Source organism: Numenius arquata, chromosome 5 (genome assembly GCF_964106895.1).
Source record: "Numenius arquata chromosome 5, bNumArq3.hap1.1, whole genome shotgun sequence".
NCBI classification, from domain to species: domain Eukaryota; kingdom Metazoa; phylum Chordata; class Aves; order Charadriiformes; family Scolopacidae; genus Numenius; species Numenius arquata.
Window position 1 is genome coordinate 59,428,970 of NC_133580.1, and position 144,179 is coordinate 59,573,148.

At 39.9% G+C, this 144,179-nt stretch overlaps 1 protein-coding gene across 3 annotated transcripts; it reads right to left on the reverse strand.

Moving 5' to 3' along the window:
- Positions 1-1,791: 1,791 nt before the first annotated feature.
- SLC2A9 (solute carrier family 2 member 9) lies at positions 1,792-107,860 on the reverse strand. Of its 3 annotated transcripts, none has more exons than XM_074147207.1 (12): positions 107,813-107,860; positions 102,047-102,145; positions 94,766-94,926; positions 88,927-89,051; positions 87,433-87,578; positions 68,189-68,321; positions 59,013-59,200; positions 53,342-53,452; positions 41,180-41,281; positions 39,346-39,421; positions 20,565-20,692; positions 1,792-2,049 (listed from the first exon to the last, which is right to left on the reverse strand). In XM_074147207.1, exons 1-12 carry the CDS (start codon positions 107,858-107,860, stop codon positions 1,792-1,794), a joined length of 1,575 nt encoding a protein of 524 aa, XP_074003308.1. The 3 variants fall into 3 exon arrangements, with proteins under 3 accessions (XP_074003308.1, XP_074003307.1, XP_074003306.1); XM_074147206.1 differs by having other exon boundaries at positions 107,798-107,860; XM_074147205.1 differs by lacking the exon at positions 107,813-107,860 and adding an exon at positions 105,815-105,889.
- Positions 107,861-144,179: the final 36,319 nt, after the last annotated feature.

Consider the following 144,179-nt stretch of genomic DNA (forward strand, 5'->3'; position numbering starts at 1 on the left):
TTCCATTAGCCAGTAGTAAAATTGCCCTATTAGGTCAGCTTACAATGTGTGCAGTAAATATGCCACATATAAATAAATCACAGTATAAAACCATATATGTCATTTAGTAGTAATAGCTGAACATAAGGATCTCTGATTTTAATTTACAGTGTAATTTACAGTGTAGAATAAAACAAGAAACAGCTTATCACTCAGGGACATCTAAAAAACCCCACATATTGGAAAGCAATTCTCCATTGTATATATATGAAAATACATATTCATATATATTTCTATATTTGGAATATATATGAGTACATATATTGTTTTTCCCCCCTCAAATACCCCTAAATTTATTAACTCCTCAATTATTAAATATAACTTGTGCAAGCACCTGGCTCTACCTAAATGCTTCACTTGCCTCCTGTGCCTTTCTCCTAACTGAGAGCAGCTCTAAGACTTACTGAGTTTTCATATAAAATAGCTAACTATTTAATTTAAAAGTGCTTATTACCCCCTCAGCATCCAGGTACCTAGAAGGGTCAAGAAGAACTATTACCAAAATTACAAACTAGAAAGATGATGTTCATTAAAAAAAAATCCCATATGGAAGGGAATGGATCACCTAACCCCCAACAGCCTGCTCAAAATTAAGCAGACTCTGAGGATAGTTTTACAAAGCATTAAATAGCTTAGAAACTTATTAATGTGAACTAGGCCTGGAGCTTCAGAATCTAATGCCCAAATGAAAATTAGTGTTTAAGTAAGAAAAAGGCACCCAAATTCCTTTGGAGAGATCTGAGTGTTAAGAAATGACACTTCTTGGGTCTCAAGGAAATTTTGGCTCCTAAGACTTGTTTTAAAAGGAACTTGAAAAGAAAAGCCAAAACCCAATAAAAAAATCTCAACCCTTGGAAAACTTGGTGTTTGATTATTTTTTTCAGTGCTACACCCTACATTTACCATCAGAGTCCTCTCACTTCGCCATGAGGTTTAGTTTTCTTTTCATATTAAAGCTTCTATAGCTATTCTTGAAAAATAGAATTAAAAAAAAAAAATATATATATCTCCACAGAAATGCAGTATCAGCAAACCCAGAAACTAGAGGCAAGTCTATTACTAGTCGATCAGGATTTGCAAGAGAGACAAGAAAACTCATCAGGACCCAGAGCTCCCCATTTATGAGAAGCTGGAGATGCTGAGACAAAGCAACTGAAAGTCAAAACAGCTGGAAAAGGAATGAGAGGTCAGGGGCGTGTCACGAGCCTTCTTTGAAGTCCTCAGTTCTCACCTGCAACTTTAATGACGTATTGGGAAACGTGGAGAAATGCAAGCTGGTACCATTTCAGGTGTGCTTGCATCAATTCTTAGCAGACCCCTGCTGGGATCTCTTCTCTTTTCCCTGCTGCCACCACCTCCTCCTCCTCCTCCTCCTCCTCCTCCTCCCCGCCAGTGACCACACGCACACCTCCCCGTGAGCACACCGGAGTGCTCAGCCAGCTGCTCCTCACAACCCCAGCTCTCCACCACCACTTTACTTCTCCAAGTCTATATTCCCCACCACAGCACCTATTTCACAGGTGCCCAAGAAAACTCTGGCTCTTATTTATATAATCAGGTGCCACCACTCCTGCCTCTCATTTCCTCAACCATCACCTGAGCTGCTAACAAATTCACCTGTACTCACTTAAAACATATTCAAGGGGGAAGCAGTTCATGCTGTCACTGAAAAATACAAGTTGTGCATTGCTATAAACGTACTGAATGAAAAAATGCATGTTTTCCCCCATCCCCTGAAAGAGCATCCTGGGTTTACACGATCCCTTTTTTGGTTTCCCCATTGTCCACCGAAGACGTGAAGTTTGATTCTTGTTCTGCACTCGATTTCCTTTCCCCCGAGTAGTGGTTCATTTCTTGCATTTCTAAAGACACTTTATTCCTTTTGGCAAATGCCTGGCTGATCTCGTGAAAAGTCTTATTTTTTGTTTCAGGCAGGACAAAAAACAGGTAGGTAGCTCCCGCAAAGCAGATGGCAGCAAACACTAGGAAGCAGTAGGTCTGTAAACCACTCTGCGAATAGAAAACAAAGGAGATGGTCATTACAAAAGGGACAAAATTTGGAAGAAAAGCAACATCAGGAATGGTTTGGAAGAGAAAAACAGCTGGTATGGAGCAATTTTTAACCAAGTACAGTAAGTGCTGGCAGTCACTGCAAATCACAGTGCTTAGAAGTTCATAAAAATGCATGAATCTCTAGTTCTTCCAACACTGCCTGTGGCCCATGGATGGAAAAGCAGGTTCCTGGCAGCGGCGCGCAGATCTGCAATCTGGGTGATGCCGGGAGACAAGCATCTGAGTGAGTTCAGGCACGGCGGGTGCGAGGAGAGCAGGTGGCAGCAGGGCTCCTGCTACGTGCACAGCTCCGCCGAGCCCACCGCCGGCAGATTTCTGGCAACCAGGCAGATGTTTCACCAGGTTGCTCTGCATGCTGCCTCTCCGTTTCTAGGCTGGAAAAGTGAGGTGTGCTTTTGCAATGCCGTGCACCTGTAACACAACACGCGAGGAACCTGCCATAGCCAGGGGCATCTGCAGCACAGTAGTTACAAGCTTTGAGATTTGCAAAATAAACAAGGGAAAAAAAACACAATGGCAGACATTTGCATAATTTCTAAGGTTATGAGAGCTTACAGCCAGGAAATACATCTGTAAAACGCACTTCTTTCATGCTAGAAACTAGTGTAAGTATTAACTGAAAACAAAGCACAGACCATATTTGAATGTTTTGGATTTTACTTCACTGCAAAAAAGGAGTATAGACACAAAGATGTTAATCTATAAACTGATTATAAAGGCTCCAGCCAACTAGTAGGAGTTGCACTTCACTGAAATATTAAGTATTTCTTGCCTGGTCATTATTAGATCATTTAATAGCTTTCAGTTACATTTCAATAGTACAGTTTTGAAAAACATTTGATAATTACAATATTGGGGGCTCAGGGTGCACGCAATTCCTAGGACTATTTTTATGTTTAACTTGCTCAGTATATGTCACATACGGTGTGGAAGAAGAATATGAATTTGTGTGTGGAACAAGAAAGAAAAAAAAAGAAAAAAAAAACCTTTTCTGTAGCTGCTTTTTAATACCATGGCTTATTGCCAGCCTGCCTAGTCACAGTGTTTTCCGTGGATAATTCATTACCGAGTTCATCCCTTCCACTCCTGTCCATAATAGGAAAAGCTAGAAAGTGCATCCTCTGATATTGACTATGGACTCTTGAGATCATAAATTCTTTTTTTTGTTAAATCCTAGAAGCACGAACTCCTGAGCAACCTGACAATCACAAGTCAATGAGAGCACGGGTGATGGGGGGTGGAAATATTCCAGCATGGAAACAGAAATGACTTTTGAGCTTATACAGAGCCAGAAGCAAATGGATTTAGTAGACAGGAAAAAATAATTTCACAGTGCCTCATAAATCATTCTGTCATTTTAAGAATTCAAATTTTGCATCTGCATCTTCTGCATTTGAAATTGTTGTTCAGCTGAATGGTACAGCTCCAATATGGAATCATGTTTTTCCCTTTTTGAAATCTTCATTGAACCAAATCTTCTCTGTGATGAAAATGAACCATTAATTCCTAGTACGAATACGCCTGTTAATCAGATGCCACAAGTTACCTGTGTCTCTCAGTGGCGCAGTCACAGCTTTATCCCACCTTTCTTATTCCTGTTTGTTTCTTTGCTGCCCATTATCTAAATTAGCATTTATTATCTTCTTTGATTCATGTCTCCTTAAACCTTTTCTGATTGAACTGAACACTATCATGAGCGCATACTATATTTGCAATTATTTTACATAATGTACTTACATTTATTGGTAATAAACTTGCTCTCCTTAATTTCTGCAGATCCCTTTAGAAGTAGCCCCCAAGGACTACTTCCAACTGAAGTTCCACAGAGAATAAGCTAAAAATTAAATTTTGTTATACATCCTTCAAATGGGATTGTGGGACTTTGCACTCCTTGTGTTCAGCAGGATTAGCCCAATGGAGCCCTAATTCCCGGACAGAAAGACTGCAGGGCAATAACAAAATGCCCTTTTATCACCAGCTAGTCTTCAGTCATTATTTCCTTAAAGCTGGTTATTGATTTACACACACAGGAGAGACACTCATATTCATAAGCCTTTCATAACTCATTCAGACGGCCTGCACATACTGCTCAGGTTCAGAAGAACCTGCCACCTTCACTGAGGAGCTCCTCCTCCAACACCAGATGGGCTTGTGTCACAGTGTGCTCCCCTCTGGCCCCCAACCTGACCTTTATCTCCTGTAATCCTGCCCAGTGATAACCACCTGTGGTGGTCACAGTGGGTGCGTCTAGTCGTGATGGTGGCATCTGGCTCAGAGTGGTTTTGGGGAGACAGATAACAACACAAGAGGAGAGGGCGAACAAGCAATGCACCCACCCAAGCACAATGCTTGACTAGGGAGGCCCCTCAAGGTTACTTCTCGAGGTTCAGAGATTTGTTGCTGCAACAGATCCTCGGTAAGCGACTAATAGCATGCTAAACTTTGAAATCTTAGCTAAGTGATAAAAAGGATTGATTGCGCATATATAATCCCTTAGACATAAGACAAGTTGACCAAGTTTAGGACTAGGATTGGATCTAGCTGCACCTCGACTCCTCTCTGAGAAGGAGTTTAGAAAGCAAAGGGGTCCTTTCTGAGCCTCATGACTCAATGGGAGGGTCTCCCTGGCAGCTTGTCTGACCCTGTCCTCTGTGCAGTAAATAACCAAATGTGCCCTGTCATAAAATCTTGTTAAAACATTGTCGCATTTACCACCAAACTTCATTAAATCTCTGCTTGATATCAGTAAATGTACTGCTGCTTCTCTCTACAAGTGAAGTGCATCACTCCATCCACGACAGCTTGCCAGAGCTAGGAAAACATTTCTTTAGCAACACCTGAAGCCAGGCTTTACATACAAGGTTAGAAACCAAAAGGTTAGAAGGAAGACAGAATGAAGCGCTACAGCAGTCCGTGCTTTGTAGCTGTTTTCCCCTAACGTTTCTTCAGTAGGGCCTCCTGCAGGAACATCCAAGGTTCAAAGTTGCCCAAAGTTTCAGGTGGTTTCCTGAATAATAACGGCTCTCTCTTGATAGGCTCATAGATATTCATTTGGAGTCAAGGTCAGGTATGCAGGAGAAGGTCCTCAAAAGGCCAGGCTTTCCACAGGTTACGGAAGGTCACCTGCCTTCCCAGCTGCACAGGGGAGAGCAAGGGAACAGCAGACACACATTAATTTTCCTGAGGAAAGCACCTTGGCTACGTAAAGCCTGTTCCTAGCCAGTCAGCAGGCTAATAAAGCCTCTCCAAAGCAGGATTTACACTGGATTTTTCAAGGCTGGTGAGGGTTATTGCTACAGGGGATATTTAGAAGTTAAGCATAAACTTCTAAACTCATCACCTTCTATTTTCATACCAGCTTTCGAAGGAGGCTATTTAAAACACAGCGCTTCCGGAAATCTCCTGCCAGCTGAATCTTGAATTACTCATTTTTATCTTCTCTTTTCTGCAGCTGATCAAGGCTCTGTATTTGTCATAAAAAGGAAAACCAGGAAACTATTCACCTGAGACACACATGTGATTGCCACAAAAAATAATCAGAGTTGAAGGACTCGGGCAATTCCCCCAAATCAGATCCCAGGCGCGGCAAGCAATCAAACCTGACTTTGAAGATGAGATGTAGCTGCATAAGTGAGTTGTATGAATAAGTACGTGCAGCCCAGCCACATTTTCTTAAGCAAAGAGGTTAACAAACATATTCCCAGCCTGTGTAGGGCTGCTATACACATTAGGCAGAATGTACAGGCATTTCCTCCATCTCCCTTTCAATAATATGGTAAAGAATACTTAATTTTTACCATTATGAACTTACTTAAAGTGCCCAGAATCAATAAACAAAAGAATTAATTTTTTTTCAGGCTAAAAAGTAAACTGAAACAAATAAAAGACCTGTCATTGGAATGATCAGATTTCTGGTTTTGACTTAAAAAAATTAACAATTTGCCACTTTGAAAGTCTGCTAGCTGAGAACAGTCTTCCTGCTTATAGCTTACATGCTGTGAACACTGTAGCCTGGAAAAATATAAAAGTAGTAAAGTAGAATATCATCATGTGCTATTTAACGATGGCTGCTTACTGACTTAACTCACTCTGTAGCAAAGGTCAAATTCTAAGCAGGACTCTGATACTGAAACCAGGAAAATAGCTATTCTAGGGCAGATACAGAAAAATAAATGAGCAAATAATGAACAAATTCTGAATCAGATTTGGCAAGCTTAAGAAATTAATATTTTTAAAACAGAACTTTTGGCTTTTCCCAGCAAATGCCAAAATTTGATTCCGTATTCTCAACTTGCAATGTCCCAGCCCCTTTGGCACTGGTAAAAGATGCTTGCATTCGGAAGTTGCCATGAAGATTAGAGTCATGAGATGGGGGACAAACCAGATTTTGAAGGGATGAGGTCAAATTATAATGGTTAGATGTCTTACCAGAATGATCATCAGCAAAACAGTTATTCATGTAGACATTTGACTTTACTTACTTTGCTTCAAATTAATATAACCCACTGAAACAACTGGATGAGTTTGTGTCCTTTACCCCGTGTCCTTCTTCAGTTTCAGACATAATTTAAGGTTCTGCTGAAGGTGCAGGACAATGAAGAAGGATAGAGCACTAAAATATGAGGTATGAAAACTATTTCCTAAGTAAAAAATAGAGACATTTTCAGACATGAACCACAATTTCAAGCCCAACCCTCACACATTCACTACCTCCTCATAAAAAAGTTAAGAGATCCTTGGATTTTATACTTAAAGGAAGTTGCTTCTAATTAAATGCATTTTTTTCTCATATCTAACCTTCTGAGAGCCTACATTCCATTTTCTCGTCTTTGAGGGGAACTTTAGCCACTTCCCTTAATACAAGTGCACTATAGTTACTTTAAACATCAGATGTATTTGCAAAAGCTTAAAATAGCCTGACTGAGGGAATCCATGTATGGGCTTTTGTGCACATCTTTGTTATTGAAATTCTTGTACTGCATAACAGAAAAAGTCAATGGGTTTTATTACACTGAAAGGAAATAATAAGGAAAAACAAAAGACAATCTTGCTGGGTAAATGATTCTCGATGCACAATAAGGAAAATCTCAAGTGTAAAAATAAGGAAGAAACAGAGCAGAAGTGCAGGAGAGCTTCCAGTAACAAGTATAATGACTCAGAAGTAATACTTCACAGGCAGAAATAAATTAGTTTCTGAGAAGGGGAAAATAAACACACGTATAGGGTCTTTGCATCATACTAGTAAGCAATCTGAACTAAGGCTACAAGCCTTTTAGCACTTGTATCCCATGTGATACTGAGCTCCATGCGGGCCACAGACCCAAGCAGGTTATTTTTCAAGATATTTTAATGAGTCTAAAAATGAAAGAAAATCAAAGTTTACTCAATTTGTAGCTAGTAACAATTTGTACTTTACTTCTTTCAGACGCCTTTTACCCTAATGTAAGTAAAAAGCTAATATGAAGAAGACACATGAAGATTCAAAGTCTTTGAGTTCCCCACTTCAGAAGCCAGCTAGTAAAAGCACTCACTGTTTGGGGGATGTGATGTCCACCCACCTACTTGACCTCTTTTCCTGTCATCTCAGCATCAGCCTCTGCCCCTCAGCATCAACATCTGCCAACGGAAGCACTGACGCTGCCCTCCCACACCAGGCCACAAGAATTAGACCTCTACCCACCAGCTCAGAAACTGCCCACAATCTGACTATGAAGGGCTGCAACGAGCTGCACACCTACAGCCATGTCCTCATTTTACTGCCCTTGTGCAAAAAGGTTAGGCAAACATCAGCACCCGATGCCAAGGGTTTCTTCATTGTAAAGGTCCTTCCCAGCCACAACTACAGAGGACATAGGCAGCTCTTCATAATAAATATTTAAAATTGATCTTTTGTCACACACTCTCTATTTACTATATAATCCCCTTCATATCCTTCTTTGCTCATGCTATTAACTGTTCATTTTCTGAGAACAAACATATTAATATGATTTTTATTTATTTTAAAGGTTTTCCTAATGTTTGCTATGGCTCAGAATAAGCTACCACCTTTTGGCTGAACCTTCCTGTGAAAACGTACACCTTATAGGAGGGGCACTGATGGGGTGTGACAGGTCAGCCCCAAAACTTTCCACCAATTTCTCAGATATTATTGAAACCTGCCCCAAATCCAGTGACTTGTTCATCCATCATTAAAAGCACATCATTTTCCATTACCGGTGAAGTGGACAGGAATTACAGAGATAATTTTTGTCAGTTGTTTGGTTCCCCAGCCTGAAGAGCCAAGCACCTATCTACAACTTAAGCTTTTTATGTAAGTCTTCACTAAGGTCTGAGTGTTCATCTCTGTAACCCATAGCACAATATATATCTGCTTTATCAACGTGCCCCAATTTCCAATTTCATGGAAACAAAGCAAAAAAATAGATGATGGAGGATAGATACAACTATTACGACTTTGTAAAATAAAGCTGTTTTTTTATAACTGGACAAAACATTCAAACTGCACAGTGACATTTATTAGTCTCTGCAAAAATGAGATACTCTATACTATTGCTCTGCCAGAGAGCTGCAAAACATCTCACAGTTTATTACTATTGTTGCCTCAGTCTTGCTGCAAAAAGGCTGCAAGAGAATGATGCCTTTGTATCCCATTTTGGGGTAACACAATTTTCTCCTGTGGCAGAAATAAAAGAGGGGAAAAATCCCTGCAGTGCTCAGGGGCTGCATGTAGGCCTAGCAAGATGAAAAAGAGATTCCATACATTTCTAAATGAACCTCATTTAAGTCCCTTCTTTTTCCTAGGAAACCACAGCAGCAATTCAGTTCTTTGTCATTTCGATAGCGAGCTACATAATTTTCTAGGTACAACCATGCAGGGAGATTCCATCGATCACTTCCCCAACACTTCTAATGATTTCAAAACTCTCTCTTTCCTTGCCAAAAGTAAAAGTCAAACCCCAGCTGGGAGTAAAATCAGCTTTCCACTTAGTGGACCTGTAATCGTAACTGGATATTCCTCTGCGATCCCTTGTTATTGGAAACATTTCAATTAGGAGGAAAGCCTGAAGATGAGATGTTCTGGAAAATTACTGATGGGATAGGGAGGGAACCAGAGGAGCAGCAAAGATGCAGCCGGTCTCTGCAGGGCAGAAAGGTAGAAAAGGAAGGCTCTGGGCAGTCAGGTTGGTTGCTGAGATGGAGCAGCCAGGCAGAGGCATCCCCTTGCTAAAGCACAGTCACCAGCCTGAAGGCCAGCGGAATGAGGATGACACAGGGGCTAGCAAAGAAGGGTACAAACCAGAGGCACACATAACCTCAACCAGCTGCCATCACCATAACGCAGGGAGAAGGGGGATGCATGTGGGGCAACAGGGTGAGCAACACGAGAGATGTTTACAGAACCAAGTATGAAATCCCAAGAATATCCACGGCAGATAAAAATGTCTAATTTCCTTATTTCCTCTCTGGCTTACACCTGTTTCCAGTGCGTGAATGGGAAAGGAAAGCACGTTATGCCACAATGTAGTTTAGTATATCCATGCTAAGATTCCAATTCCAATAAAATACATAGCAATAATACACAGCATGACTTTGATACCAAAAAAAGACACTGCACAGTCTGCTAGAAAGAGAAATTATTACAACACAAATCTGCTATGCTATCCTGCAGCATAATACTCATTTACCATGTAGTCTTTAAGTGCCTCATAATAACCTACTAGAGCAAACTGAACTATGAAATAAAAATGCATCAACATGTAATGAAAATAACATGTCATGAAATTAACTTCTAATTATTAATGCTTAGTAATTCTTGGCATTTACATGATGCATTACAAAAGATAAACAGCACCTTTTTCTAGATAACATGTAATTTATGGTCCTGCTACACCATCGGGTTACAGAAGTCTGTCCCTGCAAACTTATTGAATAACAACAGCTTAACACAAGCCTATTCTATTGCACCAAAGGTTTTCAAGCCTTTTAGATTGGGCTTTCCTGCCGCTGTAGTTTGTTGTCCCCTCTGCCTGCTTCAGCTCATTGCACCTATTTCCACATACACATACCAAGTGTCCCTGTTCTCCACCCTCCAGCACCTCCTCAGCATCCCAATTTCTACCAGCCATCACTCACTCTTTAAAACAGATTTCTGAACCACAAGCTCCAGCAAAGTCAGGAGTCAGATTTTGCTTCCAGCAACAGAAAATGAAACAGAAAATCTAAGAAGGTGATGCCAAACAATATCCACAAAAAAAATCTGGCTAAATTAATAAGGGTGTGCCTGTATCCGTTTGTCTATGCACACATTTACAAGATTTGGGTTTTGTTCATCTTGAGTGCTTTGGAAATATATGTGCTTGTGAGAAAGAGAAAGCAGAAGGCTTATGGACAAGCAAGCATATTTGTTTTATATGTTATTAAGACATTTATCATTCTTCTGTTTAAGAAGTTCTTCATTAAATTAAAGACTGGAATAAATATCCTATGGAATGATGAACTCCTTATGGTTGCGAGTGACTTACAGAAACTCCACTACTTGAAATACATTCACATGAACTCTTCAGCCAGCAATTAAAAATATATTAAAACCTCCAGTCTGTTCTGTTCAACAGAAGATTAAATAAACAAAAATTTGCAAGAAATAAAGTACCTGATGGCTGAAGGGTGAAGTCAGTTAAATTTAAAACAGAAATAGATGTGAGTTAGAATTCATCATTGAATACCCTATTGAGAAGCATGAAATCCACTGGAAGCCTTCAGTGGTAACTGAGTACTGTACATGTGAGAGACACTCTAGTACAATTAGAAAATACTAATGTGGAAGTAAGTAAGTGATATTTGATGGCTTGTACCTTAAACCAGCCAAGAATCTATAGGTTCCTCTGGTTATATTTGGGGTTTGTTTTGGTAATGAGTCACTATTGCCAAAGGGAAAATAATCTGTTTCCTCTCATCATCCATAAAAGAAGGAATATATGAAATAGTAATAAGCTTACAGAAGGATGACTAATATAACCTTGAAGGCCTTCAGGTTAGAGATTCCTCAAATTTCTGTGGATGCTTGATTCTTGCTCAAGTTGTTCTGAAATTCACAAGGTTCCTTCTGATGTGTCAGAGTTTAACACTTTCTGATCCTTTTGAACTGAAGAAAATAAGTGATCTTTTCTCCCTCCTCAGTTGTTCTCAGTTAGCCTTTCCTTTCTCCAACAGAATATTTTTAGGTTTGCTTTCTTTTACTCTGAGTTCATTGCAATTTTTGCTGTTTCTTCCTCTTAAGTTTTTGTCATTTTTCAAGATTATTTAGTCCAAAGCATCATTACAGCATTTGTACTATGCTGTCACCATTTTCAAGGAGATGAGTAATTGCAGTTGTCTTTTACTTTTTCCTGGAGTTTGGATTCTCCTGCAAGCACAACCTGCAGCAGCCCTTACTGCAGTGACACTGGCATATCACAGTAACACAAAAAAGAAAAGCTTAAAGGAGAGTTAAGGGAGTCCCATTCTGTTTGTACACTTAAAGAAATCCTCCTCTGAAGGATTCAAAGTGTCAATAAACTCACAGAAAACCAAGAACACAGATGCCAGCCAGTTCATTCCCATTACTAAGGCAGCCTCAGTTCTTGACAAAGATCTGCCTGCCTGTCTTTTATAGATCTCCAGTAATGGACAAGCTACAGTTTCTCCACACATCATTACACAGCTACACTATTCTCATGATTAAAAGGTTTCCTAATATCCTTCTTGATGCAGCTATCTGAAAATATAACATGCATTCTCTCTGCTTCATCACCTTCCTTGCTGGTGAAACCAGTGAACAGAAACAGGCCTGCACCCAAGATAAATAGAGAATGGGGAAGCAACTGCAAGTGGGCCTGGCATGCCCGGGAACTTTTGAAACTAAGCTGAGTATCAAAGCACCTCCCTGCTGGAGGTATTATCTGAACTAACTCTTTGCGATGCTCAGTAACTGCAGAGGACCCTGTGCTGGACCTCCTTAAATGCAAACTTCACATTCATTGCAGCAATCAATAAAAGAATCAATTAATTCCAACGGAATTTGATAAAAAGGTTTCATTATGCTTCATAGGCGTTGCAGAAGCCTGAAAAGCAAGGCTCTGCTCATATCTGATAGGCAGCAAAAGCCATCTTGGGATGGGGACACGTGCAGCTGAGAAGCTGGAGGTTCTGATTGCCATCATTATTCAGCTCTGACCAAACGGGCCGGCTGCTTGACCTGATGCAGACAGAAATACAATAGCATCCTCTTTTTAAAAACACATATTAGGGTCTCTTAAATGCTTTATTCTTTCTGTATAACCACAACTGAAAGGAGTATCCCACCACCACTACCATCATCTGGCTTTTTGAGTGTGTGGTCTCATCCACCATTGAGTACTTTGTGCTTGGTCTTGCAGATTAAGGCACAATATCAGCATCTGCCAGCTCTGCCCTTGGTTACATTACCAGCATTCCTAAGGACATACTACTGGACCAGCAAACACTTCTACCTGTGAAGCTGGGTCCAAGTGCCCTGTTGAAAGTGAAACCCACTGTTTCCAGATGGGCAGGGACGCAAATCCAAGTTTCTCAGATTTCAAGACCCTCTTTCTGAGAAGAGGTTTAGGTGCAAATGCAACCCCAGTCTGGTTTGGGGTGTGGATACATAGGTAGAGGTAAAGCCACGATAGTGGAGAGTGTACAGTGCTAATATAAAAAGGCATTAAAACTAAACTACAGGCATTAATATTGTTCCTAATATACCCATATTTAGTAACCAAACAGCCCTGTGCAGGAAAAAAACTGCATATTTCCCAGACAATCACCCTTCCCACTGACAGCAATGAGGATGCTCTTAACTGACTTTGACCTTAAAGAATGTTTACTGTCATGTCTACTACACAAACATTCACACTTTCATGCTGTGGAGTCACTTTCCAGGAAAGAAAGTTAAGATTTGATATCTGACAGGCTCTACATGTCGGAACAACAGTCAGCAAACTTAAGCCACGTAATCTACTAAATTGGGAAAAACAGATGCCACATAACCACTGCTGTAATTAGTCTAATTTTAAAAAGCTTGCAAGTGCAAGTCTAGATTAAAAACACACATTGCTAGGAAGAAAGCACACAGAACACAAAGAAGAGACCTTCAAAATTCTCCTTTATGCTGCCTACAAACAGGTATGCTGCCTTTGCTTCCCATGTAAAAGGCTCACTTCTTTTTTTAAATTACTTTGTGAATTCTAGTCAAAGACTAATTGATGTCATGTATTAAGCTGCTTAGCAACCTGGAGGGTTATAAAATACCTACAATGTAATTATTGAAATGAATGCTTCAGTCTAACCACGCAGATGAACCTATTAGACATACTGAAATAACTGGAATTACTAAAACTTACCATATGTACCAAAACAACAACAAAAAAATTAAAAATATGTATGTTCTTCATCCCTCTAAAGTTCCATTGGCTATAATAAATTATGGAATGAAGTACTAATTATTCTGCTAGTGCTATCCATTCTAGTCTGTGAATTTAACCTGAAAATCTGACATATTCAGGTTTGTTATCCCGAGCTGTGATTTAGTTATATATCACTGTTATTGAGATTAGAACAGAGACATAACAGAGGCATTTAACGAGGAAGCCCCCAGTCATGAGGAAGACCTCCATGTCTTGATGAAGGTGGGCTTCCTGCTCCCCTTGTTGGGGACAGTGCAAGTTTTGTCCCCAGCATGAAAAGATCTTCACAATGGCTTACTCCTACAGGAAACCACAGTAGCATCATCAACACTTGTTCTCTCATCAAAACAGCATCAGTATTTTTTCTCAAGAAGAAACTAAAGAAACTGGTTGCCTTATATTGGCTTCTGCAGACCATTAATATCACTGATCCAAATGCATAAGGTGAGAAGCGTCCCAGCTACACCTGCAGATCTGTGTGTCAGGAAGAACCACGTGGCTGCTGCTTGTTTATTCTGAAACACTAGAGAGCCTGAATACAAACATCTCTACTCCACTGATACAAGTACCTTGCATTCTATCTCACACGTGCACAGAGTTCACAAAATCCACATTATATGGGAACTTAAAATGGTCCTAATTTGATTTTGTTTTTCTCCTATACATCTAACTGTACTATCTCCCTTTTCTCTCAAGATGATCATCGGTATCTGATCATTCTGAGAGAAAAGGTAGACTGTACAGTCAGATGTGTATATATCCCATAGACTCTCATAAACTCATCTGTCCCATAGACTCTTCCTGGTTAATTTTCTAAATATAGTTTCACAGACAGAGAGTAGAACAGATGCACCTGATAACATCCAGAGAGCATCCATTTATTAAGACAAGGTGAAACGTTTGTCATAATTTATCCTACAAAATACAGTGATGAGCAGCAGGAAGTCTCAATGTCTTTTCCAGAATTTTCAGTAAGTTTTATTTCAACTCAAGGTTAATACTGAATAATATTCAATTTTTAAAACTGAGATTAAAACTATTCTTAGAAATGGCCAAACTCTGGTTGCATTTTGGATACAGTCAGTTTTGATCACTGAATCCTCTGAATTTAAAAGCTAACTAACACAGAAGTGCCAAATCTTGGTGGTTTTTAAGACACAACTGGACAACAGGCCAGACCAGAGCCACCCTTGGGTCCCTTCCAGCCAGAATAATTCTGTAATTACATCCACAACTGCCCAACACTTTTGCTCCAAAAACTTTGTTGGTTTGTTGTGTTTGCTCACTTGAGACAAAATATTATCCCCTTTCCCAAGGGATGATATGAATAAATGATGGAATGATTTGCTGTGGATGACTAGAGAAGCTCATTCTCAGTAGGCTTTCTGCACACACTGAAAAATAAAGCTAAGTACTCACAGGTCGGCATACTGAGCATAAGCTCTTTTCAAGTACGAGGAAATACTTGGAGTCTGTTTTATGATACTCAACTTGCTCCAGGTGTTACAGCCAGCTTAGCATTTACTTGGAAGGAAACCATAAAGAGGATCTGTGCCTCATAGCCCCAGAAGCTAAATCATTAGGAAAGCACACGAAGAAGATGACTAATCCTCTCAGCTTGCCATGCCACATTCATGTGTCGAGATACTCTGTTGATACCATAAAGCAACGAAAAGACATTTCCAACAACACATGATATTTTAAAATGAGTACGTGAATTTTATCAGTAGGGGCAACATCTAGCACTTTTTCTCAGGAAGAAATTAAGAAATTCTTCTGAAGAACAATTCTCAAAATTCATGCTACCACTGCAAGCTCAACGATGAGACAGCTTACGTGCCACATGAGGATTACTTGCCTGTGTGATCTGCACACAAGATGTCTGTGATGGAATTGCTTATTTTAGACCTCAAGAAACTATATTATTTGGAGGTCTCAGGAGAATTGCTAGCCTTTGGAAGACTTGATTTAATCTCCTTTTCATTTTCTAAAATAATTTCATATATTAAAGAGTCATATTTTCAAAGACTGATTTGTTACGAACACATCAAAAAGAACAGTTGTGCTTTTATAGGCCTTCTGAGCAAGGAAGTGCTTTAAAACATTTTTCAGAGGATAGTAGTCACAAAAGGAATAATGGATGATCTGTAACACTGTGCATCAAAACTGCAATCTAGGGCTGAAGCAAGAAGCAATATTATCTGTCATGACTGTGAGACAAGCCCTGCTGCTGACCTGAATTATCTACAGCAACTGAATCGTCACAAAAGGCAAACAAGGGAGAAAGATTTGGTGTTTGAGGGTGTTTAGGTGAGTTGGGTCTTCACCCAGAGCTAGTTATTGAATGCTTTCTGTGAGATGCTGACCCCAGAGCATTTCTGCTGCAATTTCAGCAACACAGCTGGAAATCAAATAAATTGTAATTTGGATTAAGAATTTACAGGAATCTATCTTTAAAAATTTTGGGCAGATAGTGTGGTGTCTAGTATAACAATTTCATTTATTCATTTAACTTTTTTTTTTTTGAGTCATTTATGAAAACTTTTTTTTAAAAAAAGTTTATAAATCTTCCAGGAAAGTGAAAAAATTAGATGTGCACAAGGAAAAATGCTATTAATCTCACCTCTACATCTACATATTGAAACAAAGAAAAACATAACAAACAACAGTAAACAGACATGAATTGAATAACCAATACCGGGTATTTTAGGTTCAGATCTTTCAAAGGCATACAAATGCGCATCGATAGCTTTATGAATGCAAGCCACCTTTAAATCAAATGCTGGAATTAAGTGTTTGCATAACTCTCTAAGAACAAGGACACAACATACCTATTTAGATATGACAATATATTCAATAAGGTTTTCATAAGCTCACACAGATCTTGAACCTTTCTAAATGCTCACAAAAATTTGAGATTCAAATCCAATCACAGTGGATTAAAAGTATAAATTATAGTATATACTGTAAAGGCAAAATGAAAAGTGTTCAAGTTGTAATTATTTCAGATACAGCATTTTAATTTATTCAGGCCTACACAAGTATTATTATAACTTCAGGCATTCTTTCCCAAGTGGCCAAATTACTTTTTTACTATTAGATGGTTGATTCAGTGAACATTATCACATCGTGGAGCTCTGTTCTGAAGAGAAGCTCCCTACACCACTGCTCACATGGACTGCTGTGATCTTCTGACACGCAAGTGCCACACAAAAAACATGAGATATGCAATCAGAGGAGAGGGCAGAGGGCTGAAGTGCTTCCTTCCTTACTCCAAATACTCACTGATGGATATTTTGCAGGAATGGAACTTTGGAGATTTGGCATCCAAATAACAGAGCATGATGACCCAGATCTAGCACCTGTAAGAGCACTGAAATGCTTTGAAAGGAGGGGTCACCATGTCTTTATGAACCATTTCATGCATGTCTGGTCTACTGGCTTATCAAAGCTGTCTTTGTCTCTTCACAGCTCGTGGTTCAGAAAAGCATCATGTCTTCACTCTCAAGTGACGGCAAGGGGAAAGGGATACTGCTGAGCGTCACTCAAGGTGACGTGTGACATTTCACAAGGTCAAGCTCTACATTAAACACAAGTCTGAAATGCCTTCAAACCATAAACCACATCTTTTATAATTTCTTGTATGTTCCAAGCTCCCATGCAATAATGCTTCTTAAATTATTATATTTTGCACTAAAAAAAGATTTTTAAAAAATGCACATTTTTTGACACCTACTATCAGACACCTCCTAGTAATCACACAATATCAAATATACTTGTGAATTCATATAGTATTGGTTGTCATTTTAACTTCAGTTCTGATCCTTCACAAAACCAAATTTCTCAAATAAGCAGTGATGAGGGTTGGAACAGTAGCCACATTTTATTTTTATTTTTTTTATTGATCTGTACACTAGCTTTTCAATTTCATCCATACATTTTAATGTATGAGCCAAGCCACTGTTTTATTCTATTATATGTATCTACAGATGGCTGAGGGGAGAAAATCTAGGCATTCAAACTAGTTAATTGGTGACATTTGGAGAACTAACTACTGGTTGATTTTTTAAGTAACTCTAAAGTTAACATAGTTGTTTCCCAAACATTTGGGATAATTTTGTAGAAGTACACAAATGATCAAAAAAGTGGCTGCTGTTTCTCAAGCAATCAGGTTAGTATTTAAATACACAGAAGGGATTATGCATTCATTCTGTGAAGGCATTTTAAAGATTTTTTCCTGTTTTAGACTTACAAAGATGAGCTAAGAAGAGGCTATTGCCTTTCTGCAAAGAAACAAGTGACTCACAAGCTGAATTTTGAGAATAAAGTTGACTGAAATAGGCAATAAGTGAAAGTTAGGGAATGAGGAGACGTTATAGTTTGATCTTGTGAAAAAGCTTTAAAAATCAAAGTCTGAGTAACACTGCTTTCATCTTTAGGTGCAAACTCTAAGCTTTTACTCTTTATTACTTTTTAAAGAAGAGAAAACCAAAAGCCCTGCAAGGTGGAAATATAATTTACCTTCATTAAAACTAAACTAGTAATTTTGCAATCACACAATGGGAAATTTTTATGACACAAAATAATAAATTCCCCAAGGCTACAGAAAACTTCATATGGATGCATACTAAATCACTCAAAAAGCTTTAATATACAAATGAAAAATTAGACAATATAGTTTACCTTTTTATTTGAATTTACTGAGGGCCTTTTTAAACAGTTCCCACCAGGTGATCTGCCAGGTGGGATTAGCAGGAGAAGATGGGAGAGCCCTGAGTTGCAGGAATTCAGATCTGACTGACAGCCAGAGCTCAGGTAATTCCTTGGTTTTGTGCAGGAGGCAAAACCAGGTATTTTTGAGAAATGTGATTATTCCTTAAATGTTTGTGGACAATTTAAAAACCTAACAAATAAAAGTATTCTGATTATACGCCCCTAGATTTGAGACCTTGTTTCTGGCCACCTCCCTGGCTGCCACGGAGGCAGATGGTGGGACTGCTAGCGCCTGGCGAGCCAGGGTGGAAGGCAATCCCCAACGCTGCTTAAATAGTCCCTGTCTTCTTGGAGAAACAGCTGTGAAACCACACAGAAGCATCCACTTGCTGGATGAGCTCGTGGCTGCCTCCTGGACCATGCTGATGCTGATGACTAAAGTTAGGTTTTCAAAAACACACGGGAACTGTCTTCATTCTTTCTCCACTGCATTTGGTAGATGTTCTGATGACCTCAGTGGGAAAACAATTATGTCTCTGCCTGCTTTTGAAAATCTCACTTTAAATATCTGCACTGGCAAGTCCTTACTCCACACCGTGAAACTGGTGAAAAACACTCACGGATTTCAGTAAGCGTTGAAACAAGCTCGTAAGACTTTTAGCTCTGAGCCGTCTAGTTGAAGTCAATGTTAGTAGGAGCACAGCATTTGGAAGGATGACAGCCTTTATACTCATGTTGACTTTTGAAGGTGACCCAAGTAATCGAAATGACTAGAGACTTCTTCCTTTTACAAGAAATTTTAAATTAAGTGTCAAACTTAGATCAAGGGTCAGGCTTTATAAGACTTTCAAGTTCTCCCATAAACTATCTCATGCAGATAACTTTAAACAGTATTACTTAGCAAAAGCAGCCTTACTTGTCAAATGGAAATGAATACATTGTCTTACAGCATGATACAACTTTACAGCATCTGCAAACACTGTCATACAGCATTGCATGCAATAAAGTATCATAAAATTTTCAGTTGTAAGAAGGCACAAATGGCAGCAACACCTTCTTGCCTGTTATTCGAATCTCCTTCTCAGAGATGATTTGAAGAGTAATCCAAAATCTCCCTCCCGGTTGTGAGGACCTGCAAGTAGCCTGGAGGGTTGCCCCCATCTGTGCCCTTCCCTTGCCCCTAGTACTTTTTCTCTGTGACTTTAAAATAAACAATTAGGACTTCTTTATTTTGTGCTGTAATTGTGAGCTTCACTCTTAAACTGTTACCAGTGGAGCAGGATGGCTCTTTAAAGAGTTTGGACATGGTTGGTCAGGGGACTGATCAGCTGTCCTTCAGCTCCTGAGGCAGAGAATCAGCTCCTGTGTGAGCTCCAGAGACTGCAGATGCTCCTTGGGAGAAGTTCATGGTCAGGAAAAGGCCCTCAGTGTGGTTTTGAATGAGAAGCTGCTTCAAGCCTCCTTTGCTACACAATGACACATTAACAATGATGAAGCATTCTTAGGAATCAGAGGGGAAAAATGGTGTTCTGTGTTGAACTTTGACTTTTATTTTTTAATACTTTTTAAATTTAAATTATTTTTTTTTTTAGAAAATAAACTTATCCTGTTAGAATACAAATATCAGTTGACAGATAGCTCTTGATGAAACTGGCTTCTGTCCTCCAGGCAACTAGTTCAGCCAAGGAAATAAAGCAATCCACTAAAAGTGAAGCTTATGGGAGCCTGGGGAAGCTGGAATGGGAACAAATTCATCCAGGCAGCAACAAGGCTGCAGCAAGAAGGAACCAGCTACTGAAGATAAAAGCCTGACAGAAGAGACTGAAAAAGAGAGAGACATGAAGTCAAGCTTAGACGGAGGAGAGTGGAGAGGATCTATTCCCTGGCGAGACTGTTAAGGATTCCCAAAGCCTAGGGTAAACCAGAAGATGGGTGGCCTAAAGGCTGAAGAAAAAGGCCGTGATCATCACCATCAGTCATTGTGAACTCTTGACACAGCCATCACATTGCACTGCTAAAGCACTCCTGTGGGGAATTCACCATATAGGGTTGTCCATGGTTACCATAATTTTCATTTTGCAGGACAATTTTCTCCAAGACATTGAAACAAGGAGATATGTGGGTAGTGCAATTGAACTGTATCAAAAACATGGTGGGATTTTCATCCAACTTTGATAAAAAGACATTTATTATTACCTGAAAATTACCACTCAAACATCATATGCAACACTTTACCAGCTATATCATAGTATATCAAATATCAAGGCTGCTGAGTACCTGAATGAAAGGGAAGAGCAGTCCGACTGCGAAGTTGGAGAGCCAGTTGACTGTCCCAGCTATCATGAATGCGGCCGGCCTCTGCGACTGCTGGAAAAACTCTCCGGTGAGGACAAACGGAATCCCACCTGAAACACAGTCCAACAAATCAGTCGTTTTAGTAAACTTCCTCTGCCAACAGCTGTTTCACTTACAGAGACAAACATGCTTTAGTGATGAACACGGTTTAGTGATGGTTTTTGTCAGTGTTAGGTTGATGGTCGGACCAGATGATCTGAAAGGTCCCTTCAAACCTAGGCAGGTCCATGATTCTATGCTCTGTGTTACACATATCAGTGACTAGCACTGCTCTACAACTCTCTGCTCAGGATGCAGACTACAGGGGCTTCTGAGCCAGTAAAATGTGATTTGTCAAAACCATATTTAGAAAAGGGACATTTCTGTCTTTCACACCACCACATCTCCTGGTTTACATCCTTTCAGTGATGACAAGCAGGTAACAGAGCAGTGACTCCACACAACAGCTTCTAGAGTACCATGTGATGAGCTGTTTATTAACAGAATAATTGTTTCTACTAAAATGCTTGAAAATTCAGAAATACTCCAAACTATATTTCTACCTTAACAGGTGGAGAGATGGCTCCAAAGAGATTAAACAGTTTGTTTTGTTTTTTTTATAATTATTACCAACTTTGTTTTAGAAATAAAAAAGGCAAAACATTTGCTTCTTTCTAAACATACTTTTCATTGATGCTTATTTAATACATTCCCTTACTAGATATGCTGTTGGCACTTCTGGCAAGGTCTACTTCTCCCATCAGTCAAGGACTCTGACCCCTTTAATAACAAGCTCAGTTGAATATCACATTTGTCACTTGTGTTTCCTTCCACTTAGACAGTGGACTATTTTATACAGCACTGGCATATTGCTGGCCTGAAAATACCCTCAGGGAATAGCTGTCTAGTAGCTGAAAGTCTCAATTTATGATCTTTAGCTTCCTTCATTCCAATAGGATTTTTCAATAGAAATATTTCTATTTTTATAGATTAAGACATGGATTGCATTTGCTGGTTGGACACAGGTTTCAGTTAATGTTGCACATTAGACATGCATCTACTCGCAGAATTATTTCACCACAGTTTGGAAAATTGTAAACCTAGTTATATCAGACAGGTTTTCAGTATTCTAGTGCTACCAATCTCTTCTTCTATGTCCTCATGTCTGCTGATATCATCAGCATCGCTTTGCTTTGTGGGCAAGATCCATGTGCACAGGTACTGTGCAAGTCCTTTCTCTGCTTTAGCGAGCAATCAAAAAGCCTATTAATGGGGACACTTCCTCTCAAAAAACTCTATAACAATCCTGACTTCCAAAATACATAAAAATTAAGCTAAAAACACCACTAAGGACTTATCCATCCCCTGGATCTTCTCCTTGCATGTCTTTGCTTGATCTATGTGTTTATCTTTTGCACTACCCTTACTCTTGGACAGCTGGGAATACATCTGTAAGTGCTTTACAGTGATGCATTGTCATGTAGCCCCCTGTGCTCAACAGCACGACCATTAAACACATGCATCAGAAGCTGTCCTATCAGCAGTATGAGATAGAAACTTCTAAACATGTGACAGGACATGCGGATGACACACGGTATCAGATATTCCTCCATTCCATACCTTTCAGATGCAGACACCATGAATATGTACATAAAATAAAGGCAACATGATGCACCAAACGGCTATATATGTTAGTAGGCATCACTCTCCATCACCAGCTAATGTGACTTTTTGTGACAACACATCTACAATGGCAGCAAGAGCTTCAACTGAACTTTCTGTCCCAAAGATTGCCAGTATAAATTACACCAAAAAAAAAGCACAGAGCAAGTAAACTTATTTACTTCTACTTTATACACAGGAAACTGACATATGGAGGTTTTGGGCCATCCAAGCCTTAGTTTAGTGTCCTTCCACAAGCCACATGTAGGATCTGAATTCTGTGACTAAAAAAAGTGACATCTCCCAATAGCACTTTGAACATGTAGAATAAGCAGCTGAACAGGCATAACTTATCAAAATTCAAGCAACATGTGGTCTATCAGTCCTTGGTGGCTTCTGCTGCCTATTTTATCAAACACTTGGGATTTGGGTTCAAACCCTAGGATATAGCAGGCAAAACAACAATCATATCTGTTCTGTCAGCGTCTGGTTTAGGTCTCAAATGCCATGTGAGGCAGTGGTTTGCCAGGGCACTTGACCCTTGGAGAGAGGAACTGAAAGACTGGAAACACAGAAATCATGTAAGATGATTTATTTATGATCATTTATTCTGTCATGCCTTTGCTGTAGGACAATCTACAGAGGTGTTGCTGTTCTTGTCAGTATAATAAAAAATGCTGTTCGAGACCCATTTGGGAAAACACACATTGTACAAGAGAGGAAAAAAGCCAGAGGCAAAAAAAAGACAAAAAACAGTACAAAAGGACAGAAACATATCAGAAAGCATAAATGTTATGGAAATAAAAATGCACGGGCACTATCTTGGAAAAAGGTTCCTTGAAATTCAAATGTAATTTCTAGATACAAATTAATCATCACTAAAATTTATTATTAGTCACAGTTGCCACAAAAGCTCTTCAATCTAATTTGAAAAATCATCAATTAATCTAGTGATGGCAAAAATAGTATTTTGCAAAGTCTAAAAAAAAAAATAAAAAAATAAATTGACAGCTGCTCTGAGTTCTTTCAAATATCCTGGAGAGGAATACGAAACATAGCACAGAGAGACCTCCAGACTGTCTCGTAGCATAAACAAGCATCTCCATCGCATCACAAAACAGAGAAAGTCAGTTTCTGTAAAGGGGTGACTTAAGACAAATTATATTGAAGAACCAAGGGGCCTGAAAAGAGAAGCTGAATGAAGCCAGGTCATTGCTGGATATTGCTATAAGCCTGGAAGAGCAGAGACTTGATCTTATTAGGATGCAGGCAAATACCTCCCGTGAGCCACAACACTGTGAAGAACACACTCCACAACTGAGTGAAGTAAGAAAGAAATTAGGGCAACCTGAAGGAAAAACGTAAAGCCTTAAGACACAAACAGTGAAGACACCTGAGATCAGCTGAACTGATAGCTCCGGGAGTCCACCCCCAGCCATTTCAAAGTGTCAGAGGTGTGTTCAAGGACCCCTTTTCTCCTGGAACTCAGTTTATTTGATAAAGAAATCTGGGTGCATGGGATTGAAAGAAGCGGTAGCGTGCTTTGACTAGGTCAATTTGGACTCAGGTTGCAGTGTACCACTACTCAGTCTGTGCCTCCCTCACACTCTCTTTATAAAATCCCAGGATTTTCCACCTTACTTTTTGAGTAGTTGAGTCATAACAACAATATGGCATCTCACCAACCATTCCTTACAGAGTCAGCCTCATTGCAAGGTTCTCTACATAATCACTAGGCTGGATGGGTCCATACTGGCCTGTGTTCAAATACAGATACTTGGAAACCACAGCCAGAAGGAATCCAACCAAACCACTGTATTTTTTGAAACAGTCTTTTTGTCATGGGTTTTGCAACTTTAATATGTGTTTGAACGTGGGTGAAATTGTTTCACAAAAAAGCTAACTGATGTTCTTTCTCATGGGGGATGAACCTGGCATTAGCATTTCCCCTGGAAGGCTTTCCACACAATTTTCAGTGAAACAGCTTTATTTTAGATCTGATCATAAAAACAAAAATGTATATTAGGATTTCCTGTAGGAGTTCTTCAGCAAAGTAGCTTCTGAACATGAATTTAAAAAGGTAATGCATTGACCACAATAATTATAGTGATTCATTCCCAATACATCGTTCTTTTCAGCATTGCAGTGAACATAATGGAAGAAGCTCTTAACATACTGCAGTGCCATTAAAGAAAGATTGTTATACCTGCTAGCATGCCACATCTACTACAAATTACAAATTTCCTATGGCAGGATCTGTATATCAATGGGCTGTTTAATGAAACTAGAATAAGCCCACATGACACAATTAAACATGCAACAATACTTCTATATCTGTGTATTTTATTCATTATGCGCCGTAATTAGTCCAGTTACACTTAGAATCAATGTCATTTGCTGGTAAACATCCAGAATCTCAATCCAATAGTCCTTTATGCATGAACAGAAATAATAATCTTGGTATACATGCTACAGATTTTCAAATATATATTTAAATTTGCACAAGTATCAACATGCTTTCTTATGAAAAATTAAGTACGCATATACATTGTTCAGTAAGCATTTACAAATAAACACTGCTTAGCAGATGTTGCTCAGTTCAGTGCAAAAATCTGAATACAGAAAACAGGAAGAAAGAAAGAAAATACTGAGATCCTCCTTCTGTTTTTATCCAGTACCTAACTGGGAGTTGAAGTCATGGCAATATACATGATTTATGAAATGAAATTGTTACAATAATAAACGCCTAATACAAATCAGGGAGATTTATTACACTGGTAAATCGCCTCTCAAGGTGGTGGAAACTGTGCGCCCTAAGAACCAGTAAAGAGAAAGGAACTCACTCCCTGAGCTCATCTCTCATCAGCTCATCTCTCAATACACGCTCAAGACAGACCTCTGCGTGTCCAGGCAGTGGCTCCATGGCCAGCTGTGGGGTTTCCACCAGTGGCCACGCAGCCTAGTGGCCTCCTGCACAACTCAGCACTCCAAATTCTGCCCATAAAGGAGCGAGCCTGGAAATCCTGAGAGCCCTGATTAGGGCAAGAGCTCCTCGACTTCCTAACTCTGTGCTTTGAGAGAAGGAGTCTTCGAAGTGAGATGTTTTGAGAAAATAGGCAAGTGCTTTGCATCAATGTTCTGTTTTGGAAAAAAAAAGTCTGTGCAGCTCTAGACAAAATCAAGCAAACCAGCTTTTAAATACAAGGCAAGGCATGTAGATAAAACTGATATATCCTAATAGGGTTGGGAGATAAAGTACTATCTCAATGAAAGGCTTCAGTATTTGCAATTCAAGGGCCAAAAGACAGCTCTATAAGGAAGCTGTGGGAGAGAAGTAATGGAAGTGAGACAAATATTCTGAAAAAAACCTAGAAAACTGCTGGAAAAACAAGTCAATATTCTTCAGTGAGAGAGCAAAAGGCTTCCAGTTTCTACCCAGGGCTTAGCTAATAAAAAACAAACAAACAAACAAAACCAAAAAAAAAAACCCAAAACCCTAAAACTCAAACAAAAAACCCCAAATAACACCCAAAAAAATCCACACCAAACCTCATGGGAAAATATATTGTAGGATTACTGCCAGTGAGGGATCCATTGCCAACTACTGAGTTTCTTCCATCTCTGTGGGTCTACAGATAGAATAAGAATTTTGCAAAATACGTATCTCGGTCTTCAAGGAGGTGTTCTGTAACCTGTCAGGTTATTTTAACTTGTACATCGTATTTGATAGAATAATACCCCACCAAATAACAACATTACCTAGTCAGCTGTGACAGCGGTATTGCCCGGCTAATCCTGTTGAGAGAATTGGGAGCAGAATGTGTGACGGGGTACACTGAGTCACAGCTTCATGCTACAGACTCTGCTATCTGTCTCCAGCTCTTCTCCATGGGAGAACTGCTGATCTCATCTGCCGCAGAATTAAGCAAAACAGGCACTTCGCTTGTATAAAACAGGATAGTTGATTAACCACATTAATTTGTGCCATTTGAAGAGCGTGGTCTTTTCTGCCTTCGGTTAAAGGCCACTTGAATAAAGCACATTTAAAGCTATGTCAGTCTATGGCAAAGTAAAAGTGCAAACCTTAACACCAAATTAGAAAAAATAAATAACACAAAACCTGCCAAAAACTCAGTAACATAATACTTAGTACCTATAGTTATTAATGGTCTAGCTTTTAATACGGTATTTTGTGGAAAGTGTTTTTGCATTGATTAACTGCCCTTTGGTTTAGCATCTATAAAACCTGTCACTCAAACAGCATATATAGAGCCAGTTCTGGAGTTATTCTGAACTTTGTTGGTGCAAGGTAACCCACAGCACACAGGGTAAATAAATAAACTAAGCAATGGTGTAGAACAAAAATATTGATATACTCTGTTGTAACATTGTTAGTTAAAATGTTCATTCTTAGTTCTCAGGTAATTTACACTAAAATGGTTGACATACAACAACAAGGCTATTAGTTAATGAGGAAACCACACGATATTCTTTCTACATCCATTTAGGTAACCATATCTAAAGCAGATATTCCATGTAATTTTGTAATGCAAAAGATATAAGAATACCCTTATCTGAACCATCTGATAATTTGTCAGTGAAGTTCTCCTCCTCTTGAATAATTAGTGCATTTTCTTATAATTTTTAGTTCCATCAGACAGCGTTCTCAAGCAGAATTTTATGAGCATTTACTGACTGAATCATTTTTCTCTGAAAATTTGTTTAACGAAGGCAAAATACTTACTACATAACTGAAGAATCCCAATAATATCAGTACTTTTAAGATATCATTCTTTACACACGTTGTAATACACAGCTGTTTCCTGGAAGCCTGAGTATTATATTCATTTTTTAATAGCTTTTCCTTTTTTGCTTTTTTATTGTAATAGAAACCAGAACTCCAGACATTGGCCATTCTGCCAACTGCTGTCCAAATCCAATACATCTTTTTTTGGTGTTTTGGTAAGACTTTCAATCTGGTGGGGTATTTTGTGATTATTATTTTTTATTAGATTTTTTTTTGTGTTGGCTTTTTTTTTTTTTTTCTTTTGTAAAAACTGAACATCAACATTAAATTTCTACTATGGTACTTTGCAATATTTCTTTTTGCTTCACCATTATATTTCTCTGTAACTACAGAAGAATAAAATACAATTAAACAATACACTCAACTTTTAACTACATGTAAATAGTCTTTTAAACATTTCGGCTATATTTTCAAACTCACTTTATCATATCAGAACTCTAATTACAGCCTGACTTTCTGTTCTTCTATTTGAATGTGAAGAAAAAAATTCTTTACTGAGCTATGACTAAATGTCTTTATGATATAATTAATTTATAATTATTCTTTGTAACGATGATCAGACACTAACATGATTAACATAACTTCTGTTAATATTACATTATTAAAAACAACGATCTCAATGATGAGATCAATGATGAGAGAGTTTTTACTTTAATTAAAGCACAGGAAGTGTCCCTTACATTTTCATCCACCATACAGATGGCAGTATTGTGGAAATACCTGAATTAGAGACTCAGAAGTGTGATCAGTCCTAGCTAAATGAAATATTCCTACAGTCAAATCACTATGACAGGACTGAAAACAGAAAAAAAAATACAACCCCTATCTAGTCTATGCTTATTACTTCTACAATAATCTCCTGAAAAAAAAATAAAGACATCAGACATGATTTCCTTGTCAGGAATTCAGGTTGACAGCCCATTAGCACAAAACGCTGCTGGTTGTGAACCTATGCAAGCTAAACAGTCTTGAAAACTGAGCGTGGCATGTCAGGCTTCCCTCATGAAATATTTTAACAAAGCAATTAATCATAGTAGCAGCGCACAAGTATGTCATTGCATAACTGCAACGGTTCTGAAGGACCCCAAGAGTAAAAATAGTGGACGACATTTTCAGAGAAGCTGGGGCAGCAGAGTCTCTCTCTGTCCTCCGTCTCCTGTTTAGGATGGGTAACAGACCGTGTCTTCACTGTTTATGATTTCTGGAAACTGCTGAAGTCTTTAGGACACAGGGCCTCAAATGCCAGTGATTAAAGAATTTGGCTGCTGCTCCAGGATGGTAGACAGGGTATGGAGAGCAGTAGATGTAGAACTAATTAATGTAGGACAATAAAAATATTTCATTTTCCTTACTGTGGCCGAAAACCAAAAGAGATATAGCAAATAGCAGTATCTCGTTGCTACCAAGTAGAAAGGAAAATGAAAGGGCACTTTGACTAGAAGTACCAGCTTGAAGAAAGGCAGTAACAGTCTTGCTGGGATGAAAGATATAAGCCTTCTTTCTGATGAATTTCAGAAAGAATTTGCCAAAGTCATAACTGAGAGTTCCCAAAAAAGTGACATTTCCAGAGTAGGACAGATAACATCTGGAGATTCAAAGGAAACAACTGCTTACTCGGTCAAACTGACACCATCAGACTTCCCTTGTTCACGTAATTGTTCTTCTGACCCACTTTTCCCCCAGTAAGTCTCTTGCTGCTGTTTATTTAGCTTTGTACATAGAAGGCTGGCTATCAAGAAACACTGTGTAAACCCTAGAGCAACTTTCATTGCAACATAAAACACACAAACATTTGCATTTAAATGCTAGCCATGGAGCTTAGCCAAAAACAGATGAGATGAACTTAGAACTTTTCTTTGCCGGGTATTGTGCCTTACATTCATTAGTCCTACATCTACTGTTCTATATATTTATTATTTTGCACTTTTGTAAGTATAAATATTTTATACTAATTCACAGAAGAAACAGTATATTTTTTTACTAGGCTTTCTATATTCAGTCCCCATTAATCTGAATAATGTACCTAAATTACTTACACAGCTTTTGAATAAATCAATTTTTCATGGTTACATGAAGCTCTAAAACACACAGATGCATTTTTCCAGCAGTAAATTTCTTAAGTGTTGGAGTTGTGAACCCTCAGCAAGTAATTAACAATAATTCAGGAAAACATGCTAGTTCAGGTAAGAGGAGTGCTCACAAGTGTCAAAGCATTCACATTTTGAAAGCTTCAATTAAGATAATTTGTAAAATCTATTGTTAAATAGATAAAGTTCCTAAGTTTTCCTGCTGCTAAGAACTCCATGTGTCATCTCCATCAATTCCATTATCCGACAAATATGGTTACCTTTCAAGTACTATGGTTTTGCTTTTCTTTAGAACTTCCAGTAATTATAAATAATTTAAATCAGTTCTGTAACAGAAGTGTTAAAAAAGACACATTTACTCAATGCTTTTCTTTAAAGAGTGAAATATTCAAATAAAACATAAACCAGGTATGAATCCCAAAAATGTATGCTGAATGATACCTGTATTTAATATATTCAAAAGGCACTCCCCCCAAAAAATTCAGTGAAGGTGTGGCTAGATTGAAAGCAAGTCTAGTATGTTTCTTAAGGGCCAAAAAAAAAAAAAATAAAAAATCAGTCTGTTCACTGAAAGGCAATCAGAAGACAAATTCTCAGGTGAAGCCCTTAAATTTCCCATCCTTTCATCTCTTTGACTTAGTAGAAGCAGCTGACAATACTCCTGCCCCCAAGCGTAGGAAGGAGGTTTTTCCATTGCTAGAGAAAACCAGAAAAGGAAAGGTAAATCCAGTCTCCTGTTGCTGTGCTTCACAGACCACGTCAATTAAAGCAATGGCATTAATATGGCAAGCTGTGATGGTTGGCAGCTGGGAGGCTAAAATGCCAACCCCAAGGCTACTTGCGTTGGATGGATGGATGGTAGTCAGCAGCAATGGAGTGGCACAACGGGGCAGGGAATGGGGCTAGACCCCTCAAGCAAATCTTCAACTGAGACTGGTACGCATCTCATAATAATTATGTCTCCAGGTTATTAGAAGTTCCTGAACTCAATTGTAACTCAAGTTTGGAATATTTAACTGCTTTTAGTGCAGCATGTTTTAAATCTACTGCTGTGCCCACAAAAGCCTTACAACCATCAACAAACCAAACCTTTTCTTAAATTGCCAGGAAAACGAAAGGCCATTTCTGCACAAGTGCCTATCTTATCTGATGCAGGAACTATTTGGCATTATCAAAGGATGCCCACCTCCTGGAAATACTGTAAAGGCTTCTAGTTTACAGAATAAAAGACATTTTGAAAATTAACCTAAACTTTCAAATCTACTGCTTTTTAATTAAATATATATAGCAACACGGGTTTATTTGTTTCTTTTGAACATGATACACTTTTCTAGTATAAAGAGAAGGGTTTTTTTCCATGCAAGCAAGCTCCAAACTCTTTCTCAGTGTACTAAAAGAAAGTGTACTAAAAGAATGCCTCTGTGGGAGGGCATGAGCATTAGAAATTCTTACATCCCACTTGGAGAAGCCAACACAACATCACACAAAGCTTCTGTAAATGCCTATTTCAGGCAATAATACTGATGCTGCCTTTCATTTCAGTACTTTTATGTCTATGTGTGTGCAATCACACCTTTGTGTTTCACATCCAAGAGAAGATTTTTCTTCCTCCCTGATGGCATTTCAGATTGAACGAACCTCATGACTTTCAAAGTGACCCTTTTATCACAACTGCTCCGCTGTCAATACAGCTGCACGTTGGCATTCAGAGTAAGAGCACAGGCTGATTTAAACTTTAAATATCAAAATATCTTTGATACACCTCAGGGCACAGCAATGATTTCCTCTGAGTCTTCTTTTGTTTACTTCATAATGTCAATTTAACACATGCTGAATATACCATTATCATGTTTCTATTGTGTCTATATTCCTCTGTGCTAGGAAAGGCTTCACTTACTCTCCATAAACCTTGACAACTATTATAAAACTAAATTATAAGACACAACTCTCAAAAAAGAGACAAAAAGTAAGTGAAACATTTTTCTGAACTGGTCTGGTTTGTTAATGTTTCTTAGCTGTGTCTGAAAATGCAACCATTATAAAAAGCAACAGTCAAAAAAAGAAGATCTAACTATCATGAAATTACTACCTTTTCAAATTCCACTAGGGAGTAGATTTTATCAATTTCCCTTTCCTGTGACGACAGTGTGACTGGAAACATGCCTGCCACTGATCTGATTTTGTCATCCTTACGCATACTGAGTAGGAACTGTTTTTAAAAGTAGGAATTAAAGCAAAATCATACTGATTCACGTTTGATCCTATTCACACTAAATTCAGGCTTACACAAACTCTACTGCAGCCAGCAGGACGTCTTCTGAGGGGAAGCGCCACTAACCCACAGAAATATCTACAGGATTTGGGATCAGAATAACTACTTCTAAGACGTTACACAGCATAAGTCAGTAAAGGCAGATGCCCTGAAGCCACTGTGTAAGGATTAACAAGAGACTCCTGCTTTCTTCTCACTATAGCACCACTGATTTAAAAATAGCAGCTATTGATGTAAATAAAATCATGGGCTACATGCTCTATGCAATGACCAGCTAGAAAATCCTCTCTGAGAACACGCTCATCTTTGCAGACACAGGAGCTTTTTCACAAATGGAAAAAAAGAAAGACTTTATACAGAGGATCAAATATCTCACTTAAGAGATAAAGGAAGATCATAGAACTTGGAGATAAAGGAACCCAGGATCAGACTGGATCATCTGGTTCAAATCCAATCTTCAGCTCTTTCAGGCAGTATTTCATACAGTCCTTTTAGAAATTTATAATACTCGTGTCTCTAGTTCCTCCTTTTGCTGTTGCCATTGAGAAGCTGATACTGAACTCAGCTCCTCTAGTGGCTAGCAGTTTTCTTCCAATTTCTATTCTAAATTTATTAATGGCTAGCTAGCACCTACATTTGGAGTTTTGCTGTGATTTTCTTCAGCAACATTTACCTTCAGCTTTTCTGTCTTCTCAGTGTTACTCTGTCTTCTGCCCACATTTTTAGAAACAGAAATCCTATTCTCAGTCTTTTTTGTAAGACTCTATAAAAGTTATCATCCTGTATCTTTTAATAAAATCTATCTTATTCACCTTCACAGTAGCCCCTCTTTGCAGCCTTCCTGGCAAACTGCTGCATGAGCAGTTTTATGCTGTAACATTCAACCCTAAGTCTTCGTCTCAAAAATGATGACATGACACATGACAACACAATGAGCATTTTTCACATTACAATGCAGAGAGACAACGCATGATAATATGATGCATTAGCTCTCTAAGAAAATATGTAAAAGAATGTGCTAATAAAAAGAGTATTAATATAAAACAATCTTTCAAATAACTTAAAAAATAGAGAGCTATGGAGAAGTTTTCCATGTGACACTTAAACAGATACCATTCTTGCATTCTCCCTTAGCTAACTGATACTTTCAGACACCCTTAAACCCTGACCCTGTTCCTGAGTTTCTAAGCCTCTTTTTCTCTCCAACTGCCTGCAGTTATACATGTCCTATTACTAGAAATGGGTTAACTGTGAAAGATGAAGTGAGATTTCAAACAAATCGCTAATCTCAAACTTGAAAGTGCTACGAAAATAATACAAATTTCCTGCACAAAAATGGCTTGATTTATTAACCATCAAGCAATGGATACAAATGCAACTCCTCAGATTTCTGGAACTGCCCCTAGTATTACTGCTTGTTGTAATCAAAGCTGATTTCTGTCATTCCAGAGGACCCCAAGGAACTCTGCACGCCTGGCTGGGCACACATGTGACTGACCTCCCTCCCAGCCACAGTGGTCGAAGGAAGGACAACACACTTGTAGTACACAAACACCTTTTACAGGTCTTACTGCAACAATAGGGTCTTGGGTTATTTCTACTTATTCCTAATGGTCAAATAAGTCCAGTGTTCCAGTTAACTGCATTTCCAGAGCCACCAAATATGCAAAGGTTCAATTAAAAAGAGATGATACTTTTCAATTTGTGAAAGAAGTTGATAAAGGAAGGATTGCTTCAAAGCCATGTATATTATTAAAACAGTCCACCTCCTCCCACCCTTTCATTTAGTTAAAGACAGGCATCATACCTAACCTCCCCCACCATGGTTTCCTTTCCTGTCTCTGCAGCACTGCCTCCTCCATTTATCAAAACTGGATAGAAGGATGTTGCACTTAAAATATTCTTCTAAGGAAAAGACATTAATAAATCTCTTCATATGAAAATAGTGCATGGAAATGCTTTATGCCAAGTTTCTGAAGTTCTCAGGGTCTCACTGTGTCTTTGTCATGCTTATTTCCATCGGGAAGGTTATCCATGCCAACATTACTGTACTCCCCAATTACTCAGTTGATTGGGTTTTTTCCCCACGTGTTCCACCATCTGGGGTAAATCTCTTGACACATGGCAGAAGAGCCATTCTCTGGTTCAGCAACTGAATGTTTAATTGTTTTATACAAATTGGAACAGCATCAAAACCAAAGACTGAAAGATGCTCATCCCAGAATACATGATGGCCTCCCTGGCAGGTGGGGTCACATCCCCGAAGGCAAATAAGGAAACTGTCCCTGGATTGGACACATTCCGGGTCAGCTGACCCAGAAACAACTGCTGTTGTTTTTTGTTTTGGTTTGGTTTTTTAACTATTTGGCTGGTAGATAAAAGGGGCCAGTCTCCAACAACTTTATAAAACTATCTCCAATCACCCAATGCATACACATGCTTATAGATATTTTTCAATTAACCCAGCAAAATCAAAAATCATTTGTTCGCACAGCAACTGTTGCAAAGGCACAATAGACGACTTGGGAATTCAAGTAAATAGATAAAAATAAGCAGAACCTACACTTTTTGTGCATAAGTCAGATTTTAGTGTGGGTTTCCTGAAAGAGACATAGATTCTGCAAGCGCAGTTCAACATGATTCAGTGTACATAAAGAGGCAGCCACATGGGTTTAATTAGGAGAGCAGCTTTTAGATTTTCCTTTTTCCCTTAAGTATTAAGCCAAGATTAAAGAAGGAAGACATTGCACATGTACCTAAGCCCACCTATCACTACCCAAATTTCCAAGGAGCTGCACGTTACTTACCCACTCAGTAAAGGCATTCCAAATCAATGTATTTGCTCGTGATGCCTAACCCAAACAGCACAAATGCTTTGAGGAGATACTGAAAATGTTCTCTTACTATTTTTCTTAAATTTTTAATTATTTTTTTTTTGCTTGCTGTCTCCTCAGGAGCCAGAACCAATCACCTCAGTCCTTTCTATTTACTCTTTGCTGGATGACAATTCTTCAGTTGAAATGTATCACGTACTTATTTCAGGTTAAACATGAGGCCAAGAAAAACATCTCCTTGAAGCTTCTGTTTTTTGCTTGAAGTGAAAACTGTAAAATTATTTACTAATGTGTTCCCGTAATCAAAACTAATATTGGAAAACAGTATGTTTCTCTGCAACCAAATATCTTCACTTGTGCATAATTAACCAAATGGGCACAACGAAGCAACTGTTTGGAACAGCACAGCTCCTTAATCTATAAAACAATAAGCAATTTTTGAATTGCTTTGAATGTCTTCAGATTATAGATTGACTATCTTGAACATAAGGGTCCCTTTAATTTTTAGTAAATGCATGAAAGCTTTCTGCTGTTTGTCTTTTGATAAAAATGATGAAGTACCAAATCACACACATGCCTGGAAGTACCTGTTGTTAGCATTACTGTTTCAGTCCCCAGCGATATGCCTGAAAAAAACATCTGCAAGCCGAAAAGCCTAGTTCAGAAAAATGAAACAAAGAAAAAAACCCCACAGTTTATAGTAACAGCTGATCCTAGCTGTAGAGGAGCAGATGGGACTCATCCATATGCTGTCACAAAGTGGGAGACCACATCTAAGCTATCAGGAAAGTATCAGATGTTCTAACAAGACATAAAATATTGTATTTTTAAAGGCAATTTTATGCTCTAGAAAGTTATAGCAATATTCCTGATGTTATTTACTATTTTTAGATGGGATAATTCTTCCAAGTACCAATAGCTCAATGAATGTAAACCGAATTCATCCTAGATGAAGATCTGTACTGCAGAATCATAACAAACCATGTGGGATTTACTCTGAGGAATGCTGAAATGCTCTAAATAGCTACAGAAGGAATTAAATAGGATACTAAGGGTTAGTAATACCATGAAAATAGTACATAAAAACATTAAAAATCTACAGCTTAATAATAATGAGTATGCAATCAATCTTCTTGGGGAAAAACCCTTTTACTGATCAGAAAAGCGGGGAAGTTATTCCTGAACTTCAGCCTTGTCTTGTTAAACTACCAGACTGTTGCAAAAGAACATGAGATATTGAAGTGTGAAATTTCTCTGCTAAACTGGTGTCATAAAATATCACTGAGAAGAAAGCAATAAGAAATAGACATTCAGTCTGCAAAAATCTGAGGCGATAAGGTAAAAGTCTTCAAGATCACAAGAAACTTGAAGAGGGAGGAAGGGAATCGATTGTTCTACTTCTTCCAGTGCAAGACCTAAAGGGACCAAAGCAAAACAAAGGATGTCTTCATGTACATGAGAGGTGGTCAACATGTAGATTTCTTTGCTACAGGATGCTAAAATTTTGCAGTTTCAGACAGAGAATGAATATGTTCATGGAAGACCACGAAAATCTTGGAAACTATGTCTCAGGAAGACCCTAAGCTGAAATTAAGTTTACTGGTTCCAGAAAAGTGTCTCACCTGCTTGCCCTGTTCATACTTTTTTCTAGATACTCTCTAACAGTGACTGCATTGGAGATGTGCTAAAAAATTTATTCTTTGCTATTTACTTCCTCTTGCTAAAACTCTAACATTAGTAGGAAACGAAAGATAAGGTTAATTTTCATCAGTCACTTTCCTATTTAAAGAAATTATGTTTCTGTGTACCATGACACTCCACTGGCATTGCACATCTCCTTGAGAAAAAACTTAGTTCCTTAGTATATGTATGATATAGATATATGTATATGCTGTATCTGCCACATATAGGGTATCTTAGTATAACCGTGACACTATAGTTTTGAACAAAACAAAGCCAATTTTAAATCAGCCTGTAATTGCTAGTGAGTAGCACTTGCCCTATCTAGGAAGATCCAGAAATACAGATTTCCCACTGGACCGCAGAGTTCCGAAGTAAAAAAGCAGAAGTGCAGACTACGAATTTTTTTTCTTTGCGTAGCAATTAAGGACTCAAAATCCTTGGCACCCTCACTCAACTATCTGTAAGCAAAAAGTTTTTCCTTGTAGTCACTCTGCATCTTTCTACATATGCCTTTTGTCTCTGAAGCATTCCCACCATACAACACCAACAGGAGCCTGGTTCTGTCATCGCAACACACTCCTCATAGGTACTGGGGCTGCTTTTAGGTGTCCCCAAAGCTGTCTCTTCTCCAGGCTGAACAAGTCCAGCTCACTCACTGCCTTCTCACAGGGCTCCTGTCCCTGACTTGGTGACTCTCCAGTGGACTCGCCTCAGCTTCTTGATGTCTTTTGTGTACTGGGGGGCTGGGGGTAAAACTTGCAACAGTAATTGCACTCAAATATTGAAGTTGTGTCTTGTGATACAAAAAGCAGTGGATCTCTCACTTTTTGGTAATTCTTTGTTCAGAAAAAAATATGTATGTTCTCATCTCATTCATTCATCTTAAAACATGGCTAATAATGGAAGTTGCTTTCATATTCTGAAATATGAAGAGATAGCCAGGTAGTTTAGATCTCCTAGGCCCCACTAAACAGAACAGAAAAGTTTCACTGAAGATAAATCTGACTGCACTGAAGTCAGCTAAAATATTGCTATTTATTTACAGAGGAACCAGAATACGATTCTTCTCAACTTCTTCTCAACAGCTTTAGTGTCAATTAACAAAATTTTCATAAAAAATTTTCATGACATTTTTCATTGTCAGGTATTACAAAAGTTTGAACATACACAAGAAAGGTGGAAGGGTCAACTAGGTAGCTACCAGTACAGAATTAATGTTCTTCTGTTTTAAAAGCAGTAAGCACAAGAAACACAAAAGAAGATTAAACTGAAAAGAATTGCTGTAGAAAGCAAGTAAATAATATCAAACCAAAGCTGTTTGTCTGGCATATATTTGGAGACACTGCTCCAAAGAGAGTGCAAAGTACAATAGAAAATCCTGAGTAGCATCAGTAAAAAGAAAGAAGCTAAGAGAAGAAAACCAGAATCCATTCTGAAAAACGGTGAAGTGAAGGTGAAATGCAGAGGGTTAATCTTAATATACTGAAAATAATAATCTCAGTCTAAGAAAAAAAAAACAATCTCAGTCTAAGAAACATATGTCTGCAATACTAGGGACTTCAATGAACCTGAGATTTGTCCTTACACAAGGACAAAGGGATTGCAAGACTGCACTATTTGCCTTGCAAGAACAGCTGGAAGTGAGGAAGAAGAACAGTCTTCATAGGCCACCTATGTTAGGTGCATTAATGACCCAAGTCAAGCCAGTTTGACTCCTTCCTTCTTCCAGTCAGCGAAGGAATAAGCACAGAGGTTAGTGACAAACTGTTTTCCCAGAAGCAAGAGGAAAAGGAATATTTTGATCTCCCCATTTTCCTCTAAAGCAGCATAATTTTTCCTCAGCTTTTCCAAAAGAGGATTCACAGCATTACAGCAACGTTTCATTAGAGTCACATGAGACATCAGCAACTCTTTCTTTCCCCAAGTAAACCACAATCAACTAATTAGATCACTTCAGTGGTGAAGATGTGTAAACAGTTGATTAATGTTTAATGTCAAACTCTTTATAAAGAAAAAGAGGCAATAAATGGTGCATGAAAAAACCTGAGAACTCAAGGGATCAGAAGTCTTACTTTCAGGTTTAGAGCAGAATACCTGTGAAAAATCTAAAAAGCAGCCGATTTTTGTAGAGAACAGTTTGTGAGAAAATCTTTGAAAATTTAAGCACTGTTTTGACATCTTATTCTGTACATGAATTGAATTTGGATTAAATTCCTCTTAATCTATCTGCAAATAATTTAGGTTAACATTTCATTATTTGATAACTGCAGGATCCGATTCTGATCAAGCATCAGAAGGCTGGAGCAACACTGTTTAGAGAAATACTACACTCAGGCAAGTATATGCATATTATGCATATCTACTAAAATGTGTTTTTCAAAGATATAATGCAATTAGAATCACAGGATAAACTAGGTTAGAAGGGACTTCTGGAGTTCAGCCTTGGGTCAAAGCAGGGCAAGTTGTTCATGAACTTGTCCAGCTGAGTTTTGAGTAGCTTCAAGGATGGACATTTCATGGCCTCTTTGAGCAATGTCTTCCAGTGCTCAACCACTTTCAGTGTAATCTTTTTTCTTTTCTATCCAGTCAGAACTGCCCTTGCTGAGGCTGTTGCTCTGGCCCTTTCATTCTACACTTCTGAGAAAGGTCTGGCTTTATTATTTTTTCATACCTTAAACATTCTTTGTTAAAGAAAATGAAATACAAAAATTACAACCAGTGAATACTGGATTGTGTAGAAAGTGGTATCCATCTCCATGTAATCAAAACTGGGCTGGGAATATAGGTCTGATAAACTCATTACAACCTACAAAAACATTGGTTTTGAAATGCATGCAATCAGTAGAGAACCGCCAGACGTGAAGCAGCTCCACCATTGGGACATCCATCTTTTCCATTATCTTCCTAAAAAGACTATGTGTAAAGCCTCTTGCAAAACGCGTCTCTATCTTTGGAAAGAAAGAGAAGAAAGAAACCAGACACAACTGTCCCCTTCCTCCAGTGCACATTTGCCCAGCATTAAACTGCTAACATAAGCACTGATAAATAAAACAGCTTCCAGTCTGAGAGATTTTTATAGATTTAGAAAATCATAGAGATCCCACAATAACAGCCAACATTTTAATTTGGTACTGATTGCAATTTAGGCACTAGTTCTCAATTATGCTGACAACTGAGTGTGAATGCACTTGTAGATGGGTTTTTATCAAGAATGTTGCTGTCACTTTTGTGTTGTTACCACCTTTCATTGTCTTAGACCCCTTGTGGTCTTCAGATAAGGGTAAAGTGAAGTTTCCTACAAGCAATGTATTAACATAGTGCCAGTGCAAAAATACCTCTGCTTTGGTGTACAAAGAAATGTGAAAAAATATAGACATACCTGGTCCAATGCAGAATGATGCAATGATTGCAAGGATGCAAAATATACTGAGGTAAGGAAGCCAATGCACAGTTGTCTGGGTAGATAAAAAGACATTCATGTTAAGTATATTGTATGTATCGCCAATATTTAAAACAAAAAAATCACAGAAAATAGATAGTGTTTTCCATTCTATTTCAGAATTTAGTCTAGCATTTCTTTATTCAGACCTCTAAATGACAGGAAATTGAAATACAATAAGCAATTTCTACCGAGTTTTCGGGACACTTTCCTAACCATGTACGTGAATGCTTAATAATAATACTAATAGATGGGAAAAAAACATGGATTCCCACTCCTTTCTCTCTTCATCAGTGGGGTTTTCCATCAGCAAAGTGTGAATGCTGTTTTTATTAGACTTTTACTATTTTTGCAAAGTCAGTTAAGATATGTATAACTGTAGTATCACCAAAACATCACCTTGAGTGGCACTGTAAAAATATGCTTGCTAAAATAGGTAGTTATTTCAGTGTTCAAGAACCCTATTTTCCAATGCTGCTTCTCTTTCAGTCTGAGTTATTCCTTTTGTTATGTGGAAAACATGGTCTCCTAGGCATTAACATGAACCAAGAAACTTGAGATCTATCAAAATTACACATTTCGCACTTCACACCTGAATGCAGATCCGAGGTCTCTAAAGGCATGGAGACAGAGAAGGTGCAAATATGGAGTAGATACAAATTCCCCCGAGATCAAGCCAATTTGTACCCTGGTCCATTGTCCAAAGAACCACCTAATCTCTAATACTTGAGACGCTTCTGAAAGGATGTAAAGCCGAAAGGTACTCAAATTTCAGAGGTTTAAAATAGCTGAAGGTCCTTACACATCAAACTAGGTTTTACAAGATTTGGAAGAGAATTTTTCACTCAGCATACAAAACTGGCAAAACCATCCCTCTTCTGGAGAGCTGTCTTACAGTTGTCATGACAGGTATGTGAAGTAAAGCTTTATTGTGCTGTACTTACAGGTCAGTCAAATCAAACTTACTGGCATACTGCTAGTCAAACTGACTTACTGACTCTCCTCAACCAAGAAACAAGATTTGAAAGTCAGATTAATGGCAAGACACGGGAATCAACGGCAGCAGAGAAACAGCTTGATGAAAGACCACCCAAAAACCATACCATTGCAGACTCTCAGCTTTACTTCTCAAAAGCACTCAGGAACAGATAAAAACTGCATCATTATGAAAATAGAAGCTAAACAAGGAAAAATCAGTATTTAGAAGGGTTTAATAATCCTCCTCTGACCATTTGAAATAGCTGGGGAACTGACTGATAGTAATATCTGAGAACTTAAATGCAGACGTTCTGCAAAGGCTAAGTCTTTATATTTTCAATAAAAATATCAGAAATGTAACTTGAAAGAAACATCAAACATGGAAATCTTTTCACTACTGGAAAAAAGCACCTAAACCTAAGAATAAGGATGACATAAAGTATGAAAGAAATCTCAAAATGACTGCATTATAAACAAAGATAAAAACACAAAGTATGGGTAAACTATTTACCTAACTATGGGTAAAACTGTCTTCATATGCATGAATCTTTGAGTTAAGGAGACTGAACGTGACAAAGCCCCTATGGCTTTTTAATGCAAAAGCTGCTATGGCTAACCACAGTACCTTGAAACTAACAGATTCATAAATAAGCAAAATACAGACATTTGAATCTTTATGTCAAGCTGATTAAAAGGATTGGCTTATGTAGGAATGCCGAGGCAAACAGGTATTGAGCACCTGGTGTTTAAAATAGGCAAATGAGTGAGTAAAAATAGGTAGTGCCCATAGTGTTACCTGTAAAGTCAGAGAGACGGTAAGCACTGCGAAGAAGACAACCATCAGCCCAAAACCCCCGATGAGAAGAGGCCTGCGTCCCAGCCGTTCAATAACTAAACCCTGGAAAACAAAAAGTGGCATTTGACTTCCTTGATAAAGCCCTGAAGGATGGAGACCACGTTATATGTTCTCCTAGTAAATACGAACATCAAAAATAAAACTGAGAGCTGATTTTATATTATATTATGATGTGTTCATAATTGTGTTCACGATTATGTTTACACAATTTAACCTCTTTGAAAAAACAAGCCAGTACAGCATCAGCAACCTTATTTGAAATTGCTGGAAAGAACTAGGAAACCATCAAAGCAGTACTTGGTATTAGTTTTATGCCTGGATTTCCTACTACAGAACAAATATGCCATATAGATATGAAAAACATGCAACTGGTAAATTCAAGTTTCATATTATTAGCGTGGTAGATTTCAAAGTTACTACTACATTTAACTCGTCATGCCACAATTTAATAATGAAATAAGTGCTGTACGTTAGCTATATAAAAATAATTAATATGATGACAAGTATGTGAAGTTTGATTTATCTTTTTTCAGGGCATAAATCATCATAGAATCATAGAATGGTTAGAGTTGGAAGGGACCTTAAAGATCATCTAGTTCCAACCTCCCTGCCATGGGCAGGGACACCTCCCACTAGCCCCATCCAGTCTGGTCTTGAACACTTCCAGGGACTGGGGAGGGGAGAAATAAAAAAAATAATTGTACATTGAATGAATGGCTATTTCTTAATTTCAACATCTCTCTGAATTTAAGAAGTTTAACATTCAAGGTTAAAAGCTTTTTAGCAGAGATTAATTTTTTTAATTAATCTAAAATTTATTTTTAATTTCTTTTTTTGTCCTAACACAGAAAAAACATTCAGTAGTGATTTTGGATAACTAATGTAATAAGAATAGTCAGATAAAATAAATCCACCTGCCAGAAAACTTTGCTCGGACGAGGTACGGTAACACTGATACTTGTGCACTCATGGAGTTTTTGAATTTATACTTAGCACCTGAACATAAATCAGCTAAAAGCAATGAGAAATTCTGAATACTTATTGGCTAAAGAACACAATGAAGAGTTTTTGAAGTGCTGTAACATGAAACTATCTTTAGTTTGCTAGTATGACTCATTGAAGTAGGCTAATATATATGTTAGGTCATGACATCTAATGTACTATTCCCATTGATAACTACTATAACTACTGATTACACTTGGCTTTCTTGTGAGAAGGATAAAACAATTTTATGAAGCCCAAAATGTACCACTTCAAACAAGTTAAAGTCAGAAACACACAACTGCCACATCATTGTTCACTGGAGACTGAAATCCCCCTTTCACACCTCCCTCAAGCAAAAAGTAAAATGAGCACCTAAAATGAGATCTGGAGTAATAGCCTTAATTCTGGGAGACATAGCGAGCGCCTAGAAGAAATGTCTTAAAGGGAAGTACAAAGTCACCCAGGGAAGAAACGCCTTGTGCAGAGAGTGCTTCTCCTGCAGCACCAGGTCCACCAGCAGATGTTAGGACTCTGCACCCTGCCGAGCTGGACTCCCACACCGCAGACACGCACCGTGATGCTGCACAACACAGAAAGCAGCTCTGGGGCGAGCTTTAGCTTTCTTTATTTCTTTAAATGAGAAAATATACTCATTTTGACAGTTTCCACAGCTTCCATAATACAATTTATTTCAGAGCCGTGTTTAAAATAGATCCGCACTGATGTTATTAACATTTCACATTGTGCTCACGGGGTCCAGATGTTCCAAACCTGCAATGGCTGCACCATCAAAACCTCTACAAGATGCCAAGTATTTTCCACTATGATTAAAGAATTAATCTTGCAAACACATGTGGCCACACATACACTTAAGCGAGAGACCTTTTCAATGGCTGAGGGATGAAACATTATTCGAAGGGTCCGTAAGATGATGGAGGCTTCTGCAGTAGGTGCTTCACATGTAATTTGATATGATTTACGCGTTCAGAATAGATGCTGCACATGTAATTTGACATACCAGAGAATTTCCCTTATCTTTTTTAATTCTGGATTGGTGGTTGTGACTAAACAATCTTGGTGTTACAGAAGCTGGTGGTTTCTATATTAAAAAAGTGTAAGGGATGAATGTTTCTCGTAGAAGGAAACAGGTTCATAGATGGCTCTCAGAAAGAGCAAAACATGGGGAAAAAGTGCTAGATGGCTTCTGGTTGTAAATCTCAAAGAGAAACAAACCCTAGTAAAGGAGGACAGTTTGGACTAAGCCCTCTGAAAAGATGTGTGTATGTACTTGTGCCTGTAGGCCTTGAGAAGAAGTAGTCTGGACATATTTGGGCAAATCTAGGTGGATTGGTGAGGAAACTCTCCGTTTTAACTGAGAGCAGCCATGCACAGATACAGTTACAGCAGATGTGCAGGCTCCATATCCTTTTTACAGAAAAGAATAATAGTTTCTAATACATTTAAATTATTTTATATTCAATGACAATTCAGAAAGAAATAAAGCAAATCCATGTGCAGTCATTCTTTTCCCTGAGGTGATGCCAGGTTTCCCAAGCATTCATCATTGCTATGTATTTAATACAGCAGCAATAAGGAACTTGAATGCTTCAGCTTCTGGGTACTCCCTGCAGTTTCTGCCCCAAAAGAATTTAGAATTACAATTCTTGGTTAAATTTCTTGTGATTGATGGAATGGACCAACTTTGTTCACTGGAAAAAATAAGCGATTTTGTCCTTATTCACAGGGACACTGTGATGTACCAGAATTGCTGGGAACTGTAAGATCATTTCCAAAGTTGATATGAAGTTAAGTACACTGACAACACTAATAGATCTAGGAAATACAGACTCTGAAGGCTTCTCAATTAGATGTGATTAACTTGCATGGTTTTGGGGAGAGAAATGCCTACTTCCATTTCAAAGCTAAGGACACCTCTAATTTGTTCAAATGTGTGACCTACCTCTTGTACCACCAGCTCCAACCCAACAAAAGACATCTGCTTATGGCACAGACTGAGGACACCAGCCTCTGCTGAAATGGGACACTACACAGAATCAAGCCCATGAAAAGTCAAGCGCCACAATCAAAACTGTGCTCCCTACCTGGATACAAACTGCAAAGCTGTGGTCTCGTGAAAAGCAGAATGTGTGTTTGGGAAGAACAGTTGTCTGTGGCTTTGCTGGTCAGGAGGCAATGCAGAAGCATCCCAGGGCCCACTGGCAGACAAACGTTGCTCAACTGGGAGCCAACCCACAATGGAAAAGCCTCTCAGAAGGCACCATCTTTCATCAAGGCCAAAAACGTTTTTTGAATCGTTTAAACCTACAGACACAGCAAGCTGTTTAGGTCTATAGTATTTCTGACTAAAATTTGATTTATTTTTGAGGATTTCTTAAGAAAACCTATGACAATACATCAGTACCTCAAATTTCTCTGCTGAACCGTTTGTTCCCCTTCTCTTGATGGGAAAAAAAATAAACGCTGAAGTTTTAGCAACTACTTGAAAAGAAAGGTCTAACACATCTTCTATAACAGCAAGTTTCCCTGGTGAAAAGAATGCTGCTTTTGAGGTTATAAACAGACAACAACTTCATTTTTAGTTATGATTATACAAATCCAAAACTTGTTAACTTGCAAAACCCACTAAGATGCTTATGACTCATAAGAAGTGGAAGATGATTCACCAGTTCTCAAGTATTTATAGCTCTGAATGCTCCACTGCTATGTGCTGGTAACTGTTACCTATTGAAGGCCTATAACAAGTCAAAATATACTATATAGTAGAGTAAATGAAATAACAAGAAATTTAGTATATGCTCAAGTTCAGTCAAAAAAAAAGAATCTTACAACTGTTCTCTGTGACAGCACACTGAGTTATGTGCCAAATTGTGTAGGCTGATACTTGTTTATGTGTGATCACAAACATGCATTTGTAGAAGCCTATACCCAAGTCATGGCAATTAACACAGCTGAAATTACTGAAAATGTGTAAAAAAATATTGCAACCAAAATTCTCTCAACACAAACGTTTGGTGATAAAAAGGCAACTGATATGCAAACTAAGTTAACATTTCGCACAACTTACTTTTGTCTGGCAGAAAACACTTGTGAATAAAGTTAAAAAAGCAAATGTCAATCTTTTCCCTTGAGTCAACTGCAGATACTGGGGCTGACATAACGAAAGCGGAGTGCATTAAAAAAGACCAGACAAGCTTCTCTGGGTAAAATGAATGTGTAAGCAAGTTCTACAGCCCAAACAGGAGGTCACGGAATACTATTCCCTACTTATTTCCTGGCCCTAAATTATACTAAGAAAACCCTATTAGATTTTCTTGATGTCTCAGCTCTGTAAAGAAGTTTGATCTATACACTAACATCAAGAGCAGCCACACATTTTCTCATGTATTTTAGATATAGGTCTGAGTAAGACTGTATGTCTAGGTTCAGACTTAATGTGACATGCTAATGCTGTGTTATTTCCATTTTAAATAGCAGGATTAAAATGGATAATCACATTTATATCACAGTAAGGTCTATTTATGACACAGTATGTAGTATCTTGCATCCAGGAAAAGGAGAGGAACAGAAGACTGAGGGTTATAAACTGGTTTTTTGATTCATAATTTTTTATATATCATAGAATCATAGAATGGTTAGAGTTGGAAGGGACCTTAAAGATCATCGAGTTCCAACCTCCCTGCCAGGGGCACGGACACCTCCACTAGACCAGGTTGCTCAAAGCCCCATCCAGCCTGGCCTTGAACACTTCCAGGGATGGGGCATCCACAACTTCCCTGGGCAACCTGTTCCAGTGTCTCACCACCCTCACAGTAAAGAATTTCCTCCTAATATCTAATCTAAATCTCCCCTCTTTCAATTTAAAACCATTACCCCTTGTCCTGTCACTACATCTCCTGAAAAAGAGTCCCTCTCTGGCTCTCCTGTAGGCTCCCTTCAGATATTGGAAGGCTGCTATGAGGTCTCCCTGGAGCCTTCTCTTCTCCAGGCTGAACAACCCCAGCTCTCTCAGCCTGTCTTCATAGGGGAGCTGCTCCATCCCTCTGATGATCTTCGTGGCCCTCCGCTGGACCCGTTCCAACAGGTCCATGTCCTTCCTGTGTTGAGGACTCCAAAACTGGACACAGTATTCCAGGTGGGATCTCACGAGCACAGAGTAGAGGGGTAGAATCACCTCCCTCGCCCTGCTGGCCACACTTCTCTTGATGCAGCCCAGGATGTGGTTGGCTTTCTGGGCTGCCAGTGCACACTGCCAGCTCATGTTGAGCTTCTCATCCGCCAACACCCTGAAGTCCTTCTCCTCAGGGCTGCTCTCCAGCCATTCTCCGCCCAACCTGTATTTGCGCCTGGGATTGCCACGTCCCAGGTGCAGGACCCTGCACGTGGCCTGGTTGAACTTCATGCAATTTGCACAAGTCCATCTCTCAAGCCTGTTCAGGTCCCTCTGGATGGCATCCCTTCCCTCCAGCGTGTCAACTGTGCCACCAAGCTTGGTGTCGTTGGCAAACTTGCTGAGGGTGCACTCCATCCCACTGTCCATGTCTCCGACAAAGATGTTGAACAGCACTGGTCCCAGCACATTTCCACTAGTCTACTGTATGAATTATACAGTTGTAAAACAAAGAAATGGATTGTTTTATTTAAGTACCTATAATGAAATTTAGAGGCCTAGCACCAAGTTTGACCACATAAGAACAAGGCTCTCACATCAGTTTGCCTGTATCTGTGTTAATGCCATGACAGGATAAGATCCTACACATATTCTGTAGGTGTCAGGCAAAGGATTACTTTCAGCAAAGGGTGGAATTGATTGCTAAATTTCTAAGCTCAGTCTGAACTATTTTGCAGTAAAGCAGCCTTAATCCATTTCCCTTGGCAGTGAATTTTTCCATTCATTAAAGAGGGTCTTCATACTCAATGCCAGCTGGACCAGCATGACCAAGACGCAGCCCATGCAGGGATCCGCTCTAGCCGGCCACTTTCGCCTCAGCAGCACAAACCCCCCCATTACTTTATTCCTATTTGTGTCCCTTCAGTAGATATTTTGAAACAAAGCTCCTGCTGTTGACGATTTATTTGTTAAACACACTAAGTTTTGTCTTGTGTCAGGTTCATGTTAGAAAGGCTAGACGAGATCTTGACCTCGATCTATGACAGATCACCATGGCTGGTGCTTCATTTTCTATTGATGCTATTTGAATGTTCTGTTGCAGATCATCTTTAATAAATTTGGGAAAAAATTACTCACAAGCTTTCTTTTTTTACTCAAAAGCAGGAGATATGTCTTTAAAACTTTCAGTTTCTGAATATATCCGGCTGAAGGATTTTCTACTAGACAAATACAGTTGCCAACCCACTATGCCTTGAGTCTTAGACGTGGCGTTGTAAGGCGACCTTCAAAAGGTTGTTGTGGCAACCTTCAAAAGGAGACCTTTTCTCTCAGAAGGCACTACATCGTTACTTCAACACGTGTAACCTTTGTCTATCCAAAAGCTCAAGTGTTATGAAATGATTAAGAAGAAATACTGTCCTTGTCAACACAGTCATGCTCTGAGATTCACCCTGCAGTGAAAATGTGCCCATATGCACTCTGGCCATTGACAAATACCATGTCCTGGGAAGCTGCTGGGTCACTATCTCTTTGCCACTGCTGATTCTTTCTGATTACATTTTGCCCAGTACAATGACATAAATCTGAGTATTTTTCCACTCAGAAATTTGCTCCATAAAGATTGTACATGTTTACATTTGAGATCTGGAATGAGGATGAATTTGTGACTAGGGAGTAATTAGTGACTCTGCATCTAAAAGAATTCAGTATCTCATATTCCAAATGAATCACTGAGGTTTTTTTAGATTTCACTTATTAGACATACTTAGCAGTGCTTTCGTAGGACTGAGCAAAGCGTATGTAAATTGTCGAAACATTCATGCAATTGAAATTTTCTATCGGCAAAACAAATTAGTGTGGTAGGCAATTTTGGAAGCCAACTGTTTGCTCATGTAGGCAACTATTTATGGCTTTTTAAAATTAGAGATGATGAGCTGTATAAATATTTCTCTTGGATAAAATTAATGGTCTTCAGTGCCAGGTAACTTTTTCCCTCAAATCAATATGCAGTAGCATATTGACTAAAGACTGTTTTTTTCACCTCACAATTTATTAGTTAAAATGAGGCTTTCATAATGATGATTAATGAAAACCCCAGAAACGTTGTGAGCTGATGGCAATATCTGGGAGTGCTGGATCTGGGCAGACAGAGCACCTATCTTCTGTTATGTAGGGAGAAGGAAGAGAGGGTCTTGCTTTCATCCTCCCCAAAACACTAGGATGAATTATTAACCAATCAAACAGTCTGACAGCAGCTAGAGGAGACGAAGGTGATAAGAACAGCCAAAACACATTTGCTCAGTGCAGATCGGTGTGACTTCTTTCACTGTCGGGGAGGAAGCTGAGTTGATAAAAAGAAAATTAAAAACATGATAGATTTTGACTTCAGTAAGCCTCTTGACACAGTTCCACATGACATTTTGTATTTGCATATATGATTTTTTCCTTCCTGAAGTGCAGTACTGGGTGCATTTCCTTCCTGAATTTCATCTTAACAATTTCAGCCCACATGTCCAATTTCTGATGATCTTTCATAATTGTTGCAAATACTTTGAAGTTTCTCCCTTTGGGGATTTTGAATGACATAGTTGATTATAAAGGCTCTTTGTTACCTCTCCCATATTATTAATGGATATTTTTATGATTAATTGACACGGGACAAAGCAGCACAGTATCCCACTTGATATTTTTTTGTATGACAGTAAAGATTTGCAGTTAGCCGAGCATCCGCACTGCTATCATTTCAGCCAGCTCACACCTACTGTATCTCACATTCTCTAATCTCAGCTTGATGGAATTTTTCATACAATATGTATGAAAAACTGTGAAATTCTTTCATTTAAAGAAATTCATCTTTAGGATGCTGTGTGTTCTAAAAACATACAAAAGTTGCAAAGTAACTAGACAAATTCCAAGGAAAAAAAAATAATCTATCCAGGCTATTGAAGGCCAAGGTATTACCTTCTAGTTCTAGTACTCCTTGAGCGACAGCTTGTGAGGGTGAGGGGAGCAAAAGAGGAAAGTGCCATGTTTGTCCTATTCTTGACCTCTCTTCTATTTACAGGCTATTAGGGATTATGGATAGGTGAGGGTTGATTCTAACCTAGTGCAAACAACATCACATGGGACTGTACTAAAAGTCTTACTAAAAATCAGATTATAACAAAACTTCCTCAAAGCCCTCGATATTAATGTATTTGTCACCCCATTTATTCCACTTGCTACGACTGGCTCTCACTGGAATGTAATTCTTCCTGTTCTGACCCCAGTGGAGCCACAGAGTTTCAATGGAGATATCTTGCATTACCCTTTGGACACCTTAGTGGAAACGTGTTAGGGATGAATACCTTCTGAAGTATCTGGAGTGTCCTTGTTTTAAGATGTGCCATGCCCTAAGCATGTTAAGATCTATTAACATTAAAAGAAACACAGAACAAGTCTAAGAGCCCTATTCTGCATCCCAAAGCAGAATAATATTGTCTCACCTAACAAAGCTGGCTTCCTTGACTTCTGTGTGATACTGCAAAGAATTTCCTATGTTCTTTTATGGTCTACTACTGAATTATATTTTAACTCATTCCAGGCTTCGCGCAGCTTCTTGCTGTACAGGCTTTTGAAGGCACTTTAGTAACACCTTGATGCATCACCTTACGGGAAATGTTTAAGGCATAATCTTCTCAATATAGTCATAGCTAGTCTCTTTCTGTGAACGTTATATAAAGACCAAATGTGCCGCCACAGATGGCAAAATTGGATGTGGGATGCTTAATTTGAATAACATTCTCTTTTATTCTATGGTGGTTTCATCAGGGGGGAGGAGTCTTTTCACACATTTACTTCTGTCTCCCTTTCCATTCAGCTTGTTGCCTGGCATTGGCATTGGCAAATGGCTCTTTCTGTCCACTAAGAGTAAGACAACTAAATTAAATTAACCTCAATTACTAAAAATTCAAAAAAAAAGCCATGTGTATTAACCAATCTTATTAAAGAACAACTAAGTCTGTGGAGTCCCCTTACTGAAGGATTTGAAGAACAGACTTCTAAGAAACAAATATTTGCCAGGGAATTATTTAGGTATATTCCATCGAGCTTAAAAGCACGGCTTTATGTTAGATAACTTACTGCTGCAACACATCTATGAGTAGGAAATCTATTCTGTATTTCATTCCAGAGGATACCAAACTTCTTCAGAAGCAAACTGAAATTAATGGCGCTCTCATTAAAAAGTAGCTTGTCTATCAAGTCCTCTAAACTGAATCTGTGTTCAGTACAATGGGTGGAGAAACATACAATTAACTGAAAAATATAGAGAAAGTTTGTATCGTTTCCCCAGAGAGAAGCCAGGACACCAAGTACAAAATGCTACAACACAGGTATTTCATGAAGTAAATTAGGAAGGGATAGTGTAAGCAGGAGTTGCGACCAAATTATATTAATTAAAGGAAAATGGTGATGCATATGTTTAATTTTCAATGTCTTGTTTATGTGTTTTTTGCTCAAGAGGAAGAGGGATGGATCTGTAAGCACAGCATGCTACTAGCAGGCATATCACGTGAGCTGAGGCAATATAGAGCTATAAAAAGGATGCGATGTTATTTGCCTTTCCTCAAGGACCACATCAACATTATTACTATTATGCTGCTGCTCCCAGAAGACACATTAAAGGGAGACTTTCAAATTTTTCCACAGCTAGAATGGTATTTTATCTCCTAAACATTATTTTGCTTCTCTATGAAATATATCTATTTCAATCCTTTCATATGGGCCTCATCAACGGAGCTCATCAATACCTAAGTATTCTTACTCAGTCTCATGACTACCTAACATATGCATAATCATCAGAGATGGTACATGATTTCATTGTGGACCTCTCCAATAGCTATTTCATTTACAAGAACAAAAACTCTACTTCTATTACTGATGGAGGAGCATCTACTGAAATCCTGCAATTTATTGTTAATAAAATCTGGTTTCTGCTAAAAAGCACAATATAGGAAAAAATACCAGGAAAATTAAGATCTCCCCTTGCTTTGTCGTGCTTAGTCGTGCTTCTTCCCTCTGAGTAGCACATAAGACATATGCACCTGACAATGCTGTCAAATAGATTTTTTTTTTTTTAAAAGAGGCAAGAAGCTGAGAGGTTGGGAGTGGGAGGAAATCCTCCAGCCCCCTTTTTCAACCATGAAAAACATTTAGAGAAAGTCTCTTGTAGAAACGAGAAGCTGCAAAGCCTTCAACTGAAAAACCAAATTCATGCTATTGTTCCTTTAAACAGCAGAAATGAAACATTTACGAAGATTACCGAAATAAAATTAAGGCTGCAAAGCAGCATTTCGCTTGAACTGAAAGAGCAAATTTGAAGGGAGTGAAGATATCAATACATCAGCATTTCCAGAGGCACAGCAAATAGCTTAAACAGAAAAAGTATTAAAAACACTCCCCTTGGGCATAAAAAAATTTACCACACATACCGGGAACCAAAGCAGACACATCCACCTCATTATGTATGAACAACATGCTCTGAATAAGCCCCACAAACCGATAGCACAGAAGGAACTGAAAAGATGACAGACCCTATTTATAGAATGCCTTTAATATCATGCAATGGTCTCTATGTAATTTTCATTTGTTTCCACAAAAAAGAGGTGTATACTTGACTTAAATCACTGGCAGAATTATCATTATTATTTTCACATATATCTTAAACAAAGAAGCATTTCTGCAGTATCACAAAGTTGTAAGAGGTAGAGATTTCCACACTTCACTATTTCCACCTATTAAAAAGAATGTCCCTAAATAAAAATAAGATGGTTTATCCGAAAATAGATTTGTGGAAATTTACAAAGATCAGCAGAAGATTTTTGCGACCTTTGAGAGTCCTTATGTCCTAGAGTATAAGAAAATATACTTGATAGTTGGATTTAGTTTAACATTTTATAGGTCACAAGCAGTTGCTCTCCCACTGGAAAAGGTTTTTTTTTTGTCAAAACCACTCTTCTGACATTTAAAAATGCTTGTCTGGTGTGTCCAGTATTGTACAAATACAGTTGGTATAGACTATAAGAAGATAAGTAAAAATTCTAACAAAGAAAGGAGTATTTACTTATTTGCAACTTCCCATTCCAAAGACCTCTCCTATTGTTTCTTATTTATTTCAGTGCAAACAGAAATGTATTTCTTTTAGCAATTAATGGTGCATTCACCTACTAAACCTTTCAGGTTTAGTTTGCTTGTTTAGTGTATTTTTTTCCTAGTCAACTTGTCCATTTTGAAATAGGAAAGAAAACAATGTACATGGATTTTTTTTTTCTATTTTTTTCTATTAAGCTACTTCTACGTTCAGTGCATGGCAAAGGTACATGACCTTCTCAGGACCTCACATGTTAAGAAAGGATACTTCCTTGCCCTCGGTGAATGAGAGAGCAGAATTTAACACAACATGGGAAAACCTTGTTCTAGCATGCTGGCTGGCTTTTCCAGCAAGCTGGGTTATGAACATTTACTCCCATAGTTTTAACTGGCTGAAGAATTTTCCTCACTGTTCATAAGCTGCTAGAGAAAACGTGTCATTAGAACATGCCCAGTAATACATATGGCTGTTTCTGCAATCCACACTGGACACACCTTGCTGTACTACGCCTGAGCCTTCCCCAGCAGGCACAGAAGAGGACTCTGAGATGTGAATGAACTGCTACCAGGTAAAGTCACTTATGAGTTATCACTTAATATACTTCGGGACTTGCTGTTCCTGCCTTCTTCCTCTTCACTCATACAAAGCACCTCAAGATATATCAACTTTTTATGTTTCTTATTTGCAACTAGATAGCATCTTCTTAAAAAAAAAATCCTAAGCCACAAAACAGGGTTTAGGATTGAACCTAGAAATAATATTTTCAACTACTTTATCGGCCAATTTTAATCTGTGTAAGGGAATAAAATCAGAACTTTAAATATCAACCAGGTAAATGGATTTTTATAACCATACTTACAGAAAACACAGCAGCCAGAGTCTCAACAGCACCAGTACTTAGGGTAACATAGGGGATTGTCTCATGATTGATCCCAGCTTCACTAAAGATGTTGTTTGTGTAGTACCAGATCTGTGTCAGAGAGAAAAAAATGACTTATTAATCATTACAGCTTGGACTACAAGCTACTGGCATTCAGTTCAAGCACCTGATCTGCCAGAGACCAGACTTGTTAAAACACTGAGCACCCCTGAATGATCGAGGGCTGGGACAACAAATGAAGGAAAGGCACAAATTTCAGGTGGATTAGTCACAACACAGCTGCTGTACTTCTGCTGGCAGACCTCGGCAGAATTACAAACAGCTTTAACTCAATTTAGCTTAATTCACTTTAGGAGTAAATAAAAGAAACTCACTTTAAGCTTGAACAAGAGGATACAAATAGGTTTCATGTGGCTGAGCCCCACTGCTTAAAAAGGAGGTTTGGGTGGTTTTATGGAATACTTCAATGGCACATAACAACAGAGAACAGGGAAGAGATGCTGAGAGGCATTGCAAAAACTGCTCCTTTTCAGACAGAAGGTGTGAGATTTATCTCACTTTAACCTCAGTGCAGCGTGGACGTCTGCAGTCAAGCCATCACCCTAATCTCTCTATCATCAACAGAAAGAAAAGATATTTTTAGAGTGAGAGCTGTTTGGTGAAAAGTAAAGAGCTGCTTTTAGGATGAAGTGAATCATAGGATAGAAGGAGCTGTCATTAATGGACAGAAACACAGGGAGCATACAGCTACCAGCCTAGAGGAAGGCTTAAAAACCATACCCAGTGATGACAATATCCAGACAGAGAATATATATACTTTAAAATAACAACTCTGCTAAGTATCAAAGCCACATTGCTACCACAAATAAAGACTGAAGACCATATTATATTTATGTTGGACTCAAGGTGACAAAGAGGACCAATGAAAGATTTTGGCTGCCAAAAGCATGTAACAAGGAGAGACTGCCTTGGAGAGGGGAAAGATAATTGATTTACTAGAGAAGATGAAAACCACTTGAAACAACTGATTATGAGTAGAAAATAAAGTTCTAAACCACAGCTGATCAGCTGCGGCAACAAAACTGAAAGCCAGAGATAACAATGGCACTAAACATAAAACTAGTAGTGAAGTTTTTTTTCCATATGCTGTCCATGTGACAAGCCCTAACAGGGTGAGCACTGTTAAAGAAAAGGCTTTTCTGATTAATGGAAGTGTTATGATCGCATGAGGAAAACCATGCTGCCTGCCAGCATATTATGCACATGCTACATGTGTTCATCAATCATCAATCTACTAACTCAGGAGCTTTGGAAAAAAAAAAAAAAGGTAATTCTAAATTCCCAACTAGCTCTACAGCAAAGCTGTTTGTTCCAGATCAAAGAAGAAAATCCAACTCATCTTACACTAAAAAAAAGTAAAATAAAATACCAAGGACTAAACAGTCACCTGACAACCTATTCACCTCCCACACCCCTACCCAGTGATTATAAGGAAAACAACATAGTACAAAATCATGATAAAAGTAATTTTTTTGTCTATGCTACAGAATTGAAAAATCCATGCAATGGAAGTTAGAAACCATGTAATTTAAGTACTTCATTCTTGATACCAGTTTTGCGTAGCAGGTAGAGCTAAAAATTATGGCAATAATGCAGGTATGGCAGACCTTGAAAGAGAACGAGAAGAAAGAGGCCGAAGGGTCTTACTTACGCAGACAACTCCCAAATGCAATTTTCCAAAATGTAACAACTAGAACATAAGACATTTCACAAGTAGTTTTACAGAAGAGCATGACTGACCATTGATGGCAAGAGTGGTAGAGTAACACAGCTAGACTGAAAACCTGGCAGAGCAAAGGTAGGATGAGGTTCACTGAGTTATTAGCCCTCCATAGTAGCACAAAAATAAATTAGGGTAAAAATTAACAAGATATACACATTTGAAAACAACAAAAGTGAATGTTTTTCAGCCTGTGTATCATTAAACAGGGCAATACATTGCTCTAGGATATTACTAAGACAAACTTACTAAGCTAATGACAATTACTCTAAGTTATTTTTCTAACATGGCTTTTGTTAGCTAATTATTTGGGCTAAAAGTTTTGGAACAAAAGAGCTGTTGGAAAATGAAGCAGTAGGTCAAAAACCCAGACGTAACTACTGTTTAGTCCAAATCAACACAGGGACATCCCAGTTCCTACACTCATGGTGGGTTTCCATTGCTTCACAGACTGAAGTAGAACTTCACCATTTTGGTCAGTTAAACAGCTGCCACGAGGAACAGTTGTATCTCTGCAGTCTGAATTCTGTGAGTTTGGAAACAACATTTTAGCATTCTTGTCTGTAGATTACAGTTCGCTGCATCAAAGTTGTTTTCGTTGCTTATCATAAGCTTTTACTCCTATAAGCTTAAAGTGGCATGTGTTATATGTTACCCGTGGCATTCCCAAACTTTTTCACACCAGGGACCCCTCTAGCATTGACCCAGTTTTCCAGTCCTTTTATTTCTCATGCAGCTCCCTACATACATTACTTCCTAAGAAATTCAACTCTTCAACGGCAAAAGAAAGCAAAAAAAAAAAAAAAAAAAAAAAAAAAGATGGGCAACACCACAGACACATACTGTGTTGCACGCTGGATGCACACTGCATGCTCTTCCCTTCCCACACTACCTGCTGCCAGGTCTTCTCTACAGAAAGCGTGAAGCACACCCTCTGGTAGGTCTTTTGCATACTGAAAACACGCATTGCTGCATGGCCCCCCTCATCCCCTAACGTGATTTCTTGCCATTTGAAATACAGTCCCTGCCTTAAGGACAGACCCCACAGAAGCCTAGGGATTCCACTTGGGAATGACCCTATCAGAGCAATATGCAGTGCATTATATATTGCTTGATATGAAAAGGGATAAAGTTCACTAATGAGAACTTCACTGTAGTCTTGCGTCTTCTTTAGAACTGAGATATAATGGTGGAAGATAAATATATTTATTATGGATGACATGTATCATGGATAAATTTTATCAGACGAAGAGAGACTAATATGGATTCATTTATTTATGTCAACTGAGGTCAGACTGTCGGTATTTCGTTGTAATTGGATATATTAATATGATCAAGACTTCACCATGATTTCTGTTCCACGTGGAAACTAACAAATGTACTGTTTTTAAACAAACAAAAAAAAAAATTACTGTAAAGTACAAGCCTTAAAAGGAAGCAAATGTTCTCAGATACCAGCAGGATGATTACAGAAGTCTGCTAGTTGGTAATTTCCCCTGAGAGTGACCTCAGACTCTTGCCTGAAAGAAGTCCAACTTTCCCATATGCCCTGCCCAGACGGCAGTTGTGGAAAAGACCAGACTGAGTACTACAGACACTACAGACAAAGCAAACGGTGGGAGCTATGAGTTGGAAGGAAGCTTTTGCAGCCAGTTAAACCTTGCTGATGCTGGCTCATACCCAGCAGGTTAGCTCAGATGCAGCCAGGCAAACCAAGACCCAGGTTGAGCAGTAGCTGTCACACCTGTACCTGCCCCCTAATCTCTGAGCTTCAGGCAACTTGAGCAAGATCAGCCAGGAAAGCCATGCAGAAGAAACGAGGAATTGAAACCTGGTCTCTAAATCAAGTGGTCCAACTATTTCTCGTGACCTGTCATCATTTGCTTATTTTTCCTGGATGAACTATTTAAAAAAATCAATTTCAGAACGCAAATCTTGTGTGAATAATTTTTTTTTTTTCATATTTAGTGGCATTATGTGGGAGGAGAAACAAAGTAATAATTAAAAAAAAAAAAAAAAAAAAAAAAAAAAGGCAAGGCTTAAACCAGCCAATTGATATACAGGTTTCCTGACAAAAATAGTTTTTCTGAGGCATATTTTCACAAAGTGGCCACCTAATGACACTTTAAAACAACTCCAGTATTCATTTTGGACTTGACATGTCTCACTATTGCCCCACACCACCACTCAAGCTATGGAAGCGTGGCTTTGTTCTGCCACGGAATACTGGACAATTTCTTGTTAATTATCATAAATGTCAAATCTATTAAATATCCTCAAAACCAAAAACCTCATCTCTTTCCCCTGAAAATTTAGCTGTGGCGGGGTTGTTTCTTTTTAGACAACACGCTTCATTATTTTAACAGTCTGTTTCTTACTATAAGTGTCATTTTATTTCACTTATGCGTTGATAAATCTTAGAAAGACTGGATGACAAGATAATTCCATTTATTTTCTTAAAAAAGTATCCACAATGAGGAACAAAATAGCCTGTCATTAGCACCAAAATCCTACAATTACAAGAAAATACCACCTATACAAATGTTTTTATAGTTGACTCCACAGTACGACAAAAAATCTTCTAGCTCCCTCCCAATATTTCATTAAAAACTTTTAGATACCAGAGTTCTAATTGCACTTATCTTTCAAATGGTCTCAGACAAATTACTTTGTATTTGGAGTTTTAAAGCTACAGAGATACCCCAGATAAGCCTGAACTAGTTGTCTTAGGTATCAGAAGCATTTACATTTATTATCACTGATTAGCCCTAGGGGAAAAAAGCTGTTTCAAGTATGGTGTCATGCACAAAGCCACAGTGAGAAGCTGCATTTGCTGAGCTCCATTCATTAATTGCCCTTCATATACATAAGCAATTAACGCCTTTGAACTATTGACAAAAACCCCGCTCACTTTGAGGCACCTCATAAGAAAATTTGTATTGTGCAACGTAAACATCTAACCCAGATGTCACAAGCTGCAGCAAGGAAAGTTCTGGCTGGACATAAAGAAAACACTTTTCACAGCATAAGTGGTGAACAAACCTGGCACAGGTCTCCCAGGGTGGTTGTGGACTCTTCAACCTTGAAGATATTTAAAACTCACCTGCAGAAAGCCCTCAGTAGCTTGAGTCAACCCTGGAGTCAGTCCTGCTCTGGGCATGGGGCTGGACCGGATGATCTCCAAAGATCCCTTCCAAGCTAAATTGTCCTGTGACCCTCTCCTAGCTGACGCAATGGGCTCAGACAGATGGAAAAGGAGACTTTGATGTCCATCAGCCTCAGATACACATTAACGGTCAACAGGACTTCTCTATTGACTGTTTAGTGTCTTTTTTCCTCTTTTGCTCCACTTTCTAAGAAAAGCATATTTAAGTGCGGCTTATTTTTCAAATTGTATGAAACAACAACAAAAATCAAACATCCAGTGCAAGCTTACAAAATCACTTACAGAAACTTTTGCTGACTTCTGTAAGTACAGAACTGGATTAATCCAAGCAGAAATGTCTACTGAAAAGACCAAGTTTGCCTAACGAACAAACACAGGTCTTATCAAACCAGATCTTAACTGATCAGAAACAGAGAATCTGAGTATGAGAATCTGCACGCTCTTTCTTTGCTGATCTGTGCTACCTTTTTGTGTATTCCGTCAAAGTTAACACAACATAGCTTCCCCCGTTTTTTTGTTTAAAAAAAAAAAACAAAAAACCACAAAGTATGCATCTCTCCATGGAACTGCCCACATGCTGGTGTAACAAAACAATTACGAATGAGTCAACACCAGAAAGTCACAGAGGTTGCTGAATGGTATAGCACAAGCCTTGTATTTAACAGAAAGGAAGGAGATGTCATGGTGCAAAGAAGGACACTTACAGCATTTAGCCCACAGAGCTGGTAGCAGCCCATGGTGACAACCACGGTAACGACCTGCCATCGCACAGCACGGGTTCTCAGGAGCTGAAGAATCGACACTAACTTGGTGTTTCTTTGGACTCGAGACTCTGCCAAAACTTCTTCTACTTCATGAGAGACGTCATCTTTCCCAAGGAAGGTCTGAAATGCTACAAAGAGAGGACATGGACTTTAGGCCAGATACTTGGCACTATGTGCATTTGTAACAGACCTGTTTCATAGAAATGGAAATGTGTGACACAAACAGGAGACATACACGGGCTACAACTTATTTATTCTTCTGCCGACAATATCATTCTGCTCTGGGTATGATCTGTCTCATCCTTGCAACCGGTCTCAGAAACTGCAACAACAATATAAATTGCTTGGCACTCCGTCAGATCTCTCCTCGTATTATTTCATATATAATATAGCCTAAGGTCCAGTGCAGAGCCAAAACCCTGCAAAAAAGGGTTTAATAGCAAAGCAGTTTTGAACATTATTTGACTTTGCCAATTTTGCAGCCTAACAATATATCAGACTTTGTTGCTGTAGATAGATTGGATAGCGAAGTAATAACATGTAAAAAGGTACCTAAGCCTGGTAAACCAAGGAAAGGCAGACATTTGAAAGGAACAGATATTACTCTTCAGATTACCTCTTGGGTTTAGTAGCATACCAGAAAGAATTCACTTTGTCAAGATGATTAATATGAGAAAGAATTACCTAAAAAAGTTTCTATTTGTCAATGCTGGAGTCATGGGAGTGAATTTACCTGGCAAACATAAGCAAACAAACAACTTCGTCTCCCCAGAAAAGTACACCATTTAGTATTATATTATAGCACGTCGATGACTTACTGAGATATCCTTCCACTGTGAATAATAAAAGCTTTCCATCTCACAACTCCTTCAAGAGGTACTCCAAACAGATACCTCCTAATGGAGGTGATGTATCTCCACCAACCTTGTTTTACAGATACTGTATATGCTGATGATGATTTCATCACAATCTTACAAACACACCCCAGGGGTTGACTTTTTAAGAGATGTTTAAAATTCTCATCATCTTGGAATGACTGCAGAGAAACAATTATATTACACATACCCCTGTGACAAGGCTTTACTACCCAGTAGGATGCTAACTCTAAAAACAATCCTTTACACAGCAGGTCACTTAAAATTGTTATTTTTATTAGGTGAATAAGTTGATTTAGTTCTCCTAAGAGCAGAATCCATTTTACTCTTATCCACAGCTTTGTATTGTACTGCCTATAAATAAAGGGCCTTCACATTTTTCAGTAAGTATACGTTGTTTTGGATCATAGGAAGGACCTGGATGGTTAAGAAAGCCAGGGACACCGACTAGTCATGATTAAAACACCTGGGCTCTATTTAGGTTTTGAAGTTATAAAATTTAACTTTACCCAGTAGGTGAGAAGGCCAAGTAATGGCACTTCAATGTTGTGAGGGATAGGTCACACAAATGAACGGGTGGCCTCCCCAGAGCATCCTTCTCTTTCCCTTTGGCAGATGCACAATGCTGTGTGCTCTGCCTGGCTCCCAGTCTGGTGGTCCAGGGAACTAACTTGAGCTCTGGGCCAAGTTTTCCAGAGGCAGTTAGCACTTCTATTGCAATTTAATGGGGTTTATGTGACTCTGCTTAACACGAAGGATGATTTTTTTAAGGGATGAACACTGATCACCTTTGGGTGCTGAGTCAATTCATAACATTCATTTATTCTGATATCCAGTTTCTCTCTTGGGAGAGGAGAGGTCAGAATGTTTAAATCCCTCTGAAAAGATAAATCTCATGCTGTTTCTCACAGGAATTACAATCAGAAATGAGCTAACAAATTCGGACCTCAGAACTCAGAATTTAAGCTGCTGAGTTTTGTCCTTGTGCCACTGACCACTTATTATTAAATGACATGTTAAATGCCTGTTAAAATGAGTGTGATGTATTTAAAGACTATGATAAGAAATGTGAAATTAGAACAATTTGTGTCTATGGTATGTTAGTCGATATCTCACACTTAAATTACACTTTCCTCGGTATTATTAGAGCACTGATAAAGAAAAATTCAGATAAAGATGAGAACAACCAGACATATATCACCATACTCTTCTTTGAAAAGATTCTCTTGGATTTTTAAGCATCTGGTTTATCAGTGTAAATTAGGTCACTGCGCAATTTTCTTTCTTTTTCCTGTCCTTAGAATCCTTGGCATTACTGAAGGGCACACAAGTCAAAAATATAGGTGCAGTCAAGTAAAAAGAAAGCAATCTGTCTTTTCTGCACAAGGGAGCTTGCTATATTTCTAGAGAGACCAGGAAGTAAAAAACTGCAATTACCAAAATTACCAAGTACAAGGCAAGAAAAATCTAGACACCTGCTTTCTTTTTTTCCCCCTCCATGGTATTAGGACAGAGATGTAAACGCCACTGGGAAACTTTGACAGATATTTAAAATTACCAACAAGCCAAGAAATGCTAAGAAAATGCTATGCCATATATGCATAGTTTTGAGCAGACAACACTCAGTCTTCTTGGAAAAACACATTTCCCTGCTACTCAACATATCTTTAGTTTTCTTCCATTAACAGCTTTTTAGTACAGTAAGAATCACAATTTTATACATAATTAATGTGGAAATAAATTCTGCATCAGCAGGGAGATGGGAAAACTCAAAGGTCTTTCAATGTGTGATGTTCAATTCTATTCATTTTACATTTTAAATCCCTGCATTATTGGCACTGAGAAGCACAGCAGTCATTCCTCTCCCTGCTGCAATGACTCATTTCCCTCCATGACTGGCTACTTCTCTCTATAGGGAAGTCTTATTTCCATGTCACGCTTACAACCGTCTAAGGAGTTACAGTTCTGGCAACTTTTAGCCCTTTCCCAGATTTCTTTTTAATTCCCTTGGATCAGAAGGTCCTAGATGCTCAGCTTTCAAAAGCTGGTACACTGTCTTTATAAACAGCAAAAGAAGTGGATGGTTCCAGTCAAGGGGAAAGGAGATGGGAAACCCTTCCATGTACACCACCAACCTTTATTCATCTCAGGCAAGTGAAGGTCTTTCGAAGGTCTTTCAAAATTCTGAACAAAATCAGGTCAGCACTGTCTTTAAAGCAATCAGGCCTCTAAATAACTGAAGACAGGCACTCAAGAACTCAACTACATCTTTTTCCACTGTAGTACTTCCATGACTATGCAAAGAAATCAGCTGTTCCTGTAAAGACCGAATTAGCATGTAAACTTTGAGAAGACATTTAAAAGGATCAAAATGCTATTGTGTGGTTTACAGAACAGAGCCAGCCCCAGGCAAGAGAAGGCAGAAAAAACAAGTAGTTGTCACTGGTAGTAGTTTGGGCAGTAGGGCTTATGCCTTTAAAAACTAAAAAAAATAAGAAGCTGCATGAGTATTATTGTCATCTGTTTCCCATGCACACATTCACTTTCACTTCACTGGTGAATAAGTATATTATACCCAGTGTCCTTAACACAAAGCTTTATCTAAGCTCTGCTTAAACAGCATCCTCTTTGGCCACTGTGGGAGACAGGATACTGGCATGTATTGATGCAGTCAGGCATCTTCCATTAATGCTGGCTGCTGTTGAGTGGTGGTAGACATATTTGGGGTGCCCCCCAGTTTGCCTCACTGCTTGCAAAAGTTCACCTGACTTCAGTGCTTCTGAATTGGATATGTAGTAATTTCCCTGTAGTAACTTCATGTCAACACAAAAATATCTGGCCAAATGAAAAAACAGTTATTTTCATATACCACTAATTTTATTAGATTGCTGAATAGCCAGAAGAATAATTTAGATGTACCTTGCTAGATGAGATTTAAATAGTTATTTAAAACTAGCAAAACATTAATTAACTACTAGCATGTAGCATAGCAAAGTTTAAGAATAAATCCCAAATTTGCTATTCCAATTCAGTAAACATAACAGCAAGCAAAAGGCTTTAGGTGTCACCTCCTTCTTCAAAGGAACACACAGATCTTGTGCGAGTTATTATCCAGTTTGGGATTACATCTTTACTTGTTCTTATATCTGGTTTCACAGACCATCAATACAAAATAGGCCTGTTCAGGTTCACTTGAAACTAGTGAAGATGTACAGGTAAAACAAAGTATCCACATGCCACCCTAAAATAACGCAAGAATTAATAAATCAAGTTGTATCAAAGGCCCAGTGAACCGAGAATCCTTTGTGAAAGACACGAGGTTTAAGAAAACCTTAAAAACAAAACACACACCACAATCACTGCAGCTTTTGGCAGCCAGCAACCATCCGAGATGGAGACTCTAACATGAGCCAGCAAGCGTAGTAGTCATGGAGGTCTCTTCCTTTCCAATAAACGTAACTTATAATGCTTAATGACACACAAAAACCACAGATAAGCAAAACTAAATCACATACGTACTTGTCAGTCATAACAAATTCATTTAAATCACTGGATTTGCAACAATTTGTTCCTGCTATAACTTTGGTTTTAATACCTTTCCCGTCCATGTGGGCCCCATGAGTGACTGTAAAAAATTAGCTACCTACACTTTTAAATCAGGAATGGCTTCTTCACTGTTTTATCACATCAAAAGGTATCAACTCTAATCCATCTTTCTAAGAATTTAAATCTACGCTTCTACCTGGTGTAATGCTTCTTTCATAACCACAGGAGTTTTAATGTATCACTGAACATACTAGATGAACAGATTTTGTATGTCATCAACAAATGTTACTGTGACATTTTATCTAAGTTATTTGACTCTTTAGACGTAACAATATTCTTGTTCTCTGGCAAGCTGGGATGCCAGCTGAATGCCATTATTGATTTACATGACCTGCTACTATAGCTGCATCAAAAATGCAGGTTTCTTCAAAAGAGACACGCCAACTCTCCAACTGAAAGTGTTTATAACCGATGTTGTAGTCATTAAAATGTTTTATCGCACTACTACTAGTGTTTTTATTTATTTTGCATCACTGTCACAGTCACAGATCAGGAATTCCACTTGGAATGCAACTAATAGACAACTAATGTCAAATTCCTGTCTTACTGTCCTAGAGCTTGGATGGTAAACTGACCGATGTAATTCTAGCAGCAGGTTTTTCTTCCTGTTCCTATCCCTATTAGCCTTCTCCCCGCTCCCACTGCTCTCTAGCAACTGAATAATGATCTCCTTCCAAAGTCCTTCTCCTCAACCATTTAAATACTCATTTCTCCTCTGCTGTCTGGTGAGCATTATGAAGAAGGATCACATCAGCTAAACACCAGGCATTTTTCTCATTTCTGTTCTTACCAAAGGAGGAGAGTGTTAGTTATGGGACCTGGAAGGAGAGCTGGGATGGTTCTATCCTCTCCCCATTACCGGACTTTTAGCTTCTTGAGCAAAGCAGCTTTACAGATTGTGCTGTTGGTCCAGTCAGCTGTTCTCCCCCCACAACACATAAATCTGTTATCCTGCATTCAGCAGTGAGACAGGAATATGGGAGACTCCTGTTGGTCTCGGGGAGTCAGATACAGGATGGTGACCTCCAGAAAGACAAGCAGAGCTCGGCTGCTAGCACTGCTTTTGGCACCAGACATGACTGCAAGTCAGCCACGGCGTCCGTAGGGCTGATCAGCCAGGCATCGGCTCAGCCACCCACAGCGTGCACCACTTGTGCTGCTATAGAGGGGAAAGCAGGGAACCAGGTAGATCCCTGTTAGTGGAGCTCAGGAGACATCGCTCCTCTGAGGCCTCACTACTCCTGCACTCACAGAGCAACTTTTCTCATGGTGGTGTGGTTTATGTTCACACATGATGCCCACCTGCTCTAACCTCATCCTTCTCTTTGTTCATCATGTACACAACACATTTTGGTCCTTCTCCCTCTTTCAGTCTCTTGTTTGCCACTTAAACGCATCATGCTTTTTTATGCCTTTGCCAAAAAGGTGTAAAATACACTGCCTGTATTTTGGTAGTTATAGTTTGCTTATCTCCTGAGGACAGGAGAAAAGGAGGGGATGAAAGCAGGAGCAGAACTTCGTGGAAACTCAATGACCTACATTATCCCACTGGATTTTTATTGCTCTAAAACAATTAGGAAGATTAATGTTGTCATCTCCATTTTAGAAGCTTTGACATACGTGTACATTTTAGAGTATTTTACAAAGACTAATGCAGTCATCTGCCTAAAATACAGTAGACCTTTTACAAATAACAGCTTTATATTTCTCCAGCAAGACATAATCCACAGTGAAATGTATATTTGCATGAATAACCCTGGTCTGTTAGGGGAAAGAAAAAGGATTTAGTCAGAAGAAAGACTTCCACATTTCTAATATTAACATGCAGATTTAACCTGAGGCAAATAATTCAAAAGCATTACTGTAGTCATCATTAAAATGGAGAATACTGCATTGTCATTATATGGCTTACAACCAGTAGTTTTTTTTAGTAACCCACAAACTCCACTGGTCTCCCTAATACTCAGGCTTTTCTCCCTCTGTTTCTACAGATAAAGCTAACATCCAGACAAATTTTCTTGACTGTTGACTCATGGTTATTCACCCTCCTATTTTGTGAATTCCCCTCCCCACCTGCTTTTGTTATTCCACTGCATTACTCCAGATGATACCCAAAATTTGGCTCATGCCTAATCTGGATTTCTCCACATGCACTGGGGTGGGGAGGAGGGCTCCAAACCCCCCATGCCGGTCTAACATCATGTGTCCTCTGCCTGGTCATTCCATGAATCAACAAAACTCCTTCCCCACCCATCCACATTCCCAACAGAGATCTGAAGACACTGTCACCTGCATATCTACGTTAGGAGACGGGGGATTACAAAGGATGCAATGGTAAGAAAATTGTATGTGTTCCTAACACGCTTCATAATAAGGCACGTAGATACTTTATAACAGAGAAGTGTAAGATGATATGATCCATGCTGCCTTAACAGGTGGATTTTATGAACTCCAAAGTTATGTTTAAGAATAATCCTTACCTATTGTGCGCCTGATATCCCACAGGCTACCTTGCCTGTGCAACAAGGTGGCCAATTCTGGAAGCACAGCTGCTTGATAGGCAAGGAACGGGAGGGAAATTCAGGAGGACGTGTACACTTCACTGTCCTACGGCCCTTTGCAAACCTCTGTATGGAATCACCAGTCCCTATCTGTTTCGAAAGCTCTGTAGACTACACTCAAAAGGAGTTTCACTCTGTAATACAACATATCTCAGTATTACTTTTTCTTTAGAATTAGTCCAAGAATTAATTCCAAAGGTCCAAAAGCTTCTATTTATAAGCAGTTAGTTTGCAAAGTTTTCTTATATCAGTCTCCTCTTTTTTTTCTCGGAGTATCTAAATTTATAGTCATTAAGATGTCTCCTGAAAGCCATCTCCTCATAATCAGCAAGCCAATTGCTAAAGCTCATTTCCCTTCAGCTACCAAATAAGGTGTGGGCAATTCTGCTCTCCTGATGTCTTTACTCCAAAATCCACCTCCAGTGCTTCTAGATTAGCTTTCAAACCATTTTCAGAACATGTATGCTGAAAACATCCCAGACTGCAGTTGGCCCATTACCAGCAGCAGTAAATGGTGTGAAATTCAAGGCAGGTGGTGCTATTTCACTGCCAGTTTTTTTTAAAATTTTTAAACTCTACCTGGGAGAGGCCCAGCTTCCCTATCAGTGCTGAGGTTTCCAGGTACTGTGGCAGCATTCCCAACAGATCCCCATAACAAGTGTGACGTTATGCAACAACATTGCAGATGCAGGCTCTTTGCCAGCCATAGCTCCAGAAATACATTTACAATTTTATCAGGTAGAAACGAGCCAGTTTAAACTTGGCAGCCAAAGGCGCTTCTTCCCAGCCCAGCCATGCACTGATGGGTGCTCTGACCACAGCTGGCAGGCAAGCCCTCTCCTCCACCGGCTCTGGAAAAGCTGTTCTCTGCCTCACCAAATCTCCACTGACTCTGTAAAGCTACAGAACTCTCCCCAAAGCACTGCTGCTTTCGCGCTCTCCTTTTTTCTTCCTTTTTTTTTTTTTTTTTTTAAACACTGTACTGTATCTTTACATGTTTCAAACCCCAACATTTACAAAAGTCTTCATTCAACACCGGACTGAGACAACATGGGAGTCTCTTCATGAGCGTGCCACTTCTGTCTCAGAGTGCTCATCAGAACAAAAAAGGCCAGTTTTTCATTTCATAGTAGCAGAAACAGGGTAGAGCGAGTTGCATTAATTTAATGCTAAATGATTATTAAATTTAAAGTTTCAGGGGCCGATTTCACACTTTGCAAGTAATTTTGCAACAGCTAGTTAGTGACTGAAAATGTTAAGGGTTATATTCAAATGAAGTTTTTACGAATAATTTTTAAGCCCAGTTATGTTCTGCAAACATTCTGGTATTATAATCAGACTCCTTCCTGCTTCGTAAATCCTATTTTTAATGTGTTCCTACAATGAGAAAAACCAAAATTTTCATCATTCTCTCAGCTATAACATGATGATATATTGTAACTTTAAACTGACCACATTAATTTTACTAGAGCAGAGTATACAGCAGCTGTGATCACATGAGCAAATTCTTTTATACCTACAGCCTAAAATAAGAACAAATTATTCTGGTCTGTGCCTGTGAAACTGAAGCAAGCTATACGGAAGCACTGAAAATATTCAGTTCAATAGGTGTATGAGTTTTTCATTAGATCTACAAATGTTATTGAGTTACAGAAGCACAGGGTCCAAACACAGTGACTACTGAGCAGAACCCAGCAACAGAACTGGTGTTTTTGTTAGCCAAGCTGCAAAGGCTGCAGACAAGGGGGAGTCGTGAAGACTGAAATCACCTTTCACTCCCAAATGAACCCTGAGTATAGTGGCTGACGCACAACAGCAGGATGATTTGTTTAGCTCTGTGTCACCATGAGTAATGCTACATGGGTTAGTTTGTTGGAGAATTTCATTTTAAAAAAATAAAAAAATCAAAGCAACAGTTATATTTACACACACAGAGACAAACAAAACAGGTGAGGAGAAAAATAACTGCCAAGAGACTCTCTCCTATTGGAATATTCTGTGACATCAGAATTGCTTTCCAGCCTGCATCCCTACAATAAACAATCCTTTGTTGCAAGAAAGTAACACATCATACCTTTTTCTGCCTTGCTCGTGTCATGCTTTTCAAGTAGGAGGTAACGAGGACTTTCAGGAAGAAAAGGCAGAATCACGGCTTGTATCAATGAAGGCACAATGATCGCTCCAAATAAGTAAGGCCACCGAGATTCCTGCAAACGGATGCAAACACCAGTCAGTAACAGTCTCCCATAGTGATACTATAGAAAGAAAAATAGCTTTGATGGGAAACGCTGTGACTTTTCAAGATACTGTGTCAGTGAGCAGAGTGATGTCTTCTGCCTGAGCTCAGTAAGCAGTCTGAACACTTCCCCCTCGGATCACCTTACTCAAGGACTGAGGAAGACAGAATTCAAGCCATCAACTGACTGAGCGTGAAAAGAAAGGCAAAGAAGCTGGAAAACACAGCACATAACAAGTTTTTCCTTTCCTTCAGCCTCAACATGCATACATGTGAAAATCTGATATATACTCAAATATATGTTCTACAAATCATCCCCACAGTAGTATCATTAGCTTCAAGAAACAGTACAATACCATTTTCATATATTTACATATACCTGCACATTGTCTCTTACTCCAATCTAATTGATCTAATACATATATATATATATATTTGGCTCAGTCCTCAAATTCTCATAGTATGGGTAAAATCCTGCTGAGACTTCAGATAAGCTGCTTTTAACACAGTTTTGTGGTTCTTGGTGTAATGCAGGCAGTGACCGTTCAGCATTTCACAGCTGCTGGGAATGAACCAAGTTGGGCTGAGGTCTCACCAGAGGTCTCTTCTACTTGGAAAAACACATTTGGCTTACAGGTACAAATAACACACAGTTGGGCAGCTCTCATTTCCATTCAGAAAAGATAACATATACAGTTCAATGCAATTACTGTGAAAGACAGCTATATAATTTAACAACAAACAAGCTACCCGGCTAACTGCAGTGAGATTGTCCTTATAAATGTTTTCTCTTGCAGCCAATGATTCCTCCTCTTAAGCTGGCTTCCATGCTAATTTAAGCATAAGAAATGGGTTTCTTACCTATCCTCCTGCCCAAAATCATGGGACCTTAAAGAAGTCCTTTGGATCTATGGTGATATAACTAAGAATACTTAGAAACATTATACAAAATACTAAGAAAAATTATACTGTTTCCCACTCTGAATTAGCTATCCCAGCTCAGATACTCAAACGAAACGCTAACAGCTCTGTTCCCAAGTCCATGAAATAGAAAGTACTTTTTCTACTGCCTTGCAAATAGTCTGCTGGAAGTCTCCAGCAAGGACCTGAAACACGAGAGCCATTTGCAGTATTCCCACCAACTCGAAGTACCAACGACCCCTTGTCTGGCAAGTCCCCCCTGCAGAAGCCAGGCAGTTGTCACCTGCCAGAGCCCCACCGTGGTGCAGGTGAAGAGCACTAGGTGCTGCACTATCCAACACCATTTATATGAATCTACTCAACTGCTAGCACATTTCAGATACAACTTCACTGCGATAATTTTCTTTGAAATCAACTGAAACTGAATCAACTGAAAGTTGTTAACATCCTCAAATATATTCATTATTTAAAACCAGCTGCAGAGTGTGACCTGAGCAAAGCTCTTTCAGGGAAAGGCAGGGAAAGGCAGTAGAGAGCTTGTGTCTGGGCTTACTCTCAAGACAGGATACTTCCAAATAGCTGAAGGAAAAAGGTGCCAGCAGTATTGTTTTCTCCTGAAAAATGGCCCTCAATCTGTCCATGTTCTTAAGATGCTTTCTGTTCCAGTTGAATGTCAAGATGAAAATTTTTAGTTGTTTTCTCCAAGTTCAGCATTCATCTCTTTAATTCAATGCTTTCCAATGTGAGACTTTGTTCTTAATTGAAAAGCCTGCTGAGACATCAGTGGGCCTACTGCTCAAGCATCGTGTCTAGCACATTTTCAAAAGTTTGGCTAGATGAACAGCAGGCAGCTCTGCATCCTGGCTGACTGAGCTCTGAGAGGCACCGGGGGTTTGGATCCTGTCCCTCCATCAGAATGAATCCATCCATTCAGAGCCCATGTTTCCCCAAACAGAGATGGATAAATTTTATTCCAATGTCATTTTTCATGGTTTAATTGAAGGTCAAAAGCCCCCAAACTACTTCCTGTTGATAGTTTTTAATTAACGTTCTCCCGCTTCAGCAATGCAACCGCTAAAACACAACTTCCTGCATGGCATGGGTGTAATCCAAAACTTGAACCTGAGCTAGGGTCTGAGATAGATTACTAACATAGAGTTTGAAGAGTATCTCCTAATGAAACTTTTCACCTGCCCTTTAAGTGACAGGTTTGGGTGTGTTTCTTTTTAACCTCCTGGGATGAGAAAACAACTCGAGAAAGGAATTTTTTGGAAAAAAATGTAAAGATCAAGGTTATCAGTCTTCCTTAGAGCCTCTGTTCCCATGAGGACTTCAAGATCCTATTTTTTCATTCTGAATTTTATTTTTTTTTAATGCAATTGAATGGAAAACTTTACCTACCATAGGAGAACCAAGAGTGCTTAACGGTCTATTTATAAAAGCAAACGAGTCTCAGTCTTATTTTAAAAATTAGAAAATTAAACTTATGTTAAGACTTCAAGAACAGTTTATAAATCACATTAAAAAATAGGTACCTGTTTGTGAAGAATAACTTAAGAAAACAGGCAGCACAACTGAGAAGTTTCCGTTTATGTCTGCCTGGAATCCAACATTTCTTTCAAACAAAATAATTAAAAAATTTTTTCATTGTTTTATTTAATCTCTATCGTTATTTCCTATAATATAAATACACTTATGATGTACTACATAAAAAAGCTTATAGGGTGCTAGAACTTTTTACAATACTTCTAGTTAAAAATCTTTCTCTTGATCAGCACATCGTATTTCCTGTAGGTTTTTTCCACAATACCAAGGACTCTTTTTAAAGGCAAAAAAAAAAAAGTCTCTCCTGTATAATGTTGCTGTTAACATTCTAACAACCTATGGAGACTTACTTGGAATAAGCTTTCACCCCTTTTAAAGTCTCCCAGAGTGCATGTTTTTTCACATTTCTCTCAAATAACTCTTCTGAAAGTGTTATTTTGAAAAAGCTATGAACGAGACTAAAGTTCTTAACTTACCCTTTGCAATAAATAACAGTATAATAAATGACAGTATAATATAAAGCCCTCTATTTTCACTACATAAGACACTGAGCTTCCTTTATTTCCTCTATGAAAGATTTCTGGTTTACTTTTTATTACGCTAACTTCAAGTAAATGTTAACCTTAAAATAAAACAATCATAAATATGCTCCCCACTTGCTGTAGTCGGCATGAGTTGATCTGAAAGTCACTGAAGTCAACAGAAACTTCTCCATCCATTTCAAAAGGTTTTGGATGATGACTATTCAACGCTATAGAACATGCTTTCTACTTGCTTTTTTCTTAATTTACATTATTCATGTTAAAATTCTTCATCCCACTACGGAAAAGAAATAGGAGAACTAAAATGAGTTTAAAAGATCTATAGATTTGTTAGCCTGAAAGTATAAAATACAAATTGCGGAATGTCAAGCTGAATTAAGATCCTATAAAGAGAATTAAAAGAAGTAGGGAAAGAGGGGTTCCCTAACCTTTTTAAGAAGGAATAGGACAAGATACAAACTGGGACAATGCTCAAAAGCGATATTAAGGTAAAGGCAGAAGACAGTGTAAGCATGACTTAGAAGACACATTAACACTTTACGTCAGTTGTCATCAGTAAGGAGAAGCACATAGGCACTACTGAGAGAAATGAAAACAATCGCGTCCCATTTTATCTCAGGAAAAACTTAAAAGAGCGTTAAATATTTTAATTACAGGGGACCTGACTCATCACCTGCTCAGAATCGGTACAAATAACATGTCAAGATGGTAAGATTTTAATTTTCAACTGTCACATTATGGATATTTGCTTAGGCTAGAGCACGAAAAACCCCACTTTGATCTATTTACAAAAGACAGTTAAATAGTAGAGCGAGTTTGACAACTACAGACTCATTCAAAGGTTGGTATAATAAAGTGCAAAGCTGCAGAAATAGGGGGGGAGAAGGGGGAAGGAAATGGATAAAGCACGACATGGATTTATCAACTGCAAATTAGACGCGATTAAATTATACCAAAATACAGTAAAGCAAATGTAACTATGCCAGAGATTCATCAGCTGAAGCGCAGAAAATGGAACTTACTGTAATAACTAAAAAGTGGAAAAGAAACCGGCATGGGGGAAATGTCAACAGGTACTGCTGAAAGCTGAACTACTGGTCCATATGAAGTTCAATGACCTATTTAAGCACTGTTTATAGAATCATAGAATCATTCAGGTTGGAAGAGACCCTTGGGATCATCGAGTCCAACCATCTACCCTACTCTACAAAGTTCTCCCCTACACCATATCCCCCAATACCACATCTAAACGGCTCTTAAACACATCCAGGGATGGTGACTCAACCACCTCCCTGGGCAGCCTATTCCAATGCCCGACCACTCTTTCTGTGAAAAATTCTTTCCTAATGTTCAGTCTAAACCTACCCTGTTGGAGCTTGAAGCCATTCCCTCTCATTCTGTCATTAATTACCTGTGTGAAGAGACCAGCACCAACCTCTCTACAGTGTCCTTTCAAGTAGTTGTAGAGTGATGAGGTCTCCCCTCAGCCTCCTCTTCCTCATACTAAACAGTCCCAGCTCCTTCAACTGCTCTTCCTAAGATTTGTTCTCCAGGCCCTTCACCAGCTTTGTTGCCCTCCTCTGCACTTGCTCCAGCACCTCGATATCTCTCTTGTATTGAGGTGCCCAAAACTGGACACAATACTCCAGGTGTGGCCTCACCAGTGCTGAGTACAGGGGCACAATCACCTCCCTAAGAAGAACACAAGACGAAGAAAGGCTGCGATATTCTAAATATGCGATAAGCATTCGCAGCTAAATGGCAAGTGGAAAGGACTGGCTAGTGCAGCTGAGGTTCTAGCCTGGTGACTAGTGTGTTCGCTCCCTATGTTCAGCGAGCACCGACCTAAGCCATCCGTTTCTCCTGCCTGTAGCAAAGGGAGCCAAAACTCACCTGATTTCTCACACCTGCTCTCAACCCTCTTCTCTTCTCCAAATGGCAAACACCCACAAAGAAAAAGAAAGCTCTCCTCCTCAGTGGACACAAACCTCTGGAGCACATCTGTGCTTCTGCACTTGTGTCTTGGGGGGAAAGAGATCATTCCCCCGTGTTTCGTAATGTGCCAGAAAAATATACAACATCTCCATTTTCCCTAATTCGGAAGATTTTGATGAAATTTGAAGACACTTTCAACACAGAAAAGGCTAAGAATATGCACACATATATAAAAATCTTAAAAGGGCAAACTGAATCGTTGACAAGGTCATACAACAGAGGCAGGAAGAGGAGCTGTACTGCCCTGTATGTAGGCACTCATTTTTGGAAAGAGCTAGTGAGGCCAATTAAGCATACCAGTACAAGATGTATGACAGGATAAAAAAGACTGAGTAGGGAGATACATGAACTGCCACAGGCTCTACTCTCTCTCTTTCTCTAATTTTATTTATTGGCTTATTTTAAAAGCATAATCTGGACGTGCATCCCACTCCCCATTCCCAACTAAGAATCAACCACTACAGCACAGTCAATCTCCTTGTTCGCTCTCTGCCCCACGGTTGGTTTTCTCTGCTGTGGAGACCCCCACCTCCATCCCAGCATCCCTGACTCCAGCTGCCTCAGGGCACGCTTCCAGCGTCCCTGCCTCCTGTCCATTCTAGAGCCACAGGGAAATCACTGCACCCCAAACACAAGCCCCAGACCCCTTCTCCTAGGCAGCAGCCTGCACAGGGGGTAGCACAGGGCACTGCCCAGAGGACTCCAGCTCGGCTCTGCATCCCAATATAACAGCCACGCTAACTCCCAGTGTTGCTATTAAGGGCTCATTTAGCTTTACTGCTTGGAACTTGCAGGAGATCGCATCAAAATAAATATTCACTGTGCCTTTTTCTCTTTCAGTGCACAGGATGAACTGTGATCTCTCAGTCAGCAGGTTTATTTACCAGTCACTATTCCAAACTCCTTTAAATATAAATTCCGGAATAAATTCCTTGGGGGTGATGGGGTTATGATGGGTTTCCTAGAGCGCTGAACACTTTACAAACAGCAATGATATTTTGTGTAATACCTCTCTCATGTAAAATGACATATTTTATCCATTTTATACATGGGGAGCAAAGAAACAAAAGCCTCTTGCATCCAATGCAAGATGCTCAAAATATCCAGGAACTAGTGATTTGACGGTCTGTTATGTTTCATGTTCCTGTAAGAAGCAGGAACATATTTAAAAAATTTAGTTTGGCAAAATATAATCACATACACACAGACAAAGAGAGTTACATACAGTATAATTTCTAAATGCCCTGAAGCATCTTGCCTCGCCTCCCGCTGCAGCCCAAGAAGGATGCAGGTCTCTGGGGTTTTGTGTGTCACATCTGCCAGTCTCACAGGGACATCTGACAATTCCGTGATTCCATGATCTAAGGTACCCGAGGGCATCAAAATGATACTATATGCTTATGTTCAGGCAATTGATTCTTATCCTCTTTAGTAGCGACTCAGCACAGAGACTTCATATCAGAACTATTTTGTTTGCCACACACACAACAAAAAAGTCCCATCCCAGCTCAGAACAGACCAAGCAGACTTACTTGGGTGTGCAAATCTGAGAAGACTGCACAAGCCCATCATTTCTCCATTCATCTGTTACTGTGCCACATAAAAAAAACTCCTACAGGTAACGGACAACCTCACTGGCCCGGGGCCAAGGACTGAAAAAGCACTGAGATGGAACTGATTTCTTAGCATTAGAACTGTCTTTTCTTCCTTGAGTCAAGGGTATGGCACAGCGGTGATGACCATGAGGGAGCTGAGAAACAAGTACTACTTCTGTATCTCAGGCTTCAGATCAACTACTCACCTAAGGAGCAGGACAACTACCTTCCTCTTACCTCCTCGTGCCACCCCAAACACGGCTTTATGACCTCCTCTGGTTGCAGAGGGCACCAACCCACCCCCTACACCCCCGGTCTAACAGTCACATCCCTGCTGGATACAACTTTCTCTTTGCATGACCATTCCTGTAACCCACTTCTGTCAAAATATGTTTTAATACCAGAGTTACGAATTACCTTCTCGCTTAAAACAGAGGTAACCCAGATAGCATGCGTATTTCACCTCTGTTCTGCACCCACCCAGGTATTTATTTTTATATGTCACTACTACAGATACAGCTCTGACAACAAGATGACTCAAATCTCAATGTCTTCCCAGGCATTAAACACTACAGAAAGTTACCAGACTTCAGGCTGTACAATCCTCATCTAAAATTCACAGAAGTCAGAAGGAGATTTTTGCTTTGAGTAAACCACCTTTGAGTCAGGACTTAAAACAGCCCTGAAAGTGGTTGGTGTCCAAATCCATGACCTTCTGTTGATTAAACTGCATGTTAGATCAGATTGTACATACTGAGATGGAGAATTAAAGTGTCTGTTCCAAGTTCTCAAGATGCTTTTTTGTCCAGCTTTTTACTGGAGTAACAACTATCTTTTTACTGAACACTTAAATGGCAGGATTTGCCTTCATTGCTTATTCATTTCTGAGAAAATTTCAGAAAAATTTCTGAGATCAGCAATGGGAAATGGCGAGCTTTCAAATGGGATTATTATCAGCAGCCAGCATGTATACTTGAGCTTCTTTAGAAAGAAATATTAGAGGTGTGTTGGAGCTACGCAAGATTTCCGACAAAACCTCCTTTCAGCTATGCATACAGACTCAGGTTAACTTCCATGAATAATAAAATATATTTTTATAAATATATACATATAAATATTAAAGTAAAATAATTGGAGAGGATAAGATTCAGTTCTTCCAACACGAGCATACGGTATCATTTCGATGCCCTAGGTACCTCAGACGTCCCTGTGGGACTGGCAGATGCGACACACAACTCCAGAGACCTGCGTCCTCCTGAAGCTGCAGGAGGAGGTGAAGCAAAATGCTTCAGGGCATCTAGAAATTACACTAGATGCAATTACTTTTTTGCGTAATTATATTTTGCCAAACTGAAGTTCTAAAATTTAGAGACTAAGGAATAACAAGGTTAAGAAAAAAATAAAATAAAAAATCCCAATGCACATTTGTGGTTTTAAAACCAATGAAACAGTTGAATATTTAATCTTGACACTATTTTAATGGCAACAGATCTGGTTTAGATTTTGAAAAAAAGAAAAAAAGCCCTAAAAAAAATAAATTTAACATTTACTTTAAGTTAAAAAAAATCCCTCAAAATGCTAATCAAGAATATGCCTCCTGATTTTTCTTTTTACCAGTGGTTTCAAAAGCAAACTAAGAAACACAAGTCTAGAAAATACACGCTACTACTCAATACAATGACTGCTTGCTACCCTATGATGCTTGACCAATTTACCACAGCATTAATATCCAATTTGTAAAGGACAAATTTACATATTAGGACATGAATTTGCAGTAATGGGTGATTTTACAAAGGACAATGGAAATTAAAACTGAAATGTTAATCATCCAGAACCTTCAAAAAGGTTTAAATGGTGGTTATCTCCCCAGCGTGTGAAGCACAGTGGGAAGGAAGTCACAGCTCAAATCACTTTAGATTTATTGCTTAATAACAGATTTGTAAATATTATCAGATACTCAAGCACTAAGTAGACAGGCAAATCTAAACTGCTTACTTGCTCATAAAGTTCTGAAGCAGAGTCCAGTTAACACAAGATAAGATGAGGTTCATAGACAGATACGGCCTGTTATTAGGTCAACTACAATAAGTGAAAAAGTCCACCTTTTTAAGTCTGACAAGGAAGCAAAAATCAAACCTTAAAGAAATAGCTAATATAAACAAATGTTCAAAGTTCAACTTCCATGGTGTTTTCAAGTCTTTCTTTACTTCAGACCTGTTGAAGAACACCTTTCCATGAAAGCTTGTCTACTGCTTTTCCAACTGACCTAATTAAACAGAGTACTGCTACACAGGAATCTTATCTTCTCAAGAGTTAGGTGGGCACTCTTTCAACTGTCTATGAGAAAGTAGTCCTCGCTGGGGATAAACTTTCATCCAAACATTAGATGCTCTGCCGTTAAGTCTGCTGTTCAGCAATGAGTATAAATAAATAAATATATGTATCTCCATAGTTCTCTATCGTCTATAATCACGTTTCCACATGCAGATGAATCCTCTCCTGCAGGATGTTCTCCTTCCCAAATGCAGAAGTGTAACATTTGAATATTATGTATGGCCAATCAGCCACGTGTTGTTCTTAAAACTTCAGGAATTGAAGGCTCACAGCACAACTCTAATGGACTGAAACTCATTTGCAAATATGAAGACTCACATCTGTTTTCCCATGCATTACTTAATGAGTTCTGTACAGAAAAGGGATGAATAAATACCTTTGTGTCTGCCTGGGAAAACCAATAAAACATTGATTTATAATCTCCAGTAAATACATAATCTCAGCTGGTCCACAATAGATATAAACAGAATACCTCATTTAATGTCTCCATTACAAATACATCAACACCCACCACATCCCACCACCAGGGCTGGTTTAACAGAGCAGACCTTCTCTTCCCATGGGTACTATTGACCCATGAACATGCAACAACCCAAAGGGTCATGGCAGCGTTTCTGTACCCTTGTCACCACCACCAAGGCCCTGTACCTCCAGCCTGGTGGCTGCACAGCAGCTTCCCTTGGCCACGTCAACTATGGAGTGAGGTCACCTCCAAGCCCCTGATCAGCAGCTCACAGCTTGTAATTAAGTGCAAGTGCCTTGATAGATGACATGGAAATTGCTTCAGCAATAAGAAACTCTGTGCCTTACATGTTACTGTGAAAAGAAGAAGGAAATTTCCCATGGCTAGATAAAATAGGAATTTTAATATAGGATTACCACCTTCAAAATCACTACCTCAAGCAATTCTTAATTGGCATGTCTAGTACTAGTGTGCAGGAAGCACAGGCAGATTTCCATCCAGATATACATAATCAATCCAGGCTCAGAAAGGCATACAAACACCTGCTGAAATCCATGATTATCTGAATAAGCGCTGAAATGTTTTCTTGTTCTGTTTTTATTTCTCTATTTTTTCTTTCCTCAAGACTGTATTTAGAAGGTCCTTTCTTTGTAAGGGTGTTTTTCTGAGCTATTCTTGGCAGATACCATCCCCTTATGGATTTGAGTAGCCATTTACAAGCACCAACCTGTCTCCTGTATCCTTAACCGAAGATTTAAAACACTTTTCTGGGAAGACTCTAGCTTTAATTCAGAGTTTTGCATTTTACTACAAGAATATAAAGAAGCTTTGCTTCTGTGCTCTTAAGACCTTACTAAGAACTAGCAATTTATATACTGTAATAGGCTCCACAAAGCAGCATGTTTCTAAGGATATAAACTGTCCCACTGAAATTAACAGGACTACTCACATATTTGGGCATAAGGTTTAGTTAAAGTCTTTGAGCTCAGGTTTAAGAGCCTTAGAAAATCACTCTTCAAGGGTTCAACACGAATACACTGAGATCTCTGCATTGTAAATTGTTATATACAATTCTGTGTACGTTTAGTATTTCACAGAATCACAGAATGGTTGAGGTTGGAAAGGATGTCTGGAGGTCATCTGGTCCACCCTTTCTCCTCAAGCTGGGTCACCTAGAGCTGGCTGCCCAGGACTATGTCCAGATGGCTTTTGAATATCTCCAAGGATGGAGACTCCATGACCTGTCTGTGGAACCTGTGCCAGTGCACAGCCACCCTCACTGTAAAAAAAAAAAAAAAAAGCGTTTCCTGATATTCAGAGGGAACCTCCTGTGTTTCAGTCTGTGTCTATTGTCTATTGCCTCTGGTCCTGTCTCTGGGCACCACACAAAAGAGCCTGGCACTACCTTCTATGCACCCTCCCTTCAGGTATTGATACACATTGATAAGATCCTCCTGAGCCAAGCCTTCTCCAGGCTGGACAGTCCCAGCTCTTTCAGCCTTTCCTCAGTCCTCCAGTCTCTTCATTATCTTAGTGGTCCCTCTCTGGACTCTCTCCAGTCTGTCCATGTCCCCTTTGTACTGGGGAGCCCAGAACTGGACTCAGCACTCCAAGTGGGGCCTCACCAGTGCTGAGTAGAGGGGAATAATCATCTCCCTGCTGGCAGCAGTCCTTCTAATGCAGTCCGGGAACCCATGCAACTTCTTTGCCACGAGGACACGTTGCTGGCTCACACTCAACTTGGTGTCCACCAAGACCTCAAGTCCTTTTCTGTCAAGCTGCTTTCCAGCTGGGTGGCTCTCAGCATATACTGGTGCCTGGGGTTGTTCCTCCCTTAGTACGGGACTTCGGACTTCTCCTTGTTGAACTTCATGAAGTTCCTGTCAGCTCATTTCTCCAGGCTGTCGAGGTCCCTCTGGATGGCAGTATGACCCTCTGGCATATCAGCTACATCTCCTAGATTGGCATCCTCTGAAAACTCACTGAGGGTGCACTCTGCACCATTGTCCAGGTCATTAGTGCAGATACTGAACAGGATTGGACCCCGTACTGACCGCTGAGGTACACTGCTAGTTACTGGCCTCCAACCAGACTTTGCTTCACTTTGTTTTATTTCTAGAATATAACTAGGCAGAAATAAGATGTTACATTTTTTCTGTTCTACATAGCCAGACATTTGAAATTATCTCAAACAGGACTCTTTGGGAATTTGAGTGATTCTGGGAAATGCTAAACTAGTGGATGCTTTTGTCCTACTCTAATGAAAGCTACAAACACCTTTTTATATTCTGTAAACAGCATGCATCCATGAGGCATAAGCTTGTTTCATTTCCAAGATACTTCATGCAGTTATTGTCACAAGAGCTCTCGGTTCTACATTCTGAAATAAATTCTCACTCATATCTTGAAAGATAAATATCTTTAACTGTAGATACTATCATGGCTCAAGGGGAAGATAAACATATACAACAAAAGAGCTCACAGAAAAATATGAGGAAACTGGTTGATTCGTACCTTTGTGTTATCATGCTAAAGTGTAAGATTCATTTCAAGAGCATCTCCAACAGACCATTTTGTCATTGGTGTCCATCTGCAGGCTGCAGGTCCCCAGAGTAATTCTGAATTGCTTTCTTTTCTCATCTATAATTTACTGACAGTTTTTAAGGAATCCTTGAATCTAAGTCAAGAGTCTTAGGAAGAAGGATCAGTTGAAAAAAAGAAAAACAAGGGAAAAAACAGACTAAAAATAAAGCTTTGACAAGTAAAACCAAAGCTTAGTTTTCAGAACAGCCTTCAGTTGCATAGGCTGTACAACTACCTCTTCCATCACTGTCTATTTTAGTGCAAGTGAAGGAGTACTTTTAAAAGACCTCGGTAAAGCAAAATGAAAAATTCCTATATAAACTTTCCTAAATACACAACTATCAATCACTTCAAACATACCATTTTTAAGAGGCCTTGTAAAGAAAATTAGAGTTTAACACGGCACCTACAGAAGTTCTTAGTTTGAGTTTAAAAAATTTTTTTAAAAAATTACAACTATTCCTTAGCAAGGTCCACTTGCTTAAAGAAGAACTAACTTGAAAGGGATTCATCACAAAGATCTTTCCTTAGTAGATATATAGTACAGCGTCTATGAAGTTCATTAGTCCTTTCCCAAATTTAGCTCATTTTGCTGTAGAAACTGGTATTTATATCAATAACATAATTTTTTCACTAAAACAATCAGTTGTGGGGTGAGGACAGTTTGGCCAGTATCACCAGGTGTCAAAGACTTATTTCCAGCTAACTCCTTTTTTAAAAACAGGTAATCTCCAGCCAGATATGCATTAAAGCTGCTCAAATTCCTCAAAAAAAGCGGCATGTAAAACTGTAATTCATGTTGTTTCAATGACAAAGACAACATCCAATTAATAAAGTTAATAACCGCAACCACTTACACAGCAGTTTTGCAACATGGCAAATTCCAAATGTGCTTAAAAAAAGATTGAGGAAAATCTAGACAAAGACAGCATGTCATTTAAAAGCAAATTCTGAGTCTTCACAGAATCACAGAATATTTTTGGTTGGATGGGACCTTTGACATCATCGAGGCCAACTAACAAAAAAAAAAAAAACAACAACAACCAAAAAAACCCACCACACCAAAACCAAACCAAAACAAAAAACCCCAAATCCCAGGACACCAAACACCAAAACCAAACCAAAACAAACACCCACAACCACACCCCACCCCACCCACAAACAGACATAAACCAACGGTCTCGGCCACTAGAGCATGCCCTGAAGTGCCACGTCTCAAATACCTCCAGGGATGGCGACTCCACCACCTCCCTGGGCAGGCTGTTCCAGTGCCTGACCACTCTCTCAGTAAAGTAATTCTTCCTAATATCTAATCTAAACCTCCCCTGCCCCAACTTCAGACCATTTCCTTTGGTCCTGTCATTATTCCCTTGGGAGAAGAGGCCAACACCCACCTCTCTACAACCTCCTTTCAGGTAGTTGTAGAGGGCAATGAGGTCCCCCCTCAGCCTCCTCTTCTCCAAACTAAATATGCCCAGTTCCCTCAGCCTCTCCTCATATGACTTTTTCTCTAGACCCCTCACCAGCTTGGTGGCTCTCCTCTGGACACGCTCCAGCACTTCAATGTCCTTCCTGTAGCGAGGGGCCCAGAACTGAACACAGCACTCAAGGTGAGGCCTCACCAGGGCCAAGTACAGAGGCACCATCACATCCCTACTCCTGCTGGCCACGCTATTCCTGATACAGGCCAGGATGCTGTTGGCCTTCTTGGCCACCTGGGCACACTGCTGGCTCATGTTAAGCCGGCTGTCCACCAATACCCCCAGGTTCTTTTCTGCTGGACTCTTTCCAACCACTCTTTCCCAAGCCTGTAGCGTTGCCTGGGGTTGTTGTGACCGAAATGCAGGACCCAGCACTTGGTCTTATTAAACCTCATCTCATTGGCCTTGGCCCATTGATCCAACCTGTCCAGGTCCCTCTGTAGAGCCTGCCGACCCTCAAGCAGATCAACACTCCCACCTAGTTTGGTGTCATCTGCAAACTTACTGAGGGTGCACTCAATCCCCTTATCCAGATCATCAATAAAGATGTTAAACAAGACTGGCCCCAAAACTGAGCCCTGAGGGGCACCACTGGTGACCGGCCACAAACTGGATTTCACCCCATTAATTACAACTCTCTGGGCACAGCCATCCTGCCAGTTTTTTACCCAGTGAAGAGCACACTTGTCTATGCCACGATTCGCCAGCTTCTCCAGGAGAGCGCTGTGGGGGATGGTGTCAAAGGCCTTACCAAAGTCCAGGTAGATAACGTCCACAGCCTTCCCCGCATCAAGAAGGCGGGTCACATGGTCATAGAAAGAGATCAAGTTGGTTAAGCAGGACTCCCTTTCATAAACCCATGCCGGCTCTCTGGTTGTACTTTGCGTTGCTTTAAGTATTTACCCAGCATGAGGTTATGCTCTCCTATGAGGACAGACTGAGAGTTGGGGCTGTTCAGCCTGGAGAAAAGAAGGGTCCAGGGAGACCTTATAGCCCCTTCCAGTACCTAAAGGGGGCCTACAGGAGAGATGGGGAGGGACTCTTTTACCAGGGAGCGTAGTGATAGGACAAGGGGTAACGGTTTTAAACTGAAAGACAGGAGATTTAGATTAGATATTAAGAAGAAATTCTTTACTGTCAGGGTGCTGAGACACTGGAACAGGTTGCCCAGAGAAGTTGTGGATGCCCCATCCCTGGAAGTGTTCAAGACCAGGCTGGATGGGGCTTTGAGCAACCTGGTCTAGTGGGAGGTGTCCCTGCCTGCGGCAGGGGCATTGGAACTCCATGATCTTTAAGGTCCCTTCCAACTCTAACCATCCTATGATTCCATAAGAGCTGTCGAGCCTTAACCCAGCCTTTTCTCCTCAAGAAGCCACTTCCCATCTCTGATCATTGCTGCTCCCTCCTGTACCTTACATTGCTCATTTAGACTGTTTTTAAGGCAGGATGACCAAAACTACCTGCAACATTCAAGAGGTGGACAAGTCAGAACTTTTGCAGTTTTTCCTGTTGGCTCTACTTTTTTTTTTTTTTCCTGGAAAAACCTACAGTAGCAATAGGAATTATTCACAAAGTGTTGCCCTAGTAAGTCTTAGGATGCAAGCAAAGCAAAATTTTTAGGACAACATACTATCCACTATGAAACAGGGCAATACAGTTAAGACAAGCTTGTGGTTGCACGACCTAGAAACACTTGAAGTACATAAAATGGGGTTCCTGAAGTAAACAAAATCTATTTTTCCTTTGGCCTACCTATGGCAAACAGCTGTTCTGGTCAGAGAAGCAGCCAGAGCCAGCCAGCCACTGGGGACAATGCCAAAGAAACAACTACAGCTCGGCAAAACCATATATACCACGTACCAGAAAGGGGGCTCAAAGCAGAAGTCTGAGGAAAACATGGCAACAGGCAACAACTCCAGTTTTATTTGTCCTGAATACATATACAGACCGTGAAATATTTTTTTCTCCCCTTTCTCATATCTGTACACAAGAGGAAAGAGATACTGAGGCTCAATGTATTAAAAAAAATTATGAATATAGTAATTCCAGCAGATGTATTCATAAACTAAAAGCTCTATCATTTAAGGAAAGACTAAAGCCCACCTTCATGAAACAAGCTGAAACAATAGAAGAGACAGCCTGGTGGTCTACAACACTTAAAAGATGTGTTTTAAACCCTAGGAAAACCTTTGGAACATAACATGCAGGAGGAACTAGATGAGTTAGTTACAGAGAGAGATACCTAAGGATACACAGAATCTGTAAGAATCAGGCCAGACAATATTCCCCCAAGACAGTAAGTGTAAATTTGAACTTTCAAAACCAAAGTTGACAATGCACTGGCTTTTGCTTTGCAGGGAGCAATCTGTCAGAAAAATGGGCTGGGTGATTAAATTGCAGAATCACAGAAACAGAGAGAATGGAAACACCTGAAGGGCAGTGTTTGAAGAAGTGACAGCTCTGAAACAGTTCCTCCTTATCTTAATATCTGGTTTTTCCTTCAGTCAGATACGTGGAAGGCTGCACATGCTATACAACCAAAAATGCCCCTAATTAAATAATCTTGTAGCCAGTAGCAACAATTCAGTGCCCACATTACAGCAGATAACATGACTATACACCTGTGGGCCAGCACCAAGTTGTCATCTACAGTAGCCATGGCTTCCTGAAGAATTAAAGGCTCTGGTTTACAGTAGACTAAAACAAGAGTCTAGCACATGAAAACAGGCACACCATCCTCAGCAGTCGGGGTGGTGGAGAGAAGCAGGTCACCAGCAGATATAGTCGTTGTGCTTTGGAGCCTGATCACAGCCGGCTTTACCATCATATAATTTCCCAAACCTCAACAGAGACGTAGCAGATGTGGTTTCCCCACAGGTTATGACCTACCAGAATCAGAACCTTGAATAAAAAGCATTGCCAGGATATGTTGGATGGGAGGGAATTAAGACAAGGAAAAGAAAATAAGAATATCAAACCACAGCAGCAGAGGACCAGTGTCATGACAGCAGCTTTTCTGTTTTGGAATAATCACTCTTGGTATAAAGGAACACCTTCCTCAGACAATACTCTAAAGTTAGTACCCCTGGAGACAAATAGAATAAAAGCCTATATATTCAGAATTCAAAAGAATGTCTGTATTTAAGTATTACAATCATTATTACATATTTTTTTTTCCATCTGCTTTTTTATACTATAATTTAAAAATTGGATGTAGTAGTGTTTGGCAAGGTCATGTCAATATGGTATGACACAGAAAAAAAAAGTAAATGCGGTTCTAGGATATTTCAGCCAAAATATTTCCAGGAGAACCAGGAAGTAAGGAAGTGTTTCGTACAATTCTATTTTTAAACATACCATTTCATCTGGGTTATCTGTATAATCTTGTTCTCCTGGGTTCAAATTTAAAACCAGAATTGGTACAGAGAAAGGCTCCTAGGATGAGAAGGAGATTAAAGAGCTTGTTTTACTAGAGGACATGAAGTCTAACCCAAAACACAAAGATCACAAGTGATGGGAGGAAAAGAAAGGAAACACGCTTTGGGGAGAGCGAGGAAGACAAATATATTAAGGGATAGATAACAGTTGAACAAAATGATAATGAGAATATGCTCACAGAAGTGGCACGAAAGGTATCAGAAGGAAATTAGAAGATTCTGAACCATCAGCCTTTCCAGTAGGAAGCTTGGGAAGGCTGAAGGAATGGGAAACAGCCCACCAGCCCACAGTAACATGGCCAAAGCCAAACATTGCCCCCCAGTGCCGAACCTGGGGCTGTCTGCATGTCTCCTGCTTCTCCTGGGCTCGTCTTCATAAATAAAAGATTGCTAAAAAAATCACTTTGGGGCTGCTTAACCCACTTGACAGAAAAATCAGTAAGGGCTTTCTGAATTGCTTCAAGTCATACTCAGTGCTTTGGAGCTATTTTTATCACACTTCTACATTTAAAGGAACACTGTTGCATTCAGTAACAGAGGAAGTTATCAATTAGGTTGTTAATAAATGCTTGTAAGGCTATGGCCCACAGCCTACATAAACGCTTTCCTTTCCTGTGAAAAGACTTCTACAGAACCACTGAAGGCAACAATCTCATATAATCCAGATAAATGCATCAAGCTCCGATTTAAAAGTTAAATTTTCTGCTCAAGCTACTTCAGGCGGGAGACTGTTCCAAACATCACTCTGCTGAATTTCAGCATACAATTACTCACAGAGCATTTATAAAAAGTTATTCTTGTAGCAATATTGTCCTTGAGATTAAGCTACTCCACTCCCTCTGCAGTTCTTCTTTCTTGTGTTAACACGGTGCATTTAGTTCCTCCCCCCGTATTCTCTTGGCCACGAAAGCAATGTAGCTGTCACCTCCTCTTACAAGACAGGACCATGGCCATGCCTGCAGCCCTCCCCATGTCCATTCCTGTTCCAAATAGCCCTTCCAGCAAGATGCCCAACTCGGTCTCTGTTCCTCCTTTCTTCAAAACCATCACTGCTTAGATACTATGGTTAATAACCTCTTGGGTATTTGCTCAAGTTACATGTAATAGATACATGACAGAGCTCGGGAGAAAATTGTTATGAAACCATGAGAGAAGACATGTATGTGTAACTAGTATTATTTACAAACAATTTTGATAGAAACAAGCAACCAACCACAGAGCAGCAAAAAACCACTCCTGTGAGGTTTTACACCGCCATCATTAAAAAACTGGACTTTCACAGAATCACAGAATCACAGAATAGTCAGTTGAATCAAACAATTTGCCGAACAGGATAAGTGAGCCTAAGGATAAAGGGAGAGTACAGGAGAGCTGGCCAGACAAAAATAAAAGTGTCAGGGAGGGTGATATTGTGTATTCACAAAGGGGTTGAATTTGGATGGACACGGGAGGACAAGCTCTCCTCACTTTTCGACTGTTTACTACTTTTGCTGGCTGTCAGAAGGGATTCTTCATTCAGGTTTCATTGCGAGAGGATGGATGCAGACACTTCCTCCACACCGCCTTAAAGATTCATCTCCAGGTGAAAAGTATTACCAAGTGCCAGCCTGAATAAGCCTTGCAGAGTAATAATGACATCCAGTGGCCACCAAGTTAATCTCAGCCTTCAGCAGCAAGATAACCTCTTATATCAGCACAGATAATCTTTTTCCGTAAAGGTATAAATAACTCTGTTCTTTCACCTCCAAGTCTAAAAGCCGGATTGCATTACAAGAAGCTTAATAAATACCAGGCAAGAGTCTTCCTATTCAGATTCTTGTACAAATTCTAATCAAGTTCTATCTGACTTTGAAAAATTATAAACGAAATACAGAAAAACTCTTAAGAACTTTATACTCAAAGAAACTGGAAATCAGCAAAAATAAATAGGCTTCAAGGAAGGGAGGGGTGGGAAAACCTGCATATGCACATATACAGGCTGCTCAAGCTGTTAAAGCTGCTTGCCACGTCTACCAAACTCAGTCACACATACACACCTTTATAAGACATGGAAGAAATAGTGCTTTGAAATAAAACAAAAAAATGATTCTGTTTTCTGCTTTTGTAAGGAACTCAGTCAAAATATGGAAAAATAACACTTTAAGCATTCTGTGTTCTTTCACAGAGAACATCTGTTAAATACTTACTTGCCCAAATATTTCTGGCAGCCCCAAAACTTGACCAGTGAAAACACCAATACAGATGAAAATCGCTGTGACCTGACCCAAAGAACCACGGATTTCCTTAGGAGATATTTCACTCAAATACATAGGAAGGGCACTCAGAGAAATGCCTACAAAGCAAGGAAAAAACACATCAAATCGCCTTTTCATTATGCCAGGTACGAAACAAACATCTACTGAAAGGAGTCTGAATGCTAATATGCTCACAAAAATGGCATAAAAACATGCAAAGAACAGAATGATATTTATCCCCAGATATATGAATTATCTTCTCTGCATGTTTAATTACTCTTGGACCATTTAATAACCATGGGATTGATTGTCTGTTACAGACCTACAGTGATGCGCGTCGGCTGCTATTTGATGAGAAGCACCAAAGGCTACTCAGACATGAGAATCACCAGGAGAACCGATTTTATGTTTTAAATTTGTTCATTCCAAAGCAAGGAAAATCATGTTAGTGCTGGTGCAGGTAAGGAAAAAAGAACCAATGTGTCAGGCAGAGAGAGCAGACACTGTCAAATGAAATACTTTTACTGTAAAGGGTATTAGCAGATGTTCCTCTCAATATTGGCTTACAGCTGCGTCCTATGAACTCTTAATAGCTGGCATAATATAAGGCTGAGAATGCTTCTTAAAGCCAGGAAAAAACAGATGCATGACCCTGGCTAGTACAATGACAATATTTAGAAGTCAGAAGTTCGGTCATTTGGTAGTAATCCGAGACAAAAATTGGCAGTCAGCACCAAAATTACCCACGAACTTCACATTGCAAGCGACGGACACAGCATCCACTTTTAAACAACTGTAGTTTGTGCTTACTAACACCACAGACAAAGCTTGCCAGGAAGGGAGCTTAGCAATGCAAAAGCGAAAGCATGTTCCCTTGTCAGGTAATTACACTGAGAAGGTAAAACCATCGTGATTCATCAAATCTGTCTCCACTTTAGGTAAATATTTCTCACCATCTACCCATCTGTGAAGTTGCTGAGAACCTCACTGCTAGCTGCAGGACTATTCTGGTACAGCAAAACCTCTGTGATTTACTTTTAAACCAAGAAGACCGTGTTGCTAGGAGCAAATGATGATGTACCAAACCTTCCACTTAATCCTACTGGTAGTAGCATGGGATTCAACAACTTCTAAACACAAAGCAGTTTACATAAACAGACTACACCCTCCTAGCCAAAGGATTTTCATGGCATGAAGACAGATACGCTCTACCAGGGCTGAAGGAGGAAAGGGGGAGGAACAGGTTGGACAGCAGCATCCATTCCAGTGTCTTCTCCAAACATCAGATCCTCCAACCCTTAGTGTACTGTTTTGCCCCAGTGAAATCAGTCTGGCTAGTCCCTGAAATGCCTCTTTAATGTAAAGAAAGATCTAAATGGGGTAAAGGAGAAAGATTATGCATGGCACAAGCATTTCAGATATGAACAGCGTGATAAAAAAATTTACCTGCATCAACTCCCATTATAATGCGTCCCAGTATGAGCATTTCAAATGACCCCGCCAACAAGGAGAGGGACATCAACAACGCAGCTGCTACTGCAAACACATTATTGAGCAGCAACGTACATTTCCTAAAAGAAAAAGATATTTTATGTAAGTACCAGCATTGTAACAGCTAAATCCAGTCATATTCAAAGCACACTAGGCTAATATTCTTAAATCTCCATAAATAAAAACAAAAACAAGCGTTTGCCTAACAAACACTGCCTCTTACATATTGTGTAGAGTTTCAAAATACAACATTATACCCAAATGGATACAGTTTCAAACCTATGCCACAGCTTCAAAATAGAACATATTATAGTTAACTAAAGAGTGATACTTCAAAGGCACAGCAATTAGCCATCCTACACATCCTAAGAACCCAAGTGCCATGCCCGAGACACTGTATATGAATATAAACAAGCATACTCTGGGTGAATGTACGCATGTAGGAACCAGAGAATACACTTCAAATAGCAATAAGCTGATATAACTATAGGCACTTTTATGCTACATATAGTTTTTGCCATGTTGAGAACTTCCCAACACTGACATATTTATGTCATTATAATTCATCCTTAAACCCATGATATTAAAAAAATACATTGAGGAAAATTACTTACTACTTGTATAGTGAGAAAAAATACTGGAGCTCATAGAAGAGATAAAAATCAACCTCCTTCCAAAAAATTCTTGAAATTAACCAAAATATTGATATACATCTTTTTTCCCCCCAACTTTTAAATTATTTCGTTCAAAGCAGTCAAATAAAATGTGAAAAAAATACTTATTTCAAAGAAAAGAAATGTAATGGCAAATTATTACTTTGTTGAAAAAGTACAAAGAAAATAATGAAAAAATATTTTCAAAATTTCAAAACATCTTAATTTCTCATTCACACTACACCAACAGCTGTATTTCTCACAGTTGTCATCTTACAGAACTTTCTGCTCAAGTTTGAGGGACTCATTAATTCAACAATGACTCGTAACCCTCATAACTTCTGCAGAAGGAAATACTTTACAGAAGTAATGACATGTAGGATTTCATGGGCTTTTGACAGTCAGATTCAGACACTGACATCCAAGGTCTCATTTCCCCAAACACATGGAAGAAGAGGGGTTAAAGATATAAGACCAACAGCTCTGCTGCAATGATTCTCTATTGAAAGATGAAGCAGAAAATCCACCCAGAACTCAGAGAATAGCTGCTACCTTATACACATCTCTCCACAAATACAGATTTAAGTGGCTTTTTGCGAAATTACAGCCTGCAGGTGAATGGCTGGAGGAGTCATTATCATCATGTTCAGCCTTGTGAGCGACTGAAAAGTTTCTTACAATTCCCAAGCAGAATCACAGCCAGAGCTGGGATATCTGCTGGAGATGTGGTGGAGGGCTTTCTACAGCACATCACAATGAGATAGCCGCTTTGCATCGCTTATGATCTAACACAAGACAAAACACCATAATTTTCACAATTACATAGCAAGAGAATGATCGCACCCTATGTTTTCCACCTGTGAGTCACCTCACTCAGTTATAAGTGGCGAAGCAACGGAGCTTTGTCTTTAGCAGTCACATAATTAAGCACAGTCTTGTTTTGGCCCTAGAGGTACATCTTAACACTGAAGCCTCCACTCCCACTCACAACAACATATGAAGGAACCAACTGATTTGTAAACAAATTTACCTGGAGATAAACACCACTGATGATGTAAATTATGAGGATTCTATTAACTTTGATGGTAAATGGCACAGGCTGAAAATATACCAATTTTATTAAAAACCTGAAGTGGCATTAATTTTTTAAGTATTCTCAATGGATTTTCAATCTCTATATATTGTGATTTCCATGCAAACAAAGAGCAATGACCAGGAAGGCTGCCTACCCTTTCCTTTTCCAAAGCAGGTAACAAACTGACCCAGCAGTCCTCATTCTTCTTGAGTTCAACACAAAAGAATCAACTGGCAATCTCCCACCCATTGAACCAGTCATCCAACTTGTTACAACAGATCAATACCATTTTGATAGCGAGTATTTTTAAATACTTATCCAGCTTTCTAGTATTTTTTGAACATTGTTTGAAGATCAAACAGTAAGATATAGCTCATTAAAAGTATATGTTTATACAACATAGCTGTCAAGTGTGATGACTTCACCATTTGAAACAGATTTTTCAAATGGATATAATTTGTTAGGGCTAAAGTGATATAAATAATGCCAGAAATGGAAACAAAATGTTCATTCAGGACAAAAAAACGCTATACATTCATCTCATGTTTTACTTTCTTTTTCTTTAATTTAAATAAAACCTACAAAATATGTATCTTTCTAGAAAAAGTTGGCCCACGACCCCTTATTCTATGCAGCAAAGAACAGAGAAGCATAGCCTAACTCACCAAGATAAAAATAAAAGTTTTCTTTGCCGAACTGAAAAAAAAAAACCCAACAATAAAGTAATACACTGTTTACAGTGTTACTATATAAAGCACGTAAATTTTTAGTAATGAAAAAAACTGTGCTGGGTGGTTGTACCAAGGTTTTGGAAGGGAAGGGGCGGCAGGGGTGGCTTCTATGAGAAGATGGAACAAGGGAGTTACAAGGTCAGTGGAGGAGAAGGTGCTCCGGGACTGATGAGATACATCCCCAGAGGGACTGTGGCCCATGGAGGGCCAACCATCAACCTAACACTGACAAAACCACCACTAAACCATGTCCCTCAGCACCACGTCTACCTGTTTTAAATACCTCCAGGGACGGTGATTCCACCACTTACCTGGGCAGCCTGTTCCAGTGATTGACAACTCTTTCGGTGAAGAATTTTTCCCTAACATCTAATCTAAACTTCCCCTGGCACAACTTGAGGCCATTTCCTCTTGTCCTGTTGACCCGCCGCCAACTCTCTACAACCTCCTCTGTAGTGATGGTAGAGAGTGATGAGGTCTCCCTTCAGCCTCCTTTTCTCCAGACTAAACAACCCATTCCCTCAGGAATGTACCTTCCAATCCTGTACTCAATCTGAAGTAGTCCTGAGAGAAGATCCATTTGCTCAGTAGAAATCAGTTTCTACAAGCATCACAGCTGACACAGTTTACCCATCAGCTAGACACAAATAGAGCTAAAATTTAAGAATTTTTTCTGCCTTTTTCATTTTTAGGTATTTTGGATATTGAAAACACTTGAGAATCTCTTCCCTAGAATTGTCCTTGGCTTTTTGCAAAATCATATATGATTAATCTCTTCTGATTTCAAGGTTGTCATTTGCTCTCGTGATATTGGACAGTTCCAGAGGCCAGAACATAATTCTAGCAACTATGTGCCCTCCACAGCTGCAATAACTTTAATTTGGGATTTGAATTAATAATCTTTTTGTTTAGAACTCAAAACTAGGAATATGATAGAATTAAAGTTTCATCAAAAACGTATTGTCTCAAAATTAGACTCTAATAAGAAAGACTCTAGAAGCTCCACTTGGGAGCAAATATACCTTATACAGAAAGTATAGTAAGGAAACCAGGTGTTTAAATAACAAGCTGTGTGTTCTTTAAACTAGGTGTTTAAATAATAGCAGTAACAGATTGAATACTGGATCACCATTTCAACTGCAGCAGATGACTTCAGAGTAACAAAGTGGTAGGGTTACTAAAATAATCCAGATTAATTCCCTTAATCACTTCATACTGAAAATGGTTCGCTGTGCTTGAGGGAAGGCCTTGTCCCCCTCCTGCAAATGCCTCCGTAGCAGTGGCCTAAGCAATCCACCGAGCAGATCACTCTGGGTGTTCAGGATACACAACAGCAGTTGCTCTTCAGTAGAAGAGAATATATATGAAGTGTCAAAGCCACATTTGAATGTGGGACTTACACTTATGTGGATCAAAGCTCTCTGAAAACATTAGTCTACATCTCTCTTGAAGTAAGTAGGGCCTAGGCATCTGGTAATTTGAAAATTATGTTATTAACCTTACGGCAATATGATTCAAGAGTGCTCTTTTTAAAGTCATCCATTATTTCTGACTAATGCTTTTGATCCCCCTTAGTTCATTATTTTGTGTCAGTATAATGGAGCTCCGCTTCATCATACATACAACCCTCCAACCTACACTTGAACAATTTAACAGTGGAGTATTTTATTGTTCTGTCAACACTTCGTAATGTGCTCCTCAATTACCGTACCGATATGTCAGTCTGGTTTCCTGGACCAGACGAACACACCGCAGCATGAACAGCAAACTCAAGAACCACACTTGAATGAGCAGCCTTTATCCAGTGTCCCTGAGAGATGCAACACCTTCCCATCTCTAATCAAGTACTCGTACACCGTATCTATGAGAGAGCTGTTTTCACGGTTTAACTGGGATAAACACAATAAACAGGGGCAGAATATGCAAGATGTAAAGCCCTGGAAATATCCTTTGCTCCCACCAAAGTGACTGAGATCAGACAGCACTTTAACGAACCCACACACAAAGCTGTGCTACTCTTCACCAAAAATTCAAGCCTTCTATGAACCCATTTTTTACTTCACTTTTTAATAAAGTAAAGAAGACTCGGTAACAAGTCTGGAAATTAATCAGTCGGGCATAGTTTCATATATTTAAGAAGTGTGTAAAACCCAAACTGACAATTTGACAGAAGATTGCAAACCTAAAAAAAAAAAACGAAATGTGACTGAAATATATCTAAGAATTTAAAATCAAATGGTGAAGTGAAAGGACAGAACAAAGTAAAGAAGAATGGATAACGATTTACAGAGCAGGGAATAAATACTGACTTGCTGTAAGCATGAAATGGAAGAACCTGAAAACATACTCTTTGAGGTGAAAAATGGGGTGTGGAAGAGTTGAAATAATGACAGACAGGTCTAGGAGAGTACAATCTACAGTGAGGGAAATAATCAAAATGTAGGATAGAAAAGTAAGAACAGTGGTGGTGAATGCTTATATTTCAGCCTCCATGATGACCTTCTCCAGTGATTTAACTGAGTAAAAATTATCAAATTATACAGAATTTACAATTAAGGAAAACTCAAATGAGCAGTTAAGATAAATGCTATAACAGCTTTTTTTTTCCCATGCCCTTCTAAATATAGGTAAATTACAAATTACTTTTAAAATTCTCTTTGGAAGACTGTATGAAACAAAAATCTGACAGAAATATCTAATTAGTACCTGCAGCAAAAATGCAAACATACACCAGCACAAACATTCCTAAAGTACTCGTATTCCCTATGGTCAAGACTTGGTCAAATACTGCATTGCGTAGAGCAGGAAAGACATTCCTAAGCTTGGGGAAGACGAAACACAAACTTCACCCTAGTTTAGTTCTTCAAACTGTATTTTAAGTTGACATAAGGAAGAAAAAAAAAAAGAGCAAATTTTTATTACCACATGACAACATATGTTGAGAAGCAAATGAGACATGTTGATAGCTTTATTTGTGTACAGTAAGACACTCAGCAGACTCGTGAAACAAGAATCTGCCAATCCTTTGTGAAATTTTCCCTATTTTATGGTATTTTCCTTTTGTACTCTTGACAATTTGACCTCCTTGACACCCCAACACAATGCCCGTTCAGAGCAAATTGCTTCTGTGATTCAAATGATGCAGAGTAAGGCCAGACAGAAAGATACTGACTTTACTCTTGGAAATTCAAAACTCTTATAAATGAGCTTTCATAATTTGAAGATGTTTAAATTTGCATTCTGGTGAAGAGGGTTTTTAAAAAAAATAAAAATAAAACCTTCTAGAGAGACTAAGTGAGAAAATGCTTTAGAAAAATGTTTTCCAATACACTTACCGTCCGAAGAACTTCACAATTGGGGTAACAATGATGGCACCCACAAGGCCACCAATGGCAAAAATAGAAACAGTTATGGACCAGAGGAGAGTCAGTGTGCTTTCATCCACTGAGAAGCCGTATCTTCTTTCCCAAGTTTCATTGTAAAACTTCTTGATGTACTAAAAGAAAATACATAATAACAACAACACGTTAACAAAAAATAATAACACTTTAAGAACACAACTGAGAGAAACGGAATTTAAAAAAGCCCAGCAGCTTGCTTGCAGGAATCACCCTCGCTCTTCTATCTCCCTCCTCCAAAATTGCAGCTTCACTTCTAGATGCAATTGCACCACAAACTGAACCAGTCAAAGCACACACACATTTAACTACATGCCAGTCATAAACAAGGTAGGTAAAAAATAACAGGTAGACATGAATGTAGAAGGGGCTTAGGAAAGAGAAACTCCTATAAAGCAAGAATGTTACCATTTAGGTTGTCAGTACAACATTAATAACAGCTTGTTTTAGCCTTACTGGTACTCATATATAAACATTTCAGCCCAAACTAGGGCTAAGGGCTCAGACACAGAATCACAGAAGGGTTGACATTGGGAGGAGCTCTGGAAGCCACCTTGTCCAACCTCCCTGCTCAAGCAGGGTCACCACCTACAGTTGCTGGCCCAGGACCATGTCTGGAGGGTGTAGAGTATCTCCAAGGAGGGAGACTCCACAAACCCACACCACCCAGGTGAGGCATCACATCCCAGCGTAACAGGTTTTGGACAAGCCAAGGAAAACTGCACTGCCTGGCATTTGCCATGACTTTTAAAAAAAAGGACACGCACAAATTCTTAAATGCTAATGACTGTTGGTCAATGATCATTAATCAGAGTCTTACATTAGGAGCAAATAGTTTTACTGCTCTTTTGTGGATCTGTAGTGCCAAGAACTTGGAAAGAGGGGGAGCAAAGGAGGGAGCTGGTAGAGGCAAAAATATCTTGAAGAAGTTGGTGAATTGGCAGAAATGCAAAGGTAATGAAGAGGAAGCAAGTTGCAACCAAACCCTGCCAGATGGCAACATGACTGATACCAAGAGAAGAGCTGGTCTTGTCTTAAAGGACACAGCATCCAAAGTCATAGGTTGATAGGTTTGGGTATGTGTGTGCAAGTTCATATGTAACTTAGCAAGTTCCCTGGAAATTTTTTAAAGACGCTTTAAAAGTTATAGAAGTAGGAATCCTTTTGGCAAAACCCTACACTGTACTCACCATGAAACAACATTTATAATTTTGATTTTGTATTTCAGTCCCTGAATGCAGATCTCAGAATTGCTCAAAATTAACTACCTCTCACTAGTCTATTTTTTCCAAAGGGCCAGTATTGTAAAAGTAAGTGATTCTACAAATTCTTTAGCATAACACTAGCAGAAAAAGACAGAGTGAATTGGAAACAATTAGCATGCATGGACTGAGGGAAGAAGGGAGGCTATGTCCATTTTTGCATTGTATTTATGACACTGACACATCTGGCAGCCATACAAAATCAAGGACCTACTAAGCCAAGCAATGAAAGATAACATCTTACTCCCAACGCATTTACAGCCAAGACAAATAAGAGCTGACAGCTGTTGGTTTCATACTGATGGGGGTAAAAGAAGCCCACAGTATCAGTCAAAAAGAGCTAGTTGTCTGACACCGTTAAAATTAAGAACCCCAAACCACTTTTATATGTATGTTATAGCCTCTCCCCTTCAAATTTACATAAGCTGCTTTTTGAACGCAGTTCAGGTTGCTAAACAAGGTAAGCAATTTCTTTTCAGTAATGAAAGATGTATCAAACAAAATCAGACACCTAAGACTCTGATATGAAACTATCTGCCAGACAAGCTGGTTCTCCTAAGAAATGAAAACCTGAGACCTATCTTCTAACTCTTCAGCTATCCTGAGACCTATGCTTTTCTCCAATGGCAGCTTAATTTCCCTAACACCCTTCCATAAGGGCCCTTCCAGGGTATCTTTTGAAACTCCAAGTGCCTCTTGAATCTCTGGAGAACTCTAACAAGATGCCTGAGTCACGGTTCTCCTTTGCAAAAGCTATGCCAGATATTACCCAAATGCTCACTTTTCTACTACAGTTTCTGCTAGTTTATCAGGTACAAATAACTAATTCTTAGCATGTATGTTCCAAGTATTCCCCCTAAAAACTACTTTTTTCTTAAAGTCACATTAAGCCTCTCAGTGTTACTGTTACTGAGGCTATTTTAAAAGAATCTGAACTGTGATCTGAAGCCTATATTTTGAGTTCTTTTTTTCCATCTTGAACAAATGTTAAGGTATTTTGGCAACCTGACCCAAAATTATCACTGATTTTATTCCATATCTGTATTGACTTTTCCGCTTCTCCAATACAGAAGGTTCCAGCATGGGACTTCCTCAGACTTCTCCAATTCAAAACATTAATTCAGGTTCCTTGTTCTGTCTTTGTATTCTCTTTTTCACCTTCATCTGTCAGCCTTATATCCCTAAGCCCTCTGTCTGGACACTTTTTGTGCCTGCTGAAAGCACTCAAACTCCAGGACTAGCTCACTTTTTTAGCCTTCAATGTGCCAGAATTTATACTCTTTTTCTGCTTTCCTCACATAAACACAACTGCAGGTTTTTGAAGGATGCCTTCAAACAACTTCCCTTCCCTGACGTTTTATTACATCAAAGTTTCTTCATCTTTCTAAAAGGTAAAGATGTCATAGTATGACACTTTCACATAGTCTCTCTATTGCTTGCAGGGATATTGCCTATTTACTTTCCTTTTAGTCAAGCTTCCTCATTTTTATGCTGTTCCCATTTTGAAATCAAGCAAAACTCTGATGCTGTCATGGTGTCTGATGGTCTGGTGAGGACAGTGAACAGGCGGTCACTACCACAGAAGGATACAGCACACTCGTGTAATGCTCTCACTCGTCCTAAGTCACCGCTCCCCGACAAGCTCTACAGTATCACAAAGTTTAATCTTGGCACTTTTCCCCAGTTTCTTCTCAGATTTCCTCCAGCATGTCATAGGTACTAAATTATCCTGGGGCAGCACTCAGCAAGAGAAGCCTAACAACGCATTTTCCCCTGTCTAAACTAGGAACTTCAAACTTTAGGTATTCCAGACTTGGACATATGGACTATTCAAGGACTTTATTTAGTTTGAAACACCACCTCTCCACCTGCAAAGTACCTAAGAAAGGTGGAGGTCGAACATACCACTCACTGTCTTCCTTCTATCAAGTTTCTAGTAGGTCTCTTGTGCCCCGAACTAAAAGGAGGACAGGGATATGTCTCCCATCCTACCTTATATGTTTCTATACAAACAGACAGGAAAAAAAACAACAAAAAAAGAAAAAGGTCAATTTGGTACTTGGACCATTTAGAAGAATCTCACAGTAAAGTAAACTTCCAAATGAATCTGCCATTAAATCAAGCAATACATCTTACCTCTTCAACACCAATACTCAGACTATATTTAGGTTCAGATATCACCTTGTTTATTTGAGGTTCATTTCTGATAGTAATGAATACTAAGAGAAAACATTTTTAGAACGCTATTAGCATTTCTTGCTAATGATAATGGCTAAAAATAGCACACAAATTATTCTCCCCTTGTGTTATGACTAATTTTCTCAGCATAGCTTTGTTATTTACAAGGAGACATCAAATAATTCCAAATAGTCAAGAAAAGAAAGTACAAACTGCAACACTCAATAGTAAGATAAATGTACTGGCATGTACATCACCTGTGTCTGGATTCCCATTGCCAATAAATGGGAAGCTAATAACACATAAAGGGTCTGAGGAGCTGCACATGAAACAAAACAAATTGGATACAACAAATACACTGGATTTGAATCCATTGACTTCTGTGGAAAGGCTCCTTTGGGATTTTAATCAGTTGTCTGAACAATGCTAATGGCATAAATCTGTATACAAAAATTTTAGCCCCTAACAAAAGCCTACAAGGAATGGCAGGTGATTGATATCAGTATCTTGTATTCTGCTGCCTCAGTTCACTTAGGTAGTAGTGGGAATATATATATGTATTCCAGGATATATATTTTTTTTTATATTAATAAATAGAAGGGATATATTTTTAATATAAGGGGAATATTTTCTTTGTCTCTTTAACTGTAAATAACTTACATCAAGGGAAGAGATAAACTGGTCTTTAGAGAAGAAAAATGACCTTAGCCACAGTGGCGAGTGTGACTCGCACACAGCGACAACTATCCAGCTGGCTGACACAGCAGGCTATACATTTTTGTAACGTATAAAAAAAGCCTTGCTTTCCCCATATCAGCTCTAAAAGGAATGCAGAGCTGCAGCCACCCACAGGACGGGGGCAAAGGCTGCACGGCAGTAAGTAGCAGAGACTTCGCTTCCCGTGTGGAGCACAAAGGACATCATTGTTCTACAGACCTTGCCCACAACCAGCCCGTGGAGTGAGCTATAGAAACTCAGCTCAGAAAAAGACAGCTTCAGCTTGGATTCAATTAAAGCATTTGTCTTCCTACTGCCAAATGCTCCCACACATTTTTAATAAATTCTGGTAAGTCTTTGAAAAAGCCCATGGACAATTTCTAATTCTGGGTTTCATGTGCGCTCAAGCGCTGTGTGCAGGGGAAAGCACACCTGTGACAGGCCACTGCTCTTTCCCCCTGAAAAGCAGGGGACTGAGTGGGAAGCAATCTCTGCTCTGAGCAGAGCTGGTGTGGTTTATTCCTGCCTTGCAACAAAAAGGAAGTTGGATCGACTCTACCTTAGGAGATGACCTGCAGTAAAGTTCACCGGTGAGGACTGCAGGGATATTGCCCTGGAGTCTGATGAACTGGCATCAGAAAGGAATCGAAAGGAAATGTACACAAGAATTTACAAACAGTTCTTCAATGCTTCAGTCTCAAATGAACTCCCCCCACTCCCCCAGCTCAGTCATCGCGCTGACGTGTTCAGTTCCAGAATCCTGGAAACATCCCGTGCCTTCGTCAACAGTCATCAAGCATTTTTTCAACAACTCTCAAAGCATCACACAGTCTTTCTCTAAGGTTGGAGGACTTCAGACATCAAAAGGAATTATACTGAAGTAACTAGGGGCAGACGATACCCAACATGCTACAGAGAGATGGTCACACAATGCAGGCTGTAAACCGCAAGTCACCAGAACAAGTCACTTGTCCTACCAAGTTTATAAATGAAAGTCAGCTTACAACTTTTAGGAATTACTGCACTGCCAATATAATCTCTTATGAGTGTGCTGTTTATCTACAGCTAAAAGCTGCTCCCCTTTGGTTTTCCTCAGTCACCTCACATCAGTATTCCCAAAGGGTCACCTTGCAGCAGACCGATTTGGTGACATACAGGGGAAAACAGATGGAGCAAAGGTTCCTTTTCTTGTGCTGCAAGAAGCACAGCTTTGGTATGGCTTGCTCCTCCCCACCATGGCTACGAGCACAGCAGAACCTTCTTCCCTTCAGCCTTTCGGTATTTTGTTCTTGAACTGCACAGCTATGTACTCCTTGTCAGCAGGACTGCTCCTTAGCCCTAGCTAACGCATGGCTTAACACGAATAAGACAGACACAAAGTTCTCAATCAAACACTGAAACATCACACTGGAAAAAGGGAGACTTCACGTATACCCGTCAACAGTATGACCAAACCCATCCTCAGCATGGCGCTCAGTTTCAGTCCTAAAGCAACAGTAAAGATTTCAAGCAAAAAATGGACAATCCTGGAAGCGTTACTAACCATGACGTCTGGAGTTCCGTCATTCGTCACGGTAGGGTTGCACCTGCAACCTCCCCACCCGCACTCTGGTCACCCCTATGATCTATGACATTGCTTGAACCTAAGTGTCTGAGTGCTGCCAAACAGCATGTCCCGTCATCCTTTATTTCCTTTACTCCTGCTGAAAGCGACAGGAGAGCTCTGATTACTGGGACAGCCCATTTTTTAGATGGCACTTAAAAGTTTAGAAATCGGATCGTTCTCACTGCTCCGTTGACAGTACCGAGGCACCGCAGGAAGGATGTCTACCATCAGGACAATCAATATCATTGCTCACAGAATTTCAGCTTACTGCTGATTTCCTCTAAGCCTTGTTTATCTTCTCATGACTGCAAGGTAAAGTGATGCCTAGACATGTCATGCTACAATAAATATTCAATTTGTCCAATCCTGTGTTATTGGTACAAAAGTACCAGGAACTTCAAGAAAATTTCCACAAGTTACAAAAGCGGCAATTAAAACTTCCCACAGGGTGAGTCTCTTCCTAGTCCTTTATATCTCCGTTTACCAAATAAAATACGCACATGAAACATAAATTAAAAGAAAATAATTCTTCTTGCATTATTTGCATAAATATTGCATCCATCTTTAATGTGACGTGGCCAAGCTGTTAGGTGGAAATCTAGCCACACATTTTAATAAGAGAGTTACATAAAAGAAGGAGCTTAGCTTTGGAAAGGAACTATTTTGAAATGGAATTTCAACAGTTAGTTCCCAAAATTTACTAGCTACTTTTTCGAAACAGTGTTGCTTGCGGCTCCACTGAACTGCTTACTGCTGCGCTTGACTGAATTAATTAAGAGGACCTCTAGAGAGCCGGTATGAAAACAAAATGTTCAGATTTCCACTTGTGATAACTGATATCTTAATGAAATCCCTCCAAATATTGTACACTGATTTCACAGTACTCTACGCATCAAAACTATTCCATATGTTGCAGCCAACACATGGTCAACACAGCGGTTTCGAGTTGAGAACCAAACAAGGCATCACCACGAAATGCAGAAGAGGCCCATTATTTAAGAGGAAGCCAGAGGCACTACTTGTATTATCAGCACTGTGGGAATGAAATGTTGTACAACCCTCCAGAACCGAACAAGCTGAAGAGAAGCTGCTGAACCCGTGCACAGAGCTACCAAACGCTCACCAGTCAGACAGACAGATTATTAAAAAATACCTTATCACACAAAAGCGTGCAAGAAGACTGAGTATTAGTCCGGGCTTGGGGAGAATGAGAAGCAAACCACGTGCACCCCCTCACCTCAACAGCAGCGTTTAGTTTCCTGACAGCTACTGAATTGACGTGAAAACCTCATGGGCAGCAGAAAGAAGCTTTCAGGCAAAGGAAAGTTACCATATGAGATTTAACCCCTTCTGCTACATGGGGAGGATTGTAAAAGCAGGCTGGTGAGGAGTGCACACGAGCTGGACAAGGCTGCCCTCTACTGATATTAAATTCCAGTTTTGCCAGTCACTTACCACTGCAGGAGCGTTCACCACCGAGAGATTGTAGCCGTAAAGAAAAGATGACCCAAAAGCACCAGTTAAAGAGGCTACGATAAGACTCCCAGACCAATTCTGAAAAACAAAGAAAAGATGTAGCCATTATTAGCATACTTTAATGTAACTCAGGTTTTAAACACTCCTTACGCCCTTTTGCATAGCTCCTGCAGGCAGGTCTGCTCGCTGCAGAACAGTGGCCTGAAACACTTCCCCTTGCCGCGACCCGAGGAACAGTATTTGCCGAGGCATAAGTGAACATCTGAACTTCTTTCAACCTCACAGATTTTTTGCTGCAAGCGTCCCATCAGCCCCCACACCAAAAAAGTAAAATGCTGGAGAAGCATGCTCTCGGCAAAGGACACTGTTGGCGACACACCATTAACGCAACAAAGCAAGGAGTAGCGCATCTTTGACGCAACAGATTGGTGGGTAGACCTGACTTAGGTGAAAGCCTGGGAAATGATGTGCCCCCCACTCCGAGTGTAAGGATTAGTGAAATTGTGACCCCCAAAAAATCAAATTATGGCTACAAACTAGGTTTTGTAACCCAAATGCAAGTTTCCAACAGTAATTTACTGCCACACATGCACACTCTGGTGGAGACACCATTCGCCTTTTTTCCCCAGCAACACACCTGTATCCCTCTTCTTGGCTCTTCTCCCTTCATCCCCCTCATCCTGTTCCTAGCCCACCTCTGCTAACAATTTCTTCTTACACATCAGCTGTTGAAAAAAAGGTATCACTGCTTCGATACTGCACTTTCACTCAGGCAATTTGATAGATTTTGCATTTCAGGGTCCTTTCCACCTTCCCCAGTATTACCTTCTGCCACTCAGTTCTCCCACCGGATTAGAGAGCAGCAGAAGTGACCATTGTCATTCCCAAGAGATGCTAAAGTTGGTGTTTTGGTGGCTGGTTGATTGCTTGTGAATGTCATTTTGTACATCATGGAAGACAACTCAACTTTCTTGACTTCTGAATACGTTAAAGTGGGTGGCCTTTAACGTGTTTTGAATTTAGAAGAAACAAAAAAACCCCTCCACTAAGAATCTAGAATCTCAGGCACAGCTCACTGTCTCATCACCCTCTGAAGCCTCAATGAGAAAGACCTGCTTAAGCAGGCCTAATAAACTCAGCTTCGGTCATATCACTTACAGCACACACAACAGGTTAATGAGTCAATACATTCCATCCACTGCACAAAGCCGTACGTTTGCTTTGGAAAACGAAGATGCGGAGCACGAACTAGGTTTGTGCAGCCAGCACACGGCATAGCAGCAGCGACGATGAGCCGGAACGAGCTCCACCAGCCTCAGGAGAGGCACAGCTGGGCAAGTGAACACACCGTGGCCGTTAGGACGTTTCCACACCATCGTCGCAGGCTCGCTTTGATCGATGAAGAAGGGATGAGATACTCGGGTGCCAGGGCAGGGACCGCAGCGTACAGCCCAGCCTGCCTGGGGTCTGCCACGCTCCGTGGCTGCCACTCCTGGGGGCTTAAAACACACCCTGTGGGACAGCCGAGCGCTTTTAACTTCTTCCACATGATGTGGGAACTTTTTAAGAGATTACACAGTTCATTAACCAGCCTGTTTTCAGTCAAGTCGGGAGAACTGTTTGGGGGGGGCGTGGGGGGGGAAAAGCCCTGTGTAAGAAACATATCCCGTTGAGTTCATTACATAAGCCAAAGGCAATTTCTTATTATTAGCCAGCTTCTTAAAATGAACCTGCCACCCACACACAAAGCTTCACACCATTGCTTTGGTAGCAAGAAGTAGGCATTTTGACCCAAGGCTTTATTTAGCTTGTTGTGGTAACACCTCTTATTATGTGCCCATTATTTCTCTGCTGTGCATACACTCTGCTCCGACACGTAGGAGGGACTCCTACGACTCTGAACTAATGACACCGAGGAGACTATTCCTGGATGTTTATAAGGGTGCTCCCAACGGGTTCACGAATGATAGGCGTGAGTTCACAAGTGCTACGTGGTGATCTTGATGCCATATTGCTAAAGGGCTCTGCTCCAACAGTGTTAGACCCACCAGAAAAATCCCTCAAACAAAACGATCTGGACCATACAGCCTAGGGTTTATTAAAAACTCCAGTGAATGCTTGAACCTTTCAGCACAGGCAAATTAGATGCACATGAGGCTAAGTGGAAGATAATGCAGGACAACTCACAGGAGTGCTGGCAAATTACAAAAGCCCACATCCACTTTATTTTCAAGTGTTGCGAACAGTTGGGTTTAGAGCCTACTGCAATACCGAGAACTTTTCAAATATACAGCCTGCTGCAGAAAACCTCAGACTTACTCGGTTCAGAGTTTTACAGTTCCTGGAATGTGAACTTCAACTTCTCCATGACCTGTCTCCTCACACACTGTTTTAAATATTTGCTCAGGCTTCCGCAATGCCAGATAAAAGACAAAAGCACAATGAAGCAAGAATGCAAAAAAACCCAACAACCATATATATATTACTGTTGCTCAGAAGAATATTAACCCTGTGGCAACACTTACAAGAGAAAAGGGGGAAAAAAAAAAAACCAACGTGTTTTACAGTGACCGGGAAACACGAAGGTGGCCACGCCTCCCTCATAGGTGTTCCTTCACCACCACCCGTGTGCTCATGCGTCGCACAAGGGCAGGTAGGTGTGACCGTCACCACAGCAATAAGTGTTCACTCGGGAAAGTTGCGTGTCCGTTCACAGCAAAGCCCCTCCAGATACCTGGGAAATGCTTACGCGTGAGAGCCTGCATTTTCGGTCTTACCACAGATCCCGGGGCACCGTGCTCCCAAAGATGCTCTTCCCAACTCCCGTCCTTCAGGGTGGCATTTGTCGGCCTCTATAAGCCTTACATTGTCTTTTTGTTAATCGCATGACAGTTTGCATTTCAGTTTTCAAACTGAAATATTCAGTTTAGAATAATGTGGTTTGGTTAGTTAGTTATAAAGCCCTTCTCAGACTTAAAACACACTTCCAAGTGTACACAAAGAAGTTTTCATGCTCTTAAAGGGATATTGATAAAACTTTCTATTGCTACTGGGAACCTGGGTTTTGCAGCACCTTACCCGACACCCTTAAAGAGATACAGTTTTAGGAAGGCACCGAGCTACCGGCCGGGAGAAGGGACGGACGGGCGCTCCCGGCAGGTGCTCCCCGTGGCACCCCGGCCCGTCAAGCTGGAGGGGGGGGGACAAGGGGACCCTCCCGTCTTCTCCCCCCGGGCTCGCCCTTGCCCTGAGGACCTGCCGACAGGGGTGGTCTCGGCCAGAAGCGGCGAAAGCTTCTCGCCTTGTCCCCTTCCCACCGCGGGGGCGGCTGCTCCGCCGGTACGGGCGCTGCCCTCCGCCCGTCCTCTGGGTCCCGGCTGGGCGGCCGCCGGTATTTTTAGCTCTGCCCGCCGCCGGCCTCTCCCGCACCGCCAACCAACAACTTTCCGAGCCGGGAAGGGCTCGGCGCCGCCGCTCTGCAACCTGAGCTTCTGGGGTGGGGGGGATTAGCGGGGAGACACCCCGGCTGCCACCGCGCACCCGCCTCGCCTGTCCCCCCCTCCCCGCCGCGCTGGGAAAGGACTGAAACCACCCCTCCACCCTCTCCCCGGTTAATCGTCCCCCTGCGCGGGCAGCGCAGGCCGGGCTCTCCCCCCGCCCCAACCCCACCGATCACCCACCGCCCGGCGCAGCCACGATCGTTTCCCCAACAAAACACCCTCAGGGAGACGCCACCGCGCTACTTACGCTCCGGCGGCGGCGGCCGCCCCCCTCTCCCCGCGCCACCAGCGTGGCCGCCTCGGCCCCCGCCGGCCGCTCCATGCCGCTGCCGCATGTGCGCAGCGGCCGCGCATCTCCGCCGGGCAGCGGGGGCGCGGCCGCGGGAGGCGGCGGGGGGGGACGGGGGACACGGGACCGCGGCTGGCGCTCAAGGGGTGCCCGGGGTGGGGGCGGCGGCGGCCGCGGCTCCCGGGAGAAGGGGGAGTCGGGGGGCTGCAGGCAGATGGGCTGAGAGGGCTTAGAGGATGGCGGAGCCCACCCTCAGTTATCTGCTCTGCTTGGGCGTTATTTAAGAAAATCTGCGTGCCCGCCGCCCTGCGTGGGGTTTCCCGGAGGGCATCTTCCAGGGCAGGGAAGTGTCACGCCCGGGGGTGTTCATCACGGCCCACCACCACCACCAGCACGGAGCCGAGTGGACCGGGATTGCAGGGGGTTCCCACGCCGCGGGTGCCGGCTGGCGACCCGGGCCACCTTTCTGTGAGCCAGGCGCTGGGGGAAGCAGGGGAAGAGTTTTCCCAGGCTGGAAAGTGACTATACCACAAGACCTGTAGCCAATTAAGATGTTAACCACGCGGCGTACGGATGTTTCCACAGCCTTAGGAGGTTTAGATCTGACGCGCCACAGCGCTGCTGTGTAACAAACAGATGGTGATCAGACATGCGACCCGGGGAAGATAGACGCTTTCAGCTATTACTTTTAAGGCGCCTATTTGGAAACATGGGAATTTTGAACTGCTAGGAGTTAAACTACACCTTCTAGTTGGCCATGGATGAGTATTAAGTGCATCTGGGCCCTTCATCCCAGATGACTGCAGTTAATATTGGTGTAAATCTGTGCAGTTTCCACTTCTGACATGCTACATACCCCACAACTGGCTTAGCGCTCTCAAAGACACGGTAAGTAACGCCATAGAGCACTGCAGGTTTGAAAGCGGTTTACGATGCAGCAACTTTGAAGTGTCGTTGGCTCAGATCAAGCCGAGCGGTGTTTGAATAGAAAGCCAGATGCTACTCGGTAATATGTAAAAATATCATACGTATTGAGCAACATCAGCATAGATAGGTGGTTCGGACATCATTTATAATCTTTTTGAATGGTCATAAGCAGTAAAAGTTGAGTTAGGAGAGTCAAGCCTCTGGAATGCATGGCGTGTATTTGAGATGGATCAGACACCTGTGTTTTATTTCGTTTCATTTTAAATAGCGCCGCACAAGTAGTTCAGTTCATACTCAAATACAAATAATACGGCTGCATGTGATTAATACATACGTAATTCCTCACCTTAACACACTCACAGTTTCTGACCTTTTAGAATCGCCATTAGTAAGTTACAGAAACGAAACACACGCTACTCCCTACACCCCTCAAATTCTCATCCTGGCAGCTTCCCCTTGCTCAAATCTCCATGTTCACATGGAAAGAAGCATCATTTTGCTCTTCTCTTACATGTCAGAGCAGAAGGGGAAAAGGGGGAAGAATACACAGCTTTGCAGGTTCTTGTATAAGAAAGGTGTCAGAGACAAAATCAAAGCTTTTTTCCACAGAATACATCCTCCCAAAATTTCCTTTTGAAGGCACTGAAACTCTGCTCCAAAATGTTACCACCGTCCTCAGTGACAGAGTCTCTCCCATAAAAGGAAGGCTTTAACCTATGCTAAAGTCAAGTAATCCCAGAATGGTTTGGTTTTTGGCTAGTTCAAAACCAGACGTACATATAAAGAGAAACACAGGAAAAAATGGGAGGCCTTAATGGACTTAACTGCAGCCTCACAGTAAGTCCATTAACACTCCAGGTACCAAAGGCAGAAAGGAAACGGCAGCATTCATGTGTTCAGGACACCGAGCCTGTACCTGCAAGTATTCATACAGGTTCCAAATAGTTATTTTCTGCCTCCAGTCCCCAGATAGCAAACGAATGTGTTGACAGAATATTTCGGGAATTCACTCACCTTTTTTTTCTTCACCGCCTTATTTTCTTTCATCTCACCGTTGCTTTGCTCTTTGTTCTCCATTCCGTTACCTTGTTAGGTAATAGCTGAGGAAGAAAAGAGGGAAAGTGTTTTTTTCTAGTGAAATCATAAATCTGAAGTCTAGCTAATCCCTTCAAAAGTCAGATCCTCATTCAGGAAGGCGTAGCAGTACCAAACTGAATCCGGTTAAAAGCAACCAAAATATAAATGCTACCTGTGTTTAAGTAGTCTAGTCAGAGGGCAGCGTGCTCTTTGGAGCAGGCACAGTAGTTCCTAGCACATCTAAAGAATGAAGGGGAAAAAACTATGCTATCAGGCCCTTCAGTGGATGCACTATTTCTCTTAGAATAGGAGCATCAGACCCACTTCAACTACAAAAGGGGTTTAGGTAGTCAGGTGGAACTACATTATTGTGGTTGGGTTGCAGCCACGACATTTGGATTAATTGCTGGTGTCATTCTAATGATTATTTGACCTTGTATTAGCTGGGGCATTGCCCCAACGCATTTGCAAAGGAGGAGTCAATTTATTTACTGGTCTATCAAGAAAAGTCTTGCCTGAACATCACCATGTGTGCTTTAATAATGTTAAAGGACATTTTAATCATCATTTATTAAGAAACTAAACTGATTTCTGGGCTTTCAGAGAGGATGGATTATCTGTTATTTACACTGTGCTTCACTGCAACATCTTGGGCAGTCCATCAGTCTGTTCAGTTAATTTGGAATATGGATTACTGGGTTCTTCTATCTCAACATCTTGAGATGATCACATTTCAAGATCTCTGCTTAGTAGGTCATTATGGTAACAATAGATCTGATCTTGAACGCAAGTTGTCTTGTAGACAAGAATCTACAAGACAGTGAGCTATGACACATGGGGAGTAACAGTCAATTTAGTGAAGCAGCATGTTGGAGTGGAAATTGTCACACATACAAGAGGTTTTCTCAGAAGAAATTCTGTCTGATATGAGTACTGCCATTTACGGGGCTGGGGCCATTATATCAGATGGTTCCAAGAAATCAGGCTGAGCTTTTAAGTAAGAGAAGCTAGAGAGAAGACAGCATCCTATAAGCACTAAAGCCAGAAAAATTACCTTCTTCCCTCTCTGCCTCCCAGTGCAGTCAATACTAAAAACCTGAAAATCCTTTCTCTCTGCTGCAAAGGGCCTTATTCAACTCCTGCTAAATTAGTCTTCAAAAAGAGCTTTCAAGGCAAATTTATTTCACTTTATAGGAGAGATGCTTGGTCTCATCTTCAAAGAGTTCACCTGTCCCATGCCACATTTAACAAGCATACCAGAAATAATGTCAGACTTGCTCACTGCAGCAATCACATGCTATACAGTATGTCATATATAGATAATGTAGATAATTAAATTAATAAAGATTCTGACAGAGCACAAACAAAGCATCATCAAACTGGAATTTAAGAGCTTACAAGACAAAGAGTATGTGAGGCATAGCACTGAAACAGAAACAGGACACGCTCAGTCAGACGCAATCTGCTAGGCATCTAAGGAGACACGTCTCAACCTCACAGCTGAGCCACTAGCAAGGATAACTTGTGTCTGCCTTCACTGCATTTTTTTTACATATGCTTGAATCCTCCTCTTGTTCTCTGAGCAATCTTTAAAACACTTTGCAGATATGTCTGTTGTGTCTGGAAAATTTAATTGCTAAGAGTGCACCACCTGCAGAAGTGTTCAGATTGAACTTCCCCTCCACTATTTTGGGTAACCCTAGTTTCACAACTTTTTAAACATATCCACTTGACTCTAGAAAAAGAAATGTTACCATATCCAGTACAGATATCCAAAGTGATGCAAAAAAATAAGAAACCTGCATGGATTTGTCAATCTTACTTTTTCAGTCTTGTTGATTTGTGTGCAGGGAAGAGAGTCATGAATACAGCAAGCAGAAACCTGATCTTCAGATTGCAGTGTCTGACAAAATCTAAAGAAGCAACATTCCACCTAGGGGAATGAAAGTCTGAGATTTGTACTGCTGCTGCTGCTGGCTATTCACTGAAAAATTTTAACAAATAGGGCAGAAAAGTGTATTCCTTCCTCCTGAAGTTCATATTCCTAGTGCCAGGGAAGTTCCTTAAGTTGTGGATCCAGAAATATCCATTTGTTATTCATTCTTTATTGTGGAAGATTAGATCTGTCTGCTCCCTAGCTTGTACTGTTAGTCAGGAGGTGACCCATGAATCTGGAAAGGCTCCTTTATGTCAGGCCAGGGGGCACCTTCCATTCCAGCATTACAAACAGAGCTGCAGTTTGCCTGCCTACTTATCCAGCAGTTTATTTAGCAGTGTACAGGCTGAGTTCATTAGTAAGACATGCAATCCAACTGACTCCTACAGCTGGAGCCTTGGCTTGGCCTTGTTAGCCTTGGCACGGATGGCTCAGCAGTTCCCAGAGCAGGAGCATTATGACTGGGCACAGCAAACTGACTCGAGAGAGGTCTGAATAAACCTACTGTAGTCTAGGTTTGGTTTTGAACTTCTATTGAACATTCAGCATTCGTTAACTGAATGCAAATCAGGAAAAACAAAAGCTATCGGAAAGCTGTCGTGTTCACAAAAAGCAAATGGGCAAAGGGAGCAGTGTCAGATGAACTCAGATATTAAATAGCCGTATTTGTTATGTGAGATGACAAAGTCACAAAAGGTTGACCACCTCAGAAAAGCTGAGTTATAAGTCACAGTTATTAAGGAAAAAAACCCCAAACTAAGAAGAGTATAAGACCTGGAACAGATCGATTACGGTTGTTGTCCAGCCTGAGTGCGAAACACTGTTTGGGCCAGTACCCAGTCAGAGCCCATTTGCCATCTTCAGGTGCCCTGGACTTACACGAAGCCACTGGTCACTCCACCCAAGGCACAACACAAGCAAGCTTCAGGCAATTTATCTGTGATATAAAAAGTTCTGCTGACACAAATTCCTCATGATGGGCATACACAGCTTCTATGTCTGTCTCCCAAGTGCAAAATATATTACCGCTAATGAAAGATTATGTCTGTGTCAACATTGCACTGCTACACACAGGGAAAATGTGGAAGTCAGAAGGGCGGCTTCCAGCTGACAAAATTCACTTGTAATTATAAACCAGCACAGCCTCTCAGGGATGGAAAGGGACTGCTTTGCACCCCTTGGAGTAAACCTCTTTCAGGTATAGCACAGAATACTTTGGTTTCTTCTAAAAATGAGAAAAAGAAGCACTAAGAGAGACAATAGGGTGCTGCAATAGGGTGTGAATCCCAAAGCTTTGGAAAACTTGGCGGAAAAATAAGCCAAATGGACTCAGTAAGTCCGATTGGGCCATGGTAGACTGACATCTAATAATCTTTGCCTTTGGGAAGGCAAAATTGTCCAACTTGAGAACTTTGGCTCCCTATGTATCGTACTGGAAATAGGTAGGTGAAGACGGGGGAGAAAAGTTTTGAATCTCACTCCTATCTTGTAGCTTATGTGCTTTAGAGCTACTGCTGCTGCCTTTTTCCACTCAGCTCACAGCCGAAATTCTCTGTGGCTGACCACTTGTGCCTTTCAGTAAAGGAGCCATCCTTGCAAGGCAACAAGCTTAAGCTGAGGACTTCCCTGTGCTTCCAGCTAGATGCTTCTGTCACTAGTCTGCGATGTGTACTTCAATGAACGTGCTTCTCTCCCTGGTTCTGTAAATCACACATGCACACTCACACAAAAGATATCCACCATTGATTAATGAAAAGATTGATTAACTAGAGCACCCAATGTGAAGAACACATTTCAAGTTTCTGTGTCCCTCAAATCAGGAATGATTTATGTATTACATCCTGATAAGTGACACAACTATCTGGTTAAAATGGGTGATCTGGAACTCCATTAAGAAGTGAGGGATTATTTTCTTCTCAAGTATTTTTGTTAAGCTAGATCTATTCTGGTGCAAGTGAGACTGCACAAATCAATACTTCTTATATTGCTTATGAAAAATGTCAAACATTGGCAATATTAAAATACCATTGCTGGAGTCAGGTGTATCATGACTTTGATTTGGCACAGAGCATTCCTATGGTACTGAACCACTTAGCAAGAGTCAATCTCAAATACTGTAGACACCCCAGCTTCCAGAAATACCTGTTCTCTTAAGTGATCAGTTGACAGTGTTTAAAAATGTGTCTGTCTTGTTTTATCTATATCTGTAGTATCAGTCCTAAAGTGTCTTTACAAGATGATGAATTAATGTATCTGGATTTCATACAAGTCACAATCTGATCTCTCATACCCAGAAGGAGAAAGACTGAATTTCTATTTCAAAATGAAGTGTTTTCATTGTTGTTTTTTTTTTTAAATATAAATTGTGGCAAAAATTAAATCTATTTTCCATAGACATCTATTAACCAGGAGAGGAAGACAGAGATTTCAGAGTTAATGACTGTTTATATAGAAGCTGAGTACTTGACTAGCACAGGAAATTATCTGTTTACAAGTTTCACAAAATTGGTTTATACCAAAATAAATCTATTCCTCCCTACCCGAGTCAAACCCTTGAGAAGATTGCCAAATTTGAGAAGTTGCTCCAAAGTATCAAGTCCAACTTCTAGGCGCTACTCACCGCTTATCCGAAGTATTCTTCACTTCCAGTGATTTCTGAAGTTCAGTGCAGTTCGGGATTGCTATAGCAGCCCTCTTCTCTGAAATAGGGACAGTTAAATCATTGAATTAAATTCAGAGCCAGCTTTAACTCTTTTATACCTTTTCTGAAGTAATAAATAATTAACAGTAAAAACAATGAATAGTATGATGCTTCAGCTGGAATTTATGCAATAAATCTGTCCTACCCAATAGAAAACAAACTGCCTTATATAGCTGCAACACCATACAAGAGGTCTTTGTTTCCGTTGCCACATAACGTGAAAAAACTTTGCTTCCCACATTTGAACCAATAGACATTTGAAATGCAAGTGCCTAAGGCTAGGACTCTCATTCATATACTCTTACTGCATTACAAGTGACCAGGTGGAGGAACACCCACAGAATTCCATGTGCTGTAAATGGCTTTTAGCAGTGATGTGTTGGGCCAGTACTCATGTGTGTGAGACAGCGTGTGGCGCTTGTCAGGAGTCACCCCTTTGCAAGGTTTTGAAAGGCTGGGACAAGACACACTGTACAGTAACATGAACCACAAGTAGTTCATAAAATGATTTACCTTGTCTGCCGTTCTGGCTTTGTGCCATAGAGACGAACTCCATAACAGTGTTACTTTACTTTAAATACTAAACAAAACATGGGTCAGGACAAGGGTGCAGCAGTTCTGACTTCTGTTATCAAAAACTTTTGTTCTGGCTTTTGCTATCAGTTCCTTACATCCCAAAGCTAAGCAGAGATAAGAACACCCTTCGGTGTGAAAAGGTGCTGTCTGTTTTGCTTTTCCCTGCTGGTAAGCGTATTGCTTTCTCTGAAAATCCAACGTCTGTTAAATTAGGCTCATTAGCATTTCCTCAAGGACCTTAATAGCTAATTTAATTGGCTTATCTGTAAGCTTGCAGATGCTAAGCTATCCAAGATGCATTAGGAAGAGAGGCAGCTGTATAGATGCGAGTTTGCTGAAACTCTAAATTCTGGCGGGGACTTGAGGTACCCTTGTTCTTTTAGGGAAGGTGGTATTATTGAGTACATGGTCCTTGATTTGTATTTCAAGTTATGATTGTTCTGGCAGCTCCTACAGATCACTTTTGACCCTGCTACCATCAAATTTGCTTCAGCTAAAAATAGGCATCTTTCTACAGTTACAAGATGTTCATCAAAGAAAACATCACTTGGGAGGGGGTGGGAAAGAAGTTCTCCATAAGATCCACTAGCATATTTTATCTAAAAGTGTCTTAAATTCGGCACCTAATATCTTACAATTAACAGGAAGAAAGTAAAGGTTTCTACCTTAGCCCACCGTAACATCTGTGCTGTTATGGAAACAGGGGTTTCTCTCCTCACTTTCTGGAGTGACCAGTGAGGTTCAAACACATGTTGTATCTTTGATGCAAGTAACAGATGACACCTTCCAGACCTATATACATTTAATTTACATTTTACATAATCTACATTTTAACTAAAACCTTAACAACTTTTCAACTAACGCAAAGTGATTAGGTTTGTGACATCTAGAAGCAAGATGCACTACTTCTTTGTAGCAGTCTTCATTTGTGGAAAGGATTTGTTGCTCAGCATGTCCCATGATTAGCATAAGGACAGGAAAATAAGCAAGACAAGGCTATAAAGCTGGCACTGCTACATTATAAATCCAGTTGTATGTGGTTATGTAAGATTTGGGAAGACATTCCTGTTCAAAACGCATAAATTAATGATTATTGAAGAGCAGCCCACTCCATGCTAGAGCTAATCCTTTCAGACTAAACAAAGCTACCTCTTTGATCCAAGTTTTCCCAAGTTTTAGATTCAAGTCTATAAACTTGGCCTTTATCAACCTGAGCAAGAATACAAAGAGACCATCTCAAGGGCAACTTACAGTCACAACCAAGAAAGAGGACAAACAAGAATTGGTTTGTCAGATACCACACAAGAAAGCAGCAAACATTTTAAAATTGAAATTTAAATATAACAGAAAAAAACAGAGAGCATCTTTACAAACAAACCGAAGTTGAAAGCTCACCAACTGAATATTCAGACAGAAGTCTGTGAAATTTTAATTTCAGGTTCAAGATTAATTTTTTTTTTTTACTGTTAGGAAATTAGAAACAGAAATGCTGGAGTACATGAGATCATTACAGACACTGTATACACTCTGGTTATTTATATGTGAGAATGCTCATTCACTCATAAAAGGTGTAGCTGATTTCTGTGCAGGTCCCTTTGGAAATTCAGTCTTAAATTGGTAAGCCAAACTATCGCTTAGATTTCAGTTCTATAAAAATGTCCTGATATGGCAAAACAGTAGTATGCAGTTTAGTTTTAAACCTAATTCCATAGTAAAATTAAGCATGTATATAAATACTTAGCTAGTGAAAGTGAGAACATCTAGCTTCTTACTTAGTCAAACCCCCAAAATTGGAATTTAGTGTCTTTCATGGCTGCATGTCCGTTATGGAAATTAATCATGTTCCTGCACTGCTGGAAACCATAGTTTTGAGAGAAAAGCCAGGGCATTGGCCATGTTTATTTAATAGTCTTTTCAGCTTAAAAATGTCAAAGTTCCCAGTACATAGGCATCGGTAGAAGCAGATGTAACAGATTGGGGGAAAAACAGAACAAAAATATTGAATATTTGAAAATAGTTTTTACTGATTATTGCATAACAGTGCCTTGGATCAGCTACAGCAGAGTATTTCCCAGTTCTTTGGAAGAAAAAGTAGTTAATTATTACCCTTTGTTGTGTTTGCCATTAGTGTTGTTTTAACCATTTTCTCTCATTTACACATGCAAGTCTGGTATGTCATCATTTAGGAAAAATCTTACGAGCCATGAGTTTAATGTTATCATTATGTTAGGGTTATTTCTAACATTACCTTCCATGTAGATTAAAGCTAGTTAAATCTTTGCCAAGTTATTTCCAGTGAAGTCAGCCTAGCATCTACCTGCCATTTAGTAAATGTTGAATTAAATATTGACAAGTAAAAGCTTTTATGTTGTAAGGTCATGCCCCTAGTTAAGACCAAAGTGGCTCCTGGGTACAGGTCCTTCCAGGTGGAGATGAAACACGCTCAAAATAATTCTTGCTGTAAAGAAGGATTATACCCCAAAATTAAGCCCTTCTAGTGTGGGAATTTTGGGCTCAATCCCAAAGGCAGCAGAGTACCCAGCATCTAAAGGTTTTTTGGCTGAACATCAGAGAATACTTTCAAAATTTCCAAGATTAATATGTTTGAGCAGCTTATGTTTTCTTTATTAATGCTATAAGCAAGGAAACTTCTTGCCAGGCTACTAAGATCTTGAGCCTTCCTCCTCTCTTCGTGTAGTAGTCAAACCTACTTCCAGCAGGTGGATGTACCCTGACAGATTAATTCTTTACACATCTTTTCCTAAAATCTCATTATAGATATCAAGAACAGGCAGGCAATTTCAACAGAAAGAGTTTTTCCAAATAACAGTCTTATTACACTTAGGAATTGTTTACTACTCATCTTGAAATCTTCAGAGGAAAACTGGTGACCTTTTTGGAAGATCACTTGAACTACTAAAACATCAAGCTCCAACACAAGACCCCTCCAGGTGAAGCTTCATGTTCTGTATCGTCCTGAACAATATAATGACTCCTTCTAGCCTCAGATCTCACTCTTGACCTCCGTGGAGGGGGAGAATGAAACAAATTGCCTTTGCACGCATTGCACTCTCAGCCAGTCTCTAGCTTGCTCAAAGCTTGAGTTGCAGAGCTTGAGCTCCAGCCCCTTGGGAGCAGCGAGCACTGCTCGAGCCCAGAGTCCGCACATTCCTCACAATGCCAAATGTGCCTAAAAAGGAGGCAGAGCAAGCCCAAAGTAGAAATATACATTCATGTTACTTTCTTGTGAAAGCTGGTCCTGGAAATCGAGCTAGGAAAATAAACTTTGCGCTATCCAACCTGCCCAGTTATTTTAAATAGCCCCAATCCCAGCTTCACTTCAAGCTGCCAGAGCCTTTTAGCTTGTCTAGCTGTAGTTTTTAGGTCTGATCTCATTTGTCTTCATCTAGGGACTAAAAATAATGTAGAGATATTTGTGTAACAAATTATTCTCTCCGCAGATTCATGAAACCTGGCAAGCAGCAGCTCACCATTTATTCTCTTCTCTTGAAGGCTAAGAGATATTGCCAAAGTATTCCCCTCTACAAGTAGGGAAAGATAATGTAATATAAGAATTGGCTTTAAAGTATCACTACCTTAATTTGTGTAATTAAAGCTTCATATGTAAAATATGGTAAAATTCTGCATGTTGTGAACATAGGTGTTTTTCTCCCAGTCTGAGGAGTTGAGAATGAAAGGAAAAAACTAGTGAGATAGATCCTCCTGCCTCTCCCAAACTTTGATTTCCAGGGGCATTTAAATGTCTGTTGTTGTAGCTTTTAAGACATTATGAAAAAAGTGTTTAGTCACACTCAATAGGTTTCAAATACTTGAACATAAAGATGCAAAACACCCTTACTTTTTCAAGGGTTATGAAATACTGGAAAGACTGATATGCCTGCTTTGCATTTCAAAAGCTATCGGGGTCAAAGTCTGTTTGGTATTACCATTTTCAGCAGTTCTTGGTGTTAGGGCCCCAAGCACATAGCCCGTCCTGGGCTCAGGGTCAGCTTAGCAGATAGGTGCAGGCACCCAGCTGTGAGGAGAGTCTCTTTGAACAGCAGGGACTCCTCTCCACCTTCACTCGGGAGGGCATGGTAAGGGGACATTCTCGACTGTTGTCCTTGGTCCAGATTAAGCTGGTCCACAGCTTTACCCTGACCAGCAGCCCTGACTTTGCAGCTCAAACTCAGACCTGCTGCATCACTGTGGACTTGCCTGTTGACCACAGGGCTGTGCCTGACCCTGGGTACTGGGCTCACGGGCCTGACCCTGACTTGCTGACTTTAGCTCTCATCTGAACCCCAGACCTGCCTCATCACCAGGGGGTTGTCTGCAGATGGAAGGGTTTTGCCTGAACATGGCCACTGCCACCAGGTGCTTGACAATCAAACAAAGAAATAGAATCTAGCATACATAAAAGTATGTAGAGGAGGAGATTATCAGGGGTAGTGGATAACAACACAGATCCACTGAGAGGAAATCTTCCTTGACCAACCTGATAGCCTACTATGATGGTATGAGACCAGTGGACATTATCTACCTCAACTTCAGCAAGGCTTTTGACACTAGCTCCCATGACATCGTCATAGGAAGTGTGAATTAGATGGGTGGCCAATGAGGTGGATTGAGAACCGGCTGAGTAGCAATGCCCAGAGGGTTGTGATCAGCAGTGTCTGATTGGAGTTGGAGGCCTGTAGCCAGTGGTGTTCCCCAGGGGTCTGTGCTGGGTCCAGTCTTGTTCAACATAGGTGACAGGACAAGGGGCAACAGGCACAAGCTAGAACACAGGAAATTCCATCTGAACATGAGGAAAAACTTCTTTATTTTGAAGGTTACAGAGCACTGGAATAGGCTGCCCAGAGAGGTTGTGGAGTTTCCTTCTCTGGAGATATTCAAAATCCACCTAGATGCATTCCTGTGCAACCTGCTCTAGGTAGACCTGCTTTGGCAGAGGGGTTGGACTAGATGATCTCTAGATGTCCCTTCCAACCACTACTATTCTGTGGTTCTGTAAAAGGCACTGCTGGACAGTAAATTTCAGGTGCCACATGGAGCTGCAGACCAATAGAAAAAGAACAAAGGACTGGAAGTGCAGATGGCTTGTCATAACCCAGTCCTCACCAGGGTGAAACCATCAACCTTTAGGCCCTGAGGAGCCAGGGCGAGTGTAATGCCAGGGAGAGGAGCAGGAGCTGAGGAGTACGTGTACAGCACTGCTGACTGCATTGTTAGTCTCTCTGCCTCCGTAATAAATAGATCTGGACTAATAACAAGACTCTACAAATTCCAATTACAGTAACAAGTTCACTGTTAACAGTAAATTCTTAGTGGATCTAAGGTGTGCTTCCTCTTTGCCTATAAACAATATCTTGAGTGTAATAGTGTTTCCATTCCATGTTTTTCTGCTCTGAAAACCAGAGTCATTTGAACTACAATCTCTAGAAAGGGAGGAAGACTGACACTACAGAAGTTTAATCTAGTGTCTTTATTTGTCAAAAGCAGAACCCTTTTGGCTGGTTAGCACTAGCAACAGCAAAAAGAATTCTCCATGAAAAGAGATAGTCAGTCACAGTCAAATTGTAAAACAATTTTTCTGCACTAAACTTAATTATCAGTCTTCGCTCAAGATAGTAATAATTCTTAACCAGCTAATTATTTAGTGGTCTAAAAATTTATAGAAATTATCATGTAGGCAGAACAGTATATTCCAGGAAGATATTAGAAATTAAATTAATTTCTCTGACTCCAATTGAATAAGTTATCTTTGTTTACAGAATAAGGGGGCATTGACAGACATCCATTATTTTGAATCCAAACTCAAGAATAGCTTGAGACAGGTGAACTTAAATTGTTCCTCTTCACACACGGTTTACTATATTTAAGTCCCATTTCTACAAGGAGCTGAGCATGTCTCTTGCAATGGGGCTTTTCTGAGGAAAAGCACGAGCAGGAATAACTGCTCACCAGTTCAAACCCTCAACTTCATAACGTGAAATAGTCCCATGAAATTTATTTCTTGTTATCTTCCTGTGGTGTTGGTTGTAATGTAATGGACAGAACAGAACTTTGTAATTAAGGGCAGGGGGGGAAAGTGGCCTACTCAAGGACCATTAAAGTATTTCCCACTGCACTGTTGCAGGCACTGATTACTGATGTTGAAGAACGCACCCTGAGCCTTCAGAGAAGATCCCTAAACCCCACAGGAAGGTGAATGGCTCTTAGCAAGAGAGCTCTTCCAGTGAGAAGATGCCTACCCTGCAACTGCACAAGCTTCCAGACAGATACTCGCACAGCTTCTCAGGTAACACAGAAGTACCAAATTATAGATCTGCATAACACCCTATGATAGCCCAATATCCTCTGTTTGGGTTGCTACTGGCAGCTACCATTTAAGGTTTCTTTCCACCTTTTCTGCTTCACTCTTGAACAGTCATTTCCCATTGTAGCAGCCTTTTGGTCTGTTGAGCCTTAAGTAATGGCTTTTAAGTTCGGTTGGAGTTGACCTCTGCCCACTCTTGCCGATTTTGCAAGTTGAGCAAGCTACTCTAATTTCATAGTGTAAGCTAGTATATGAAAGAAAACACTAATATGATGTAAGGCAAGTCATTAACATTGTCACTAGATTATCAGAAGAACCTAGAACATTTCATGAGACTCAAATTTTATTGCCAGTTATATCAACAGGAGGATGTGATAGTAACTGAATTATACCCACATGTATGACTCATGCCATCTATTTCAAAAAAAATCCTGGAACAGCGCTATGTTACTGCATTCCACTCTGCTGTTAGTTCAAGGGGCATTATTTCCATGTTAAGACTTATGTTGTTAATTAATAAATCATTAACCTGATAACTGAAACTAGGTTACTATAGATAGTAACACTAAGCCATCAGGAAGAATTTACTCCCCAAGAAAATATTGAAATAAATTGTGATTGCATAGCAGACTTTTGGGCATAGATCCCCTCTCCTCCCATCTATGGTTGTAATGTAAATCATGGTTTTAATTACTTTGTATGACCCACCCTGCAAAAGGTAATTCACTATTCCAGATCAGTACAAGATGCTTGTGTGGTTAGAAAGTGTGTTCTTGCAAGTTATGCAAGCACTAAAACACCATGCTAGCACCATGATAGTGGTAATACTGCTGCATTTAGCTACTTTTGCATATAATTAATTCCATCAATTATTAAAGTAATGCAAAATACCACCGTTATCTGGGGATTGTATTGCTCAAACTATCATTGAGTTATTTTGAAAAGGAGGGCAGATGTGAGGAGAATGTTTGCGTAACAGTGTACTGGGGACAGCAAAGTCTAAAGCTGATTGCAGAGAGTTGTAGAAAGTCACTTTGTATTTTAAGTGACAGAAAATTTGTTATTCATACATGCATATTAATGAATGTAGAAAAAACCCTTAATACGTATACAGTAATGGACTCACAGGTAGCTATTTTAATTTGGGAAGATCTTGAAACTATTGTGGATAGCCTTAGGAAGCTATTAGTTCAGTTTTGAGTCAGACAAAACAAGCAAAACAAAATAAATTAAAAAAAAAGAAAGTTCTTATGTTGCTACTGATCCCAACTGCAGCCAGCAATACATTCTACTATAGACCTTCCCTCTCACAGAAGTGTTGAGGAGCTAAAAAAGATGCAGAGAAGGACAGAAATGATGAATGCTGCTACTGTGTGAGATTAAGTATATCAAGGAGTCCTTAGTGTAGGAAGGAGACGTGGCCTTTCTCTTGAGTTGTCCTTTCCTTGCAGCACCTTTGCAAGGTATGGATAACTACACAGTCTCACTGTAATAAGACTAGCCATTGCTCTATTTGGTCCAGCCCCATAGTCACATCTTATAATGGCTAGTAGTGGATATTCAAGGATGCAATGAGAAACAAATCAAGTATAGGAAAAGACTTCCCCAGTTCATGTACTGGTTTCTTAGGAATTTCTTAACTTACAGTATGCATTGGATCCACTTTCCATGCTCCTGTCACTCCTCCAATTTATTTACATTTTTTGTTCCAACATCCTACGGCAATGAGTTCCACAGGATCAATACATGATGTTGTCAATTTTAACTTCTTTTCTGAAGACTTCTCTGGAAGCTCCCTAACTCATGTGAGACTTATTGCCCATACCATGGGCGCACTCCTGTTGTGCCACATCAAGCAATTATGCCTTACAGGCTGTATCTAAATTAGTCATTAAACGAGTTCTTATTTTCTTAAAATTTACAAGACATCCAGTTCACACGCTCCAAGACTTCTCTGCCTCACAAGCCAGAACACATCTTGGTTACCACAATACAAACAAAAACACCACTGTGGTTGCACCATAATCTTCCCAGTGTGCCCAAGGAATCTCTCATCTCATGGTGTAACAGGCAGCCTCAGCTTTAGGTTTCTCCCTTACCAGTAGTGGTTTGGTATGTTTATTTTAAAGAGGAATTGTTCCGAATAGATAGTGTCTGTTTTGGTAGAGATTCTCCAATTGCGAGTGGAGTGCTGCCAGGAAGTGGTGCAAGAGATTGCCCAGGGCAGAGGCAAAACTAAGCTGGAGCCAGACACTTCAGGTCAGAGAGAAGCAGGGCACCAGAGCCATCACTGCTTGCTGGGGAAGCCAGTAAAGGGGAGTTCACAAAACAGCATTGCAGCCTACAGAAGCAGCCGGTCACTAGTACAGACCTACAGTTTAAATACCCTTTCTTAGAGCAAGAGGCTGAGAGTGGAAAGGGAAGAGTGGAGAAGTCAATCACACCCTGAGGAAGACTGGATTTCTATCAGACTATTCTGTTATTAGTTTGCCTTTGAGACAATATTTAATTAATTTCTATTTTCCTCACCTTTTCTCCATCCTCTCAAGCTTCCTACAATAAAGTTCCTTGTTCAGTTGTTTACTTCCATTTCAGAATGGGTTTAATTAAAGTTCTCTCCCCTTCACTCTCATCTTATTTGATAATTGCTTATGCTCTTTCTTCTTCAGTTATGAAACAGGAGACCTTCAGCGGCTCTGAGGGAGAGGGATCTGACGGCTCCTATCTATTCCTAAAGACCTGAAACAGGAAATGTTGTAATTACGTAAAATATATAGATTCTTGTACTTGCCTGTTATTTGTTGCCTAGGAATACAACCCATCAGAGTGTTAATATCACAAGTGTCTGTTATGCCCACTCCCTCTTCCTCCTCAGCCCAACCCTGCTCCAAGAGGGCTTTATGCACATTAGGCTTTCAGAATGGTTTTTGTTCACTGACATTGCACACAAAGGTTTGTGCACGTCAGATGTGCAGGGGGTGTGCTCCAGAGCCCCACAGATTGCTGCAATCCCATTACTCTCAAGTCTAACTGTGGAGGGGCACAGGGAAAATAAGCCTATTGGCAAACTCATTAACCATTTTTCTTCTTTTTTTTTTTTTTTTAATAGAATGGAGTAGATTCTCAATTAGCAAGACTAGGTTTGGCTCAGTCAGGCAGGTAACTGTAGCAGCAGAAAAACATGTCTTATAGGAACTTCTGAGAGCTTTTAGGAATATATATAATAAAATACTTGTCTTATACACATTTTCTCTTCATCTCCACCCCACCCTACTGACAAATTCTCAACATGAAACTTCCCAGTTTGATATACAACAATAAGAAATCTGGTCAATAGATGGTTAAGTCTCAAACTGCTCATTGATCTTCCATAACACATCGTGTATCAGCTGGTGACATGAGGACAATGTATGAATCCTGTCTCTGAAAGAATATATTCTGCATGATGTTTAAGCTTCAGGCTAAACAGCATAAAAAAACCTAACATGGTGTTTCGAAGAAACACTGAGAGCAAATATCCACCCTGTAGTTTAATAACCAATTATCAACAAGTGCTATGACATTTAACTAGACCCAAATACTGTTATCAGCTGCACCAGAACAAGCTGATAGTCTGCAAGCGAACATAAGGCCACTGCAGTCAGTTTTTCCAACTTTGTACTCAAGATCTTAACAGACAGAGAGAAAAGAGCCACCAGGGAAACACCATGAATTTGTCTGAACTGAAACTCATGATGATGTTTCATTAGTTAGTACAGACTGTTTGCTATCCCCCCTTCCTCCCTAACAGGGAAGACATCAATTCTCAAGCAGTTAATAACAGCTGGAAACTTGCCTGATTGTTTCATTAGGCTGCAAAAGCATAACCCAGGGAAGCAGGAGCAGTAAAAAACTAACTTGTGTAATTATTGTTGCAAGAGAGGCATGTAGCTTCTAGCCAGCCTGTAAGAAACAGCTATGTAATGTGCCAGAATAAGCTATACAAACTTGTAATGTAGACACTGTTGCTCCTGTGTGAATTCTTACTCTCTCAAAGGAAGCAGAATCATGACATACCATATGGTCATAACGTCTCTCACTGCAGTACCTGCCATCGTAACTGCATTAGGGCACATAAGCCATACCATATAGACATACATGCTATTTCCATGGAATACCCCTGCATGCATGTAACTCCTTAAAATAGTTCAGTGTTGGTGTCAGCTCTAGTTTGATACACTCAACAATCCTCAAGGCAGCAAGGTAGCATAAATGCTATATTCTGCAAATCTGAGAGACTTCACGTGTCTTGAAACATGAATTTGGAAAGTTTTGGTGATTTCCTTCATTCAGCCCCATGTGGCCATTCTTTTGTTGCTATGGTTTCCCATTCCACTCCTCACAGAATTTGGTCAAGACATTAAATTAATTTCTGAAGTTCCTTAAACTGCTGTCCCCATCTTGCCTTTCCTCATATTTCTGCAAGACCAGAACATGATGTTATCCGAGGCTCAGTTCTGCCCTATGGCCCCACATCCTCCTGGCTTGGTTTGTCACTTAATCGTTTTGATTAATATTTGTTTCCCTCTAGGTGCAAAGCACTACCACAGCATCCTGCTGTCTGCAATTATCCCAGCCACAATTTTGGTTGAAACTCCAGGTTTAACTCTTTAACTCCTTTCTCTATGTATAATTCTTTTAGACCCAAATCTATTTGGAATGAATACATAATGTGCTGCTCCTCATCTCTTTTTGGGACTTTATGCTCACACTTCACCCCAAAACCCACAAGAGCAGATACTAATGCGAAAGACTGTTTACCACACCAGACCCCATGGCATTCAGGCCTCATTAAGTCCTCTGTCCTGAGCTACATAGGTCAATTAAAGCCTAGTATCCTTTGTGGGATAGGATATACCAAGGCCAAGATAATCTCTCAAATTGGAAGTTAGATTGCAGCACACTTATATGCACATCTTTGCTGTGACTCATGCCTGTACACATAGTTCCACAGAAGCCACAGCCCTTTTTGGCCAAATCAAGACTTGTTTGTGTTATGCAAGTCTCTGACTGACCACAGATTCTTGAGATAGCAGATTATATATGATGTTATTCGTCGGATCTATGCTTCTCTGTTGAGGTGGGCTGTGTGTGAAAGGGAATATGGAGAGGACTCTGGCTGCATTTGGACACTGACCATCCAAACCTATCCTAATTCACCGTCACCTCTAAGCTGAAGTGATCTTAACTACTGATACGAATTGTTGTTCTGTCCAGGTTGCCAAGGAAATGCTTGAAGATCAAAGCAAGGGAGCTTGCAAATACTAGTAGTGAAAGGGATAATGTGACAGCTTCAAATAGCTGTGAAGAATGAAAACAAGACCTCACAACTTTTGATCACATGCTGCTTAACTTTTCCAAAACTCAAGGAGGGAGGAATCTGGCTGTGACTTTCTTTTAAGCTGCCCTCTTCCCTGCATGTTCTTTCATGTTTGCAGGGATTGCCTTGAAATACTGACAGCTTGGCAGACAAAACATTTTTTTTTTCCTATAGTTGCTCCTCCTCAAGGTTACTTCACATGAAATTGGTCCACTATTTCTGTAGCAGTGTAGGATGACTCCAAACCCTTTGTCCAAGTGTCAGAGTTGATACGACTTTTCAAAGTGTTCTGGCAATACATGCTCTATGTTGTGATCTCACTCCTATCTGCTTCATTTGCTGAAGAGCTCCAATAAGTGTTTTTTTAATCTTTTTGAAAAACAGCTTGCAATCAAAAAAATTTGTACTGGAGTAGTGTCCTATTATAAAACCTGAAGTTTCTTTTCAGATGGAAATCCAGGTATCTTCCAATATTGGAATATTTCCAATATTTTAAACTTAAAGTGCATAGTTGTTATATGACTACAAAACTTTTCTGATTTGTAAACTAAGAAGCAGCAATAAAGAAGTGGAACAGTGATAAACATTTCTTCCCCAATCTCTCTGGCGCAACACTAAATCCTTCTGCAACTATAGCAAGTTGATTTGACAACTCCCTAGTTAAACAAATCTATACTATTTTCCCTTCCAGTCATTGTCTGTGGTGTTTGTTCATCAAATTTCTTCCTAGTAAAAGTCAATGAGTCAAAAGCTTCATTGCCCCCTCCACTATAACACCAGGGTTAGGAATGAGGAACAACTTTTGGCTGCCAAGACAAATCTATGAGAGCACTGTCCCCCTCAGTAGGATTTTCCTGTTGTGGTGCAGTGGGGAAGAGAAAGAAAACCCCTCGTGCCATTACCTGTCCATTTTCTTCTCTCATTCATGGGCCAGTTTTGCTGGATTTGAAAGACAGAAGTAGAGATAAATCTTTTCAAGTAATTTGGATTATAGCTGAGCACCAGAAATAAGGAGTTCATTTCTATTTCCTACCTGACACTGTTTTTACTATGAAAGATGACTGAAGATTAGTCTTCAGTGATTTGCTGTACATTTTTAGAATCTATAATTTGGTAACAAGAGACTCACTAGGAAACATACATCTGAGGTACAGAGAGATAGCCAGGTGGTTTGGGTCTGGCACCGGCTGGGGAGACCACCCCATGCTTCAGCACAGAGCTATTTGGGAGGTTTTGTTTTGAAACAAAACAAAAAAACCAAACACAACTACACAACAAAACACCAAACAAAAAAAAAACTCACACAGATAACCAGAATTGAGAAGCATATTTTTCTGTCCTTTTGTTTTCTCCATACATTCACCTTCTTCCCTTGCCCTCTCACTGCTATGGCTGAGCAACACAGAAAATCCCACCCTCAGGCTGAGGACCTAAACTCTTCCTCCGTGTGAGGAGGAAAGGAAGAGATGAATGGGGTATATGAGGATGGCAAGACTAGAAACAGAGGCTTATAGGGAGAGAGCTAATACTGTCCAGCCTGGGATGGATCAGATCTTGTTGTTTAAGAAGCAAGTGGGGCTGCATGCAGAAGCTGGCATCAGCTGGCTCTCCTGTTCCCTGCCAGCGATACTGAGAGAATCGGGCCAACCCTTGCAAATATCAAGACTGTTGAAAACATTTGGATTTTACACATATTTTGACTCATCCTCTTGTATTACAGTTAAATACATTCACTAGGATTGTCTACCAATACAAGAGGTAAGTGCTTATTGCCAAACTATGGTTCTCAGCCAGCCTAACTTCCAGCTTCAAATTCCATAACAGCGCAAGTGGATTTTTTTAGCTCTTCCAAATAAAGTATTTTAGGGATTTAGCCGTTATGTGGCACTCCAAAACACTAGGGACAACTGATGAAAGCATTTATGAAAAAATGCATAGAAACAAATTTCAAAGTAAGCCGGTAAGAAAGTCTACAGACTCCACCTCTGGTTTTGTCAGTTATTGCCTCCTGCCTCTGAGGACAGATGCCCCAAAAAGCACTTGCAGGAGTAAGGGATTTTACAGGCCATGGGGTATTGTTCCTCTTAAAAAAAACAAACCAAAAAAACCCAAACTCTTGAAGTGAAAATTCACTCCAAATCAATTAACACCAAAGGTTATTAAAAGAGGTAGGTTTGTTTCTCTAATCTGCTTGAGAGACTTCAGGCAGTCTTTGGCATTTGTTTGCCTTTCACACTGTGTGCCTAAGCAAAAAGTGTGCTCTGTGATTTGCTTTCTTCTATCTTAGGACTGAAGAAGATAATGGATAAAAAGAGATACAAGAACTTCCACTTAAGCATACAGTACTTTTCAGTGTTTTTCCAGAAGAGCTTAAATCTTTACTCCATAATTGCCTCACCATAAGTAACATATGTAAAACAGTATTAGGGCCCTTGACTAAGGAATGTCTTGATTTATTTTATTAAGAAGGATATGGTGCAAAGGTTTCCCAACCATGCTTTGCTGCCTTCCAGTTAAGAAAATATCCTTCAGTTTTAAAAAGGTATTTAGACCTAAACTAGATATCATAACATCAAGTGGAGAAATTCCCATTAACTTACACAAACCAGTCCTCTTAAATGCAAACAAGCAAGGATACTATCTGTTGCAAGTTCCCACATACATTGCTACACACTCTAAGGAACGACCTTACCTACCCCCTTTTTTCTTTAGAACTTACTTCTGTAAGGTCCCTTCCAACCTAAATCCTTCTATGATTCTATGATCATTTCCCTGTGTATTGGTTAGAATACTTATGCCAGGACCCAAGTTTACAACTCAGCATTTGTGCCAAGGAGCTGAAACTCCCCACGATTTTTAATTATTTTTTTATATAATGAACATTTTCTTGTGTTTGAAGACAGAAGCAATTTGCAATAAAGCCACTTGCCAAGTTAGCATATGATTAATCTATACTTACATCAATTAAAAAAAGCATTAGAGAATTTGCTACCTCCAAGGAATACTGTGGTTACAGAACTGTGCCTTCAGAAGATAAAAGCTGTGGCATTACATGAACAGACTCCTCTCAATCAGAAGGTTTCCCTTAAAAACAAACCTTTTTGAGAATCAGTAAACAGATGAGTGGTTGCTGGGCATCCTCTGCTGCGCTGGCACTCCAGAGAAGCGATGAGAAAGTGAAGAGCCTCTTCCTCTGCTCCCAGTCAGCAGGAAGGACTCAGGACAGTGTTAGGAAAGACAGCCAGCCCCTACATTTGCAAGTCGGATTCAGTCAGCGCAGGGCTGATGGAGGTGGGGGGAGGCGTGCCTGCCATCCCAATTGGCTAGAAACTGCCAAGGTCTCACTCTGTCCCTCACGGTAACCAAGCACATCATAAAACATACCTCTCTGTTCACCAAGAGAACTTTTCCTATCTCCTGCACATTTGCTCCCCACATTGGGGTGGTAAATGCTTAGCCTTAAGTTTCTCAGGAGGTAAGAAGCTGAATGGTACGTAAGGAAGAAAGTCAGCTAGCAGGTGAAGAAATGCACAGCAGCTAAGCTAATCTGTTGGTTTAATATTAAGCATGCTAGAATAAAGATGACAGAACAAAGATCAGTATAGTAAGTCTTTAGACAAAGCATGCATTTATTTGCTTTGTTTGATTAGTTTTTCTATCAATCTGTTTCACTGCAATAAAAGCCTTAAAGAGATGACAGCACCTATTTTAGAAGGTCTTCGGGCTAAGAAGAAAGAGAACAGTTTTCTATATTAGACATTAAAACACTAACATAGAATTGGTATTCATTGAAATATCCAGTTTGTACTTGCTATTTTTTGTTTGATCTTACCTTACAGAGAGTTCTGAGGAAGACACAAGCTGAGTATTTAAAGTATAAGAACATCTAAGAAATCCTGCATTTTATAGCTTCAATCACATGGATGCTAATAAATTAATTACATTTGAAGTTGACTCCAGAATCTAGTTGGTTCTTTCAGGTTTTTTTTTTTTTTCTCCAAATCAGTATCTTTCCCTGCCTGAACTTTACTGGAACTCAGCCTTGGGCCCACAACTACCACAGAGATTAGCAACTTCCACAGACTCAGCACTATTCAGCCAAAGTGACCACACACTGCTTGAGTAGGCACCAAGAGAGAACACACTGTTGTATTTACGTTAGTGCCTCACTTAAGGATCTAAGTGTGCTTCCTCTAACATCTGCCAGATCTTCTGGATTGGATCCAGGAGACCGTAATAGCAGTGCCAGTAACACTTATGGGTGATACACCCTTTTTCCCAAAGAGCCATTATCACTGATATAAATTATTTACACAGTAGTGACTATAAGCCCCAGGATTAGCATCCTACTTCACTGTCCACTAGATGAATAGTTTCTTGGTAGAGAGCTCACAGCACTTCGTGTGAAGAACATCAGATGAGAACAACAAACAAAAGATGAGAGAACAAGTCCCATTTAGTCATGCGATACACTTGCATCTCATCCTGCTGGAACCTCCTGACCATCACACTAAAGGATGAGGTTTTGTTCCAAGAAATTCTGAACAGTAATGCTAGTTTTCAAGACTATCACTGAGCCATGAAGCGCTTGCTGAGGAGTTTGTGTCTCAGGACTATGCAAATGCTTCAAAGAAAAGCATATATCATGGGCAGTGAGTCACAGTGTGTGCTGCCAAGTTTGTCTCTTATAATGTCATTCTTACTGCTTTGGGGATTTACAGCTCAGAAACCTGCTGTGAGGACAATGCCAGCAGCCGTTCTCTGTGGGAACAGACTAACACCCAGTGCCTGTTTGTTTTTCCCCCTAAAAACCCATGACACTTATTATTCCAGCCATGCTGCTTGGCTTCAGTCTCTTCTTCAGCATAAGGATATTCAGTCCCATTCCTCTAGTTCCTGCACAGAACAGGCTCAGACTATGGGACACCTGGACAGGCACTGCTCCAACCTGTCCTGATAAAGCGGTACGCAGTGCACAGCAATGAAGATGAGGTTTGCCAGGGAAAAAAGCATAGCTAAGGGAAAGCTTGAGGCTGTGACACTCCAGTACCAAGCCAGGGTCACAGACTGGGATACGCTCTTGCCAAGCAGGCACAACAAAGACAGTTCTTGGTGTGATCTTTTGCAGAGTGACACAATCCTACTCCCTTCAGCCGTTTGAGAGCAGCCAACGGCCTGTGACTTGGGGTGAGCCAGCCTCTGAAAGTCACTGGAGTGAAGGCAGCATTGAAGCCGCTCCTCCAACTACATGGACATGTAGTCGGGTACGCTCCTAGCTGCTGCACTGGGGCATGCATTAAGTACATCTGCTCAGAGAGCTTCTCAGCACTCTCAGATAAGTTTCCTGATTGAGACCATTTCTCTCACTTTAGCCCAAACGGAGCTCTGGGGCAACTGCAGAAGCAGCAGGTGCCGAGAGAGAGTTACCTACTGTGCTTAGGGCTATCAGCTTCACACAACTGAGTTTAAAAATCAAAGTTGGCTGGGCTTTTATAAGACAAGTTTTGAATGTTCCAATTCCATCTAAATCTTGTGTTGAACTAAACCTAATATGCCAAATAAACCCCCATATAATCCTGTTAATCTGCAGTCACTGATTGATCATCATGCCAGCCTGGAGCCAGATTTACAGGAGATTAGAGTGGAGAGGCTCCAAGCTGGCTTGGAGACAAGCGGCAGTGTTGGGCACGTCAGCCCAGTGGCCACAGAGCTGTACACAAGGAAAGGGCACAGCAAAGAACCAGATCCCGAGACCTCACCTTTCACGCTGGTCCAGGGGGTTTATACCACACTGTGGTGAGGAAGTGGCTGCAGATCAGAAAAAATAGGCAGTGCACAGACCACGCTAAAACAAGTCTTCACGAGTTTTCCTGTGAGCTCAGATACATTAACAGGACAAGATGCTGAAAACCTTGAGCTGGCAGAGTAAGTACCAAAGGCCGTTAACCACCCCCCGTTGATTAAATTAAACTGATCTTAGATAAATCCTAGAAGGACACCAGCCCTAGCTGAAAAAAATGCACAGGTATTCAACTCAATGATTAATCTCTGATCTCAAGAGACAGAGTGCTGGTGTTGATGATGCCTCCTGTACTAGAATGGCATCTCTCTATGGAGCTGCATGAGAACTTAATCCAGAGACTAGAACTTTGGTGAAATAATGGAAGAAACCTGTTGAAATAATAGAATAAACTTCATGCACTTCAGTACTCACCCAGGTATATATGCAGCCTGGGCATATATCCTTATTTTCTACAGGAAAGCTTTTTCTTTATGTGTCTAACCTTATGCTGAACCAGGAAAAGCCATGCTTAATCTTGGAGCACAGAACAAGGAGTATAATTTACAGAACTATATGGCTTGATTTATATCAAACTTTATGTAAACACAGTACTGGGAAAAAAAACCCCAACCCTATATGTATAAAGTAATTCTACATTCATACAAAGAAATAGAAACCATAGAAAATAAGTGAAAACCCAAACATGGTTTCAGTGTTTATTTATGTTTTGAACAGTTGAAGACCTGGCCTTTAAAATTAGCTTGGTATCTTTTTAAGAAACTGTTAACTATGCACAAATACTTGAATTTGTAAAAGCACAAGCTGTATTTATTATTTCATAATGCAACATTTATGTAATAGATACTAATAGAAAGGAGCAGAAGTATTTGCATTGATTGTTGCTTTATTCTACTTCTTACAGAGATTACCTGCACCTAAAACAGTTTAGTCTTGCAGGAGAACTCCCTGTTCTAACACCCCTCTCTGATCCTACTAAACACATGCTAATGTGAGAGGTAGCATGACTAGGCTAGATTATGCTAATAAATGTGCTCCATTATGCATGATGCGATGAACTAAGATTTTGTGGAATAAAAATATGCCTTTGGGATTTTATGGTAAATGCTAAGTTTCATTGAAGAATAAATTGTGGTTAATTATCTGTCTCAAAGGATGGGACTTATGGGGTTCTTACTGCTGATGCAAACAAGCACACTGTCAGTTCTTCAGCAGTAATAGCAACTGGAAAGTTATCCAAAAGAGACCCTTCCTGAAAGTTGTGCAAGTTCTATAGTCAGATCAAAGAACATAAGCATTCCCTAGTTTTAATGTCTGCTATAAATAAAATTTAAACAAAAAAAAAAGTTGCTTAGCAATATTTCTTTTTTGACCTAGAAGTAATTTGAACAGAATAACAGATATGAAGGTGGACATACCAGTGGAAGAAAAACCTGGAAACTGATGTGAGCTGAGATAATTGTAATAGATGCTTTTTTAAAAAAAATGTATACCCCATAAATTAATCCCTTGCCTGAAATACAAGACAGTAAATACTTATGGAGACATCTAAGTGATTATAGAGAGGCAGTATCAGCCAGCATGTGAGGAACCTGATAATACAAGCTTTAAACAGATCACAACCCGTGCCAGCACACTGTTGAAAAGGGCACAAAATAACCACCCATTTCCTCCTCCCCACATACACTCTTCTAACATACTAGCTCAGTATGCCCAAATTCAACATCCCAGCTTGTAATGAACTGCATAAATATATGGGTGAAAACCCACCTATTTTATTAGATATAATCTTCTACTTACTATAGTCTTAATTCAGGCTGAAATTTAATCTCTTACACATTCCTCCAACAGATCTTCAGCTTTTTCCTCCTCAGTACTGCCAACCCTCTTTTATACTACTTGTCCTAGGAGTGTTAGTCCATCCTTAATTCAGATAAACTGACTAATTAAGCAAAGCAGTTCAGCTGCATTCCCTCTGCTCAAGTGTTCCTGGAAGAGGAGGAACTCTTAACCCCACTTTGAGAGGAAGTTTGACACCTAGTGACTGTTGGAAAAAAATGGGCCAATTTCCTTGAGCATTCTTCTATGAAGATTGCTCTTATAAAAAAAAATTAAAACATAACATTAATTATACTCAGTTTAAAGCAAAACCAACAGAAAAATTTGATGTTTATTCAGTATTTTCAAAATTCTCTGGTTTCAAGCAAAGCAAAATTAGGCAAAAATAAACATTAAAAAAATGGTTGATGATTTCTGTAGAAACATGATAAGCTAATCCTGAATTCTTTTGTAATACTTACCTCATATTTAAGCATTAGTCTATGGTAGGATTTAGCTACTCTGAGATACAAATACAGATCATTGAACTCTCACAACCTAGAGAAATTCCCAGATTAGATTCTCGAAGAAAAATTACAGCTCTGAGATCTTTGCAATAATTCCTTAGTTTAATTCTTTAGTATTCTAAAAGATTTCTATATGAGTAAGCACTGGTCTTAAAAAGTGGTTACAGGAGAAAGACTAATGGCACCCTGGGCTGTAAGTCAAGGGAAGTGATAATGGATGATGACTTGGCTTTTGCAATGTTGCCTCTGTAATACCCTGTCAAGCTCTGGGTCCCCAGGGACTTGAGAGAGATATGCAGAGGGGTGGGAGCTCAGCTGAGGACTATGAAGCTTCTCAGGGGGTTGGAGCATCCAACATAGAAGCAGAGGCTGAGGGAGCTCCAGGCTTGTTCAGTCTGGAGAAGAGGAGGCTTAGGGATGAATTTAATTGCTGTCTTCCACTTCCTGAGGTAGTGGGGGGCAAGAGAGGACATAGCCAAGCTCTTTTCAGAGGCAATGATCACTGGGTACATGAGGGGAGATTGTGTTTGTATATACGAGAAGATAACGTTCACTGTGGTTGGTGAAGCACTGGAAGAGGTACCTGGAAAAACGCTGGCTTCTGAGCAACCCAATTTAGAGCTGAAGTTAGCCCCACACTGATAGTCCAGGAAGCTGGCCTAGGTGAAGTCCAGAGATCCCTTCCAACCTACATTATTTCATGATTGTATGACAAAAAAATTTAGTAGACAGCTTTTGACAACATAAACATACAAATTCCCCTAAAGAAATTATTTATATTAGCAAAAGCACTTTCTAATTGGCATACGTCAATTTATTTTAGGGCTTTTCCTGCATATAAAGACCACAACAGCAGTCAAACTGATAAAAACATTGAAGACATTGTCATACTGACAACTGTCTACTGTAGCTCCAGCCTAAGTCTCTAGTCAGTGGTCAGCATGAGGAATATAAATATACAAATCTTAAATCTCTGTGATTAAGTCTAGAAATGAAAACAAGTCTTGAGGAAAACCCATTAACAGTCATGGAATATTTCAGGCTATTTGTCATTCTCCACAGGACTTTGAAGTGCTGGACTTTTAGCTACTACAAATAAAAAGCTCATTGTAATAGGCACTTCCCACATCTACAAGAAACAGTTAATTTTGTTGTCTCTCCCCAGATTTCATTCTTCCCCCAAATATTCCCCCTATCATACTTTGTTTTTTATTTCTGTCATACATGATATGCCTAAACCAAGTGGTCTGCCAGTCATGTTTTCTTTACATCCTGAAGTCTGACAATGGCAGGTGAAAATCTGAGAACTCGTTTTTAACAGGTCCATAACCATGGGCAAGTTTGAGGAGTTCGTTCCAGGCAACTGACAATCATCCTAGAAGTAATTGATTCATCGATAGGCTTAAATTAGAACCCCCTTTAAAATGTAGCAGTTGAAGGATCAGGATGTATATCCCAAGTTGATACTTAAATTACTTTGTACCTCATTTACTTATCTAGAAGACAGGCGTATCTGTTCATCAGGTAAATCTCAAAATATAATTCCCTGTGGACAGACTCCAGCTCGATTAGGTTTGGGCAGAAGGGGACTGAAGATCAGGGTTAACAGCTCATATAGATTTTACTGTGTTTGAAGTATCTGTGCCAAATTATAAATGTAACATGGATTCTCTGACCTTAAATAATGTTTTATTTCTGCTTCATTTTGTAGCCTGGCTACACTGCAGATAAAGCCAGTTATTGGTCCAATCTGTAAACATGGCCTGTGATAAGGGTTTAGAAATGGGCTGAATGTCAGAGTTGGATAATAATAATGAATTTTTTTCATATTAGAGATTATTTTGACTACATAGCTGATGAGATGGAGCATCTCGGGAGTTAACAACATCTGATGGAGTTCACAGAAAGAAAGTCAAGATCTGTCCTATCCTAATATTAACCTATTTATGGCTTACCCTCTTGTGATTATACAGCTTACTCAATTAGATAGTTATTTGTCATTATCTCTTCTTTCCTCCTATTTGTGTTTTCAGTCTTCTATCTTTCTAGTCCAGCTACATTTAACATGACTTTCATATCCTCTTCTTCTTTCCCTGGAGTTGGACACCAACATAACACACATGCTCAGGAAGAGCCCTAGTCCTCCCTTCATTACAGTGTCACCCAACTGTCCCTCACCCTGGCATGACAGGCAAGAAGCTGGGGTGATGGCCCTCTTGGCCACCCAATGCCGTCTGCTCATAGTGAGACTCCTGGCTCTCTAGTCTTTCTTGCTTGGTTCTTATTGGCCAGTATCCCCTTTCCTTCTCTCTTTGGCCCTCTGGGAGTCTTGTTCTGCCCATAGGCAGCTTGCTCTCCTTCAGAGCTTCAGCCCCTTCTCGTGCCATCCCCGATCTGTGCTGGCATGGAGATGCTCATTTCTACTCTGTGCTGCTCAGTAGTGGAGGTCCCTGGTGCCTCCTCTACATCCCAGCAATATGCTTTTCAGCCAGCAGCTTGCCAGCAGGAATATTTTGATTTTGTATATAACAATGTAGAATTGAGAGGATACTTCTCCCTCTGGTAGAAATGAACTTATAGTGGATCTTCAAGTACCTTTTAAATTCAAGAAATCTTCATGTTGAGAGATTATATTAAACACTTGATGTACATGTCATTTAATTACATGAATAATTTTACTTTTATCACCGATCCCTGTTTAGAGATGAGGAAACTGAGACATAGAAATTGTAAAGTCCACAATTCTGATACTCACTATCATGCCATACTACATAAAGACCTAACTGGAAAGAGGTTTTAAGGCTACGAGCACTTGTTCAATCCTGACCTCTCCTACCCGACTAGCTTAAAGTGTCTCTTTGGGGCACATACAGAAAAGATATTTAGATCCAAACTCAAAATCAGAGTCTCAAAGACATAAATGAAAAATGCAATATGTGAAAAAAAGCAAAGTGAAAACGAAAGGTGGAAATATGACCCTCAGATGAAGAAATAACTTATTGCAAAATTGTAAGTATAGGCCAGAATAAACCACTACTATTTATTAAAGACCACCCTGACATCTCTCTCTTGGGAAGAGAGTCACCTGGCACTGTAACAACACAGCATGAGCTCTTAAAATGTCACTGAATAAACAATAGAGATTCTGAGTCCACATCTAGGATCTTTCCAAATCCTGCTCCTCTGGTTTGTGTATGTTGGATTTCTCCTAGTTCATCTGAAAATGATAGTTTGGGAGGTTCACTTGAAGGCTTGGAGCCTTGGTGTCTGCACAAACCAAGGCTTCTAGATAAATCAAATCTGTGGCATTCTTCCTCAGTCTCTGGTGAACCTACCTTATTATTCCTTCATGTTGTCAGTGCCCATATGCTAGTTTCTTCCTTTGCTTTCCTCTCAGAAATAGGTGTCTCTAATTCACAAGGGACTGTTTGTGCCAGGGAGAGATCTCCCAGGGTCCCTTCTCACAGACAGCCTGTGAGACAAAATGTGTCTGATTTTTTCCCTTAAGGATAGAGGAGGAGAAGGAAAACTGTGGAAGATGAAGCCAGGAAAAATTGGTTAGACTCCAGCAACACCTTCACTTCTGTTTCCAGGCTATGCAGGCTGCTTCCATCTCCAAGTAAATTGTGCTCGTCTTTCCATTTATTTCAGCTTCCTGCTTATATAGGGAGTTTGTTCATTCTTTAAATGCACTTCTAATCCATACAGTCCAGGTGGCCTATTTTTTGTACTTAATAGCCACAATTGAGACGTGATAATTTCCCTTGCTTTATCTGTAATTGTGACTCACTGGAAATTAGGCCACTTTGTAAGCACATTGGTCACGGTGTTCACAGCCTACTGGAACCTGGACGGGTTAGTCAGGCTCGGCATTTGTAAAGTCTGTCCTGGTTTCAGCTGGGATAGAGTTAATATTCCACCTAGTAGCTGGTAGAGTGCTGTGGTTTGGATTTAGTATGAGACTAATGTTGTTAACGCACTGATGTTTTAGTTGTCGCTGAGTAGTGCTTACATGAAGTGAAGGACTTCTCAGCTCCTCATGCCCTGCCAGAGAGAAGGCTGGAGGTGCCAAAGAAGCTGGGAGGGGGCACAGCCAGGACAGCTGACCCAAACTGGCCAAAGGATATTCCGTACCATACGACGTCATGCTCAGCATATAAACTGGGGGGAGTTGGCTGGAGGGTGGGCCAGTGCTCAGGAACAGGCTGAGCTTCGGTCAGTTGGTGGTGAGTATCATTTTTCATTTGCATCATTTGTCTTTTCTTGGGTTTTATTTCGCTATTGTTTTTGTTGTTGTTGTTGTTATTTTCCTTTCCATTACATCATCATTATTGTTGTTGTTGTTATTTAAACTCTTCTTGTCTCAACCTATGAGTTTTCTCACCTTTACTCTTCCAATTCTCTCCCCCATCCCACCAAGGTGGGGAGGAGTGAGGGAGTGGCTGTGTGGTGCTGAGCTATCGACTGGGATTAAACCACGACAAGACATAAGGAAACACGTTTTCTAGAACTGCAACTGTTCAAAATTGTTGGCAATTTTATTGTGGATATTTGCACATCATTCTCAGGTTTGGCTGTGAAAATATAAGCACAAGTTAATATGGTTGGCAGGCTGGGAATACCTGTGGTTCCCTAAAACCCACGTGCTATTGCTGTGGGCTGGTTGGGCTACTTGCCCGGCTGAAGTCAGAGCTGACAGTATCAGCCATGTGCTCACTTGCTTCAAGGTCCAAAATGCATGGAAGGACAAGGACCCAAGGGAACCCACTCTGTCCCTTTTCCCTTCACTGTAAGATATATGTGAGGATTTGGAAGAAATTGTCCCTATGGAAGAGCGATTGATGTCCAAGAGTAAGGAATGACCACCCTCTCCCTCATCTCACCTATACATTATAATTGCACAGTAAAATATTTGACTACTCAGACTCAGAATTTGCTGTGGATTGTACCACTTACATTCCTGGGGGGTCTTTTTGTATATGTACCATGGTATAGTCTTTAACTATAAAATCATACGCTCTTTTGCAATTCTACAATACAGAGACTCAGTCTCCCATCAGCCTTGACCCTGTATTTGTGGTCTTAATGTGTCTTAATACATAGTGCCTTATGAATTAAGGCATATTATGGTTTTATGAAAAATGGCCTGTTCTTTTTAGCATTCTACATATTGTGAACGACAAATTTGAAAATAAAAATACCTGTAGATGTATATCATTCTGTCATATTGCCCAGGAACTTTCAAACATATTTCAAAATTAAATTCCTGAACACCAGGAGATTATTTCTTTTAAAAGGTAATATTTGGGAATCATAGAATCATAGAACAGCACAGGTTGGAAGGGACCTCAGAGGATCATCTGGTCCATCCTTTCATGGGAAAGGGAGCCCAAGTGAGATTATCCAGCACTCTGTCCAATTGCATCTTAAAAACTTCCAGTGATGGGAACTCTGCCACATCCCTGGGGATGTTGTTCCAGTGATTGATTGTTGTCACTGTAAAAAATTTCTTTCTTATATCAAAATGAAACCTCCCTTGGTGCAAGTGGTACCCGTTGCCCCTTGTCTTTTCCATATGGCTCCTTGTGAAGAGAGAACTTCTGCCCTCTTTGTAGCTGCCCTTTAAATACTGGAATACTATGGTAAGGCACACCCCCACCCCGAGCCTTTTCTTCTCCAGGGAGAAAAGACCCATCTCCTTCAGTCTTTCCTCACACGACAGGTTCTCCAGCCCTTTGATCACCCAATGTATCACTTCAGAATCATAGTGACCATGCAAGTGAAACACAATCCATTTGGAGCCAAGTCTTGCTTGCTGTCTTCGCATAAGAAAAAGACATATCTATTTTGTATAAAGCTGGACTTCTATTCTATCTATTGCTTTTCTAGCAGAGTGGAAAAGATTTCCACACACAGCTATTAGTAGATGGAAAATTTCAGATTACAGGTTAAGATACTAGGTGTGTGGTTAATTGTTGCTTGTTGTGGGATCAACAGATTTTGCCAAAGATGTTGCCTTAACACAAAAAATACTTTTTATTAGCTATTGCCCAGTAAAACATTCATGTAACAGAGTTCACGGAGAGAAAAAAGAAAAAAATTACAACATTTATACATTGAAACACAAAGAAAAAGAGGGGGTTTTTTAAATAGCTAGGCTACCGTTTATAGGCAATAAAACCATAAACTTTGCTCTCAGTGTCATGACTTTCTTTTATATGCAGTTCTTCCCTTTGACATCAACAACCACACACTCAAATTACATTTGAGCTTTTACTTCATAAAAAGTGATTCCTCATTTATAGTTATCCATGAGAAAAACAGATGTAGATTGCAGCCGACCTCCATCTTCTATTTCTAGGCTAAAAATAAGCTCTTCCCTTCAGCTTTGGGGGAAGATATGAGGACTTTCGCTGAGAGTGTTTTGCGAATGGAAGCTCACGGAAGATGCAAATACGATCTGCCTGTAAGGACAGAAACTCCAAAGACTCAAGCTTCTATTGTTTGAAGAGCATCTTCAGTGTCACTGTTTTCACACTTCAATAACTCAATCTGAACAGTTTCCAGCCCTACTCAGGCTAGTTTTAGGCCACAGTTATCATCGAGATCATGTTAAATAGTGGGTACTAAACTTTCCTTCTAGGTTCTGCAAAATACTGATAAATCATAGAATCATAGAATGGTTAGAGTTGGAAGGGACCTTAAAGATCATCCAGTTCCACCCCCCCTGCCACGGGCAGGGACACCTCCCACTAGACCAGGTTGCTCAAAGCCCCATCCAGCCTGGCCTTGAACACTTCCAGGGATGGGGCAGCCACACCTTCTCTGGGCAACCTGTTCCAGTGCCTCACCATCCTCACAGGAAATAATTTCTTTCTGGTATAAGTATCTAATTCATTCTCACTGACTTCTTATCAGTTAAGGTCTGAAAAGGTCATCCCCTTGCGGAATAGCCTGCAATATATGGAAGCTGGGCATGGTATTTAGTATGTCAGAGTCTTTAGCCTGATAATTTTCTATGGCTTACTATATCACTACATTTTGTATATGACAATAAATTATATGCATTATATATTTTAATATGTAACTGCAATCATGTATTGCAAGTTTAATTGGTATTAAAGTATGTAATTAACTTCTATATTACATTATATAATGCATTTTTATATATGGCATTATATAAATCTTACAATTTATTCCAGGAACTATAACTCCCATTTTCATGTGCAGAATCCAAACTATTGGTTGAGGCTTACAATTTCCTGCCTGTTACCTCAAATTCATTCCATTCCAAAAAGATCAAGACAGAACTGAAAATAATTTAGGAACAAAGTTAACTGTACTTTTCAGCATTATGGTACAGTGAAACATTTCTCCAGGTCACTGAAAATAATGCAAGGAGATTACTGTTATGTCGGATCTCCAGGTTACCATTTCAATATTCTGGATGAACTCTCCTGCTTAATGTTTTCTAAGAAGAGTAAGCGCAGCTTAGTTCCTCCACTGAACTTTTGTCTGGCTGAGGACCAGGGCCTCTGTTATTTTTTTCTCTCTCCTGCCAAAGTCTTCCTGCGCATGATGTACTACTCCTTTCTCTTCTAACACCTAGCTTTGTTCAGATCCTGGTAATGTTCTATTGCTCCAAGGCTTCTTTTGAAGGAAAATAATTTATTTTCTGATTTATGCCAACTCCTGAAAATTCAGGTACTTCATTGGTCTCAGTGCAATTGTTAATAAATCTTTTTTTTTTTTTCCCTGCAGTAGGAGTACTGCCCCACTATGACTGAGGCAGCATGTCTGAATGGAGCTGTTATGGGGTTTGTAACTGAAGGAGCACTTGGGGAGAGGAGGAAAAATACAAATGTAAACAGATATTACCATAACTCAAGTAGCAACAATAGACTTCTTTAAGGACCAACACAATGGTAATCTGTGGGATTCTTTGCCTGGCTCTATATTCTAGCTTCAAGATAGGAATTTCTTCCCTGAGAGCTCCTGTTCTTTTTCCCCAACTCCAGCTTCTGGGCAAAGGAATGCAAAAATGCTTTGCTAGTGCAGTCAGTTCTCAGCTGGTGGAACAGGCCACAGGAGTTATCAAGAGCTAGCATAGATTGGAATAGTCATTTCTATCACTTTTTACTGGATTCAGATCCATGGATTCTTGGGTAAGAGCTGTCATCGATGCAGATCACAGTCTCTTAAAAGCAGTTTCAGAAATGCAGTACTTAAACACTGTGCAAAGAATATAATTTGGTGTGGACTCTCACAGTCCACCTTAAAATAATATATGTAAAATTAAGTGCTTCTTAGTTGTATAATAACTCCTTGTAAATGACAGGAGTTGGCCACAGTTTCTAGGGCAGAAGCTACACCGTAAATAGTGAGGAAACGACTCACATTGATACTTGTTGAGCTTTTAATAGGTTTAAAGGTTCAAATGAGAAGAGCATGTTCCTGAAGATATGTAGCAATAAACTACTAAATAAATTATTTAGAAAAAAACAAAAGAACAACGCCTTTTGCTCTCTCTCTATCTGCATTTAAAATGCACTTTCGGAAACACTGCAGTCAGCAAAGTGGCTGCAGGCCCGCAGGTGCGTGCCTGACATGGAACCGAATGGGATCAGGGTGTGAAAGTCTATCTGCAGAAATAACAAGATTCTTCATCCTCTATTTTAGCTGCTGAGTCTATTACTCAGATTGATAATGGCAAGAATGCTTTACTGCAACATTGTTGGAAGAAAGCCCAGGTTAAGAGATTAGAGCTTTGTACAAGCTTTAGTGACGGGATTTCTCCCTGAAATTAAATCCTCTCCATTAATATACCTTCTTATCTCTTGCCTTTCTTATACTAACAAGAAAGCACTTTAGCAGTTCCCTGTATCCCAGAAAGTGCTCCAGTCACTGTGCTGCAGTCTGTCTTCTGGAGGCAAAGCAGAGAGAGTTACCATTGTCATTTTCTCTGGGTTCTCAATTAAAGTTTAGTCCATGTGAACGTATTATCAGAAATTTTCAATTTAAAGACAAATTATAAGAGTGTTCTTGATGAATTCTACTAAGCAGATGAAGTAATCCAGAAAGTTAAAATATACCACATTTTAAGATAAATATGACAGTGGGTTTTTTGGAGCTAGTAGAAGAGTAACAAGCCTGTGGTGAACAGATAGAACATGACTCAGGTCTATGTCCATCTCCTTTACTTTCCTTGCGGCATTTCCACCATAGTATATGTCTTGAATTTTCTTCCTCTTACGCAGAGTAAATGACACAAAGAGCAAATACAAACGTCAAAGAGACAAGTGACCACTCCTTTTTCCCAGGATTAATATAAAGACTACATACTACTTTCAGGAAACAACTGCCTGGGGAAAACCTTTTTTCTACCTTTTACAACCCTGAAGCTCTTGCAGCTGTATATCATGACGTCAAGACCCTCTGACTGGCTTTGACCTATGAATCCTAATCCTACCAGCAAGCACATCTCATTTCATTTCTCTTCCTTTTCTTCCAGACTATTGTTAATTAGTTAATATTTCCTGAATCGTTATCAATATATATATAACCCTGTTTCTGTACATTTGCTTCAAAAGATAATTTTGAGTTAGGAAATGCAAACTCCCTCTGGGAAAGGAAGTGGGGAGAAGAATAAGCAAAGATGAGAACAACAAGAAACAGGAGAATTTATACAAAGCACTTTAATAAGTAGAGCTGCCTTGGAAACAGCTTCTCTCCTGGTTCATTTTAACTGTCCTTTTCAGACCACCAGAATAGTTACTGCTTTAGTGAAAGTTAATGCAAAAAGGTGGAATTGTTTTCTTCATTTTTAATGACTGAATTATTTTCTTTTTTAGTTTTTGGTTTACCTTTTTGAAATAAAACTCTCACAGAAAAGCACATTTCAATAAAAAATGAACATTGTTAACACTACTGGTAATGATTTCATCTTTTTGTGCTATAATCTTTTTTTTAACATCCCAAAAGACACTCTTAACTGGGTTAATTTTTCCTGTTTAAAAGTGTGTCTTACTAAGTTAAGATGCTCGTTTAAAGAAAAATGCTCTAAAGCTGTTTTGAAATGAGACCTGAAGGAAGCAAAGAGTTGGGGTTTGGGGGAGGTCGAACAGCATCATATATTGCATTTCTCACTCTTCAAAAATTTTATCTTGTTCTGGGCTCGTTAAAGAATAGTTAGATCTTTCCATTGAGCTATGTTCTTGTAAATGAGATGGGTATCAATGGCATTTGAACTGCTACAACAGCATAAGCAACGTCTTTTAAATTCTGTGATAGCAGATGTGAAAACTACCTGCTGAAACCAGGGATGATTAAAGTTATTTTTTTAGTTGTGAATCATTTTGTTAATTAGCACATATTTAACCTGAAGGTCTCAGCACCTTTTTCCTTGTGGGACAGAGCTAAGTGTGTAAGGAACCGCCATTATTTGAAGAGGCCCTTCCTAAGTAGCCCAGAGAGACTGCAAGGAACTTTTCTTTCCAGAAGCAGATAAAATAAATACGTTCAAAAGTTTTCTGTAAAAGCCAGAGGCGATGAACAAGCACTGGGTCTGTAAGCAATCAGATCAGCAGTCACCGCTATATTGATTCATGTCTGCAGAGACTGATCTCTCTGATACGTAAGAAAGGTTTTAGCACTGGGAAGAAGAAATTTGCTAATGCCAAAATGGCTATAACAGCCAAGAGGCAGAGGCAGAGGCAGCAAGTGACTTCCTGCCTAAATTATTTTTTGTCTGTTTGCTGGCACAGATGTATGCGATATGTGCATACTCCTTACAGATCTGACACACCTCCTATCAATCTAGTGACATTCGCATTGCCCTGAACTTTCAGTACGGACTCCCTTCTGTTTTTAACATCAGAATATCTCAAACATTCAAGAAAATGCCAGATAACACTGGAAACAAAATAAGTTAGTGACATTCTTTAATCTGGCCTGAGTCAGGCCAGTGAACTGGCATATATCAAAGCGAAAGTCTGCTATAAGCCATCCTATAAAGAGAAACATTTTGAATGAAAGAGAACACAGAATTAAAATAAAAATACTAGGAGAACACATAAAATTAGATTTTTGTTTTGATGTGAACACGAAATACAAATCTTCTGCTTTGCTCAGATGCTCAACAAGGAGATATTTCCATGAGTTCACATTTCTTTGAAGTTTGCATGCTTTACTAGGTTCTAATTTGTATTAAATGGAAATTACACTTTAAATATTATAAGTAGTGTTGAAAGAGGACAAATGTTGACATAGTATGATGTTAGT

What these genes read in the sequence shown, in the direction of transcription:
- SLC2A9 (XM_074147205.1), bottom strand. Translation starts at nt 105,889, where the DNA reads ATGGAGCGGCCGGCGGGGGCCGAGGCGGCCACGCTGGTGGCGCGGGGA. An exon ending in TATAATGGGAGTTGATGCAG is followed by an intron (nt 87,579 to 88,926) that starts GTAAATTTTTTT and finishes CTTGCTTTGTAG; the next exon opens with GCATTTCTCTGAGTGCCCTT. An exon ending in CTCTGGCTGCTGTGTTTTCT is followed by an intron (nt 41,282 to 53,341) that starts GTAAGTATGGTT and finishes TTTGTTTTCCAG; the next exon opens with GGTTTAGTTATTGAACGGCT.